At 39.5% G+C, this 144,179-nt stretch overlaps 2 protein-coding genes across 6 annotated transcripts in view; both read left to right on the forward strand.

Moving 5' to 3' along the window:
• tet3 (tet methylcytosine dioxygenase 3) overlaps positions 1-18,273 on the forward strand; it is a 43,232-nt gene extending 24,959 nt beyond the window's left edge. For 4 of the 5 annotated variants that reach the window (XM_083527296.1, XM_083527299.1, XM_083527300.1 and 1 more), the window contains 9 exons: positions 6,619-9,481; positions 10,676-10,766; positions 12,550-12,643; positions 14,228-14,436; positions 15,088-15,238; positions 15,404-15,493; positions 15,750-15,887; positions 16,007-16,331; positions 16,523-18,273. In XM_083527296.1, coding sequence (XP_083383422.1) covers positions 6,619-9,481; positions 10,676-10,766; positions 12,550-12,643; positions 14,228-14,436; positions 15,088-15,238; positions 15,404-15,493; positions 15,750-15,887; positions 16,007-16,331; positions 16,523-18,219 — 5,658 coding nt within the window. In that variant the 3' untranslated portion in view covers positions 18,220-18,273. Of the gene's footprint in view, positions 1-1,837; positions 5,258-6,618; positions 9,482-10,675; positions 10,767-12,549; positions 12,644-14,227; positions 14,437-15,087; positions 15,239-15,403; positions 15,494-15,749; positions 15,888-16,006; positions 16,332-16,522 lie in introns of those variants that run through there. The other variant, XM_083527298.1, reaches the window with a different exon arrangement.
• Positions 18,274-45,275: 27,002 nt separating this feature from the next.
• Positions 45,276-102,975, forward strand: npffr1l2 (neuropeptide FF receptor 1 like 2). The gene is made up of 4 exons (XM_083527408.1): positions 45,276-45,378; positions 85,492-85,885; positions 98,436-98,535; positions 101,673-102,975. Exons 2-4 carry the CDS (start codon positions 85,516-85,518, stop codon positions 102,661-102,663), a joined length of 1,461 nt encoding a protein of 486 aa, XP_083383534.1. The 5' UTR covers positions 45,276-45,378; positions 85,492-85,515; the 3' UTR covers positions 102,664-102,975.
• Positions 102,976-144,179: the final 41,204 nt, after the last annotated feature.

Below are 144,179 nucleotides of genomic sequence, written 5' to 3' on the forward strand. Positions count from 1 at the left end.
CATTCCCATGTATAGTATTTAACACTTGTTAATCAGCACAATCAGGGTCACTGATAAGCCTTAAATGTCCTGACTGCTTCATGTAAGTATTGTTGGCTGATGTTTCCTCTGAACATTTCGCTTGAATTTACAATATGTTTCACTTTTATCAACACTGAACATTCAGTCTATGTCAAAGCCAAACCAGTGAGAGTAGGGAAAGCAACAAAATGTTTTTATTATTTTGTATAATTTAGTAGTTTTACAGCTCTGAACAGTCCAAGTATTTAGTACTGCTTGAGTGTCAAGATTGGGATAAAGATGTTAATTTAGCTTCTTAAACCATGTAACATTGTTATACGCATTCTTACGTCCTTCTTTAGCAGTCATATATTTTTATATAATATTCTTTGTACACCAAAAAGGCTTTTAACAATTGCATTTAAACTTGGATGAACTTAAAGTGTTCGGATACACTGATCGGGTATAACATTCTGAATGGTGAAGTGAAGAACACTGATGATCTCTTCATCATGGCACCTGTTAGTGTGTGGATTTGTTTATTAGGCAGCAGGTGAACATCTTGTCCTCAAAGTTGATGTTAGAAGCAGGAAAAATGGGCGAGCATAAGGATTTGATCGAGTTTGACAAATTGTGACGTCTAGACGATCGGGGTGGGATGTTCCTGGTCTGCAGTGGTCAGAATCTATCAAAAGTGCTCCAAGGAAGGAACGGTGGTGAACCGGCGACAGAGTCGTGGGGGACGAGGCTCACTGATGCCAGTGGAGAGCGAAGGCTGGTCTGTGTGCTCCCGATCCAACAGACGAGCTCCTGTAACTCAAACTGCTGAAGAAGTTCATGCTGTTGATGATCAATGGATCACGAGTGTTTTAGCAGCAAAAGGGGAGCAACACAATATTAGGCAGGTGGTCATAATGTTATACCTGATCAGTGCATACCTGTATATGCACACAATTGTTACACCAGTAATAATAAGTAATGGGTAGTGTGGTTAAATCGGCAAACAAAGCAGACAGATCCTAAGAGGTCTTAATGGAGGATTATGTGGTAGTTGTCATTTAGGAGAGCTGATATAATAATCTAATGTTTGTTTTTGCTTGTCGTATTACTTATAATGAATCGCTTGCTTTACAAAGACCTGGGGGATTCTGTAAAGTTTATAAACATGCAAGAATGATCAGTGTGTGTATACATACAAGTGTAAAGGCTCAGTTTCACATCCTTTATGATGTAACATAGCGGTGGCCTTGTGACTTGGCGGCGAGCTGACTGGTGTCTTAAGATGTTTTTTAGGTTGTTTAGAAATTGAGCTGACATTTCAATTATTCGGGTTTAATTTAAATATTGTATTTTACGTAGGCAAACTACCCATGCATTGTTTAGCAGGGAGTTCTTCTAATCTATCAACTGCTACTGCCGTTTTCTTTTCAGAGAAAATGGAAACATCACGTATAGGGTTAGTTTTCTTTTTTCATTTTTCGAGGAAGTAACAGGATTTTATGTCCTGTTGACACAGAGCACATTTTGTTCCATAGACTCTAGGGCAATGTTTTGTGTTTTATATTGTCTAGCGTTTCCAGTTGTTTCGGTACATTTCGTTGAACTGAACTTCAGTTTAGAAAAATCCAAAACAGCTGCCATACTGCATAACAGGGAAATATAAACTACCTGGCTTCTTTGTAACACTGAATTCACTTTATATATATATATATATATATATATATATATATATATATATATATATATATATATATATATATAAATTGAAACTCATTCGTTATTTCCTTTGATTTTATTAGACTATCACCATTGACATACCTACAGATTTATCGTCTTGTTTAACAGGCTCAGCAAGCCTGATCACTGTGTAGCTGTTGCTAGCATGCTTGATGGAAAATCAACCCAAGCTTTTATTCCGAACCGGATCTAATAAAGCCTGATCTCATAATAAAATGGCTGATTTTGAAATGCAAAATAAATACTATTACAATATAGTTTGTTATTTGGGATCATCAAAAATAAGAGCAAGCATTTTTGTTAGAAGTTGTGTTCAAATCCTGACAGAACTGGGAGAACCTGTTCTTTAAAAAAATAACCTTCTCAAGGTCATTGTATAGAGCCATTAGCATTCAAGGCTGTTTTCCCCTAATGTGCGAATGTAAAGGAAAATTTTTTAAAATGTTTAATAATTGTATTGCCACAGGGCCTGATATCTTGTGCCATTTTCAAAATAACAGGTGTGGCATTATGGCTAGTATGCAAAGCAGATGCCTATTGAGTTGTTTCCTTTTATAGTAGTGTATGCAGGATTACATTTACATTTGGCAGACAACTTTATACAGTGACTTAATTTTCTAATTTATTCAGTTGAGATTTAATGTGCCTGGGATTTAAACTCAACCTTCGGATCCAGAGTCCAGTGCCTTAACCACTAAGCTACCACCTCCCCCAGATTCACATCAGATATTCAGATCAAAGGGTTGGAGTATTGCATTGTATTAGGTATGTATTACATAAGTGAACTTAGTTTTATCCTATTACAGTATAGTTACAGTAGAACTCCAGGGTTGTATCTGTTGGAGTGTGCATTGGTTAGTACATTTGTTTGGAGCATTGTGACTCACAGTATGTGTTGTATTTAACAGGGTGAGAACCTTTCTGAGAAGTGGCAGTGCCTACACACTATACTTTATAGCCACAAGCTTCAAAATGATGAATACTGCAATCTACCCTACTGAACATCCATTAACTTTTTGGCCTTTGTGACAGTAAATATTAAATGTACCTGTTAATAAATGACACCAAAGCTATCTGTAGGTATGCGGTTCCTGGTAGCTGTAGCTATCACATAAAATCTATGATTTGAATGCTATGTGAAAATTCCATCCTTTTGGGTTTTTTTTTTTTTTTTTTTGGGGGGGGGGGGGGGGGGGGGATTCTACAACATTGGCTTAGTTGCAGAACCAATTCAGTACGCAGTGTAAAGAAACTGCTGTGTCACTCAGGGCGAGATTAAAAGGAAAAGGATCAAGTCATCAGTCTGCTAGGCGGAGTGAATAAGTGTTCATGAGGCGGGGTAGAGACCTTCATGTAGTGTGTGGTATGACACATCTGTCTACCCCACTCGTACCCGCTTTAGGGGGAGCAGTGGAGGAATTCTGATGATGCAACAGTGATGTCATGCTTACTCTCTCTCTTTTTTCCTCGTGCTCTCACTCCTCACCCACTTACCCACTGCCAGTGACTGAGCAGTTCTACCTCTGCTCTTTGGCAACCGCCCATGTGCGAGTGTGTGCTTATGTTTTGAGTTGCCTTGGTCTCTGCTGAATGCACGGCAGTGTCGTCCGTGCTGATTGGAGGGACGGGACTGGAGAGTGAGCAGAACGAAGACTCTCCATCCGTCAGGTTCGGAACTGTGGAGAAGCAAAAAAAAAAGAAAAAAAAAAAAAAAAAAAAGACGAGTGCGTCAGGAAAATGAAAATAACGAGAGGTTGTGTTAGGAAAGAAAAGATGGTTGTTTGGGGCTAATCCAGTTCGAGCTATTTACTATCGCCTGTGAATTGCCGTGAGCGCCAACTTCCGAGCGGTTCTTCTCCGGAGCCATCGATTTATAGAGAGACTCAGCTAGCAATGGAGGGATGTGACGAAAAAAAAAAAGAGAGAGATGAAAGAGCCAGTGAAAAAGATGAGCAGCTATGGGCAAGCGGTTAGCGTGGTGGAGAAATTAGAGATTTAATTCTGATGGGGGAATCGGCACTAAGAAGGGAAGATGATTTTGAGGGCAGGATGGGCAGGTCATTGTAATTTGAAGTGACAAGACAAATTTCTCACACTGTTTACTTCTCTTCTCTGGACACCAGCATCCTCGCCATCTTTTGGGTTCTTCTCCCTCTTGGAGGAGACGCAAATCTGCAGCAAATGCATTTTGTGAATGAGTGAGATTGTTGGTCTTTGTTGTTTTGTGTTCTCCGTCTTATTACGTGTAGTTTTTGCTCTTATAGTTCCAGACCTGTCTTGGGTTATTTTGTGACTCTTCCACCTTTTTTTTTGTGACCATTCACTTTCCCAAACTCGATAAGTACCCTGCTGTACGAAAGGTTTGTCATCTCCTCATACTTCGGATGGACTACTTTTAAACGATTTCTCTGCCATGCCCTCACCATTATTAGGCTTATTCTTATAAGACTAGATTGGAGACATGATAAGCAGAGACGAAGAGAATTAAGAAATGAGAGCAAAGCGTATTATTGGAAAGAGCGACCGCTGAAAGCCACTCTATACAAGGCAAGAGGAAATAAACGTATGCATCAAAACGTTCTCTGGAATGAAGGGTACGATTCGAGTGTAAAGAATAATTCTGTATTATTTTTAGCTGAATGCCAGCTGCCTGGGCTTGGAGAAAGCCTGAGTGAAGAATGAACAGCTGTAGCCTCCATGTTGTTAAGCAGTTCGAGATTTTTGTCAAATCACCTGCAAAACCAACTTCGAATATCAAAAGCACGGCTCGTTATTTTGTTTCCCTGTCCTGTTTCGTGGAGAAAGCAAGCCTAAACTGATGTTAAGAAGAAAAAAAAATTGTGCTGTGTTCATCTCTGCATCTCATTCTCTCTCTCTCTTTCTATCCACTGTGGCGGCTGCTAGCGTTCATCCCCCTCGTTCACGACGCTCTCCTCCATTCCATAGTACGTGCCCAGTGTGAGTCAGATAATGGCCTCTCTCGCACTGCGCAAGCTGAAAAGAGGAGGGGGGAGGAGAAACAGGAGGGAGAGAGAGAGAGAGTGAGAGAGAAAGAGAGAGAGAGAGCGCGAGGGAGGGAGAGCAGAGCGATAGAGTAACAACACAGAGAGAGAGAGAGAGCGATAAAGAGAGAGGAGGGGTTTAAGACGAAGCAGACCGTGAACAAGAAAAAGGGAATATAGAGAAAGGGACGAGAGGGACAGAAAGACATAATGTGAGAAGGAAAAGAAAAGAGAGAGAGAGCGATTGCAGCAGTGGTGGTGGCTGGAGGAAGAGAGATTGAGAGAACAAGCACGCGTGTGTATGTGTGTGTGGGGGAGGTGTGTGTACGGGTGTGTGCGTGCGTGTGCGTGTCTGCACTTGCGTGTGCGCGTGTATGCCGCACTGAGACACAGAGGGGAAGCGGGAGAACGAGAAAGGAAGAAAAGATTCACCACCAGCTACGTTCCATGAGCTTTTTTGTCTACTCCAACGTCCATTGTCTTTGCGTCTACTCGATCGGGACACGTACACGCGTGATGTAAGTACACGTCTGCCTTTTTTATATTCTCTGAAACATTGCCCTTATATCGTGGTTATAATAGCCATAGCCTGGGGGTTGTGTGTTCGCCCGTGTGTGTGTGTGCGTGTGTGTGCGTGTGTGTGTTTATCCGTGTGGATATGTGTCCAGCTGTCTGCTCTCAGACGGCTCCCCCTGCACTCCCCTCCCTTCATGCCGGTCTCCTTTCTGCTTTGTGCTGTCATCCTCTCTGGGCATCTAGTGTTGCGTTTGCGCGCACGCGTATAGTTGTGTGTGTGTGTGTGTGTGTGTGTGTGTGTGTGTGTGTGTGACTGTATGCATAGAGTTCAATGATATGGCCCTGTGCCAGAGCTCGTCTTCAGCATGTTGTATTTAAAGGGCTCGATGTTACGCAAACACGTGTGTCAGATCAAACTAGTCGGGCGGCCCGTTCTGGTTGGGTGTGTTAATGTTTTGGCAGCAGACCATCATGAGGGTTTGAGAACAACACCAAAAGCACAATTCATTGCTTTTAAGCAAAGGTTTGTGTGTATGTGTTCACAGGGAACGTTCTTACGGATGTAAATGGGAAGGAAAGAAGTACTACATTTAACGAGAGCTATTTATTATTCCTACTTGCTGGTGGTTTTTCTCTTTTACTGCTTTGCTGAAAAGAGAGAGGGGGGGAAACTCTGTCGTAAGAGAAGTGTGGTTTGGCTGTTTCAAAAGCAACACAGACTCGTGACCGGTGGGGTTTCAGGCCTGTAAACCACGCTTTCTTAAAAGAGAAAGAGAAAAAATAAAAGTAAAAAAAAGTACAAAGCACACACAAACTTGCAAACACATACAGTGGCACCTCAGTGGTCATATACCCCTGTGGGAACCTGTTTAGATACCAGTCATAGAAGCAATAATATAGCAATAATGTGAGTAGAGTCTGCATTCTCATAATCAAATTGCTCACCAAGCTTTCTGAAACTGCTAGAGCATAGCCACAAGATCCTCCTTTCTGGAGCAAAGAAAAAACCCACAACCAAAGTATCGAAAATTTATTTTTTGGACGCACTTGTTTTTAAAGCTTGTTTAAATTTCTACAATGAATGATGCTGATTTAAAGTTAACGTTAATTTTTGGAAATCCTCCTGTCAAAGAGGCATGAAGATCAGCATGTGCTAGAGATCTCTGCTCAAGATTTAGAGCATACTTTTGTTTGGTAAGATCAGAAAAAGGTGTGGATATCATCAATGTGTTAAATTATGGAAAACAAGCCTGGCCATCTAGGACAAGTGCATGTACATAGCATTAGACCGAATCAACACTGCACACACACTAACGAGTGACTTTGAGTTCTCTAACGTTTTGATCTCTTGTATTTCCTGCAGACTGTTTCAGTGGTGGGTTCAGTGGATGGCCCCAGCAGAAGTGGCCAGATGGAAATTGACCATGGATGCCTGGAGAAAGGCGTGTTGAACCATGAGCTGTCCAATGGGCTTAGTCAGCATGGAGAAGAAACGAATGGTTTTGAAGGTGGAGCTTTGGCAAAGCTTAGCCACCCGCACCAAGAGACATTAACATGTCTTCCCCAGACACCGGGATGGGGGCCTGGGAATCCAAAAGGAGCCTCTACCCCCCAGCAGCAGGAGGCAGGCTGGAATGACCAGAGCACAAGTAGCCTGGGGAACAGTGCAGACATGGAGAATGCTAGAACTCTGGTGGCCTTCTCAGCTAGTGCAGGTTCCCTACCACCCTGCAGTGTTCCTCAACCTCCTCCTAACCCTAATTACATACAGCTGTATGAAAAATTCAACCAAGAAATGGGTAATCGAGGTAATGGAAATAAGCAAAAAATATGGAGCGGTGATGATCAGCACTGCACTTCAGAGGATCTTAACACCCTCCAGATGGCTTTAAATCAAGCCCGTCATGGTCACAAGCCACCAAACTGTGACTGTGATGGACCGGACTGTCCTGATTACCTTGAGTGGTTAGAGAAGAAGATTAAAATGGCAGCCAATGTTCAGGAAAAGATTCCCAGATTATCAGGTGCTTCTCAGACAGAGCAACAACACTATCAGTCTCAGCCACAACCTCAACCCAAAAGTACAAACAACGCTTCAGAACCACTGTCACAGAACCCGGTTACCCAGCCCCCAGTCCCAAGACCTTATGGCCCCCTACCACCTATTCAATGTTCTCCCAGTGTGCTATCCATCGCTAAGGAGAGGAATGTCAGTCTACAGACAGCTATTGCCATTGAGGCACTGACCCAATTATCTGGCACTGGTGGGCCTTTGAGTGAATCAACATTTGGAAACTCAAACCACCATGCTTCATCTCAGCCCCCTTCTCAAACCCAAGATGGGATGCGATTGATTGCTTCATCTCCTGGGGCCCTTTCATCATCGTCTGCTTCCTCTATACCCCAATCTTTTTCCTCTGGCAATTTCCCTCAACAGACTTCTGCTTTATGGGAGCAACACAGGCCTGAGTTACAGGGTCCTACTCATCACTCCTCCCAATACGGGTCCTCCAACTCCCCCTTTCAAACCTCACACCCATCCACGCCTAGTCCATCACCCCACCAGTGGCAACAGAGCACTGGAGCAAGCTCAGAGAAAAGCACACCTAGGAATCCATGGATGTTGAATTCTGAAACTCAGGCTTGTTTTCCACATCCATCCCATGGCAGCAGTGACCCAATGTCTGAACTGAAACAGCTTCTGGGAGACAACAGTGGAAAGTACACCAGTACTAACTTTAAGTTTCCTGCCCCACCTCAAAATCTGAAGGACAACCAACAAGTGATGCCTCATGTCAAACAGGAGGTCAACAATGGAGACTACCCAGGTGAAATGAGTGGAGTATTGAGCCAGTATAGAATGTTAAATAGTCAGCAGCAGTTTCCAGGCCAGCAGATTTCTCACCCTATTACATACTCAACTCAGGCAGCACTGCAACAGCACCTTCATCATAAACGTAACCTCTTTTCCGGTCCTCAAAGTTTTGATCTGCGATTACCGATGTCATCCCAGACTCTCCGCAAATGGTGGCCGCAATCTACACCAGAGAGTGTTCTAAGCATTAAACAAGAACCCAAAAAGAAAAAGAACACACAAAGTTCCCCTCTCCTCAAGCAGCCTATGGGTGGACTGCTTGGTCCATTTGGCCTAGCTCTTCCAAAACCTAAACAGATTATCATTAAAAAGACCAAGCAAAAGGCATCCCAACCTCTCTTTCTCCCACAAAGTCAGATCACAGTACAGAAATCAAGCATGTCAGGGAGTTCCCTCTCCCAATTTACACCATCTCTACCTGTTGTGGAGGCTGCACTCCCTCCCTGTGCCCCCCCAAATAACTCCTCTCAGGTGGTAGTGAGCCAAGCAGCTCCAGCCCAATCTCAGGAATCAAGTTTGAACAGCAGTAGTACCCCCATCTCTGGAAACACCTCCCTAGCTTCCACTCCTCTTAATGTCCCTGTTTCCCCTGCCCAGGATGGACTGATTAGCTCAGACCGCAACACAGTGGCTGAGGGTCCCCTTACCACCACTTCCACAAGCCAGACAACCACATTTCAGTCCACTTCACCTCTATGTGGCCTAAATTCCCTGGATCCAAAATTTGAAGATCTGATTCGTCAGTTTGAGGAGGAATTCGGGGACACATCTGCCCCTGCCACAGATGCACCAGATCCTGGCACTGCTCCTCCTGGGGTAACTGATTCACAAACAAATTCTAGCTCAGGTCAAGCTAGACCCCAGTCACCATCCACAGAAAAACTTAACTTTTCTGCCCCAACAAGTGAGCTTGAGCCCAGTCTGAAGCAGGTTGAGAGAGAGAAAAAGGAGACAGCAGTGTCCCCCAATCAGCTTTCTGCCATCAAACAGGAAGTTCAAGAGTGTGAAGATGTTAAGCCCTCAGATCAGCTACTGGCCCAGGCAACAGAGGCTTATTTACAGCAGCTAAATCACAAAATCCTCGTAAACCCATTCACAACGACCTGCTCTCCTCCAACCAAACGAGTAAAGATCGAATCATCTGGTGGGGTGACGGTGCTTTCCACGACTGGCGACTTCTCCACTGCAGGGGAGAATCAAGATACACCTACAAAAGATTGTTTACCGTCATCCCCTTCACTAAAAGGATTTCTGGAATCTCCACTACGCTACCTAGATACCCCAACTAAGAGCCTTCTGGACACACCGGTAAAGGACGCTCAAGCAGAGTTCCCAACCTGCGACTGTGTGGGTGAGTATACTAGATCCCAGGCTTCTAGCTTTACATATCTGTTCCACATTATGGCAATGTACCAATTGCAGTGCAACTGAAACAGGTAATTACAATCCTGTTTATTTGCTTAAGTGTTTTTACTAGAACTAGAATACTAGAAGTCTACCACCTGAGAGGAAAATCCTTGTGTTCTGGATTAAAAACACTTTTATCATAAATACTTTAACATGATTTAAGTCTCTTCTTAAGTCTTCTCTTTGGGGGTAGGCAGCAGGAACAATAGCCCATACAGAAGAGGCCCATTGTGTTGTATTAGACCAGGGGTCGCCAGACAGTCCAGAGCTCTACAAGCAATTCTGTCTCTGGTTCTGTCAAAGCAGCAAACATAGGGCATGAAAGATAATAAAATGGTGCTCCTATGTCATGTGATGCTGTGTGTACAGTGGTTAGACATTAAAACAGAGTGAGACAACAGTGAAAGAAAGAGGACCTACATTTACAGTTTGTTTTCTTTTATGTAGGTTCTAAGAGAGGAATTATGGTATACATGCTTAGTTTAATCATGTGTGTTTTTAAAATGTCACAAAATGTAAATGTGAGACTAGTTGGTGCTGAACACTTGCTGGCTTATCGCTGTCACCAGAAACTAAGGTCACCAGGCAACCAATCTCTCCAATAAAACCAATACACACACAGACACAAGCACACACACATTACTAGCAACAGCAAGGGGGCTGTAGTGCTAATAGGTAGGATGGGTGGATTCTATCTATCTATCTATCCATCCATCCATCCTAAAAGCTTGTCATACCTCACACATGTTTCTATTTTACTTCACGTCACTTCCTCTAACAGGCCCCACCTCTATTACTACTAAACACTCGAAATGGAATGTGACCTTAAATTCCCTCTGCTCCAGACAAGTGTTCACTCTTATATGCACACACACACACACACACACACACACACACACACACACACACACACACGCACGCACGCGCAATGACTCACTCCTCGAGTGCTCCTTGCCAAACACCACTTTAAAGACTTTTAAATACCATCCCAAAGATTCATTGACTGGGTGCCTCTAGTTTGTTCATTGCTCCCACTGTCCTGCTCTCATGCTGTAATACAGTGGCCTGAATTTAAAGTGCGTATATATAAAAAATTTACCGGTCCTTCACACTTACTCTGCTAACTCTATTTTCACAGAGCACAACCAAGAAAAAGATGAAGGCCCATACTACAATCATTTGGGATCAGGGCCAACTGTGGCTTCAATAAGAGAGCTTATGGAAAACAGGTGAGAAACTCTAGTCTACTCCCAGTAACTCGGATATGCCCTTCCAGTGTCCCTTTTGTCTCCATCATGGGGGTAAAAACGATAGCAGGGAATCATAGTTTATGTAATAAGTGTCCTACACATGACATGGATACTGAGCAGCAATATTAAGATCCAGTTTTAAGAGTTGTCTAGATTAACTTTTTGTTTCTTATAACATTTAATAAATATTCAATTTGCCTTAATTTCAATTTCAGAATTGTATTCTATTTCTATCCCTTACACTGACATTTTGTGACAATTTTTAATAATGAAAGCAGTATAGAAGTATAGTATAAAAGTTCAAAGATGAAACAGGAATCAGAAATCAAGCATGTGTGAAGGGCAATAAAAAAGGCTTCCAAGCTCAGATGTTAAATCTATTGGGTACTAAACTTTAAACAAGAGAAAACTGTTCATTGCTGTATATAATTTGCTTTAGTTGTTCATCTTGTTTTTTTTTTTTTTTTTTTCACTGAACATTATATGAACACTGTAGCTAGAAGATCCTGGCACGAGGCTCTTGCACAGCTGTGGATAAAAATCTCTCCCCTCCATTTCTATTTGCTCTGCTTCATTTTTTTTTCCTGACTTACTCCTACCGCTCTCTGTTGCCCTCCCCTCCTCCCTTCTGCAGCTTCACTGTGATCCCATCCCTAGGGAATCCCTGACCCATAATGCAATGGGAGTAAAGGGGAAATAATTACCGTCAGCAGATCCAGACGAGAGTGAAAGAGGGGAAAGAAAGAGGGAGGGGAAAGAAAGAAACAGAGACAGAGAGCAGGAGGAGAAATTATTGTATTTATTCAGTAACGAAAGACAGAAGAATGAAGGAGATGGAGTGTGGGCATACGTTAATAATTTTTATATAAAACTTAGCCACATTACCCCAAAGGGGTATGTGCAAACGTAGTCGAATGCGGGGGTTGCATCCATTCCTGCATCAAGACTCAAAATTTTGGACCCTAAGCTGATCCTGACATGACCCTTGACCCAGGTAGGGCCACCCCATGGAGCCTGATCCTTCTCTGCTGAAGTGTGTGATTGTTGATGAATGCATAGTGGGTGTGTGTGTTAAACCTCATTGATGCTGTCATTATCCTCCAACTTAAAAAAACAAAAAAACAAAAAAAAAAACTGCTGGGGGGAGGGGTGCTCTGCAAGTACTCCACATTGAGTATAATGGTAATATATAATGTATGCGTGGGTGCATAAATGTGTACCTTTTCACAAAATTAGGACCTTGAAAAGTCACATACACACATACAGTACATTTACGGCATTTGGCAGACGCCTTTATCCAGGCCAACTTACATTATCTCATTCCTACAAATGAGCAGCAATGGGGCTAAGGGCCTTGCCCAGAGGTGCCAGCTTGGTGTGGCTGGGATTTTAACTCATCCTTCAGATCCAAAGTCTAATGCCAAAACTAATAAGCTACCACCGCCCACGTATAGCTTTTATCCTGAAGATATTAAGATGGGTAAAGCCTTTGCATTAAAGGCGTGAAAAATCTAAACAATTTAAGAGACCAAGGCATTTTATTCTTTAGTGGTGTATCATTTTCACTATAAAACAAAGCACTGAGGGGGACTATACAAATGCAGAACTATCTATCACCATCAATATGACTTGTTTAATTTTCTAAAGTGATAGCATCATTTATAACAGCTACATCCTTCAGGTCCTGATCAACTTTACAGATTAGAAAGTAGTTATTGGTGCAAATGAAAGTAAGCCTGGTTGTCTGTGTTTACCACTGCAGGTACGGAGAGAAGGGTGAGGCTATCCGTATAGAGAAGGTAGTGTACACAGGAAAAGAAGGCAAGAGCTCCCAGGGATGTCCTATCGCAAAATGGGTGAGTCTGAAATGTTGCACACAAGTTCCAGCACGCCAGGGTCTAACTGAGATAACTGTAAATGGCTTATCCTCAAGGATCCCTACAATCAAACAAGTTAACAATTCATCTGTAAGAAGTAGGAATAGACAATTCACTGCGAGACAACCCATTCTCATTAGCTAAAGGCTATAAAAGCAGCAGGGGACTGCAGTGTCTTAGCAAGCACACATAGGCAGCTCACACTCTCTATGCTAATGGGTTTATGGTTCACTGGTGCAGATGTTAAACATTTCTTATAGTGCCAGAAGCAAATTATATACCCACAGATATGTCTTTTACACCTACAAGTCACATACACTAAAACACTATATAATCAACTATTGTAAAGAATACAATATTGTAGCATGTGTAATGGTTTATAAACAACCAAAAAAGAAAATGCTGGAATAGTAGAAAGCAATTCATATTTCATCCTTCACCTGTGTCTATTTCTATTATAATTTGCATTTAATTGAGTTTGCATAAGTGTGTCACATGCATAAGTGGAGGTCTTTTTTTTATTTGATCTAAAAGCAGGAGAAATAAATCGACAAATGCTTCCAAATTTCCATTCTTTCACACTGTTTATTTCTCAGTGAAGTGTTTGCAATAAAACGTCTCCGGATGGTTTAATGAACATTGCCTGTGTGAACGTTCAGCAGATTTCCATTTTTATTTTTTTTGTCTAACGTGCATTGTATATCATTACAATCAGGCTGCAAGGAAAGAATGTGTTTATGTTTATGTGCTTGTAAAATAATGCATTACAGGTTATACAGTAACGATTTTCACAGGCTTTTATGGATTTAAAATGTGTTAAAGTTTTTTTAATTATAAGATTAATGAGCATTATTGCAAATGGTCTAACGGGATGTTCAGTCGCCCAAATGTCTTTTACTCTTGCAGTCTCATAGTAGCATGATTGCCCAATAGTGTCATTCCGTACTCATATAAATCTGTGGTAATTTATTTAAATAGAAATTCAATGTACAAGGCTTTAAACTGGATTTAGAAGTCATAATGGATGATTTTATTCAGGATGAGAGCTGGTGTGGGTGGTGCATAATGCAAAGTAGTAATTTATGTGGTACATTTACATTTGTAGAAGGTGGTATCTTAGTGGTAAAGGCATTCGACTTCGGCTCCAAAGGTCGTGAATTTAAATCCCAGCCACACCACTTCTGGGCCCCTGAGCAAGGCCCTTAACCCCATATCTGCTCATTTGTACAAATGTAATAATTGTCAGTCGCTCTGGATAAGAGCGCATGCCAAATGCCACAGGTAATTAGTAATTTATGTGGTGCATTTAAAACTGGACATTGTCACACCTTCATAGAAATATTTATATTTAAACTAAAACACTTTAAACTATGAAAAAAGGGCATACATTTCTATCCTCTAAATTTGACCCTGCATGCTTCAGTATGAAAGAACCTTTTATATAATTTATATTAGTGGTGTATGGAACCTGATGTAAACGCTGGAACAATATTCATGTAATGACCAGAGTTATAACTCTCTTTCTTTAAGCCACTTTCTTTATGCCTTGTCTGCCCCCTGCAGGTGATTCGACGTAGTGACGAGAAAGAAAAGCTATTGTGTGTGGTGAAGCAGCGGTCTGGGCACCATTGTGCCAACACTGTCATTATTGTCGTCATCATAGCTTGGGAGGGCATCCCAAGATCTCTTGGTGATAGACTTTATCAAGAGATCACTGAGACGATCACCAAATATGGCAATCCCACCAGTCGCCGTTGTGGCCTCAATGACGAGTGAGTGAGCAAAAATGATGTACCCCTTTCATCTGCATTTTCTTTTTCTATTATCATATATTTTTATCATATAATAGATATCTGCAAGCTCCATAGTTTAATCTAGTTGTACTAGCAAATAGCAACTACTAGCACAGAATTCAACCCAAACAGTAAAGGACACTTTGAAACAAGATTTACAGTATGTTATTCATTAAAAAAAAGTTATGTATGTTTTGGCTTTCATTTGTTTTGTGAGGTCACACATAATGACATAATGAAGAAAATAATAGACAATAATAAATCATTTATAATTATTTGTAATATAAACTGAACACATCAGCCCACATGAAAAGTCCACTGTGGCATAACCATTAAACTATTTTTATACCTACAAAACTGTTTTGTGGCACTCACCACTTATTATTTTACAATACAACTTGCAATAATCTCATTTATACAACAGAGCAGGGTTAAGGGCCCTGCTCAAGGGCCCAGAAGTGGCAGCATACTGGTGATGGGATTGACCTTCTAATCATAAGTCCAACATCTTACCCACTAAGCCGCCCCTTCCCCCTACCCCTTGTATTGTCCAATGTTCGTTTCTTCTGGTTTTTTTTTTTTTTTTTTTTACTAAAATGCACTATTTGTATTATGATTCTATTTTTGCAGCCGTACATGTGCGTGCCAGGGAAAAGACTCCGAAACCTGTGGTGCTTCGTTCTCTTTTGGGTGTTCTTGGAGCATGTATTTTAATGGGTGTAAATACGCCCGCAGCAAGGTCCCCCGCAAATTCAGGCTCCAAGGAGAACACCCCAAAGAGGTTAGTGACTGTATCTGAATTAGAAAGTACTTGTTTACATTGTGTATGGCTATATGAGCCTTTGTATCTTTTATAAATAATAAACAATACTAAAGCATTTGTCATATAATTGATATCTTGCTTACAAATACATTTGGAAGAAATTATGGTCTTCTCACTCCACAGGAGGAACATCTCAGGGATAACTTCCAGGAATTAGCTACAAAAGTGGCACCTGTATACAAGCAGCTAGCCCCTCAGGCATACCAAAACCAGGTAAAACTGCCGCAGGAAACAAGGATAAGGATAAGATCATCTCTTTTTCCCCTTAATTAGTCAAGAAAATTATCTATTGTCCTGAACAAAAGAAGACAATGGAACTGGAACGTTGTGTTGTGCATATGAAGAAAGATCATTGCAAGTGATCGAACATGAAGCTGTTATTTTAAAAGAAAAGTAAAGGTAGAAAAGGCACTCAAGCAAAGAAAGATAAGAAGGAAAAAAACCCTGTATGCTGGTGTGTCTTTTGCAGTGTGTAACAGAGAAAATGGCACCAGACTGTCGGCTGGGGCTCAAAGAAGGACGGCCTTTTTCTGGCATTACTGCATGCATGGACTTCTGTGCTCATGCTCACAAAGACCAACATAACCTCCATAACGGCTGCACTGTGGTACGGAGTGTCAGATCTGAATTATAACAATTAACATGATAACGTGATATGAAACCCCTACTGGATTGTTAACTGCAATATTTGCTGACAAACTAATAATTTTTTTTGTTTGTTTTTAGGTTTGCACTCTCACAAAAGAGGACAATCGGAAAATAGGTGTGATCCCAGAGGATGAACAACTTCATGTGCTTCCGCTTTATAAGATCTCAACCACTGATGAGTTTGGCAGTGAAGAAAACCAGCGTCTGAAGATGCAAACTGGCGCAATCCAGGTGCTTAGTAAGTTTCGCCGGGAAGTCCGGAAGCTTCCAGAGCCCGCCAAGTCTTGCCGCCAACGGAGGCTAGAGGCCAAGAAAGCTGCATCTGAGAAAAAGAACAAGAAACAGCAGCTGTCGGAAACACCAGAAAAGATGATTAAGAAGGTTTCTCTGCAAGGCAATAAAGGTGAAACCTCATCGCATAAGTTTCACATATAATAAGATGCATAATTGACTATTTACTAGAGTAAAACGTTGCTATTGTATGCAAAAGTCTTTGTATGACGTACGTGCCAAAATGTTCCATTTAGATTTCTGTATTCATTTGATAAAAATTTGTATCTAGTATCTCATCATGATGTATTTTTTTTCTTTTAGCGATTCCAAAACAAGAGGTGAAGCCCATCGTCAAAAAAGAATCGTCCGACCACTTTCAGGCTGTCAATGGAGCTTTGGATGGATACCCACCCCTTGGGAATGCCAAAATGTGTCCTGATCCATACAGTATGAATGGTGCCTACTCTTCCTATACTGGTCCCTATGCAAGAGGTAGTATGCCTTCCAACAGCCAGTCGTCTACACACAGCCCCATCAATGGCTTCCATCCAAACCTCCAAGGGATTCCCTACAATTACTACAACCATGCGCCAAAAGGACTTTTCCCCCCTGAAGCTATGGGTTATATGGGTCTTAACGGGGCCTGCCCTAAAGTTGCTGGAGAACAACAGAAACCTAGCATCCAGAGTCTTCAGGCCAGGCTGGTACAAAACCAAGCTGATCACCACCGACAAGGGGTCAACATGGCCAACCACAGATACCTACACCAGTCTGAGCTTTCTGAGTCTCCTGCAACACCTAAACATACTTCATCTGCAACTCCGGATCAGATGCACCGTATCACCCCAATCATCAAGCAGGAGCCCATGGAAGTAGCTCTGTATGACAGCAGAACTGATGTGCAATCCCGAAGTTGCCCCGTTACTCCCAGTGTAACCCCAATACCTGAAACCTGGCTGGGGCACACACCCAATGGCAGCTTAGTGTCCAAGGGCTGGGATGGAAATCTTAGACCAGGTCAAGCTCACTCACCCTTCACTCCAGAAAAACAGCGGCTCCACCAGCAACATAGCCAACTTCAGCATTCAAAATTTGCCCAACAGCAGCAGCAATGGCGCTCCTACCCCGGTACTCCTGTAGCCTCCCCTAGTCCCTCTCCAGCTCTTCAGACATGTCCATCTCCAGCTGCTTCCCCTCACCCTGCTACACCACAACACTGGGGCAGCCCTGCTCCCAGTCCACAGCCCAAGGCTTGGTGTCAACCAGGGTCCTTGGGTTATGGTCATGGGGGACCTAGACAGGGAACACCTGTTGGGGCTTTCCCAGACAAGATGTTGGCTGAGACAGCAGAGATCAGAGGGTCCACTCCCCTGGGTCTCCAGGAAAAGGCATGGAAATCTGGAGGTGCCTCAGCAGCAGGGAGTAATCCATCTCCTGCTCCAGAAGGTCGTCTGTTTCCAGATACACTGCAGAAGGTAAATGGACAGGCATGCTGGGACAGCGAGGTGGAAAGTGAACGAGAGCCTGAAGAAGAGGAAGTGTGGTCAGACAGCGAGCACAACTTCCTGGATCCCAACATTGGAGGAGTAGCAGTGGCTCCTGGACATGGCACCATTCTTATAGAATGTGCCAGACGGGAGCTACATGCCACCACACCCTTAAAAAAGCCAGACCGCAGTCACCCAACCCGCATCTCCCTGGTGTTCTACCAGCATAAAAATTTGAATCAGCCTTGTCATGGGCTGGCGCTCTGGGAAGCCAAAATGAAGCTGCTGGCTGAGAGAGCAAGGCAGAGGCAACAGGAGGCAGCTCTTCTGGGTCTTTCACAAGAAGACATGAAAGCATACGCAAAGAAACGCAAGTGGGCTGATGGATTAGTGAGTTCCAGCTCTGAGCCAACCAAGGACAAGCGGGAAGGAGTGACACGGATGGCCCCCACACAGCACACCACAACCATGGTTACGGTGTCACCCTACGCCTTCACTCGGGTCACAGGGCCCTACAATTGCTTCATGTGACCTCTATAAGACTGGGGGCAGGAAATTAAAGTACAAGAATAAAAATAAAAAAAAGAATCTCTCACTTTTTAAAGCCCTGTACCTCTCCCTCCCACTCTGTATCCCCTCCCAGACCAACCAGAAAGATGGTGGATAAAGAGACACATTTTCTATTATTTTTTTTTTATTTTTTTTTTTACCTCATGTTTTGGTAGCAGTTTGGGAGTCCCCCAAATGAACATGCTGCCTATGGTGCTCTTGTTCTCTTCAAAATGGAAGGGATTTCATAGTTTACCCTCCCTAAGTGAATTTAATGATTCTAATATTATTTCTATTATCAATATTATGATTGCTATTGTTATTGTTGATGTTATTACAGGTATTGTTATTATATTACAAAGATGACTATTTTTTATTTTAATTGTATTTTTTCCTCAGTGTCATTATTATGATTGTTTTAAGACCCCCCTCTTTTGATGAGGAACAACCCTCTCTTCATCACACTTGCTTGTTCGATATGAATGTGTGAACAAGTTGAATGAATTTTGCTTTTTATTTGCCTTTTAACCATCAACCTCTTTTGTAAAAACAGCACCTTTACATCACTGCAAGCCAAGTGTCAATACCTGCAAGACACTCTGGAGAAGGACATGGTTTCTAAAGTGGGCTAGGTCTATTTTGTAGTCAGTCACAGAGTGTGTGACCAAAGCAAGTGACAGAAATTGTGGCACCAGTGCAGACCTTTCTACTCAGTGCCGCTCATAAATACTGAGCCTTTTATTGGTATGATGGTGCTTTTCTTTCTGTCTTTGCTGTCCACTGCCCTCACCATCACGGCTGCTGGCACTGGATCGAGGTGCTCGCTAACAGCAGAAAAGGTCCAGTTAAGCAATCAGCTGACCTGATTAGATGTCATTGCCTGAGGCATCTTCATCAACCACGGTGCTGACTCATTTCTTCATGGTGCAGTATCTATTTCCTATCCATGAGACAGCAGTAGGTCAATGCTCTCTCTGAGGTGCTATTGGAGTTTGGTCCACCCTAACAATGTCCTTAAAATGACCTAGAGTGTGACCTGTGCTCTGCAGCACAAACAAGCTATTTAACCTGTAAACTGCTGGAGTTGTAGAACTCTCCTCCAAATTTGAGGTAGTTAGCTGACAGGCTAAAGCTTCAGTAAAAGAGAAAAAGAGGATTGGTGCTACTCAATAGTCTTTCCATGCCTCTTTGTCTGTTTTTGCCCTAACAGCTGATCTCCCTATAACACCTGGAATGTAGGTGCTTCTGTATAACACTTTTGTTCTGTGTAAATGTGGGGAAAGCTGAAGGGCTGCAGTTGGGTTTACAAAAGGCAGTAGGCTTCTTGGTGCTTACAGATCACAGATAGTCTGGTGCTTTTGAAGCTGTCCTCTAGCTCTTTACCTCATGTTGAGACGTTGTACCCAGTCACAACATGCTACTAATACATGGGCTCTAGAGACCGTAGGTCTTTAGCCTACATCCACATACTTATCTACTTTTTTGTTTTTATTATTATTATTTATTACATTATAATGACTATGATGATTATTGTTATTGTGCTTGCTGTAATTGTTTTGTTTCATTTTAAACAAATTGTAAATAGAAGAAAAGATTTTATAAAAGCACTTTTAATCTTGATTTTAAGGAGGAAAAATGATAATGGAATATTGACAACTTGAATCCTAATTTTTTTTAATGGAATTTTATTGGGAGAGATAGAAATGTACATAATTAAATATTTAGGTAAGATTATTTAACTGGTGAGGAATAAAATCATGAATGATTCCTTTTCATTTTTAGTTGTCAGCATGTTAAGCCCTCAATACTAGAAGAAGAAAGCTGGTCCTGGTCAGTATTCTTTCTCTGACACTTATGGGCCATGCTGTGTATCCTCTTGTACTTAGTATACTGCTGTTCTTTTTAAAAAGTACTGTACTTAGACCGATACCTCTGAACAAGCACCTATAGCAGCTTCCTCTTTTCAACACATGACCCAGACAGACTTAAGAACAAAACCTACAGTAACAGACACAGTTGGAGGTTCTCGCAGGATATCACAATATAATTATAATCCTGTACACCTTTGGTAAAGTGATTTGAGCTTCAAAATATCAAATGAATTTTCTATTTAAATGCCCTTGTTCAAGTGAAAGGCTGTGCATGTGTCTTGCACTGTAACAGATTTTCAGTAGGATGTGTGATTTTTACCCCTTAGCAGGTTTCATACATGTAATTTCTTCTGAAGGTGCAAAATCTTTTTAGATCATTGTGTTTCAGGTTTGTGTTTTCTTGAAGCCACTTGATTTCATATTTGACAGGAGTTCAATTTTTAATCATGGTGCTACCTGTAGAGGTCACTGTAGAAATGCAGAGCATAGCAAAAGCTATGCCATTTTCAAAACCTTTATATGAGCCATTGTCCTGGTTTTAAGTGTATAGGAAATGTCTATGGTGCTGACTGCTTTTCAAATTTTCCTCACTTAATCATGGTAAAAGATACTTATGATGATCATGATTTCAGAAGCACTCAGATGTTTTGGGAGTTCTCTGTCTCCTTCTCTCTTTAACCGTAATCCCAAACAAATAAAAATGGTACTTGAAGCAGATATTTAGAATCAATGATATTATACAGGAAGAAAAATTTAACTTGTATGCTATGGAGATGAAAAAGACTGTTAACCTTTGTTTTCAACTCTCTTGATTTTACCCAGGCATTCCATCCTTACTATCTCACACCAACACTTTCTGTCCCCATCTCTCAGCACTCAGCATCAAAATCATGATCATGCCCAATTTTACTTATTAAATAACAACAAAAACAAAACAAATAATAATAAAAAAAAAACAACAACAACAACTGGCAGCTACATTCCTATTAGTTAAAGATTGTTATTGGTTCTATTGTTTCATGTCAAGTATGCAGTATGTTAAAAAAAAAAAAAAATTCTTTTGTTTGGTCTCTCCTTGTAGCTGTTTGGTGTATTATGTGAATACATAGTGTATGTGGTAAAACCCACAATACTGTTTAATGTTCTTTAAAAGTAAAAAAAAAAAAAAAGAAAAAAAAGAAATAAAGAAATAAAAATACATCGCCTTCTTGTATTGTGTCAATAATAATCTCATCATACCTGCAGATTTGTAACAGACACTAGCTAGGTGTTGATAATAATATCTCACTGGTATTGTGTGCCACCCGGGTTCGATTCCCGGTCAGGGAACTATCCCCAGCCACTCTTAGTGCCGGTCCCAAGCCCGGATAAATTGGGGAGGGTTGCGTTAGGAAGGGCATCCAGCGTAAAACATGTGCCAAATCAAACGTGCGGAGGATCCGCTGTGGCGACCCCTAACGGGAGAAGCCGAAAAGAAAGTTTATTGTGTGCCAGATGCCAAAACATATTGCACCACCAACTGATTTTCACCAACATAAAATCAGTACTCTAATACAACAAACAAAAGAAGCAAGTGCACACTCGATCTGCATTTGGATCAAAATTAAACCAAGCATCACTTTTAAAAAGTCTGTGTTGTACGTTGCCAATGATCTCAGTTTGATCCATTACATTTAATTCAAGTCAAGTTTATTTCTATTGCGCTTTTCACAACAGACATTGTCCCAAAGCAGCTTTACAGAATTAAGAGTTAAGGTGAATGGTGTGTATTGTTTAAAGATTTATTATCACAATTTAATTCGAGCCAAGAAGAAAGTTAATTTAACCAGTATAAAAATATGGTACCTCTTGAATGTCTTTAGAATTGGTAAAAAGATGCCAACAGAAACACAGTAGTTTGTTGTTTAGTGTACAGGTAGAGCTTAGTTAGCTCTGAAAGTACCACACTGATGCACAAGCACATGAAAAGAAAACACACTGGTGTCATGGGTGAAACATCAGCACGGTGAGCAGAAACTTTATAATCCTCATTATATGGAAATGGTGAAGTGTAATGAAGTGTTATTGTGTAAACTGTTTGTTTGTAACTTCAGGACAGTTGCACTGGATCTGTTCTGTCGTGACTCAAATCTCCACAAGCACACACCAAAATCTAGTGGAGAAGTGGAGTTTATTTCAACAGGAAATAGGTGCTTAATATGAATAAGATGTTCAGGTGTACAAAAAAAAAAACATTTGTCCATATATTGTATCTGTATGCTGGAGCTAAACTTCAAATATACAGGAAATATAGAAAAATCAACTAGAGAAATAAAAATTTGGCTTTTAACCCAGGTGTGGCCTCTGTTTTCATATGACCAATTACACCAAAATATAAACAGTTAAATACTTTCTCTCATTCTCATTAGCATGACATCCTAAGAATAAAAGGTTGAATCGTGAAACAGAATGTTTCAACCATTTAGTGGCAGAGGCATAAACCCTGCTTGGACTCACTTTGTGTAACTGAGTATTTGTTCATTGACTTTCACTGAATTTGAAATCCCAGAATTGACATGTTAACAAGGTTGGACAATTGTGCATAACCCTTAACCTTCAACCTGTTCAATGTTCTTAAGTGTAGGTCAATTTGAATACGCAGACAAATCTTTAGACTATTCTATTCTATATGGCAGCTAAATACCTAAAATAGCTGAAATACCATAATGTATTAATTATTGTAATGTGTGGAAAAATGTCCATCTTTGACTTTGATGCAATTTTAAATATGTAAATTTCATACTAGAGCATTTATATATAAAAACCTGGGGTGGACAATACATGAAGAACTGGAAATTGTCATTGTCTCTTATTGTCTTATTGAGCAATAATTTGGAGTATTTGTGCTGTAACTGACAATTTAGTTAAATACTTTTAGTTGAGTAAAATATTTTTTGGTTTATTATCTTTTATAGTTAAAACACGTTATGCATGAATTCACTTCAGTCCCAAAAGCAGGTTTTTTGAGATAAAGAGGTTATAACATAAAAACTACAAGATCAGAGTGCAAAATGCGAAACTATTGCCTATTATTTCTCTTCTTCTGGCCACCCATATCCCTCTCTAGTAAAGAGTTGTGAAATATGGCACGCTGCTTCAGAAAGGTCTAGGAAGCCAATTATGACCAATTTGGACCTATCGCTGCCCAGACTCTAGTGCCACTATTGGCTCAAATTTGGAAGATTTGTGGTCATAATGTTTTTATGGCCTATAACGTTGCATAAAATCTTTTGTGCTGGTGCCACCTACTGGTCTAAAATTGCAATAACATGCATAAAGTGCAAAATCACCAAATTTGGCATCTGGAAACTGTCGAGAACAAAATTAACCAGTCTGAACAAAATTATAAAAAAAATTTTGACATTCAAAATCTTTTCCTGCAACATGCCAAAAATTATAGAAAATATTATTTATAAATTATCTTATATAATAATTCATCCGAAATTATATATATATATATATATATATATATATATATATATATATATATATAAAAAATCAAAAATACAGGTTTTGAGGGTGACGGCTTATAAAAGTATTAACACCACACACTGAATGTATCACAACAAGCTGTATGACCCTGCCATTATGGGAACAACAATTTTTTTTTTCCCCCCTTATGCCATTTGAAGTATTCATCAATCTTTTTTCTTCTAATTCCATAAAGTATGCAAAAGTGAAAACATACCAAAATCACTATTTGCTGTTTGCTGTAATCTTGTCCATCGTCGTCACTTCCAACGAAAACCTTAACATCTTCAGCTCTGCTACCTCCAGCTCCACCTCCTGTCTTTTACTCAAATCCTACTGTCTCTAATCCATACAACATCTCAGGTCTCACCACAGTCCTATAAACTTTTCCTTTCATTCTCACAGATACTCTTCTATCACAAATCACTCCTGTCACTCTTCTCCACCCACTCCACCCTGCCTGCACTCTTTTCTTCACTTCTCTAACACACTCTCCATTACTTTGCACTGTTGACCCCAGGTACCTGAACTCCTCCACCTTCTCCACCTCTTCTCCCTGCAACCGCACCCCTCCACTGCCCTCCCTCTCATTCACACACATGTACTCTGTCTTACTCCTACTGACTTTCATTCCCCTTCTCTCCAGCGTGTACCTCCACCTCTCCAGGCTCTTCTCAACCTGCTCCCTGCTCTCACCACAAATCACATTATCATCCGCAAACATCACAGTCCATGGATAATCCTGTCTGAACTTGTACGTCAACCTGTCCATCATCACTGCAAACAGAAAAGAGCTCAGAGCCGTTCCACAACTCCTCTCTCCACCCTGTCGTATGCTTTCTCTAAATCCACAAACACACAATTCAGCTCCTTCTGTCCTTCTCTATACTTCTCCATCAACATTCTCAAAGCAAATAAGGCATCTGTGGTGCTCTTCCTTGGCATGAAACCATACTGTTGCTCACAGATGGTCACCTCTTCTCTCAGCCTGGCTTCCACTACTCTTTCCCATAACTTCATGGTGTGACTGATCAACTTAATTCCCCTGTAGTTACTGCAAGACTGCACATCTCCTTTATTCTTAAAGATCAGTACCAGCACACTCCTCCTCCATTCCTCAGGCATCCTCTCACCTTTTGAAATCTTGTTAAACAATCTTGTTAAAAACTCCACTGCATCTCTCCTAAACATCTCCATGCTTCTACCGGTATGTCATCTGGTCCAACCGACTTTCCACTCTTCATCCTTTTAATCGCTGCTCTCACTTCCTCCTTACTAATCCTATCTACATCCTGCTTCACCAACTCCACATCCTCCAACCTTCTCTCTCTCTCTCTTTCTCTCTCTCTCTCTCTCTCATTTTCCTCAATCATCAGCTGCTCAAAATACTCCCTCCATCTTCTCAACACACTCTCCTCACTAGTCAACACATTTTCATCTCCATCCTTTATTGCTCTAACTTGCAGCACATCCTTCCCAGCTCAGTCCCTCTGCCTGGCCAATCGGAACAAAAACCTTTCTCCTTCTTTACTGTCCAACTTCTACAGCTCCTCATATGCCTTTTCCTTGGCTTTCGCCACATCCCTCTTTACCTACTGCTGCATCTCCTTGTAGTCCTGCCTACTTTTCTTATCACTCTGTTGATCCCGGTTCTGTTTCTTCAACCTCTTTCTCCTTATGCTTTCCTGCACTTCCTCATTCCACCACCACGTCTCTTTTTCTTCCTTTCTATTTCCAGATGTCACACCAAGTACCTTTCTAGCTGCCTCTCTTATTACTTCTGCAGTTGTTTCCCAATCATCCAGCACCTCTTCACCACCACCGAGCCTCTGTCTGTCCTCTTCCCTGAACCTCACACTACTGTCTTCCTCTTTCAGTTTCCTCCATCTTATTCTTTCAGTCCTCACTCTCCTCCTCTTCTTCTTCATCTCCAAAGTCATCCTACAGACCACCATCCGATGCTGTTTATCTACACTGTCCCCTGCCAACACCTTACAGTCTATAATCTCCTTCAGGTTGCATATTCTACATAGAACATAGTCCACATTTGTGCACCTTTCTCGTTACCCTATGCTCCTTCTTCTTAAAATATTTACCAGTGTAATTTCCATCCTTTTAGCAATATCTACCAACATCTGCCCTTCCACATTCTTCTCCTTGAAGCCATACCTACCCATCACCTCTGTTCCCACCTAGATTCACCTTCTACCCCTTTATCTAACTCACTCAAGATTTTTTCCAGTGATGACATTTATCATCACTCCTTCAACTTCCAGCTTCATGTTCATCACCCTATCAGAAACTCTCTTCACCTCCACTACACTCTTACTGTACTCTGCCTTCAAAATCACCCCTACACCAATTCTCTTTCCATCCACACCATGATAGAACAGTTTAAACACCTTCAATGTTCCTGCTCTTACTCCCTTTCCACTTGTTCTCCTGAACACACAACATATCTACCTTTCTCCTCCCCATCATATCAGCTCCCTCTCTCCCTTTACCAGTCATAGTACCAACATTTAAAGTACAAACCCGAACCTCCACTCTCCTCTACTTCTCCTTTTTCTGCTGTCTCTGTAGTCATCTTCCTCCTCTCCTTTTTCGGCCAACAGTAGCCCAATTTCCACCGGTACCCTGTTGGTTAACGATACCTGTAGTGGTCTTTGGTATACCGGGCCTCGACCGATCCGGTATGAATTTCTGATTCGTGATCCGCATATTTGATTTGGCGCATGTTTCACGGTGGATGTCCTTCATAACACAAACCTCCACATTTATCCAGGCTTGGGACCGACACTAAGAGTGCACAGACTTGTGCAAACCTAATGGCTGGGTTTATAAAATGAAGGATAAACCCCTTTAAAAACAAACAAATATATTAATTAATATTAATAGATCAGTGTGCTGAGACTTACATTAGAGTCTTTTCACATACACTGAGTTGACTAAGCAAAGAATCTTGTGCCAAAACAATAATAATTGGAAATTATACCTGTAATAAATCATAGTACTTGGATAATTAAGTACATTTGAAGGCAAAAATGTACTTTTACTCAAGTAAAATTATTTAATTAAAGAGACACTAAATTTTACCCCGTGTATTTCTACTTTAACTCAACTACATGGTTTGTGTACTTTGTCCACCAATGCTTAGGTAATTTTGTTAGCTCCGAGCTAACATAAAAAAAAAAATTTTTAAACCGCCTAAAAAACAAGTTGTCAAACCTGGCTCAGTGGGTAAAGTGCAGTGTCTTTGAATGTGCTGGTCACTGTTTGAGTTTGTTCCGGTTATTTCATTGGTGTTAAAGTTTTTCCTAGCTGATGCATAACGAAAGAAAGCCTCTAAAGAAAGCCTGGCAGGTATGTCAGCTGTAATGGCTCAGTATGCCATATGTATCTTGCTGATGGTGTTTTGAGTCCTGGTTTTGTTCATTTCTTTCAAAAGAATAAAAAAAATCGCAGCGGGATAACAAAACAAAATATAACCCCACTAAAAAGAAGCCTACCCCTTGTCTACTACAGTGGCTCAGTGGGTTTAAGTCCTGTGCCAAACACAAGGTGTAACAATAAACTTGCTCCTAGCTGACATAAAACAAGAAAAAAAAAAAGTAAAAAACTCACATACGCCATGGTGGCCTAGTGGCTTAAGTGCAATGTTTCTCAGAACATATTGAATGGATCCTAGTGTGTTTCATTTTCAATTGGCATTAATTGCTCTGACAACTGGTATAAAACCAAAGATGAATCCTATTTAAAAAAAAGAGTACACTGTGAGACTTGGTGGCTTTGTAGTAAAAGCCTTGCTACAGCGTTTACAGGTTGCTGTTTTAAATTTGGCTTTTCCTTGTGTATTCGATGGATATGGAAATGGAACCCTAAAGTGAGCAGGGGTGTGATAAAAAGAGGGTGAAGAAAAATGTTGGGTGATATATTTACATAACACTTTCTTTTATATGCCAAACTAAGTGGAATTTTTTCCTGATCCATAACCACTTCTATTCACTTTCTCCTTGTTTCAAACAGGATTGCCTTCTAATTACTGACTGATTTCAGCTGCTGTCTTTCTTTTTTCACCTCCCTTTCTTCATGTGTTCAATACTTTTCCCTGAGTCATTTCACATTATTACACATAAATTCATTTGTGGACATCTATGATTTGATTTCTTGTATGTACAGTGTGGACTGCATGGGCTGTTATTAACATGTGTTCATAATAATATTTCAATAGCACCTTTAGAAACATAACTCAGAAAAATGGTGATGTGTTTAATACTTGTTTTACCTGCTGTATATACATGATGAAACTTTTTTTTCCTTTACTTTAATACATTTGCTAAGATTTCAAACAAACTTTTTACACATTGTCTTTATGTGAGGAAAATGATAAACTTAATCCATTTTGGAATAAAACTAACAATGTGGAAGAAGTGAAGCGCCTTCGTCCGCTATTTATAACTGAGTGCAATTCTAGTTTGAAAGCCAACATTTATTATCAAATAGGGATATGATATGAGTAAAACGTATTTAAAATGAGAGTTTTAAAATATGTCTGTGGATTTGTTTAGAGGGCCGTTCTAAATGTGGGGGTTGTAGTTTGGGACCTCTAGTTTGTAGTTTGGGACCTACATCATTAAGGCACTGATGAATTTTGCAATTGTCAAAGTTCCAGAAACAAAAGAAACCTAAGAACTGTTGACTTGTTTGGTAGAGCTCAGTTCAGATCATATAATTTCTTCCCTAAATCCCAGACTCTTATATTGGCCAATTCACTGTATCAGCCTAACCATAACAAATGAGGTAAATTCTTAGTAGATTTGTTGATAATTTAGTAGATAATTTACATATTAAAACTACTGTTGGAAATGGCAAATGTAAATTATACAAATGAATTAAAAATGTCCTTTGTACCAAACTTTGCACATATGGAAAATGGAAGTTTCAATACAGAAATGCATTTCCATTTTGAATATTGCATTGTCATTTTGCAGACTACATTTTTAATAGAATTTTGCCACCTCTATGCTTCCATACTGAACAGACCCTATTGTTGATTTAGTCTCTTCTTACTATCAGATAATTCAAGCACTGTCTATGGTCAAAATATGCACTTTATTAAAGAAACAAAACACTCCTAAATCACTTTGCCTGAAGTTGTGCCTCTGAGTAACTTTACTGTCTTATACAAGTCAATATTTTGACGTTTTACTGTCCCTAGTATTACTTTGCAAAGTTATATTAGTTAACCAAGTTTGTGTTACAGATTTAGATGTACTTCCCTGGGCACCCATGTGATGGCGACAGAGTCATTACTCTGTGTGTGCAATTGAATGTAGGGATAGTTACAAATTGATTTACACACAAGTAGAAAAACAATCAAATGGTGTTTTAAGGGTCAGTGTGGGCACTGATCACTCTACAGCTACAGAGCTTTATATGCAGATGTCCTTCTTTGGACCACATAAAGATTAATCAGTGCATTACCAGATACACCGCAAAAGACCTGGTGTTTTGGAGATGCTCTGGCACAATGTAGCCCCTGTTAAACACACTCAGACTCACACTCCTTACACTTGCCCATTTTTCCTGCCTAACAGAAACCCCACCCAGCAACAGGTGCCACTGTAATTTTGTTGAATAAGTGGGTCTTTAGTTTAGCTTTAAACGTAGAGAATTCCCTTTCAGAGGTGAGATCAGAAGGGGGAAATTTCAAAGCTTAGGAGATGCCACTGAGAGCACGGTCTCCCCATGATTTATATCTTGTTCTAGGCGCTTCGAGCAGTACATGATTGGAGGACCTGAGAGTTCGGCCATGGGTGTGCAGATTGATAAGTTAATTTAAAATGGGTTGGGCCCGTACCAGACAGAGGTTTTCAAACAAATAATAGGAGTTTATATTGAATCCTGTACTGTACCGGAGGCCAGTGAAGAGAGGAAAGGACCGGGGTGATGTGTGCACGCTTACTGGTACCTGTTAAAAGCCGTGCTGCAGCGTTCTGTACCAGCTGTAGGTGATGAAGAGAGGACTGAGTAATAAATAATTAATTAATAATGTAAGCATGCAACCATCCAACTCACGTCTGGTTTCTCTCAAGGGTTCTTTCTTTTTATATAAGGGAGTTTTACTTTGCATATGGAACCACTTACAAACCATGAAGATGCCTCTGAACTGCAATTCAAAAGATTTTGCTAAAATGTGATTCGCCAAAAATTGCTGACTGCTTTAGGGCTGCCAATTACTCATAACAGTTTTGCACTAAAGTCTCAAATCAGTAAACTTCAACAAAATAGACTTTAATTTAAAAATACAAAAACAGATCATCAAACGTCACTACTTAAAAAAAAACTTTCTTTTGGCTTCTCCCGTTAGGGGCCTCCGCATGTTTGATTTGGCACATGTTTTTACGCTGGATGCCCTTCCTATCGCAACCCTCCCCATTTATCCGGGCTTGGGACCGGCACTAAGAGTGGCTAGGGTTGGTTCCCTGACCGGGGATCGAACCCGGGCCGCAGCGGTGAGAGCGCCGCATCCTAACCACTAGACCACCAGGGACCTATCAAACTTCACTACTATCAATAGATAATTGATCTTTTGATGATTCACCCAGATGTAGACAGGCTCCTGTTTAAATATCTGGCATTCATTTATAAATATATCCATATAAATCATCCTGGATTTATTCTTTCATTTAGTTTTTGACAATGTTTAATGTTTAATGGTAAAATAAATTTACTTTCTGTGCCAAACAGACCTGTTCAAACATTTTTTGAAGCAGAGGAACTGCGAAAAATGACAGCCACGTTTTCACATGGAACATCAGACAAGCGCTGTGTCAAATAATTACATCAAAAGAGTCCAAAGGTTTTTTTAATGTGATTATATTATTGAGCAGGTTTATAATAATCTGACATTAAGCACAGATATTTGAAAAGCATCGCAGCACAATGAGACATACTATGTGCAGCATCACTTAAGCATCTTAATATGTAAAATCTAAAGCTTTGTTTTAAAAAAAAAAAAAACTACTGGAGATGTATATTATTATCTCTATAATTCCAGACTACCTGCTGCTGCATGAATGAGAATAAAAAAATAAAAAAAGATGTGTTTCAGCTCTAACTAACCTGCACATCACATCATTGTTGATCTCAGCATAAAAAAAATAAATAAAATGCCCCACATGGCAATCAACACCATATTTTCCCCTCGCTGATTTCCAGTGCATGTAGGGCTTAACATGTAGCCAATTTTCTGCCTCAAAACTTTTTTTTTTTTTCAATTCCTGCACACATGCCCAATCTGTACTATGCTCCCACTGTGATTTAGGAAGAAAAAAAAAGGACCCTACACTGGGTGTAGATACAAGGAAGTTACGCCTTAAAACGTAAAGACCACATTGCATATATCTTTAAAACATTTCAAACATATTTTCCAATCTCAATAGTGCATTGATCGATACTTTACTCCCAATAGAACACAATTACAGATGGTTACAGATTTTTCACATTATATAACATTACATTTACACTACATTTGCAAGCCAGGAGTCGAGTCTGGGGCATGGAACATTCAGGAAAAAAATTATTTAAAAAAAGAGATGTTCAAGAACAAACTATAAAAGAAAAGGGTATTCAGATACCAGAAATATCCTTACTTAGTACATTAGTACTTCAATGCAAAGCTGCTGTTGGCAATTAACAGTGATGAGATGTTTACAGTAAGAAGTAATGAGTGTTTCACACCATTGTGGGTCGATTTTAGCTCGTTCTACTTAGGTTTCAAAAGGTCCTGCTGATGACAGCAATTTTAAAACCCTCGGAAACTGTTTTGGGTGGTCATGTAAGAGTTATTCTGGCTGAACATTTGGAAGTTCCTGTACAGCTGAAACAACCATCTACTGCCTAGGTTCAGTTTCTTGGTCACAGAGTTGTGAAATGTTTCTCCCAGCACATCTCCTGGCACCATATTTAATTTAAAGAAGTGGAATTAACCAAGTACCAATCGCAGAGTGGCAGTCTGATGTCATATTGCTCTTTACGGTGGATGTTTCTCACAGAATCAAATAAACATGGCTTCTTTTTCCAAACAAAAGTTATATTTTTTTTGTCCAACCAGAATACATGTTCCAAAAGAGATGCGATTTGTCTAAATGCTTTGAAACCGGCATCTCTGTGCTACCTTTCCAGCAGAAGCATTTTGGAGGAGAAGTGGGGATGGTTTTGGTGCAGATCATTTATTGCTGTTCTTTGCTCATTAGATTGTCCTGCAACTATTTTCAAGTCACTGCCAGCTTCTCTTTGTTTCATTAGTCTGAGAGCTCATTGTGAAATTGTGATTGGTGGGCCAATTCCAAATGGATTAGCTGTGGGTTTTTCCATGAAGTCCAGGATATTTATGTGTTTATGGTGGCTCTGTAGCTTGTTTCAGTTAAGTGTTGATTAATAACAGTGTCATAAATCAGTGGTGGACAAAATACACAAACTATGTAGTTGAGTTAATGTAGAGACAGTAAAATGTGACTCTAAAAAGTGTCTATTTATTTTTTAACTCCATTAAAAGTACAAACGTTTTTGCCTTAAGTGTACTTATACAAAGTATTATGATTTATATTATTTTTAACTCAAGACTCTTTACTTAATCAACTCTGTTTATGTGAAAAGACTTGAATGTGACTCTTAGCACACTGATCTATTAATAGAATGATATTAATGACTCAAACACTGATTTCTATTACAATTATCATGAACACAAAATCTTCTTAACTACCTAAAAAATATTAATAATGAGTTTGTTGTGGCGAGTTTGAATCGGGAGATTCTTCCATCATTTATTCCTCTTAAAATGTTCTGCTTGCTGTTAAACTGACGCTGGACTGCATGTTCGTATAAATACACCAAGTGACAATCAAAACAAGTACAAAACAGAGCGTGAATTAACAACCATGGAAAGAAACCCATGAGAAAATGAATAAAATGCTCTGTGAGGCATGACATACAAGGATGCTGTGGCTGATGGGAAAACTTAGACTTCTACCATAATCCTGCCACTGAGACACACAACCCACGGCATGATTTTTGTTATATCAGCAGGTGCTCAGTGTAAACAGCTGCTATAAACTAAACTTTAAAACACAAGACGAATGCTTGCATTATTTAAGTCAGACATCGCAATTCTGCTTACATATAGATTGACTACTGAAACAGGCAAGAATGATGAAATCTACTCACTTATGTTTCATCACACTTTGAGGGCTTTTGCTGAAAGACTGAGCTAACAAGAAATCATATATTAACAGCTTCATAAAAGGAGCATTTCCTTTTAGCAAATAAGGAAAGTGGGTGTATTTTATAGAAGGCCTAGAAGCTAATAAGCAAATGTAAGCCTTTTCCTGAGGGGGGGAAAAACTAGCCATTTTTATTTCTTGACAGAGGGCAGTAGATAGACATGGTGTTTAGAAAAAGGTGTTAATAGGTCTCAGGGTTTTTTTTTAACAACAATTATGCTGACAGCAGTTATAAAAAAGTCTTTCACTATGTTCGTGGCTTACCTTGGTTAGCACATTATTAGGAATCTGGAGTCCTTAAAGGGGAACAGTGGTTGTGGTTCTATTTTCTAAACATTATGAAAAAGGAACAAGATGATCCTTTCATGCTGTATGTATTTTCATTTTAAATTAGAAATGTAAAATCTAAAAATTTTTTTCTTTGTAGCTTTTGGAGTCTTAGATTATGATTACTGGGTACAGCTATAGTCACACATTTGTTAGTTTGACTCATCTTTGTTCACTTTGTTCATCATCAAAGGTGATTTTTGTCTTCAATTTGGATTCATAAATATTTGATTCCTACACTGTGTGATGAGACAAGTAGAACACGTCGACTCAATACAAATACACTGTACAATATATAGAAGAAAGATGTTTGCTTGTTTTCCATACAATTGCAACTTTATTTTATAAACAATACTGCTATTTATAAACTATTACTACTGCTGAGGCAGGCAGAATCAGACCTTAGTTCCTTCCTTACATATTTTAACGTCTCGGGTGAAACCTTTGGGACCTGAAGCCCATTAGGGGACCTTCTCAATTGTTCATGTTGCATCAGATTACATACCACATGTCATGCTGTTCGGTGCTCTTACAACGCAGGTGACCTTTAAAGGTGGCAAGAGCGCAGAAGGCTGTAATAAACTGCTCAAAATCCTGAGCTGAAACGAGAGCGGACAGAAACCTCATTCTGAGCTGTTCTCTTCATGAAGAAAATTATTATTCAGAAAAATATATCTTAAAAAACCTCAGATGACAAAATCATCAGGTGAATCTAGAAAGACGTCCTGAAAGTATTTAAATTGGGGCTGTCAACCCATTAAAAGATTTAATTGCGATTAATCACAACTTAATCACATTTTTTTCTGTTCTTCAATTAAAACTTCAAGTTTTTAATACTAACATGGGCATTGACAAATATGGATGCTTTATGCAAAAACATACTCAACACAGAGATCATAGAAGGTCATAGATGTTTTTCAAAGAACTTGTTAATGTCTATTAACCACATGGAAAAGAAATATCAAATACCAAAGGTTCCTGTTTGCTTCTCTTTATTTACACTGAACCAGTTGCCCAAACACACAAGCCTGTTTACATTTTCATATGACAGGGCAGCTAAAAAAAACCTCATAAATGCTTTAAAGTAATTCTTCTTCTTACTGCTGCTCCCATTAGGGGTCGCTACAGCAGATCATACATCTGCCTCTTTCATACCAACTACCTGCAGGTCGTCCCTCACCACATCCATAAACCAAAATGTTTTTAGGTAATTATGGCGTTTTAAATTACGTAAATCCTCAGGACACCAAACTGAACTTTTGCTATGTTTCCACACGGACGGTTTTAAGTGCCAGATGTGTATCATGATAGATGTTGGTGTGTTTTTTGTCCGAGTGAAGAAAGTATGTGATGAATAAATGGTTTCGAAGGTTTGAAGATTTTCATTTCACCTTCAATAAATCTACAGGTGTATACACTTCCTTTATGTGTGCATTTATACTCTACATATACATTCAGTTTCTGCAGATCTTTGCATTAGTTTTGCTGCTTTATTTTGAGTTTTTATGTTTTACGTTCTATGACTTCCTGGTTTTGATCTTGCTAATGTCTTTTTGCTCATATTCTTGTCTTGCCTTGTTTCGCACTACCTTACCGTTTCCATCAGCTTTGAATATGTAAATTAAATAAACTAATCCCTATTATTTTACTTTTAAACAGACAGTTTATTTATCAAGTAAAAACAAGGAAACTAACTGAAATAAAATATAATACTTAAAATAAAATATTTGAAAATGAAATTTGAAGTTGTGGTTTAATTTTCTGTAGCAGCAGCTCACCAAATGTGATTGAATTTAATTCACTATAATAATCATTTTAGTTCATTATAGTTTTCTTTAGCAATCACTTAATCACTAGGACTTGCATGGAAGACACACCATGTAATCTAAGCCTAATTACATTGAAAGAATTCCCTTTCTTCTTCGTTAAAAGTAAACTAACACTGAAACAATATACATGAAATGTATCATGTACTGAAGCAGAGGCAAATACAAGTGTGGATAAAAACACTAACAAAATACAAAACCAACAAGAACCACAAACAAAACAACTTAACTGGACCATGAGTGAGAGCATAAACATAGGATGGCAAAAAAATGAAAACCAAATAGTGTAAATTTATATGAATTTATAAACAACTGCTTATTAGTTTTCACACAAGTCATGTGTGCAAACAAACACGTGGCACAGTATTTCGGGGTTTAGTGGCTGGGGGAAACCTAGTCCTTGTCGATAAACCATGAAGTTGTCTTTGGACTGCTATTAATACAGTTTTGCCGCACAAAAACATTTGCTAACTGCAAACTATGATTTTTCATAATCGCACTATAACGTGTCGCCCAGATGAGGATAGAGGTTCCCCAGTGTGCCTGGTTCCTCTCAAGGTTTTGTTTTACTAGGAAGGAGTTTTTCTTTAACTATCACCTATGGCTTGCTCATTAAAATACATTTATTTATTTATTTAAAAATTATATTCTCAATCGAGTTATTTATGTAAAGCTGCTTTGTAACATTGTGTGTTGTTTAAAGCAGCATACAAATGAAACTGAACTGAACGATTAGCAGCAACTCGTTTCATACGACTTAAATATCACCAATTAGGACTCTAATATTACATCATGGTGTCGAGTAGGGCTGCAACAAATAATCAATAATAATCAATAATGAAATTCTTTGTCAACGAATGTCGTTATCATTTAGTTGGGCTGCTGAAATTAATGGTAAGATATACAGCCACTTGGAAAAAATGGCGGACAGTACAGGGTCAACCAGCATCAGGAAAAAGTGTCTGTCCCGAGTCATCTAAGGCATGGGAGCATTTTATAATAAATGTAACAGAAACGCAAAGAAAACTGCACCTGGAATTTATGCCATGTGAAAATAGTGAAGTGTAATGAAGTGTTATTCTGTAAACTGTTTGTAACTTCAGGAAAGTCGCACTGGATCTGTTCTGTAGTTGACTCGCGAGCATCACGTCCCAACAATCAGCTCGCTCACGACATCATGATGATTCAATTAAACTGGTGCAAACACACATTAATCTAAAATCAGCAAATAACAGCAGCAGTAACTGAATACATTTTTAGTCACTGTTGTGGTTTTTAGCGAATAATTATGCATTTGTTCACCAATGCATATTTTTTAAAATGTATTTATTAAACCTGTTAGCTTACTGCGTTTCTCTGTTCCATTCTCTTTTTATAGCTTTTGTCTACAACAGCAGAAACTTATCTAATGTGATTTACTGCAGCTTTACTACGTTCAAATGTTTGTTTTCAATGTTTGTATATTGAATTTACACATATATCATTTAATTATTATAACAGATTATATCTTCTAAATGCTTATATCATCTTATATTGTTTTTTTAAACAATGTCGTATTATATTTTATTTTTTAAGCCTGGTCGTCAACTTGCCATCTGCAAAATACAATACAAATGTTGATTTACACAAATTACTTCACCCTGCATACTCGAAAGCTGTTTTTTTTTTTTTTTTTTACAGAAACAACCAGCATGAGTAAATTTGTTTAAAAGGAGAAATCCCTCATGCACTCAACAAACAGCCACTATAAGCTTTAAAATGTCTACAGATAGTTCAACTCTAAATGCTTTACGCATTTAAGTACTTAATTACACATAAATACCATGAACAAGAGTTTTAAATAGTTAAAATAAGCAAAAACGTAAAATAAAAAAACCCATACCGATGAAATAATCGTCTGATTATTCGATTATTAAAATAATCGTTAGTTGCAACCCTAACAACAAAAAACAACAAACAAAAAGCATCACAGTAAGAAGTGTATTTAATTAATTGCAAGTTTGCCTTAATAATTAATTGGGATTTTCTTGGTTTAGTTCAGTAAGACATAAAGATATGTATTATTAATCAAACTGTGCCGCATAACCCTGTGAGGATGCAGACATTTATTGTTGTCATTTGAATGCAAAATGCTCGTAAATTCATTAGAAATATTTCCCGTTATCTTAAATGAATATCAATGAGTGGTTTTTGCCTAAATTATACACAAGACATCATTAATAAGATTTTTACATAAATATATGCACATTGTTTGATGAAATTGCAACATGGCGCATAACCCTACAGTTGCACAATGTTAAATGGATTCATTATCAACACCATGGAAATATTTTACATTTTTCATTAAATATTGGTCAGAATGCCACTTTTGCAGTTTTTTCTACTTAAACCTGAAATGCTTGTTTTCTGCTTTGTAACTTTTATAGGCTTCTGGATAATTACAATCTTTAACTACAATTTTTTTAATGGTAAAATTAATCAATGATTTTTAGAGGTAATATAAGTGACACAATAACATTTCTGGCCACAAGAGGTCTCAAATAGTCTTTAAGCAAATCAGCAGGATGGACGGTTTAATATTCACTGAACAGAACGTTACGAGTGTCTCGCCACGGGTGAAGACATGTAGTTTGTATTCCTGGGTTAACGCATGGGTTTGAAAATATCTTTTAGGTTGCAATTCTCATTGAGAAGATAAAAGGCTATAGAGGACCGGACAAAAATCAATAATAAATTAAATAAATAAATGCCCTAGAAATTTCGAAAGCAATCGATTCATAAACAAACAGAAGTAAAATGCATAATTGCTGTAAACCAGCTGTCTTATCAGCATACCAGATGCAACTATGAGATCCGAGACATGATGAAAATGTCATTCTGGATTATTTCTCTTTTAGGTTTGTTATAAACCTAAATAAGTAAATTTGTATTTTATGTGTTAATCCAAATTTTCACAATGATGTTTTTATTTCAGTATATCTATTATCCAAATTTTCTATTTGAGGCTAAAATAAACAAACTATTTTAATCTTGCTATTTGTTCAAAAGAATAAACAGCATGCTTAATGCAATATGCACATGCAGCATTTGGCAGCTAAAAGCTATTTTTAACATACATTTTTATGCCCATCATCAATTCTTATTAATCGTTTGCTATGTGCTATTCTTGGACATCATCTGAAAACAGTTTCTCCCACTGAAGGCTGGTACTTTAGCTTATAATAAAGGTTCCAAGGACATGCAAGAACAACCCCAAAAATAAAAAAGCTGGGCTGGCAATATTGTTTATACTATTTACTGTCCTACTGTTATCCATTCTTTGTCCGAGTGTGCGGTCTTATAGTATCATTCTATATATTAGAGCTACATCTGGAGCATTGTGTTTCCCCACGGGCCATTATTACTGGCGAACATCCCACTAAACCCTGGACCGCTCTGGGGTCTCATTTATAAACGTGGCATATGCACAAAATGGGGCTGGAAACGTGCGTACGCCACTTTCTACACGAAGGTTGTGCGTGCTTAGTGTTGCCACTTCCCCTTCTGGCCTTCTGCATTTCCACGTTGTTTGTCTGCAGGGTGTTTAGAATTTACTTACAGGTGTGCACTTTTGTTTTTTTATAAATCACAACCTTTGCGTGGAAAGTGGCGTACACACGTTTTCAGCATAGTTTTGTTTATAAACATTTATAAATGACTCCTAGACAGGTAAATAATAAAACACTGAAAATGAAAACTGAAGTAATGAAAGAAAACAGTAAGGAGCGAGAAGATTCAGGCCAAAGAACACAAACAGGCTGTAACTAAAGATTATTTTCATAATCAATTAATCAGACAATTAGTTTTCTTGTTGTTCTTTTTTTTTTTTTTTTTTTATTAATTGGTTTAAAAAGTACATTTTTAAATGAGATGTTTTGCTTATTGTAACTATATTAAACCATAATTCAGGGTGTTTATGTATAAACATTTTCTTAAAAAATGCAAAAGCCACATATTAAGTTTCTTCTTCTTCTTTCGGCTTCTCCTATTAGGGATCAGCACAGCAGATAATCCGTCTCCATACATCCTCTACACTCCTCTACATCTGCCTCTTGTCTTGCCTCACCACATCCATAAACCTCCTCCTTGGTCTTCCTCTTTTCCTCCTTCCTGGTGGCTCCATACTCAGCATTCTCCTACTAATTTACCCCATGTCCCTCCTCTGCACATGTCCAAACCATCTCAATTTCGCCTCCCTCACCCTGTCTCTAAAACGTCCTACGTGCACTGTCCCTCTAATACACTCGTTTCTCATCGTCGTCACTCCGATTGAACATCTAAGCATCTTCAGCTCTGCTACCTCCAGCTTCACCTCCTGTTGTTTACATTGCATATGAATAAAAGTTTTTTCCCCCCTACATCGTTTTTTTTTTTTTTTTTTTTTTTTTAGACAATCATTAGTCTTGCAGTAAACAGATGCTCCAACTCATACAAAGAGGACTACTATATCTAAACAAAACAGTCTGTGCAGGCGCTTCTACTGTCCCTCATGCATTTTAACAAAAATACTAAACAAAAAAAATCTTTACTTTTTATAATAGATTATATTCAAACTCTTAATGCAGACAGGGATTACAATGTGAATTGTATCTTTCAAACCCAATCTCTGGCTTAGGTCCCCCCCCCCCGTCTCTCAAAACAGACTGCAGAGCTCATACCAAAACCAAGAAATGTAAACCAATCCAGGTAATAACTAAATAAATGGCACAGAGACGAAACTAAACGGCAGTGTCCAAACTTCTGACAAAAGTGTACTCAGTCTAAGAGTTCTACTAATTAGATTCTGTCATTACATTAGATACAATAAAATTACTTTTTTAATGCACGTTTACACACTATCACCTTCAAAATAGTCAATATATATAAGTATGTAACTTATAATGGTGATGCAATCAGGTGACCTTGAATGAGCTTGAAAATAAAAAAGTTGAGACATGGCCTAGCCTACCCAGGAGTCTTAAAGAATGGTGAGTACATCATTTTATCCATGCAGCAACCCCAGATCATGGCACTGCCTCCACAGGCTTGTACAGTAGGGACTGGGCATGATTAGTGCATCAGCTCACCCGCCTCTCTTCTTACCGTGATGCGCCCATCACTCTGGAACAGGGTAAATCTGGCCATCTCATCAGACCACATGACCTTCTTTTATTGCTCCTGACTCCAATCTTTATGCTCCCTATTGAAGTCTTTTTCCCAGATTATTCTCACTAAGTGGTTTTTTTAAAGGCTACACAGTTGTTTAGCCCCTTGAGTTCCCTTTGACTGTGTGTGTGGAAATGTTCTTAGTTTCACTATTAAACACAGTCGTGAGTTCTGTTTTTTTTTTTACGATTTGATTTCACCAAACGTTTAAGTGATCGTTGATCACAATCATTTGAGATTTTTTTTCCGACCTAATTTTTTCCTCGAAGATGATGGTTCCCCACAATCCTTCCATTTTTAAATATTGCATTTGGACATTTCTTAACCCAATTTTAGTAGTTTCAGCAAATCTCCTTAGATGTTTTCTTTGCTTGATGCAGGCCAATAATTTGACCCTTTCTGAAACACATTAACATCTTTTCCACAACCACAGGATGCGTCTTCCGACATGGTTGCTTAAGAAATGAGATGCTTCTCACTGCGTCAGTTTGGGTTAAATAACTTGTTGCAAGCTGAAACAGTCATCGATGCAGTAATTATCCAACGGGAGTCTCTTACATATTTGCCTAGTTAAATCTAGGTGGCTAATCAATAACATTGATAACATTGATAATGAAATCCGTGGTCAGCGAATGCCATTATCAATTAGATGGGCTGCAGGAGTTACGGGTTAGCATGACGGCAGGTTAACACAGCCGCTCCCAAAAATGACACAGTACAGGGTCAACCGGCAGTAGGTAAAAGGACAGGGTCAACTGGCAGCAGTGTGCATCCCGTATCATTTTATATTAAACACAACAAAGAAAACTGTACCTGGAATTGATGCAAAGCGGAGTTTGTGTGGGCTAAAAGAACCCCAGTGATGCACGAGCACATAAAAAGAAAACACAATGGTGAAAGAGAAACATCAGCACAGTGAAAAAAAACTAATAATCCTCATCATGTGAAAATGGTGTAGTTTAGTAAAGAGCTATTGTGTAAACTTTTTGTTTGCTAACTACGGGACAGTTGCACTGGATTTGTTCTGGTGTAGAGCAGAAGAGATACAAACAATGCCAATTCTATGTGAGCCAAACAAGAAATGTCAAATTTCTGTCAAGAAAATGTTGCATTTTACAGACTTTTGTCCAAACAACCACATAACCAGACATGTTCATGTGATCAAATAGTCCTCATCAAAATGGCAGTCTTGTGTTAGCAGAGTTGCAAACAAGGTTTTAAAAAAGAGGGCAACACTACCAAGACCTTGCAGTAGCTTTGGAGAATGCTGATAGAAGGAATGAAAGAGCCAAACTGTAAGCCAGCAGCTGATGGCCCACATCTGCTGACCTGTTAACTACAGGGTATTGTGGTTCACGATAAAAAAAATATAATAAAAATCGCGCAACACCTGATGATATCACTTCCTGGTCAAAGCATCAGCCAACAATAACAGAAATGTAAGCAATGCAAAGAAAGCTGTGATTAAAATGGAAGCAATTTCACCAAAAACTGTTCTGAATGCTGAAGGGAGATTTGGCAGAGATGACCGCTTACCTACATCAGAACAACATAATTACATATCAGTTCAGAAAGCTTATAGAACAGATTTTTCTGAATGCTCAGAATGCACAAGAATATACATCTGTTTCTGACGGAAAAAAGAAAGTGAATAGTGAACACAGTTTCAAGAACGATTGGCATAGGCAGGATTCTTCTTTTGGAGTTCAGTGAAGAGCTGCTACCTGCCTGATACGCAAGGAAAAAGTCACTGTTCTAAAGGAATTCAATCGCAATTATTCCTTAAATAAACATGGAGAACAGAAAGTACCAGAAAGTCTAAAGGACAAAACTAACCACACAGCTCCTGAAATGTATTTAATTACATCCGTTCCAGTGGGTTTACAGCACCACCAGTGCTAGACCTCATTAGAAGAGACGGAGTCAACATATGGTAATTAACTTTACTTTGCTAAGGTGTGCTGGCTCACTAGGAGAAATGTTCTGAAGAATGAATGGAAGGAATGGAAGTTCCTAAATTTGATTATTCAAAATTGGTCTGTGGATTCCTAGTGGATATAGCACAGTAGGTGAACATCCTTCACCTGAAGCTCCATGGCTCCGATCAGTAAATCACAGAAGCTTATAAAAGTGTGAAAGTCTGACCCCGCAAAACAAAGAATGTGGAAAACTCAGCTAGGTAGAAAAATAAATAAACAAACCAAGTTTTTATAACATTTAATAGCTTGTGGAGAAGGGCACAGAATTCGGTGCTGGTGCATATGCATCTGCTACTGCAATAATATGATCTGTGAACTGCTGACTTCAAAGTACATGGTGACACATTCCAGCTGTTCACAGACTCTTTCTCAGCTGATTTGAAGAGTGTCCCAAGTGTGCTGCAAATGGAACTTATTGACTTGAGCTAAGAAATGACTGGACATTTTCAGAGTGAATTCCCTCCATCGTTCCCAGAGAAGGGTTCATCAGGTAATGTGCCTTAGAGGCACATATCTACGTGATAACTTCTCTTAACTACAAACTTTAATAGATGCAAGTACAGGTCCAGACTTAGAGATGCCCATCATGAAGCTACACTCAGGATTCAACTATGAGCTCCACTAAGGAAAATGTGGGTTCGCTGTGTGTGCAGAAGTGCTGCTAGGTGTCTGGCAAGAAATAGCATCACTTCTCAAGGTTGAGAAGCTGAAAAGCACCTGTTCATATATTATTAAAAAAATGGCTTAGACCTCTGTGTTGTCCTAACAATAAGGGCATTTAAGAAAGAGCATTTAAGGGCTCTGATTCCATTGACATGAGCCTAAAAGTCTCAAAAACACCATTAGGCACAAGCAGACCTGTTTTACAAAAGGCAACATCCAACCGGAGAACACTTGAAATTGAGCAGGTGAAAATGTATTAGGAGTCAATTTAAGTTAAGGTGTACGATGTGTATTATCCCTGATGAGCAGCCGTGGCGACTGTAACAAGGAAAAACTCCCTTAGATGTTATGAGGAAGAAACCTTGAGAGGAACCAGAATCAAAAGGGAACCCATCCTCATTTGGGTGATATCAAGAGTGTGATTATAGTCTTTAAACACTACAGAACACTGGAGAGTGAGAACTAACATGAGCACTGGAGTGTAAGATTATGAGTAATGTCATTTCTAGTCATGTCCGTCTTTTCCCAGACCAACTTTAAGCCACTTGTGGGTGAAAAAAAGTTGCTCTCTGGTTTACAAGTGCAAATGCGATGCTGTACTTTATTCACATGGAATCAGGAAAAAACAGATCCTATTGAATTAATTTACATTTTTTTGTTCAGCCATGGTTTAATCATAAAGTATGAAACTGAGGTTGTGTGGAAAAGGAAGAAATGAAATGAAAGGCAGAGTCTTTGAAAGCTATGGAGGTGAGAGGGCACTTACTGAAAATATTTTTTTTTTGTGGCTATGCTCTATTGCAATTCAGGTGGATTTTTTTTTTTCTGCTGGATATTGGACTTCCCTTTGCTCAGCTATCAAAACAGATCTGCTGCTCAAATAAGAGAAGAATAGGTTTTCCCTGCAAATGAAGAAGATGAAATAATTCCAGACATGCCAATTTTTGGCGCTGCAGAATGGATTACATGAAAGAGTTATTTTCCAAAGAAAGAAAATCATCCTTTGTTTAAGAATGCTGCTCTTTATTCATGGTTGTGCATGTTAAAGCCCTAACCTTTATTTGTCTCATTTATTATTTAAAGGAATAACGAAATCCAGCATGAAGGTAATGAAGATGCTGATGCAAATAACAAACCAACTCACCATTCAACATAATGCAAAGCAGCTGTGCTGAGGTACAGAGTAAAAACAGCTCGGGAGATCGACATAGTCTGTTAATTACTGGCTGGCGTTGATGCTGATGGCAATATTAGCATGAAAGTTGTACAAGACGAAGAGGTGTTAGAGCTGGACAGACTAAACGGCTAAAGTGCTGCTCATGTAGGAAGAAATGAAGCGAGGAAAAAATGCTACTACACCAGTGACAGCATGTTGAGTGAAAGTCGACATGCTGACGAAATTGCGAGTCTTGGTTTTGCAATAAAAGTTGTTGCCAACATGCCCATAGGTCCAGAGCCCTCTGTCCTGTTTCTGAGCTTGAGATACTGTCTGAGAAAGTGTGGGTTTCCTCTATGTTCACAACCTGCAGGCTTTCCTCCCACATCCAACAACAAGCATCGGACTAAACTGGCTATTTTAAATAAGCACCGGACTAAACTGGCTATTTTAAATAAGCACCGGACTAAACTGGCTATTTTAAATGACCCTCATGTGTGAAAAATGTAGGACAAAGTAAAAGAATAGGAAATATTCCCACCTTTAGCCAAGTTCTCCAGGCCTGGGACAAAGCTCTTACTGAAGATGAATGAATGCTGATGAGCAATTATAAAGAAATCTTGAGTACCTTATTTTAAATATAAAATAATTATGTCATTCAAGGTTTAATTTTTTACAATTTTGGCCCAGGAATATCGGTAGAGTTTGGCTTATGATTATATTTGTATGATATAGAAATTGTGTTAGTAATTATAATAGTACGAGGGTGTGCATGTGTTTGCATCGGTGCATTCAGTCTGCGCTGTGTGTGTAGGGTGTTAAAGGGAGGGAGAGAGGGAGAGAGAGAGAGAGGGGGGGAGGGGAAAGCGAGAGGGAGAGAGATAAAGGAGTAAGTGAGAGAACCAGAGACAACATTTGAACAGGAGGAAAAGAGACAGGGAGAGAGAGTGAAGGCAGTGAGAGGAGCAGATAAAGAAAGATAACGTCTGAAAAGGAGGGAGAGAGAGAGAGAGAGAGAGAGAGAGAGAGAGAGAGAGAGAGAGAGAGAGAGAGAGAGAGAGAGAGAGAGAGAGAGAAAGAGGAAAGACTGACCTGATGGATTGTGCGAAGTCACAGTCATTTAGACGCATGGAGGAAGATGGAAATACAACAAGCAGGCAGTGACGGAGATCCATTGAACTAAAAGGACAGAAAATATATATTTTTAAAAGTAAATATATATATATATATATATATATATATATATATATATATATATATATATATAAATCAGCTTAGCAGCTAGATTCAACTAAAGGCATTGCAACTCTTGAAAGTTCTGTATTTCTGCTCTAACTAAAGGTAAGAAGCAAAATTATATATATATATATATGTGTGTGTGTGTGTGTGTGTCTGTGTGTGTGTGTGTGTGTGCAAGTGCATAATATATATATATATATATATATATATATATATATATATATATATATATATATGAGAGAGAGAGAGAGAGAGAGAGAGAGAGAGAGAGAGAGAGAGAGTATAGACAAAATTAATTGAATTTAGTGAATATGTGTGAAAGTGGCACATTCCAGGTGGAACTTATATCACAATGTAAGTTTATTTGTATTAAAATACTTTTTAAGGAATAAAAGAAAAATACCTGACAAAAGAATAAAAAAAAATTATGTGTGTGTGTAAATATATATATATATATAAACTTTATATATTCAATATATTGTATTTGGGGGCAGGGCATCATTTCTGTTCCTGAGGTAAATTTTCACTAATTCACACATTTTTTTTAGATATTTGATGAAAAATGCAAATTTTTAAAGCAAACATGACCAACGTATAAGAAAATTTACATTTAATACAGTTTTGTAAGTTTTCTTATTTTAATTAATAATCAAAAAACCGTTAGCATTATGCTAATTTCCATTTCCCCATACCAACAAACTTTTATTATTTACTTCAAATTTAAGAATGATCTGTGTGATGGTTTACTGATAAATATATAAAACATTTTCTTACATATAGACAAGTATATTCGGACAAAAATACCTCAAGTTTTATGCTGAAGACGGAAAAGTAGCGAGCGCTGCTACCATCCTCACAGCAGACTCGATAAAGCGACTTCGAGAATGTTGCACGCGCTCTGTTTCGCGCTTAAAAAATGCGTTTCACAAGACGGACCGTTCCATTTCAGGGTGGAAATGGGGGTTAAGAGCGGAAAGAATTTTGCGATAACGGTAACGAAATATCTACGAAGTGGTTTTTACTGGTGTATAAGAAAGTGCAAAAAAAGGAAAAAAAATCACATTAGTGTATCTCGTTACATAATATGCAACAATAAAATATATGGAGCTGAATAAAATTTTTGGCGGCCGTTGGAGACAATGGTTCAGCCCAGATGAATTTTGAAATCAAAATGGAGCTCAGTTGAATAGAGTTGAGTTTCAAGGTTTGTGAGAAGTATTCATGGGAAGATCAGATAAGTTTAGTGACTTGGTTCTTTGAATTTTCTTCATCAACAAAAAACATTTTTTTTGTCATTTTGTTTCTTTGATCAGAAATAAAACAAAATGTTACATTTCCAATAAGCAAATCCCAAAAATGAGCACAATACAATCACACTATAATCACACTATAATCACAAATCACACTACATCGCACTACAAACACAATACAATCACACTACATTCACAATTCAATCACACTACATCACACTATAATCACACTACATCACACTATAATCACACTACATCACACTATAATCACACTACATCACACAATAATCATACTACATTACACTGTAATAACACTACATCACACTATAATCACACATCACACTATAATCACACTACATCACACATCACACTATAATTACACTACATCACACATCACACTATAATCACACATCACACTATAATCACACTACATCACACATCACACTATAATCACACATCACACTATAATCACACTACATCACACAATAATCACACTACATTACACTGTAATCACACTACATCACACTATAATCACACTACATCACACTATACTCACAGTACATCACACATCACACTATAATCACACTACATCACACATCACACTATAATCACACATCACACTATAATCACACTACATCACACATCACACTATAATCACACATCACACTATAATCACACTACATCACACATCACACTATAATCACACATCACACTATAATCACACTACATCATACATCACACTATAATCACACATCACACTATAATCACACTACATCACACATTACACTATGATCACACATCACACTATAATCACACTATAATCACACTACATCACACTATAATCACACTACATCACACTATAGTCACACTACATCACACAACACAATATAATCACAATACATCACATTACAATCACACTTCTTTACAATATAAGTCCAATACATTACTATTAACTAATAACCCAGCCATTAGGGAGGCACAAGCCAGTGCACTCTTAGTGCCGGTCCCAAGCCTGGATAAATGGGGAGGGTTGCGTTAGGAAGGGCATCCAGCGTAAAACATGTGCCAAATCAAATATGCGGGTCACGAATAAGAATTTCATACCGGATACACTAAGGAAGGAGAAAAGGATTTATACCGATTGGCCAAGCAGAGGGACCGAGCTGGGAAGGATGTACTGCAAGTTAGAGCAATAAAGGATGGAGAAGGAAATGTGTTGACTAGTGAGGAGAGTGTGTTGAGAAGATGGAGGGAGTATTTTGAGCAGCTGATGAATGAGGAAAATCAGAGAGAGAGAAGGTTGGAGGATGTGGAGTTAGTAAAGCAGGAAGTGGATAGGATTAGTAAGGAGGAAGTGAGAGCAGCGATTAAGAGGATGAAGAGTGGAAAGTCGGTTGGACCAGATGACATACCGGTAGAAGCGTGGAGATGTTTAGGAGAGATGGCAGTAGAGTTTTTAACCAGATTGTTTAACAAGATTTTGGAAGGTGAGAGGATGCCTGAGGAATGGAGAAGGAGTGTGCTGGTACCGATCTTTAAGCATAAGGGAGATGTGCAGACCTGCAGTAACTACAGGGGAATAAAGTTGATCAGCCACACCATGAAGTTATGGGAAAGAGTAGTGGAAGCCAGGCTGAGAGAAGAGGTGACCATCTGTGAGCAACAGTATGGTTTCATGCCGAGGAAGAGCACCACAGATGCCTTATTTGCTTTGAGAACATTGATGGAGAAGTATAGAGAAGGACAGAAGGAGCTGCATTGTGTATTTGTGGATTTAGAGAAAGCGTACGACAGGGTGCCGAGAGAGGAGTTGTGGTATTGTATGAGGAAGTCAGGTGTGTCAGAGAAGTATGTGAGGGTGGTGCAGGACATGTATGAGGACAGTGTGACAGCAGTGAAGTGTGCAGTAGGAACGACAGACTGGTTCAAGGTGAAGGTTGGACTGCATCAAGGATCGGCCCTGAGCCCTTTCTTGTTTGCAGTGGTGATGGACAGGTTGACGGACGAGGTCAGACAGGAGTCTCCCTGGACTATGATGTTTGCGGATGATATTGTGATTTGTGGTGAGAGTAGTGAGCAGGTTGAGAAGAGCCTGGAGAGGCGGAGGTACGCGCTGGAGAGGAGGGGAATGAAAGTCAGTAGGAGTAAGACAGAGTATATGTGCGTAAATGAGAGGGAGGGCAGTGGAGTGGTGCGGTTACAGGGAGAAGAGGTGAAGAAGGTGGAGGAGTTCAGGTACCTGGGGTCAACAGTGCAAAGTAATGGAGAGTGTGTTAGGGAAGTGAAGAAAAGAGTGCAGGCAGGGTGGAGTGGGTGGAGAAGAGTGACAGGAGTGATTTGTGATAGAAGAGTATCTGCAAGAATGAAAGGAAAAGTTTATAGGACTGTGGTGAGACCTGCGATGTTGTATGGATTAGAGACAGTGGCATTGAGTAAAAGGCAGGAGGTGGAGCTGGAGGTAGCAGAGCTGAAGATGTTAAGGTTTTCGTTGGGAGTGACGAGGATGGACAAGATTAGAAATGAGTTTATTAGAGGGACAGCGCATGTTGGACGTTTTGGTGACAAGGTGAGGGAGGCGAGATTGAGATGGTTTGGACAGAGGAGGGACATGAATTATATCGGTAGGAGAATGCTGAGGATGGAGCCACCAGGAAGGAGGAAAAGAGGAAGACCAAGGAGGAGGTTCATGGATGTGGTGAGGGAAGACATGCAGGTAGTTGGTGTAAAAGAGGCAGATGTAGAGGACAGGGTGGTATGGAGACGGATGATCCGCTGTGGCAACCCCTAATGGGAGCAGCTGAAAGAAAAAGAAGAAGAACATTACTATTAACTAATCCAAGTGAAAAATATTAAAGCCCAGCAGAAAAATTCCAAAGCTCTACAAAAAAATTTTTTTTTCAGTCTATGTTTTACATAAATAATGTTTTCACACTCACCAATGAGAGAGAAAACATACGACTCATCACAGAGCACTCATGATGGTCAGCCTTTTGCACTTTTACCACTGATGGCAAAGAGTGCACACTGCTTCTCTCTTTCATTTTAAAGATAATCATGCATATACACACTGGTGAATTTAATATACAAAGCTCTTTGCTATTGTAGTTCAACTCTATTGTTTAATTTTAGCAACAAGAAAGCTGATTTGCTGTTAAAAGTGGAATGCTACATCAGCCACCCCCTGATAGAAGTACCTATGGCAACCATTAAAAGTAACGCTTACTGGGAAAATAATAGTATGGCAACCAGCGAATTTCACAGTAATTAAAACTGATACACAAAATGTTAAATTGTAAAATTAATACATTCAGCAGCTGGTGTAATCACCCTTACCCACAAAATAGTGTTGCCACTTCAGTCTTTAGTCCTTCTTTCATTCCTGACCTTGGTCTCCTTTGGGATCTTGGACTTACTTCCACTGAATAAATCATGCTGGGAAGTAAATTTTCTATGCAAATTAGCAAATATAAAAAATAAGTAAGAGTGTAAACAGATAAGTAAGATTTGCTGCCTTAAACCAGCTTTATACTTTTACATTTTTGGCCTGATTTTGCTGTTGCAGGCAAAAATCGCACAACGGTAAAGACTTCTTTGTTTATAGGATCCAGGTGACATTGTGACAACCAAAATGTTGTGTTAGAAAGTTTTGAATAAAATCTCAACACTGCCACAGTGCTCATCTAAAATCACATCAATAGGATGTCTGCACAACATAGTGTCAATCTGCAAAATACGACAGCGATGAGGGTGAAATGTAAATTAAATAAATGAAAAAAAAATAAGCTAGTTCTGCTTTTACTATATGACATTGTGTGGTGGGGTGAAGTTCACAAACCATGTAGTTAAGTTAAAGTAGAGATGCACTCAATAAAATATCACTCCAGTAAAAGTAAAAGTGCTCCATTTAAATTGAGTAAAAGTACAAAAAGTATTCGCCTTCAAACATACTTAAGACTGATTTCACAAAATATAGCTGAGTAAAAAATATTATATGTGACTTTAAAATATAGTCAAGTTACAGTAAAAGTCTCACTAAATGATAAAACTACTTAAGTACAGTAATGAATTCAATTTACTTCATTACTGTCCATCACTATATCATTTAATTTTCTTTCTCAAGCAAATCCTGCTCCAGCATGGCAGGGCCCCGTGCACCATATACGTAGATATGGTTTTCATGGGTTGGAGTGGAGGATGTTGAGCTTTGACCAGAACCCTACTTAACACCTTTGGGGTCAATGTAAATGCTCATCAGTACCTGACTTTAATAATGCTCTTGTGTTTGAATAAGCACAAATCTTTATAAGCACACTCCATAAGAGTGTAAGTTGTTTTAATAGCAAATGGGGACTAACTGGAATGTTCAGAAAGCATGTTCAAAGTAATCTTTTGCTCAAGTGTCTATATAATATGTACAGTATATGTCTATCTTAATGGAGGAATTGGTAGAATGAAGACTAAGGGCTGTCTGTGTGTGTGTGTGTGTGTGTGTGTGTGTGTGTGTGTGTGTGTGTGTGTGTGTGTGTGTGTGTGTCTTTAAATCAAATCCTGCTAACTTCATCTAATTCAGACTATGTGTTTTTTTACTTGAAGACATGTTTAAATTCAGTATCTACACTTTAAAACTTGCTTGGTTCAAAATAATACAATTGGGGTAAATTTGGAAATCAAGCACAGGGATCTCTAAGGACTGCACCAGCATGGGTTGTTTTAACCCCTGTAGTTAGAGTAGAATATTGACTCTGCATGTTTTATTTTGTTTTTTTTCAAACCTAACAAGTTCATAAAAAAAAAAAAAAAAAAAAAAAAAAAAAAAAAAAAAAAAAGAAATTGTATTCTGGGCTGTAGATGCACACGTTGCTATAGTTGCTGTTTGCTTGTCAATTATTGTTGTTCATAACAACACATTTTCTTCTACAAACCCACCTAGTGTGGAAGCAGCCTACAGGTCTAACTATAACAATCCTATAACCAGAGAAAATATGGCAGAGAAAACATAATGATTATCTACCTGGAAATAACAGTTAGGTATTTATGTAGCAGCCCATAATGCTACTATAAACCCAGCATGCTGAATTACGCACAATAGCCCCCGAGCCGAGTAAAAGAAATAACCATGCAACCATGTTTAAGAAGGTCTGTAAATGATACCAAACAATGTATAGTTTCTAGTTTTTGAACAACTTTTAGTGTTTAAACTAAGTCCAATTTCAAATAGTACATATTTGGTTTACAGTCTGTTTGGTATTCCTAAGCCTTGGTTTGTTTGCTCTCTCCTTCTGTGGGTTTTGTGCATTGAACTGGTTCTTAGTCACCATCCCCAGGGATTCCTGCTATGTAAAGTCTACTGTTTCTCCTGCCAGACCATTACTTTATCTTTATCTACTGAAGACCTTATGTAGTTCCTATATGGCTATTGGGGTGCATTTATCAAGTGGATTTATTTGCAAATTGTTTTTAGGGGCATTTACATGAGAAATGCAGTGTTTGCTTTTATAAATCAATATACAAGAACACTTACTAGTGTAAACCTCAATTAATCGGTTTCATAATGCATTAATGGTTAAAAAAAAATTGATATATGGATTTTGCTGTCAAGATAGATAGATAGATAGATAGATAGATAGATAGATAGATAGATAGATAGATAGATAGATAGATAGATAGATAGATAGATAGATAGATAGATAGATAGATAGATAGATCTTTCATTGTCATAATTCAGTTGCTCAGCCCCAAAATGCAATTAAGAATCGTCCAGAAGAGCAAATATATAGTAAAGCCACAGCACTGTGCAAATAAAACACAAGGCTACAGACAATAAATATGTTTTTGAACCATTGTACTTTGGAGGAATTGAGTATGAGTAGTAAATTACACTATGTTGTGATAAGAAAAAAAAAAACCTCTCTTTATATATACTCTATAGGACCAAAAGTAATCAGACACTTTCCAGCCATGTGAGGTTCTTGTTCAAAATTTACCACAAAGTTTGAGGCACACAGTTGTATTGATTGTAAATTCTCCCTTCCCTTCAACTATGACACTTAAACCAGTTTTAACATAACACTGCTCCTGCTGATGTGCATAAATACAGTATGGGAAGGTGATAGCTTAGTGGTTAAGGCATTGAACTTTGGATTAAAAGGTTGTGAGTTCAAATCCTTGCACCAAGCTGCTATTCCTGGGCCACTGAGAAAAGCCCTTAACTCCCATAGCTGCTCAGTTGGATGAATGAGATACTTGTAAGTCGCTCTACATAAGGATGTCGGTCAAATACTGTAAATATTCTTTATTTTCTAGAGTGGCCTACTCCAGATCTTTAACCTCAATGTTATTGAACAACGTCGAAATGAATGTAAACATTGACTGCACCTCAGGCCTCCTTATCTTCTCACCTACATCAGTACTTGGCGTTACTAACTGTCGGAATGAATCTCACACAAATCTAAACAAGCACACTCCAAAATCTAGTGGAACATCTTTCAAGATTTGAACAGAAAATAGGGACTAAATATGGAATAGGATGTCCAAAAAGCACATACCACATCTTGTGGTCAGATAAACATATATATATTTTATATTATCAATTATTTGATTGTATTGTGCAGACTAAATGCAATAATTTAATAGCTGGCGATAGACATAATATAATAAAAGCTGCTAATAAAAATAATATTTTCTTTCCTGTGTTTATTACATGGATTAATTCACATGTGTGTGAGATGTTACTTCTGGTTAATAATATTAATTTAACCAGATAATTAAAAATAATTGCAAGATTATATACATTTCCCATGCAGGCACTATTTACATTTACAGTGTTAAGGCTCTAGATTCATATCATCAATCTCATTATGGTTTATATCGTCCTTAATATGTCTTGAAAAGTATGAAATGTTGTGATGATGTAAGCAAGGACTAAAAGAGAAGTAAAAAACACTCAAATCTACCATTATAAGCACCGAAAAAAGAATCCTAATTGAAATCCCAGTTCCCGGAATGCAACATATGTTTTTTTTTTCTACCGTTTCAGCATATGAAGGAGATTTATATGAAAAGAACACTTGCAACTCCAGAACTCGAAAAAACATGGTCATTGTTTACCCTTCATACTTTGTCTCACTTCACTGTAGCTGTAGCTGTAGCTGTAGTTTTTCTTGCTTATTGGAGTACTTGCAATGCTTGAGTCTTGACAATGAATCTTGGAGCCACCTGGAAACAAAGACAACCTTTTATATCATTAAATTCCTCTGCCTCAGGAAAGCAAGAGATATTTTTATTCGGGGGGAAAAAAAAAAACCCAAAACAAATGAAACACATAGCAAATCAAGTTCAGGAACCAACACAAAAGGTGCAGAGAAGTTAATTGCCCAAACGTTTGCAGTGGCATTTCTTCCATCCCAGACAAGACATTTTCTCCCTGGGCTGACTCACTATTATTATTGATTAAGTGGCGTGTGCTGTGCACTGAATAAACTGTTTGCTGTTACTGGACCATAGTGGCACCAGTTTGTAAGTTGATTGATGGTTTCATCCGTGATAATATCTACATGAGTGTGTCCACCTAATGCTTTACATAACAATTAAGCCAGAGCTGTAAACATGATTAAAGTGTTAGTGAAGTACATGTTGAAAAAAATCTGTCTGAGTTAATATAAAGGAATATGAATCATATGAATTGCTCATTTCCATTCATTCATTAACTGCCCAGTTTAGAACATTAAATGTCTTTTCAGATCAACATTTTTTGTTGTTGCTAACTTATGAATCACTTTTAAATGATACTATGCCATCAACAAACTGATGATGATGTATTTCATTAAGGTCTGCAGTGTGGTATTAATGAGAAAGATTGTTTAAATCTGAACCAACAATTATATATTTATACATAGTATAATTGGAGTAGCATGTGCTTTTTTGAACATTCTATTCCACATTTAGTCTCTATTTGCTGTTATAAAAGCCTGAAAATATGTTCCACTGGATTTTGGAGTGTACTTGAGAAGATTTGTGTTCATTCAGCCACAAGGATGTTCGTAACGTCAGGCATTTGTGTAGGTGAGGTGAGGACGCCTGGAGAGTAGTCAGCGTTCACTTTCTTCTCAGTAGGTTGGAGGTCAGAAGTTTATAGCAGGCCAGTTAAGATCTTTAACTCCAGCCCAAGTAAATCGTATTTTTGTACACAAGGGCTTGGTCATGCTGGAACAGGCTTAGGCCTACTAGTTTAAGTGAAGGAAAGATGTGATGCGACCGCAACGAAAGACATCCTACACAACCGTGAGCCACCACCTTTGTGGTAATAATAGCAGGTAGTTTGGGGAAGAGCCACATGCGGCTGGAAAAGTCAGGTATTTATATGTTATTACAGCTGAAAAACTGATTGAGCTACTAGCATGTCCCCTGGCATGACGCTATAGTGACAGCCAGATAACACTGTCTTTTTAAAGTAATCTCCTCCTTGTATCCTTGGATACTCCCATTCCAGCATCTAGGTTATTTTTTTACACAGGGATAACGAGCATGCATAATTACATATACATTCTGCTAATCAGCTGTAAAACATGTTCAGATTGTTCCATTTAGTCAGACAGATTGTTGATACGTTGATACCAGGTTGAACCGTAAGCTCATACCATAGTAATTAGCCTTTCAGATTCCAGATTCTTTTTAAGATGTTAAAGACCTTTCAAAACTTGATTAGCAACGCTAAACAATACAATCAGAGATAATCTCATTTGTGGAATTGATCAAAAGGATCTATTTCTTTTATCCTTCCTGGCATCATGCTGTAGCTTTTTCTAAGAAAAAATGACCAATAATAGGTAATTATGGCTAAACAGCTACAGCTAGTTTTAGCCTTATCTCTGGTAGCCTTGTATTGATTTTTGTGTAAGAGTTTAACAGAACATAAAAGCTCTGTCTTCGTGTAGAACCTGTTTTTATTTATGAACTAAAAAGTTTAGTGTATTTTCCTGTAATTTTTTAAAAGGTTTAGTTAATAAAAACATTATCTACAAAGATATAGTTGTGCATTGGTAAATACATTGGACTTCTGATCAGTAGGTGTTGAATCCAAACCTATCACCACCAAACTGTCACTTCTGGGCCCTTAAACAAGCCTCTCAACCCTCACCTGCTCAGGTGTATAAATGGTATAATTGTAAGTTGCTCTGCATAACGGTGTGTAAGGTGTGGGGTGACCGAAGTCCAGGTGTTCACTTATAATTCTACACTTTAAAAATTGACAACAGACTTTTATTGGGAACAAAGTAAAAAACTAGGGAGGAAAAATCCCTACTCTCTTCTAGTACAAACCCACACTCTTCTTTCTCACCCATTTTCTTATTTTTAAGGCTGTAGCAAATTTACTGGTTCCGTGCTGGAAGAAAGAGAGACAGAAAAAGTTCACCAAGCAAAGTTTTCTTTATTTACTTTCATTATCACCCCAACACTTTGCTCTGCAGTTCTCACACCGAGGCTCACCCACTGTCTCCCAGTTTGGCAAATCTTTTTTTTCATTGCCATCCGCCCGTCTCACTCATGGCACAATTTCTCTCTTTAGCTCCCGCCACTCTTCTTTCTTATTGTCTGCCTGAGTGCACTCGCCGACCGGCACGTCTTTCACCCACCCGCACTCAATCACCTTTTGCCGACCCTTCCACTCTTCTCTGATTGGTGGTTCTCTCCCTGAGAGCTGGTGTCTCTCTACTCTTTATTGGCATCGCCGGAACTAAAACAGAGCGAACCTGAAGACATTTGCTCATCTTCTGTTGTAGCTCATCCACCAAAAGATTTGATGTTTTGCAGATTTTAGCAGTGATCAGTTCTTCTCTGAAAACTCTTATGCATAATGTTTTTTGTTTTCTCGCCATTCCATGGAAACTCTAGAGCCCGTTTTGTGCGAGAATCCCAGAAGATCATCAGTTTCTGGAATCCTCACATCAGTCTATCTGGCACAAAACACCATGCCTCAGTCAGAGTCAAGAGAACACACTGTTTTCCTTATGCTGGTGTTTGATGTAAACTAAATTAAATAAAGCGCTTAGCCTGTAAAGTATCTGCATGATTAGATGAACTGCAGGAATGTGCAGGTGTTTCAAATAAAGTAGATGGATAAAGTATATTCCCTCTCGCTAATAAAGCTTCATGTAGCACAGCATTAATGTGTCCAGCATTCTTCTTCTTCTTCTTTCGGCTGCTCCCATTAGGGGTCGCCACAGCGGATCATCCGTCTCCATACCACCCTGTCCTCTATATCTGCCTCTTTTACACCAACTACCTGCATGTCTTCCCTCACCACATCCATGAACCTCCTCCTTGGCCTTCCTCTTTTCCTCCTACCTGGTGGCTCCATCTTCAGCATTTTTCTACCAATATAATTCATGTCCCTTCTCTGCACATGTCCAAACCATCTCAATCTCGCCTCCCTCACCTTGTCACCAAAACATCCTACATGTGCTGTCCCTCTAATAAACTCATTTCTAATCTTGTCCATCCTCGTCACTCCCAACGAAAACCTCAACATCTTCAGCTCTGCTACCTCCAGCTCCACCTCCTGTTTTTTACTCAATGCCACTGTCTCTAATCCATACAACATCGCAGGTCTCACCACAGTCCTATAAACTTTCCCTTTCATTCTTGCAGATACTCTTCTATCACAAATCACTCCTGTCACTCTTCTCCACCCACTCCACCCTGTCTGCACTCTTTTCTTTACTTCCCTAACACACTCTCCATTACTTTGCACTGTTGACCTCAGGTACCTGAACTCCTCCACCTTCTCCACCTCTTCTCCCTGCAACCGCATCACTCCACTGCCCTCCCTCTCATTCACACACATGTACTCTGTCTTACTCCTACTGACTTTCATTCCCCTTCTCTCCAGCGCATATCTCCACCTCTCCAGGCTCTTCTCAACCTGCTCTCTACTCTCACCACAAATCACAATATCATCTGCAAACATCATAGTCCAGGGAGACTCCTGTCTGACCTCGTCCGTCAACCTCTCCATCACCACTGCAAACAGGAAAGGGCTCAGGGCCGATCCTTGATGCAGTCCAACCTTCACCCTGAACCAGTCTGTCGTACCTACTGCACACTTTACTGCCGTCACACTGTCCTCATACATGTCCTGCACACTTCTCTGACACACCTGACTTCCTCATACAATACCACAACTCCTCTCTCGGCACCCTGTCGTACGCTTTCTCTAAATCCACAAATACACAATGCAGCTCCTTCTGTCCTTCTCTATACTTCTCCATCAACATCCTCAAAGCAAATAAGGCATCTGTGGTGCTCTTCCTCGGCATGAAACCATACTGTTGCTCACAGATGGTCACCTCTTCTCTCAGCCTGGCTTCCACTACTCTTTCCCATAACTTCATGGTGTGACTGATCAACTTAATTCCCCTGTAGTTACTGCAGGTCTGCACATCTCCCTTATGCTCCCTTAAGATCGGTACCAGCACACTCCTTCTCCATTCCTCAGGCATCCTCTCCCCTTCCAGAATCCTGTTAAACAATCTGGTTAAAAACTCCACTGCCATCTCTCCTAAACATCTCCACGCTTCTACCGGTATGTCATCTGGTCCAACCGACTTTCCATTCTTCATCCTCTTAATCGCTGCTCTCACTTCCTCCTTACTAATCCTATCTACATCCTGCTTCACCAACTCCACATCCTCCAACCTTCTCTCTCTCTGATTTTCCTCATTCATCAGCTGCTCAAAATACTCCCTCCATCTTCTCAACACACTCTCCTCACTAGTCAACACATTTCCTTCTCCATCCTTTATTGCTCTAACTTGCAGTACATCCTTCCCAGCTCGGTCCCTCTGCTTGGCCAATCGGTATAAATCCTTTTCTCCTTCCTTAGTGTCCAACCTCTTATACAGTTCCTCATATGCCTTTTCCTTGGCTTTCGCCACATCCCTTTTAACCTGCTGCCGCATCTCCTTGTACTCCTGCCTACTCTTCTCATCACTCTGTTGATCCCACTTCTGTTTTGCCAATCTCTTTCCCCTAATGCTCTCCTGCACTTCCTCATTCCACCACCACGTCTCCTTGTCTTGCTTTCTATTTCCAGATGTCACACCAAGTACTTTTCTAGCTGCCTCCCTCATCACTCCTGCAGTAGTTGCCCAATCATCCGGCACCTCTTCACCACCACCAAGCCCCTGTCTGACCTCTTCCCTGAACCTCACACTACACTCTTCCTCCTTCAGTTTCCACCATCTTATTCTTCTTTCAAACCTTACTTTCCTCCTCTTCTTCTTCGCCTCCAAAACCATCCTACAGACCACCATCCGATGCTGTCTAGCTACACTGTCCCCCGCCAACACCTTACAGTCTCCAATCTCCTTCAGGTTGCATCTCCTACACAGAAGATAATCCACCTGTGTGCACCTTCCTCCACTCTTATACGTCACCCTATGATCCTCCTTCTTCTTAAAATACGTGTTCACCACTGCCATTTCCATTCTTTTAGCAAAATCTACCACCATCTGCCCTTCCACATTCCTCTCCTTAAAACCATACCTACCCATCACCTCCTCATCACCTCTGTTCCCTTCACCTACATGCCCATTAAAGTCTGCCCCAATCACCAATCATTCTTTCCTAGGTACTACCGCTTCATCTAATTCACTCCAGAATCTTTCTTTCTCCTCCATCTCACAGCCAACTTGTGGAGCATAGGCACTGATGACATTTATCATCATCCCTTCAACTTCCACCTTCACGATCATCACCCTATCAGAAACTCTCTTCACCTCCACTACACTCTTACTGTACGCTTCCTTCAGAATCACCCCTACACCATTTCTCTTCCCATCCACACCATGATAAAACAGTTTAAACCCACCTCCAATGTTCCTGGCCTTACTCCCTTTCCACTTGGTCTCCTCAACACACAACACATCTACCTTTCTCCTCTCCATCATATCAGCTACCTCTCTCCCTTTACCCGTCATAGTACCAACATTTAAAGTACCAACCCGAACCTCTACTCTCCTACACTGCTCCTTTTCCTGCCGTCTCTGTAGACGCCTTCCTCCTCTCCTTCTCCTCCTTCGGCCAACAGTAGCCCAATTTCCACCGGTACCCTGTCGGCTAACGATACCTGTGGCGGTCGTTGTTAACCCGGGCCTCGACCGATCCGGTATGAAATTCTCATTTGTGATCCGCATATTTGATTTGGCACATGTTTTACACTGGATGCCCTTCCTAACGCAACCCTCCCCATTTACCCGGGCTTGGGACCGGCACTAAGAGTACACTGGCTTGTGCCCCCCTAATGGCTGGGTTTAATGTGTCCAGCATTAATGGGTTAAATAAACAAATGCTAATTCGGAGTGATAAATCAAATAAATTGTAATCCAAGCAATAAATGTGTGGAAGTTTTTCTGTCAAATGCAGGGCACAGGAACTCAGACTGTGAAACTCAGAACAAAAAACATTTCAAGGTTGACAGGTAAAAAGAAATGTTCAATGTAGGTCAATGTTACGTGAAAATTCAATGCAATTTAATGCAAGTCAGAAATGTCACCTTAAAAGCAAGGCAGCGTCTAAAATGCAGTAACTCGAAATAAAAATCTATTACAACTCAAATGTACTTTAGCGTAGACCGCGTGTTTAAATAACTCATCTAATTGTAAACAAATGGCTGAGATACATTTAGTCTACACATAACACCTATGTCTCTTCAAACCACATTCAACCTTAAAAAAAGTGATGCTTCAACATCCATCTCATTCAGCCACCATTCACAAATAGGATCAACACTGAAAAAGGATGTTTTTAAATGTTAGATAGAATATATTTTACACTGCGTTTATGTTTATATAGAGCTTACTCCATTTAAAACCACTGCCATCCAGACGGGAAATCATCTCATCTGTCTGGAGATTGGACCGAAAAAACCCAAAAACAAAACAAAATGAAAAACACTGAAAATTGAGTGTGATATCTATTGCAAATGTTAACGCAACCATGGAAGTTAATCAGAGTTAATCTGCATACTAAGATTGAAAAAAGATCCTTGTGTTTTTTATTGTTCACTAGACATTTTTCTCTTGCAGTACCATGTGTTTAACACCCTGTATTTCATGTTATGTTTGATTCTAAACAATCTAGTTTATTATAACTTGGTCATACCGGATTCTGATTGGCTGGAAGGCGAGTTAAATCAGCGTTTTAAATGAATGTGCTGCTTATAAACACCTGTAACATCTATATTAACATCCAGTTCCATCCAGAGTGAAACAGCTTTTGTACACATTTCCTAATAACCTAACTGAGCTCTATGGTGGAGTTTTGCATGTGGTGGAATTTATATGGTGAATATGGTGATTTTGATGAATTACTCGAAGCACAAGATGAATTTGACAAACTAGAAAAGAAACATTTAAACGAGTAAACAGATGAAAAATAGCACTAGAAATCAACTATAATAATCTTTTATTATAAATAATTCTGCTCTAATGACTAAGTATTAAAACTCATGCATATAAATGCAATCTTATGGCACTACTTACTAAGCAGCAGAATTGTAGCTAAAAGGAGCCGTGTATCAAATAAATAAGGAAAATAAGCATTATTTTGATCCATTCAGGCAGTTTTGCTCTGCAAACATCAATGACAACTTTGACACCATTTTCATGCTCTCAGCTACATCTTGGGCCGTTCTTTACCTCAACATGGTTCACTAACATCCTATAACCGTAAAATCTGTAATGGAAATTTGCCCAAAATCAAGCTTGTTCGGCTTTACATTAATGAATCATACTTATTTAAAGAGCCTCAGTCACAGGATAAAGACAATTTATTTAATAGGAAAATCTTTCCATCTAAAATTTCAAAGATAGAGGGAAAAAAAAACACTAAAATCACACTGCAGGGTAAAATTTAGCTTTTTAAAAAAAGTCTTTCATTCTGTAATAGTTTTTTGTATTAACAGATTAACATTTTTCTTGTGCACTAACACATAATAGCAGGGTAACAGTAAAGCCGATTGATCAAAAGGTTCTTATGTGGTGTAAACAGTAATTAAAAAAAAATTCATAGTTCTTCTTGTTTATATGCAAAACTTCATTAATAGTTAAGGTCAGTGCAAAGAGCATAATTAGCTGCTCTAACTCTACCGCAGAAAATAAATGACCTTGCTTTTGCAAAATATTTTCATACCAAGTTATTCACAAGTGATGATGCCTTGAACTAGCCAGTCAGGACACCCATGTGCAGAAATGTGGTAAATAAATGAAAATGGCTTTCTGCTGAGGAACCATGAGAAGTTCTGCTCATGTTTTTCAAACAAATTGTGTTCACATTAGCAAGTGAAAGAAATTCTTCTCAACTTGATGCAAACTAGGTATGAGGAAAATCCAACGAATCAGCCCCAACCTCCTCAGTGCGGTAGAACATTTTCCATCTCCTACATTTTACAAGTTTAGCTCAAATGTGTAGTGGAATAAATCTCATCCCATAGTCTTGGACAAGGATGTTGCTAAAGTATTTAGGACTTTTAGGTATTTATACTTTTACTTGAGTATGATTTTTCAGTGCTCTTTCCACCACTGCAAGCAAAACAAAGCTTGGCATTTAAAGTACAGACAACAAATTTTTTTTTTTACCAATTTCTTAAATATTAGGATTTATTTTAAATGCAATTTAAAGACAAATAAACTGCATGTTGTAGTAAATCATGTGCTACATTTTTACGTTATTGCTACACAGTAACAAATTTACTTTGTAACTGTCCATTGCACCTTTATATTGCCTGAGATGTAAAATATTCAGCAACACTGATAAAGGACCCCTGAGCATATCAATAAAAAAGTGCTTCTCTATTAGGAGACTGCGAGTTGTGACCATGCTCCACTTATTCATGGGCAACAGTCAAGAGAGCAAAATTTGGCTGTGTTCTCTGGGATAAGTGGGTATACCCTCGCTTTCTCTCTTCCCTGCCCATCACAGTGACACTCGCCAATTGTATTTTGCTCTGTGATTGAACAGCAGGTCAAAATGTTGTGGTGGTCTGGCTTTATTTCTCTCAATAACCTAATTGTCTATAATAGCTACAGCCTGTTCACATATCTCTATTTTACTGACGTATTTCCATTTGGGGGAAACGTTAACTTCACTAAATTTAAAAGTCAAATATCATACATTTAGTGAAATCAGTCGTTCCTTTTTATTAACGAGGATAAAAACGTAACTGGTGAAACACGCAGCAAGTCACCAATCAGGGTTTTAAACTCGTTCTGATTGACGCTTGGTCCATTTACTGATCACCAACATACAGTTCAGCATCAGTTCAACATCAAGCAGAACATTTAGAGAGGAATAAATGATGAAGAAGCTCCAGACTCGAACTCACCACAACACACGTGACCTCATTTCCGTGATTTCTAGTAGTTTTGGGCTCATGATCATTGTAGATTAGAAATATAGAATAGAAATCAATCAGTGTTTGAGTCATTAATATCATTCTATTAATAGATCAGTGTGCTGAGAGTCACATTCGAGTCTTTACACATAAACTGAGTTGATTAAGTAAAGAATCTTGTGATAAAAATGATAATAGGAACATTATAGTTATAATAAATCATAGTACTTTGTATACTTAAATACTTTTAAAGGCAAAAACTTTTGTAATTTTACTCAAGTTTAAAGTGAGCACTTTTACTTTTACTGGAGTCACATATTTATGACATCTTAAAGAATTTACAATTATTTTTATTGAAACTCTGGATTCTAAAACCCACCATAGAGCAACTGCAGCATGAACCTGTCCAAATGGAGAATAAATTAGATGAAACATACTATAAATCCCAACTTCTTTTTCTGTTCCAGGCCGAAGTCATTTGTGCCAGGATGAATCATCATGAACACCCCAATCTTTGCCCAGAATATGCAAAATTCACTAGCTGACATTTTGGAACATTTACAAGAATTGAACGAATACACTGTAAAAGGTGCGAAATTCAGCATTCCTGCTGAATACAAATATTGTCAGAGTTGTTTACACTTTTGTAGACTTTCTTTAGTTCATTTTGTCACTGTGTTGCCTCACAGCTGTCTGTAGGTAGACATAAGCTGATTATGAGACCTGTCTATCTTTGAAATAATTTCTCATTAACAGCAGGAGGAAGAGATTCTATCTGGAGTGAGATTTAGAAGAATTTGATAAACCTGATAAACCAGAAGGGAAAAATCTTTAAAACCATTAATAAAGAATGAAATAAAAAATGAATCACAAAGGTGGCCGTATGCATCCTCATCGATCGAGATTTCCCAATTTGAGCCTGAGCTGTGGACTTTCTCACATTCTCCCAGAATATGTGTGGATTTCCTGTTGGCTTTCTGGGTTCCTCATAGCTCCCAAAAACATAAATTGTGTGTGTGTGTGTGTGTGTGTGTGTGTGTGTGTGTGTGTGTGTGTGTGTGATTGAAAAAATATGGATGACTTATGGGACCTTTAATGAAAGTTCTCCGTTCAATTTTTCTTTCGTTCACCCACTGTTACACTGTTCTGTTATACGTTACACCAATAAAAAACCAAATTAAAAATTCTATGCCACTCATGACTATGCACAAGTTCAAGTTCACACTCATGCTCAATGTGAGAATGCTGTGCTAATGTTTGTTCCAGTTCCATCAGCTTCGACTTCGACTTCGCTCTCTCTCTCTCTCTCTCTCTCTCTCTCTCTCTCTCTCTCTCTCTCTCTCTCTCTCTCTCTTTCTCTCTTTTATTTGATTCACTTCGTTCATCATGAAAGCACAAACAAGCCACATAAGTAACCTGTCAGTTCGACCCTCCTTCTCTCCGTCTGCAGATGATCCTAGACCGTGACTTGATTGCCACAACTCGCTACATGAATTCTAAATGAAGCTGTTAATTTTTTCCTACTGACTCATCCAAAATGTATTCCTACCTCAAAACAAGAATTCCCAGGGAAGAATCTGGTTCCACCAGGGCCCTGAGCAGAATAACAAGCTTACTGAAGACAAGCAAATAAATAAATATACAACCCTGTGCCTAAAAATAATGAGCTAAGCACAGCTTGGTAAATATTACACTTGTAACGGTCTTAACACCAAATCCTTGGTCGGAAAATGAGCAAGAATGGAACATATTACCTCCTGAGACTTTGTTTGCTCATTTACTTTTGCTACAGTGAACTCTGGGTTTGGGGGGAATCTATAAACAGGGAAATTCATGTATATAGTCTTCTTTTACACAAAGGTAAAATAATTATAATGATTAAATTGTTTAATGTGAAATGTGATTTTTTTAAAAAGAAAAACCTTTTTTGTCTTTATTTGTCTGTCACACATGATGCATCTCATCAAAAGCCTGATAACAAGTGGACAGGATTAATAAGCCAGAGAGAGATCTACAGTTTTTTTTTCCTTTTTGCTCATTTCCTGAACAAATATTTGTTCTTAAGACTATTAAAACGTCATATTATCGCTATTTTGGGTTTGGCCCATTTTGTTTGACTAGGAGTGTATATAATCTGAAAAACTGGTGAAGACCAAGCAAGATAATTCTCCATCTGAAATGACAAATTATTGACAACAAATGGTGCTGGAGCGTCTCTAGATGGTTCGGAATGTTTGCAGCATCTACTTCTTTAAAGGTCCACAATCTTCATGAGGTAAGACCTAACCGGAGCTGGTGCAACCTCAGGATGGGTAGAGAAAGAGAAGCAGTGGAGAGGAATTAGCGTAGCTGCTGTTTATAATATTAACAGCACAAGTTGATAATGTGATGTGATCAGATGTTCTGGAGCACAAGGTTATGATGTGATGTGTGTTATTTGTAGAACTCGCTAAAAAGATACGTCTTTAATCTGCACTTAAACTGGGAGAGTGTGTCTGAGCCCCGAACACTGTCAGGAAGACAATTCCAAAGATTAGGAGCTAAATGTGAAAATGATCTACCGCCTTAAGACTTTGCTATTCTATAAACTACCAGAAGTCCAGAGTTTTGAGATCTGAAGGAGCGTGACGGATTGTAGCGTGTTAGAAGACTGGATAGATACATGGGATATAAACCATTTAGTGTTTTGTAGGTAAGTAGCAGTAGTTACAGAACATACTTCTAAATGCAGGTTGAAATGCTGGAGCTTCTGTGTACTGGTTTTTGGGCCGATGAGCAACATTTCTGTCTTATCAGAATTTAATAATAGAAAGTTATGGGTCATCCAATCTTTTAATTCTTTAACACACTCAGTTATCCGAGTTAATTAAATGTATTGCCTGGTTTTGATGAGATATATAGCTGGGTATCATTAGCATACCAGTGGAAGCTAATCCCATGCCTTCTAATAATATTTCCCAAGGGAAGCATGTATATTGTGAAAAGCATGGGTCCTAGAACTAAACCTTGTGGCACCACATAATTTACTTGCATTAACCTGGATAGCTCTCCATTTAAGTCTACAAAATGGTAACGATCGGACAGGTAGGATTTAAACCAGCTTAATGCCTGTCCCAGAATGCCGATGTAATTTTGTAAGCGATCTAGGAGAAGATCATGATCTATAGTGTTAATGCAGCACTAAGCATTTAGCAAAACTAACAGCGAGATGAAGCCTTGGTCTGAAGCTAAAAACAGGTCATTAGTGATTTTAACTAGGGCAGTTTCTGTGCTATGATGAGGCCTAAAACCTGACTGAAACTCCTCAAAGATATTGTTCTTTTGTAAGCAGGAACAGAACTGGGCAGAGACAATCTTTTCTAAAACCTTAGACATAAATTGGAGATTTAAAATGGGTCTGTAAATCGATAGCGTGTTTGGATGCAAATGAGGTTTCTTAATGAGGGGCTTAATAACTGCTAAATTGAGGGATTTAGGGATGTGACCTACAGATAGTGAGGAGCTAATAATATTGAGAAGAGGCTCACCAGCTGTATGTAACACTTCTTTTAGTAGTTTAGTTGGAATGGGATCTAACTGACATGTTGATTTGGCTTTGGAAATAACATCATACAGCTCTTCCTGTCCTATACTTGTAAAGCAGTGCAGTTGTGCATCCTAGGGCATCATTTGTATCAGCTACATGAATATTAAAAACTCCTACAAGCAGCACTTTATCAAAATTGATCAAGGGGTCTGAGAGGAAACGAGCAAACTCTTGAAGAAAATCAGCGTAGGGCCCTGGGGGTCTGTACATGGTGGCCAGAGCGAGAGATTGTGGGGGTTTTCTGTATGTCTGAAAGTAGAGTAAAAACGAGCACTTTAAATGATTTAAACCTGAATCCAAATCTCTGACTAACATTAAGAAGAGCACTATAAACGTGTGTACCTTACCTTTGGCTCCAGTAGCGCGGACATGCCGGAAGATGGAATCTCCAAGAATTGCTTTATCACGTTCCGTTTTGCGGAGAGGGGCGAAGCGATTTCTCGTTCGAGACCTCAAAGGCCGGTTGTGGTGGAGACTTCCTCAACCGGGGCTTGGCTTGCGTCTTCCGTTGCTGCAGCATCCAGGGTTCATGGTGCCCCGGTGCCGGAGTGGACGATACCTGGTCGGGCTGCGTTCTTGGTGCGCTAGGCCTGGGCAGAGTTGAGGTGCTGGGTGCATTAGGTTCAACCCTAGAATTAACCTCTCGCAGCTGGGAATACTTTGCATGTAGGTCGCGGATTAGTTTCCCCACACACTCCAGCTCCAACTCCACCATGTGCAACTCAAACGAGTCCTCACCTGTGCTCAAAGGCAGACACACAACCGACATAGTGCTTATAATAATAAATCGAGATAAGATAAAGTGTGAGGCAATAAATGTAATCAACACTGGTGATATTCGGTTAACGAGCTACAGGCACAAGTCAGGAAGACAAAAAGAACAATTGTTCAGGATTATTAAAGGAGGAAAAAAGATCAACTGTAAAGTTAAAGTTAAAAAATGCCAACAGAAATACAAACACAGACCTCGCAGCAAACAAGTCAAACACAGGAAGCTACCAACATTTAAACATTGTTATTTTGAATTATTATGAATAGAATGTGGATGGATGAAATTTGCAAATCGTTGTATTCTGTATTTATTTACATTTTACAAAGTGTCCCAACATTTATTAAATATGGTTTGTACTATTCTTAGTAGACATGTACTAAAGCAGTATAATTACCAAACCCTCAGGAATGCCTTTACTCGACACAGTTCCAGGTTCTGATGATTTACAAGGACCTCATGATTGCCAATTTATTTCTGTAGTGATGACCAGCTGTTTCAGCCAACTTAACAGCTCCTCCACAGCAGCTTCTATATTCTTGAGGCGAAAAGGGTCCTTCAAAGATTTGTTGAAAGGGTTCTTTTCTGCCTGAAGAAGGTCCACTTGGTACCCACTTTGGTGTAGGTTTTTACTTCTATCTATAATAGAAGATATTTTATATAGGACATTTATAAATCTATAACATTGAAAGAATGCTTTAGGTCTCTGTATCACCAATGTATGTACTAAAAAAATAAATATAGTATATTTGATCATTTTAAGTACCTAAGAGGAGATTAAGGTTCTTGAGTGTTTTTCCAGGTTCTCTGGTTTCCTTCTACCTCCCAAAAACATGTCCGCAGTGTAACCATGTTGTCTAAATTGCCCCTTGCCTGGTGTTGCAATTGTTGCATTGTTCTAGAGATATTCCCACTATATGTTTGGTGCTACTAAAACGGCCTTTTTCTTAACCACTGTACTCCAACAAAGAAGGTAGTTCCTACCTTAAGACCAGTGCTCTTATTTCACGCCTTAGATCCACCACTGAGAATCCAGTAAATGGGATAACAATAGGCTCTGGTTTCACAATTGGAATTCAGTTTCATGAGGTAATTCCTATCTTGCACTAAATCATCCAACAATAGGTGCTGGATCCACCACTAGGGTTCCATTGTGAGGGTATGTCCACCTTCCCAAGTTATAGATTCCTCTACCATGACCAGATTTGAGCTGTGACTCAAGATGCTATAAAGATACTCTTATTTGTAAAAGATACAGACAAGATGTACCACATTTCGGCAAGAAAAGTAACATATGCCATGGTGCGGAAATAGTTAGTTGATGCCCCTTGCCTATTTTGCATCAATGGGAGGGGAAGACTTCAATCACCTAAAAGTTATAAAGACGAAGAGATGGGCAACTAATAAAGCACAGCAGGCAGAGAAACAATTGGCACAGAGGAAAGCAAAATTCTATGAATAATAAGAAATTTGAACTTGTGACAAGGTGGGCTGATTATGATCTGATGTAAGGGAAATGATGAACAGGTGCTTGTGATAAGTCAGCTGGTGACACTGACACCTGATAGGCCGCCCCTGAGAAAGCGACAGGTGGAGGCATGAGACTTCGTGATCATGTCACTCAGTTTGAAATTAACCATGCATCCTTGTACATTTGTTCTCCGTAATTAAACGGCAACTGGAGAAAGTGTGAAGACCTTCCACTGAATCAGGGTGTGTATGGTTCAGTGAACATGATCTAGATCAGTGAGATGTATAATTAGGTTTTCGGTGCAGCATAATTAGGATATTATAAGTTCTCAAGTAACGCTGTGCCAGATGAAAATCATAGAGTCAACCCCGCCCCCCCAACCCCCACCCCCTCCATCTCCGGTGCACAAGTCCATATTATTTGCCTTACACTGAATGAGAGAAACGAGATTGGAGGTTTATCGGTTTCTTTTTTGTATGAAGTGTTTTCCTTTTGACTTTCATTGTAGTCATTAGAAACATAAATATGGACTGGGGGCTTTTTTTTTCCCCAATACAGTAATTGTAGTGTTTTGTGTTTGTGTGTCAGGTGAAAATAAGAAAAAAGAAAAAGAAAAATCATGTGTATGAGAGAGAGACTCCATGAGACTCCATCTCACTGTGCAGGAATAATAGATATGGGGGATGATGTCCGGGGAAATTATTTCTGATGTACAGAAAGCCGTGAAAACACAATGTAGTGAGCTCCCATAAGGATGATGCAGTGCTATAGGTTATTGGTGCATCTTTTTTTCCTCAGAAACTGAGTCATATCAGACTGTACATTTCGACCAAAAAAAAACACATGCACACATTATTATTATTATTATTATTATTATTATTATTATTATTATTATTATTACTTTATATATAAAAGCTCATTTTAACCAAGATCTCCAAACTTTTGTATACCAATGACCAGCTCTGAAAATGTTCTCAGATGTGGTGATGTGTGTGTGTGTGTGTGTGTGTGTGTGTGTGTGTGTGTGTGTGTGTGTGTGTATATGTAGGTGGACGGTTGGGGGTTGAGGTGGTCAGATAATAGTTAATAGTCATATTTTCAGTAAAAGCCTGCTTTCTTTTTTTCCCTTTTTAGTCAGTAGCTGTCTTTTCATTATCACTATTGCTTGGTCTTTTCTTACTTTTTCTACTAAAAAACCTTTGAGGGATGTTTGTGTAAGACCTGAAACTGTTGCAGGTGTGGAAATGATGTTTCTTCTGAATTCATGTCATATGTAAATTTTTAAATAGTGGCTTTTAAAGGGCAAAACACACAATAAATAGTACAGTAATCCAATAGCAACTCCTCCATGCACTGTGATCTGTGGTTGGGGACCTCTGATTCAAACTCTTGCCATTAGTGCATGCTATGTTTTGCCCTGTTTTCTGATTTCAGTAAATTTATTCTGAACCAAGAAACTGAAAAGTATGAACTCTATCCCCTAAGATGTTGGAGAACTTTACAGATTTACCTCTGGCTGCTACAAAATTCTGACACTAGAGATTCCTTGTACATACAAAAATCTGTTTCTTATCAGCTTTAGATTATGTGAAGGGTCCACCATACAAGTCCACTGTAAGGGAGCTGTTACTATAGGAACAAGGAATATTATAACGAGTGTAGTAATACAGACCTGAATGACCTTGGGGATGTGGTAGAACCATGTGGAGTACACATCATGAAGATATTTACACAGTTCTGTGAGCAAAGTGTGAAGATGTGTCCAGGAAATGTATTCATAGCTGTATGAAACTACAGCGAGTGCACTTAATCCCAGGTCTCATTGGCAGTAAAATGCATATGGAGGACAATAGGATCCGCTAATGTATGGCTTTGGAAGTATTATTATTGATATTTTTGTAAATGTTTAGCATCATGATGTTTTTGTCAATTATGTTTAACCTGTTATGCAGTTGTGTTTTGTATGCTTAGTCTATGATAAGTGGAAATAAGGCTTTTAGAGAACAAAGCATGCACCCGTCACCATCCTGGCCAATCAGACATGCATTATCATATGAAAAGGTACTCACATTACAAGAGCAGTCGACAAAATACATATTGAATTCCAAAACAGGAATTCCCATAAAATATCACCTGTGGCTGTAATTGTTCTCAGTGTCCTTAGAGGTGAGGTGTGAAAGAAAGTTTATGCTTCCTTCTAACCAGAATGTGCTGTTTTCTTTGTTTTAAATAAGGAAAAAATACACTGATTAGTCATAATATTAGGAGATTATAACATTATAACTTGTGAGTGAATAACACTGATGATCTCTTCATCATAGCACCTCTTAGCGGGTGGGTTACCAGAGTAAACATTGTGTCCTCCAAGTTAAGGACTGAAAAGCAGGAAAAATGGGTAAGGATTTGAGCAAATTTGACAAATTGTGACGTCTAGACGTCTGGGTCAGAGCGTCTCCAAAACTGCAGCTCTTGTAGGAGGTTTCTGGTCTGCAGTGTTCAGTATCTATCAAAAGTGCTCCAAGAAAGGAACAGTGGTGAACCGGCGACAGGGTCGTGGGGGACGAGGCCCATTGATGCACGTGAGGAGCGAAGGCTGGTCCGTGTGGTCCGATCCAACAGACGAGCTCCTGTAGCTCAAACTGCTGAAGTTGTTCATGCTGTTGATGATCGACAGGACTTGACTGTTTTTAGCAGCAAAAGGGGAGCGACACAATATTAGGCAGGTGGTCATAATGTTATACCTGATTAGTGTATTTTAGTATAATAAAAGTTTTTATACGAGTTCTTAACTTGTAAAAGTAATAAGCATGCAGTGGAGATATCTGACCTTTTTAGAAGCAGAAACACTCTATATGGGTGAACACTGAAGAAACAGATCCATCATATAACTTCCAGTAATCAGTCATGTACGAGATGTCTGCTAGACGATTTTAATGAACAATGCAGAGGTGAAGAGGAGAGCATCAAAATGTAACACCTCACACCTACCCATGGATTATCACCTGGCTATGTACAAAAATGGAATACTGACCTAATATGGGACAAAGACAATCCAGCACTGAGGAGTTATGGAATATATTCCATTATGTAAATAGCAGTAACAAAGAAAAATGTAATTTGTTACTGTACTAAGTAGCTTTTTCGCATATCTGTACTTTACTGTACTTTAAGTATTTCCATTTGAAAAGACTTTTACTTCACTACATTTCAAAGTCGAATATTTTACTTTTTACTCTACAAAAACTCCTTTTTATTTATTAGCGGATAAAAACTTAACTGGTCAAACACGTAGCAAGTCACCAATCAGGGTTGAGCGCACGCTCTGTTTTAAACGTGTTTTGTTTTGCGCTTGGTGTATCTACTGATCCCCAACATACAGTCCACCACTTTAATACTGTCTGAGCTATGTGGCAGTATATAATGCAAATCTTCTGAGGAAAAAAACTGAATTCATCCACACTTTGGTATATGTTTCTGCATGTGGAGTGAACATGATGTGCTTCCTACTGTGCTACTAAGTATGTTATCAGTTATGCTACATGTTGGGCTTCATGAAAGGCTACGTAATGTGGATGTGCTACCTGTTGTGCTACATGGTCTGCCAAATAATGTGCTACCTGCCTCTATGAATAGTAAAAAGCCCACAACAGCGGTGTGTAGACATTTTAGTTCACTATTATAGTGTCCTGGTTGAGAAGCAGGTTTTAGCTCCTGTACAACCTCCATTAATATTTTCTGTGCTGTAACACACACAACCTTCTTGTGATGAAAGCTTGTGAGCTCAGAGCAAGAGAAACACTACAATGTACAGCACAGGGGTTTCTTCAAGTTCAGCTGTTGTAAGAAATGAGTATCCAGTGTAATTAACAGAGAGTGGATGAGATGTGCGCTAAATGACTGGTGTATTTGCAGCTGCATTTTGGAGAGTTGGAAACTTGCAGGGAGAGCAGTAAAAAGACTCGTTAATCAAATAACGTATTGTTAATCACAGCCCACGTTCCCTCGCTCGCCCACCTATTAAATTATTTGGCTAATCCATGAATTATCTAAGGTTGTCTGTTTACTTCATAATACAGAATTCTATCACCCCCTGGTAAAACCCTCCTGAAATAGCTCAAGCACTGTTCACCATGAACCAAGATCAAAGGATCATTTTTAAATAATGACTGTCTGTCAAAAACACTGCAGCAGTCCTGCTATATTAGTGGACAGATTAATGTCTTGAATTAATTCTAGTTTCTCTGTGCATTAATGAACCAAAAAAAGGGGTAGCTCAGTGATTAAACTGCTCTAATGACCAGCAGGTTGAGTGCTCAAATCCCAGGCCCAGCAGGAAATCAATACAGCCTTGAGCAATGTACAAACCATTAACTTATCTTAATTTTTTTTTTACCATTTCTTCCCCTCGTAGGTCAGAATGATGATCCTTAATCAGTCTTTGTGCTTCATCTGACATGGCAGTACTGCTGGATTCTGGATTGGTCAGAAGATACTGATTAATCTTCTATAAAACCAGCAGCATTTCATATTCCTTTATAGCTTTTGGCAGATGCCCTTTTCCAAAGCAATCAAGCAGTTGCAGGGTCTTGCTTTAAGGGCTCAGGAAGTCCAACATCTTCACCACTGAACCACCACTCATTGTCACGAAAATGGATCGTCTGCGTTGTTTTTAAATGAAAAATACACAGTTTGGTTAAGAGTACTGGGTCCTTGAGGTTGTCCCTTTACCTCATTTTCTAATGACCTACATGGAGGAGTTTTGCGATTGCGGTGATTGGGGTGATTGGGGTGATTTTGATGAAAGGTCACGGCAAAAAATTAATTAGACGAAGTGGAGAAGAAAACATTATTAATCTAATGGGATGGAATCTTCTGGCACTACTTTATCTGTTTGTGTGATTCGGAGCAGAATTGTGGATGTATCGAGTCGTATATAAACTAAAGAAAAAATGAAGTGTTAATAATATCCATTCAGTCGGGTTTCGCTATGCAAACATCAATGACAGTTTTAACTCCTCAATGCTGGAAGTGACCATGGTATAAGGTGATAATTCACGGCTGGGTGTGAGACCTTGCACCATTATCATGCTCTCTGATTCATCTCATGTCCACATCATGCATTGTAACACCTCACACCTACACCCAGGCCTATTATATTATATATAAAGAGTTATTTTTGTTATTTGATTTATAATTTTTTTTAAATCGTTTTTCTCTTCTTTAGTTTTGGCCGGAAAAATGTATTTGGGCTGCCAAGTAGCACAGCAAAAAAAACTCTTCACACCATCTAACTGATCTTGAGGTCAAATCATGGTAATACCACTGCTGTCCATGGCAGGGAGCCAAGTAAATTAATTCGGCTTTACTCTATGAGTGGGAGGAGCATAATTTCTCTCCCCTGTCAATCAGATTGGTACTAGCCAATCATTGGCATCTGTAAGCTCAGGTATGTGGAAGAGGGTGGATAGCACTTAGTTTAATGCATGTGAGGAAAGATGCTGTTTCATTGGGTTTCTGTGTATCAGAAGATTCTGGAATTATACCATACCATACATACATATATATATATATATATATATATACTGTATATACACACTGAACAGGCATAACATTAAGATAATATTGTGTTGGTTCCCTTTTACTGCTAAAAACAGTCGTGACCCGTCGATCATTAACAGCATGAACTTCTTTAGCAGTTTGAGGTACAGGAGCTCGTCTATTGGATCAGACCACAAGGACCAGCCTACTTTCCTCACGTGCATCAATGAGCCTCAGCCGAACACGACTCTGTCGCTTGTTCACCACTCTTTTGATAGATTCAGACCACTGAAGACCAGGAACATCCAACAAGAGCTGCAGTTTTGAAGACGCTCTGACCCAGACGTCCAGACGTCACAATTTGTCAAACTCGCTCAAATCCTTACGCTCACCCATTTTCCTGTTTCTGACATTAACTTGGAGGACAAAATGTTCACTTGCTGTGTTATTCACTTCACCACTCATTATGTTATAATATTATAATTTTATACCTGATTGGTGTATGTAAATATACCACTATAAATTACATTGCTCTAATCATGAATATTGCTCAACTGTGATTTGTTGTGATATATAACACTGGAATGGTTCACCATGTGCTTTGGTTTGGATTCTGGCTCACATTTGATGCACGCTGAATAAGACCATCTGCCATATAAATAATTTTATTCTGATATAATTTTATGGAGAGGAACACGCACTAGGTGTGTGTGTGTTGTGTGTGTGTGTGTGTGTGTGTGTGTGTGTGTGTATACATATGCACAAGATGCTCATACACTGTCAGACATTCCAGGATGGTAAAAGGTAAACTCTGAAAGTTCACCTTCTGCCTTACAAAAAAAAATACTCTATTCAAGTCCAAAAGCTGTACACGTGTAGCCACGACTATCAGTTATGTCTTATTTAAAAGACTCCTTAAAAACCTCTGATGGAGACAGTAGATTTAAGCCCACATAATCATGTTTTACTTACAGTTTACAAATGAAAATGTTTTACTTAAACTAGGAGACCAAACCTGTTCTAGCGTGACAATGTCCCTGTGCACTAATCCAGCTGCATGCAGATCTGCTTTACATGGCATGGAGTGAAATCTTAACTTTAGTAATTCTCTTGGACAAATGGGGACTAAATGTGGAATGGGATGTTAAAAAGGACATATAAATCTTATAGTCAGTTGTCTACAAACCTTTGTCCTTATAGTGTATATAAACAAAAAAGCAAATTGATATATTTTCTCTTAGCAACGGAAGTAAGATTACAACAAAACTACAATTGATTACTTTAGGTGTGATCAGAGTTCACACAACGGATGGTTTGTTGTTAACATGCAGTGCGTTGATGCAGGACTGAAATATGAGTTCAGCGGGGGGTATTTATAAACTGCAATAATTATAATTCAAATCCATAGCAGGGGTCAAAATAGCAGTAATCAGAGTTAAAGCATGTGATAAAAAACTGAATAAAATTTTTACATAGAAAATGGCACATTACCAGGTATTAAAAAAACATTAATAGTAATTTAACATTGACCAGTTTGTGAAAAAAAGGATTGATGTTTATGGAAGACTGAAATAACAGAGTAATGCACTTTTATTATTTTAATAGCCTATTTGGCAAAAGTTTGTGCACCCCTAAAAATTACACGTGATAAGTGAATATTCTTTTATTGGAAGCACCAAATCATTTTTTAATCCTTCAGAGTTACTGGGAACTGAGAAGTCCAACCCTGTTCCAGCATAACAGTGGACAAAACAACCTGCATGTCCTCCCTCACCACATCCATAAACCTAGTCCTTGGTCTTCCTCTTTTCCTCCTTCCTGGTGGCTCCATCCTCAGCATTCTCCTACTGATATACCCCATGTCCCTCCTCTGCACATGTCTAAACCATCTCAATCTCACCTCCCTCACCTTGTCTCCAAAACGTCCTACATGCGCTGTCCCTCTAATAAACTCATTTCTAATCCTGTCCATCGTCGTCACTCCCAATGAACATCTCAACACCTTCAGCTCTGCTACCTGCTATCAATGGCACTGTCTCTAAACCATACAACATCTCAGGTCTCACCACAGTCTTATAAACTTTCCCTTTCACTCTCACAGATACTCTTTTATAACAACAAGCTAAAAAAAATATGGTTTAGATTTTCTCGAAATAAATCAATATGGTGGTTTAAACTCTGATGATGCCACAGGGAAGTGTGTGAGTCTAAAGTGACACTAGCCAGTTGTGGACATCTGTGTGCTTATGTATGCAGAAAAGGGTAGATAGCACATTCCTCAGAAGGTGTTGTATGAGTGCTGAGGAAGGTTTCAGGAGACCAACCTGAGCAAATTAGGGCTGAAATACATACTGTGATCAGAATTAGAATACTTTATTGATCCCAGAGGGAAATAAAAAAAAAATGATTTGATTAAATTAATGAATATGAACTCATCCTGCATTTGAACACACATACATCACATCTTGCACACTTTATTATTAAGTCTACTCAAATGAATCACACTGTTTAACTTTTCCAGAATGCAAATACAGATACCTACAAGATAATGTTCCACAAGATGTTGGAGTATTTTTTTGTGGGGAATTTGTGCTCCTTTAGCTACAAGGGTGTTGATGTAGGTGATGTGAAGATGCCTGTGGTGCAGTCACATTTGTTCACATTCATCCCAAAGGGTTGAGGTTAGAGCTCTATAGAAGAAGATCTTCCACTCCAGACCATGTAAAGCAGATCTTCATGGAGCTGGCTTTGTGCACAGGGGCTTTGTCATGCTGGAACAGAGTTTGTGTCTCTTAGTTCAAATGAAGGGAAATATTTTTATGAAATTTTTATGCCATGAACTAGTTGTTAAAAAGCATTTCAGTATATGGCAAATGGTTTACGAATGTTAATTAGAATTAAAGATTGATCATTAGCCCTATGGATAAGTATCTCTAATTAGCTCTAATGAAATGTTCTAAATTTGATGATTAACCTGCAAACACACACACAAACACACACACACACACACCCACACACACAAACTCCCACACTGGTGTATCGTCTCAGCATTATAGCATACAGATATCGCCATAAGGTTCAGTTGTTTCTAAAAATCTTGATGAGATCCAAACTCGATGTATTTATAGAGTATAAATAGCACAAGGGGAAAAAAAACCCTTCACTCGCATATTGTTCCCTTATCGCACTTTGCCTGTGACATCAGTTAAGTAATTACTGCAAAGCAAAAACAACACGCTGCCTCATTTGCACTCAGGGTTTGCACTCAGTGGCGAGAAAACAAACAAAGAATATCCGCTCGAGACGAGTAATCCAAAACGAAACTTAGAGTCCGAAAACTAAAGTAAACTGCAACGGCAAAGAGTAATCCCCACATGGACACAGAGTCTGGAAACAGAACCAGCGGGCAGGCCGGCGGTCGCGGGAACAGGAGATGACCAGCATGACAATTCAAGAACCGACAGCCTGTGACTCGAGAACGTGAGTTTATATAGTCTAATCCTTAACGAGCCACAGCTGTCGGTGATCCTGGCAGGCAAAGTATAACGAGGAACCATGACAGCTACTGAGGGGGGCGTGGCAGGGTGAATCTCTGACAGCAACCGAGGGAGGCGTGGCAGGGGAATCCCTGACAGTACCCCCCCCCCCTCCAGGGGCGGCACCTGACGCCCCAAAACCCACAAACGCCAGGCGGCCTGGGGCACTCTGAGGAAGGCCTCTCCAACCGACCCGGGACAAAGGAGGCCCCGTGAGCATCGCAGCAGAACAGGGGAAGATCGGAAGGGGCCCAAGGCAAAGCGCCGTCCTCGGTCGGGATCAGGAGTGGGTCAGCGGCCCTCGAAAAGACCGGAGGCAGAGCATGATCCCTGGCGGAGACCAGAGGTCGTGCGACCTCTGGTCTCCGCCAGGGATCAGAGGTCGTGCGACGTCCACGGCGGAGACCAGAGGCCGAGCGACGTCCACGGCGGAGACCAGAAGCCGAGTGACGTCCACGGCAGAGACCAGGAACACAGGGGCACCTTCAGCAGGACGTTGGACCATAACGACTCCCTCGGAGGGCCTCTGGAGAGCTTTGCCGTCGTCAGAGGGACCTGGAGGACCGACTCCGCTCTGCAGGGGACCTGGGGGCGAGCCGTCGACCTGAGGAGGACCTGGGGCGAGCCTTTACCCTGAGGAGGACCTGGGGGCGAGCCTTCGCCCTGAGGAGGACCAGGGGGGGAGCCTTCGCCCTGAGGAGGACCTGGGGGCGAGCCTTCGCCCTGAGGAGGACTTGGGGGCGAGCCGTTGCCTTCTGTGGAGCCCGGGGGCGAGCCGTCACCCTGAGGAGGACTTGGGGGCGAGCCATCACCCTGAGGAGGACTTGGGGGCGAGCCTTCGCCCTGAGGAGGACTTGGGGGTGAGCCTTAGCCTTGAGAAGGACTTGGGGGCGAGCCTTCGCCTTGAGGAGGACTTGGGGGCGAGCCTTCGCCCTGAGGAGGACTTGGGGGCGAGCCGTCGCCTTCTGTGCCCCCTTTGGCGCTCCATAATTTGCTGGTTTCAGAGAGAGCGTCACCAGACAGGAGGGAAACGCAGAAGGCGATCTTGGCACGCTCGGAGGGAAACTGGGACGAATTTGTCTCCACATACTCGCCAAACTTCCTCAGGAACCTGCCCAATTCGCTGCTCTCTCCGGAAAAACGAGCCGGGAAATCCTTTGCGCTCGCTGAGGGGCGTGGCGCAGCGGCACTTGCATGAGTCGGCGTCAGTGGCTGTAAACCGCGAGGAGCGGCATCGTTGGTGTGGCCCTCTGACACAATTCAGGTTTCTCATGTGGCCCTTGTAAAAATTTATTGCCCACCCCTGCGGTATATTCATCTCACGCGCATGCGCATTTGATGAAAATACCGTATTGAACTCAAGCGAAGTGAAAACGCACATAAAAAAACACAAACAAAGTCTGTGTTTTCTATCCTGAAACACGTGAAATCAAAGCATCGATCTGTTCTGACTGACACACGTGTGAAAGAATTGCTTCGAGTAGCAACAACGGAATACAAGGCAGATTTGAAGGGGATTGTTCAAGGCACTGATGCCAAAAGTCCCACTTAGTAACATGCATAGTAAAAGAAAAACGCTATTGTAAATTATTATATTTTTGTTTGTGTACTTGGTTAAACAGAGTTTGTGTGTGTGTGAGACAGTGCACACAATGTTCATTGTTGAAAATGACTGCCCTGTGGTCTTAGAACTGTAGGAGTCCATTTCTGTCATTATGTTGGTGTGTGACATTTACAATAAATCTGGCTGAGCAGAGGTGTGTGTGTGTGTGTGTGTGTGTGTGTGTGTGTGTGTGTGTGTGTGTGTGTGTAAGAGGAAAAAAAATGTGGCTCTCGGTCTCTGACTGGTTGGCCACCCCTGCTCTTTAGCCTGTGAGGAAAAACAAAATCTATGAATAAATAAATCTCATGAATCTGTATAAAAATGTATTATAAAAACCTTTCAGGATCCGATAAAAGAAAAACATCATGAAAGGGACCAGAACAAGGAAGGACGACCCGATTTCGAAATCACCACTGAACCGCCAAAAAAATCTTAATGATCATCTGTCTTTGTGGTCTATACAGACTTGTGTGAAATGTCAGTGATGTGATTAGACACGCTGTAAGAAAACCATAATGTGCCAATTATCATTCCTGGAAGAAGATTGTACATTTCGATTGCTTCATGTTCTCAGACTGGTGTGCTCAATAATCTTCAGCCCTTAAGCACTTTTGACTATTTATAGGATTCCGACTACGACGCTAGAATCGACACAAATGAGCCCTCGGAGGACTTTCGCAATCCTTTCTTTTTATTTGTACTCTCCTGCGGGTTGTATGTTTCCTTCACATCCTTCAGTCGAGAGTGCTGTCAGTCAAGTGCAATGTGCTCCGTTTTATTTATCACGGCTTATTTAACGTTAAATCGGAGCATGAGGTCGGCTTGCGTCCATGTTCCCCGTCTTATAGAGAGTATTCCTAGTGTGCTGGGGTCCGAATATTAAAGTACGCCTGTATTTAATGGTTTTAAGTCATTGGTCGGAACATTGTTTGCTTGTTTACTTTATCTGCAGGGAAGTTCACATACACTTTATAGACCAGAGTTTGTGGACACCTGACCATTAGCTTTTTTGAACATCCCATTCCACATTTAGTCCTCATCTGCTGTTATAATAACCTTCACTCTTCTGGGAAGATGTTCCACCAGATTTTGGAGTGGGTTTGTGGAGATTTGTGCCATTGAGGCCTGGGGTGCAGTTAGTGTTCACAATTATCCCAAAGGTGTTCAGTAGGGTTGGAGCTCTACAGCAGGGGCATCTTCCACTCCAACACATGTAAAGTAAATCTTAATGCTGGCTTTGTACACAGGGGTTTGCGCATCCAAACATTTTCTGCCATTCAGCAATAACTTAAAGCAGGGGTAGATTTTCAAGCCCCACCTGTCCTCCATCACCTCAAATGTCTAATTTATTGAAATATAAAGTTCAATAACATTAAATAGCCTCAAGTTCAAAAACAGAAAAGTGTAGTTGTGTTAGCCTAACTGATTTAATTAGTTTTAATTTGCTTGTATTGATGACCTAATTGTTTGTTTGTAGTTGCTTTGGGTAAATGACATTTATTTTTGATAGAAAAAAGACAAATGAAAATGAATGAAAAACAAAAAAAAAGTATTAAAATTCTGCCATTCATATCACCCCACGTGTCATGTCTTTATTCGCCACTAGAGTGGCACGCCCCACACTTTGACCTATTAAATTGTGTGCCTCCAACAATTTGGCAAAAAAACCCATATTGCTGGAAACGCCAGGTGTCCCAATACTTTAATCCATATACCATTAGTAGTTTTCTTTTATGCAAATGTAAAAACATAATAATGATTCAATGGTTACAAAATATTCCAAAAATATCCTTGGGCTTTTTATCCGTAAAAGATTAGTCATTATTTGTTGATCTGAACACCTGATGCAGCTCATCAAGAGCCCGATAACAAGCTCATAAGTAGAACCAGGATTGATTGATAGAGCAGTTAAAGATCTACAGTGTTTGTTTTGTTCTTGCTCATTTCCTGAACAATGATTTGTTAATAAAATCATTAAAAACTTAATATGTTGCACTTTTGGGCTTGATCCATTTTGTTGTGCCTCTATAATACTTCTTGGAACAGTAAATAGTAACACTGACTATTTAGACTTAATGCTTTAAGTGGCTGTGTATATTTTTTTAGAAATTTTCACACAAATTACTACCAGTTTGCTTTATGTCAGTCTTCACTTTTACATCATCTCATGCTTTTGACGAGCTATATTCCATTTCTATTTATTGTCACATGTACATTACAGTACAAGGGCACAAGAGTGTCAGCTTAGAGATAAACACCAATCACACCAATCAAAAAGAATAGACTTTGTGTAGAAATCAGGATTGTGTTATGTAATTAGGCAGAAACAAAATCAGACAGGTACGTGGAAGTGCCCCGAACGATCGCCAATGTATAGTGTTTTAATACTCTTTCTTACAGGCTGGGTGTTACATCATTTTTCATTTGTCAACTTTCACCTCATCCGCCACCGTTATCTTCAAACTTCTTCGTACTTTTCATTTTAATTATATAATGGTGCGAGTTCCTATTTATCTTTATTTAAATAACGTAGCATGTGACCAAACATGAAGTCATTACACCTGACTAAAGATTTCACACATTTTCACACATGAATCACGTGGATATACTGACAGGTTCATCTCAGAGCTGCTCCCAGTGAACCAGTCACCATAATGCACACTGTTAAAACTGTTTTATAAACTGTGCAATATCATGATTACAATTTTAGTGTCATAACATTTTAAACTGTGCAATATTACCTAGTTTAGGTGAATAATTAGATAGTGTAACTCATATATATATATATATATATATATACAGTGAGGAAAATAAGTACCTCAGACAGGTGCATCTAATTTAGGATAATAAATGTAGTGGAGGTGGACATTTTAAAGGCAGAATAACAGGTCTTTGAGGGTCAGAATTCTAGCTGATAGACAGGTGTTCAAATACTTATTTGCAGCTGTATCATACAAATAAATAGTTTAAAAATCATATATTGTGATTTCTGGATTTTTTTTTTTAGATTATGTCTCTCACAGTGGACATGCACCTACGATGACAATTTCAGACCCCTCCATGATTTCTAAGTGGGAGAACTTGCAAAATAGCAGGGTGTTCAAATACTTATTTTCCCCACTGTGTATATATATATATATATATATATATATATATATATATATATATATATATATATATATATATATATATATATATATATATATATATATATATATACAGTGGGTACGGAAAGTATTCAGACCCCCTTAAATTTTTCACTCTTTTTTATTTTGCAGCCATTTGCTAAAATCATTTAAGTTCATTTCTTTTCCTCGTTAATGTACACATAGCACCCTATATTGACAGAAAAACACAGAATTGTTGACACTGTTGCAGATTTATTAAAAAAGAAAAACTAAAATATCACATGGTCCTAAGTATTCAGACCCTTTGCTCAGTATTTAGTAGAAGCCCGCTTTTGATCTAATACAGCCATGAGTCTTTTTGGGAAGGCTGCAACAAGTTTTTCACACCTGGATTCAGGGATCCTCTGCCATTCCTCCTTGCAGATCCTCTCCAGTTCTGTCAAGTTGGACGGTAAACGTTGGTGGACAGCTATTTTTAGGTCTCTCCAGAGATGCTCAATTGGGTTTAAGTCATTGCTCTGGCTGGGCCATTCAAGAACAGTCACGGAGTTGTTGTGAAGCCACTCCTTCGTTATTTTAGCTGTGTGCTTAGGGTCATTGTCTTGTTGGAAGGTAAACCTTCAGCCCAGTCTGAGGTCCAAAGCACTCTGGAGAAGGTTTTCGTCCAGGATATCCCTGTGCTTGGCCGCATTCATCTTTCCCTTGATTGCAACCAGTCGTCCTGTCCCTGCAGCTGAAAAACACCCCCACAGCATGATGCTGCCACCACCATGCTTCATTGTTGAGACTGTACTGGACAGGTGATGAGCAGTGCCTGGTTTTCTCCACACATACCGCTTAGAATTAAGGCCAAAAAGTTCTATCTTGGTCTCATCAGACCAGAGAATCTTATTTCTCACCATCTTGGAGAACTCTATGCGGGTTTTTCATGTGTCCTGCACTGAGGAGAGGCTTCCGTCGGGCCACTCTGCCATAAAGCCCCGACTTGTGGAGGGCTGCAGTGATGGTTGACTTTCTACAACTTTCTCCCATCTCCCGACTGCATCTCTGGAGCTCAGCCATAGTGATCTTTGGGTTCTTCTTTACCTCTCTCACCAAGGCTCTTCTCCCCCGATAGCTCAGTTTGGCCGGTCGGCCAGCTCTAGGAAGGGTTCTGGTCGTCCCAAACGTCTTCCATTTGAGGATTATGGAGGCCACTGTGCTCTTAGGAACCTTAAGTGCAGCAAAAAAAAATTTGGAACCTTGGCCAGATCTGTGCCTTGCCACAATTCTGTCTCTGAGCTCTTCAGGCAGTTCCTTTGACCTTAATGATTCTCATTTGCTCTGACATGCATTGTGATCTGTAAGGTCTTATATAAACAGGTGTGTGGCTTTCCTAATCAAGTCCAATCAGTATAATCAAAAATTTCTGGACTCAAATGAAGGTGTAGAACCATCTCAAGGATGATCAGAAGAAATGGAGAGCACCTGAGTTAAATATTTGAGTGTCACAGCAAAGGGTCTGAATACTTAGGACCATGTGATATTTCAGTTTTTCTTTTTTAATAAATCTGCAAAAAGGTCAACAATTCTGTGTTTTTCTGTCAGTATGGGGTGCTATGTGTACATTCATGAGGAAAAAAAATGAACTTAAATGATTTTAGCAAATGGCTGCAATATAACAAAAAGTGAAAAATTTAAGGGGGTCTGAAAACTTTCCGTACCCACTGTATATATATATATATATATATATATATATATATATATATATATATATATATATATATATATATATATATATATTGTATTTATATACTGTACTGTATATATTTGTACTGTTTCTCTGCTTTATATTTGCACATTTCTCTTTGCTGCTGTAATGTGGAAATATCTGCACTGTGGGACGAATAAGGTATAAGATCTTATCTTATCTAAACTTTCTTTCGGCTTTTCCCATTAGGGGTCGCCGCAGCAGGTCATCCGTATTCATGATCCGCATGTTCGATTTGGCACATGTTTTACGCTGGATGCCCTTCCTAACACAACACTCCCCATTTATCCGGGCTTGGGACCGGCACTAAGAGTGCACTGGCTTGTGCAACCGAATGCACCGAATCCTAACCACTCGACCACCAAGTGTTTCATGTATTGCAAAACACTTCATGCCACTGATGTGTGATGTGGGTAAAACTGGCACAGGTTTCATGGTATGGTTACGTTTAAGCGGTTCGCGTTAGCATTACATTTTAGATGTAATTATTGCAAATGCAGATCCCACTGTGTTCTGGTTAGATCACAACCCTTGTATCTATATATGTATCAATATGTACTTGCAATTAGTCCAGCGTGTTTACCTTACTTACTACCTAACTTACTACCTCCAAACACGTCACACTACAACACAGGTTTTGAACAATAATGGGAGTAAAAGGCATTTTCTTTTCCTCCAAACTCAATTTGGAAGCCGTTTCCCCAAAGAAACACCAAGAGAAATAGAAGAAAACTCTAAAATACAACGTTTCCTGTAAGTTTAAAGATTTAGTGAATGACTCGCTGTATTAATCAAGCCTGGAGAAAGTGAGGTATCCAAAAAGAGGATGTAGCCTAGTGTCTGTCAAAACAGCTCGAAAAACAGGCAGCTCTGCTTTTTAGGTTTGAGTCAATAGCCTTCAAAGGAGCATAGAATTTGCCAAAATCAATCAAATGTCTCTTAAAATCATGAACATACTGGTTCATTTTTGTTTGGGGGCTATGAAGTTGCTGTGTGACAACCACAAAGTGAGTTCACCAGGGCAGGAGTTCTTAAGAAAACAGTGTCTGTTTCTAGAAATTTGCACACCAAAGCAAGCGTGAGATGCACTTCGTAACAGCACTGCTAGAGTTATATATTTATTTTTATTGAATGATCTGTGTGTGTGTGTGTGTGTGTGTGTGTGTGTGTGTGTGTGTGTGTGTGTGTTGTCAGGTCTCATCTGGTACAAACCCAGTGATGAATTCTCTGGATATCTGGGACAGCATGCCTTTGGCCCTGACAGATACTGAGGCATCATCTGACCTATCAGAGCTCAATATGAATTTCAGCCACCTGAACGTCTCCATCAGCAACACCACAAACATGACCGGGAACACCTACTACCCATACTACCAGCACTCTCTGCCTGTGGCAACCAGCCTGACCTTGGCTTACCTCTTCATCTTTCTGCTGTGCATGGTGGGGAACGGCCTGGTGTGTCTCATCGTGCTGGAGAACCGGCGCATGAGAACAGTTACCAACCTGTTTATCTTTAACCTGGCCGTGAGCGACTTGCTGGTGGGGGTTTTCTGCATACCGACTACACTGGTGGATAATCTGATCACAGGTAACATTTTAGCTAATAATCCTAAACATTTCACAAACATCATTAGGTTTTTTATTCCTCTCACAACACTGCAACCTGCCGTCGATTCATCATCCCGTGTGTCCGTCTGCATTTACACTTAATGGAACCGTGAGACCCTTAGCAGTTACTCATCACTTACACACACTACAGCCGTAGATATTGGGGCACCCGACATTTTCAATCGTACAAGGTGGTATAAAAACATTTCTAAAACACAAGGCTGCACGCGCAGTCACAGGGAGCACCAGCTAAAGCTCATCTGACCACGCGAGCACCCCGTCACCGAGCTCCTCCTCACACGATCACATGATCTCACTTCCACACACACCCTACTCACCAGATTTGGCTCCTGTGGACTTCACCCTTTTCCCAAAGATGAAGATCCAGCTCAAAGCTTGCCGATTTGACCCGTTACACAGATCTATGCGCTGTTTTGCTTTGCAAGACGATAACGTAGATAAATAAAGTACTTTCCTGCAAACAGCGCTAGTCTTAAAAACTTTTGATCCCACCTCATATGTGCTTCCCCAAACCGTGAAAGCATATGATTGTCATAAAATATTTCCTACACTTGATCTAGAAGATCCAAACCTGTTCCAGCTAGCTCCATGAAGATCTGCTTTACATGGGTTGGAACTGTGTGGAAGATCTCCTGCTGTAGAGTCAAGTCAAGTCAAGTCAAGTTTATTTGTATAGCGCTTTTCACAACAGACATTGTCTCAAAGCAGCTTTACAGAAAACAACAGTGAAGGTGAATGGTGTGCGTTTGTCCCTGATGAGCAAGCCGTGGCGACAGTGGCAAGGAAAAACTCCCTTAGATGATATGAGGAAGAAACCTTGAGAGGAACCAGACTCAAAGGGGAACCCATCCTCATATGGGTGACATCAAGAGTTTGGTCATAAATCTTTCAACAATACAGAACAATTTGTGATCATCATAGATCCAGCATCAGCTTCTCCATGACAGGGCCTTTAAACACTCGGCATCTACTTCTCCATGATCATCCATAGGTCCATAATCTTCACGAGGTGGGACGTGACTGGAGCTGGCCAAACCTCAGGATGCCTCGGGATGGGGAGAGAAAGAGAAGCAGTGGAGAGGAATTAGCGTAGCTGCTGTTCATGATATTAACAGCACAAGTTGATAATGTGCATGTGATCAGATGTTCTGGAGCACAAGGTTGTGATGTGATGTGTGTGATGTGTGTTATGTGTAGGCTTTGCTAAAAAGATATGTTTTTAATCTACACTTAAACTGGGAGAGTGTATCTGAACCCCGAACACTGTCAGGAAGACTATTCCAGAGTTTAGGAGCTAAATGTGAAAATGCTCTACCGCCTTTAGTGGACTTTGCTATTCTAGGAACTACTAGAAGCCCAGAGTTTTGAGATCTCAGGGAGCGTGACGGATTGTAGCGTGTTAAAAGACTGGATAGATACATGGGAGCCAAACCATTTAGTGCTTTATAAGTGAGTAGCAGTAGTTTGTAGTCTATTCGAAACTTAATAGGAAGCCAATGTAGGGACGATAAGATTGGGGTTATATGATCGTATTTTCTTGACCTAGTAAGAACTCTTGCTGCGGCATTCTGAACTAACTGAAGCTTGTTTATTAATGATGCAGGACATCCACCTAGTAATGCATTACAGTAGTCTATTCTAGAGGTCATAAACGCATGGACGAGCTTCTCTGCATCAGATATAGATAACATATTTCTTAGCTTAGAAATATTTCTAAGGTGAAAGAAGGCTGTTTTTGTAACTTGATTGATGTGATTTTTAAAAGATAAGTTGCTCTAAAATAACTCCCAGGTCTTTTACCGTTGAACTAGTAGTTACAGAACAACCGTCTAAATGCAGGCTGAGATGCTGGAGCTTCTGTGTACTATTTTTTGGGCCGATGAGCAAAATCTCCGTTTTATCAGAATTTAATAGCAGAAAGTTATGGGTCATCCAATCTCTTATTTCTTCAACACACTCAGTTATGCGAGCTAATTGAGCTGTATCGCCTGGTTTGGATGAAATATATAGCTGGGTATCATCAGCATAACAATGGAAGCTAATTCCATGCCTTCTAATAATATTTCCTAATGGAAGCATGTATATTGTAAAAAGCAGGGGTCCTAGAACTGACCCTTGTGGCACGCCATAATTTACTAGCATTATCCTGGATAGCTCTCCATTTAAATCTACGAAATGGTAACGATTGGACAGGTAGGATTTAAACCAGCTTAATGCCTGTCCCTGAATACCGATGTAATTCTGTAAGCGATCGAGGAGAAGATCATGATCTATAGTGTCGAACGCAGCACTAAGATCTAGTAAAACTAATAGGGAGATGTAGCCTTGGTCTGAAGCTACAAACAGGTCGTTAGTGATTTTAACTAGAGCAGTTTCTGTGCTATGATGGGGCCTAAAACCTGACTGGAACTCTTCAAAGATATTGTTCTCCTGCAAGTGGTTACATAGCTGGGCAGCGACAATCTTTTCTAAAATCTTAGACATAAATGGGAGATTTGAAATTGGTCTGTAATTCGATAGCGTGCTTGGATCCAGATTAGGTTTTTTAATGAGGGGCTTAATAACTGCTAACTTGAGGGATTTAGGGACATGACCTAACGATAGTGAGGAGTTAATAATATTAAGAAGAGGCTCACCAGCTGTATATAACACTTCCTTCAGTAGTTTAGTGGGAATTGGATCTAACTGACATGTTGTTGATTTAGCTTTCATAATAGCATCATACAGCTCTTCCTGTCCTATACATGTAAAACAGTGTAGTTGTGGGGTTGTAAGTACGATTGTGTCGGGAGATGCTGTCAGAGGTTGAACTGCCACAATTGTTTTTCTAATGTTATCTATTTTTTCAGTGAAGAAATTCATAAAGTCTTCACTACTAAACTGTGATGGAACACATTTTTCAGATCCCTGATTTGTTGTTAATTTAGCGACTGTACTGAAAAGGAACCTGGGATTGTTTTTGTTATTTTCTATGAGTTTGCTCAGGTGTTTAGCTCTAGCAGCTTTTAGCACCTGTCTGTAGCTGAGCATACTGTCTTTATACGCAATTCTAAATACCTCCAATTTAGTTTTCCTCCATTTTCTCTCCAGATTACGTGTTGTTCTCTTTAGGGCATGCGTATGACTATTATACCAAGGTGCAGGTGCTTGTTCTCGAACCTTTTTTAACCGGATGGGGGCAACAGTGTCTAAAGTGCTAGTGAGGATAAGGTCTATGTTGTTCGCCATCTCATCAAGATGATCAGCAGTTATGGGTTTAATGTGAAACTGAGATAAATCAGGCAGGTTATTTATGAATCTGTCCTTAGTGGTTGGAATTATAGTCCTACCAAGTCGATACCGTGGTGAAACACGGTTAATCTGCTCTACCGGTAGTGTGTACAGTAGGAGATAATGGTCTGTGATGTCATCACTCTGAGGTAAAATATTTATATCAGTGACGTCTGCTCCGTGGGATATTATTAAGTCTAGTGTGTGGTTAAAACGGTGGGTTGGTCTGGTGACGTTTTGTTTAACTCCAAAAGAGTTTAGTAAATCGACAAATGATAATCCTAGGGCATCGTTTTCATCATCTACATGAATATTAAAATCTCCTACAAGCAGCACTTTATCAAAACTGATCAAGAGGTCTGAGAGAAAACAAGCAAACTCATGAAGAAAATCAGCGTAGGGCCCTGGGGGTCTGTACACGGTGACCAGAGCGAGTTTTCTATGCATGTCTGAAAGTACAATTTTAAGAACGAGCACTTCAAATGATTTAAAGCTGAATCCTAATCTCTGACTAACATAAATAAAAGCGCATATGGTCTGGTGTCCACAAACAGTTGACCATTTTATTATAAAGTTTCTAAAGTTTACAAGAAAATAAACCCCCTGAATCGTCTGTCTGTAACAAAGTGCTGCCGCTGGAAACACCTTCCATAAATATCTCTTTCCTGTTTTATGAGCAGACTGTTTTTTTTAATAATTATATATTAAAACAAATGCGTTAAGCTACATCTTTCGGTCGAATCGATTTCAACAGCACAGTGATAACACGCACAGTTCCAAGCTAAAAAATTAAACCCAGTTCGATTTATGGATTTACACAAAAGCTGGCTAGTTTTTGTTGAAAATGAATAGAGGCTTTTCCCTGAGTGTGGGCTGAGTTCTTTCGTAATAGAAAGAGGGAATGAAAAAAGAATGATTACACAGACACCTTTAAAATCATCCCTGTTGGCAAGGCAAAGAAAATTATATATAGGATAATTTTTTTCCATGCTTCCTTGAGCAAATGTGTTGATTCTTGAGGAACTTACAGTATAATAGGGGAAATATAATGTGAGGGAATGTGTGACCGAGGAAAAAAACCTGCAGGTGTCACTTCCTGCTTTGTGTCAATAATTTCAGCATCATTTACCGACAAATTGCCACTCAGAAAACCAATTCAGGGGCGAAGCACGTCAGAGACTGCACAAAGTGAATAGATGAAAAGCCGAAAGATTACCATACGTTTTATCTCTAAAGCACAGACACTCCACTTATTAAAAAAAAAAAAAACACCGGGCATGTCCAGAGTAAACAACTTGACACCGTTATTGCTCGGTTGAGAGAAGTCGAAATTCTTTGCCGTTGTAATTGTTGATGCTTAAATATAATGTAAATTGTGGCTTTTCAATACTGCAGGTGAAAAAAAGTCTGCTTTGTTCTTCTCAGTCTCTCCAATTTATCCATTTGTTCTTCGAATAACCCGCACCCACAATCTCCAAAACACATTTTCTGTCCATTTCTGTCTAATTACATCGTCTGAAACGTAGCTATTTCGAAGCTTTTTGGTCTTCACTCGCCATTTTACTGTGTGGACAACACGCTTCTTTTCTTTTGTTTTGGTCATTTTATCTGCTTGTATCACCAAAATGGATTGTCATGAAATAATGAGGAAACCAAAGCACAAAGGCTATTAAGCTTCTTGTCAATCAAGTGTCTGATAACTTTTGAGCCTGTAAAAAAGCATAGCTGTAATTCCTAAAATAGTTAATGTGGTAAATTTCTGTTAAACACCCAGAATTCAAGCTGATCAATCATTTTTGATCGCTTTGTTGCATACAATCACTTTAAATAAATAAATAAATAAATTAGTAAATCACATTTATGACATTGTGTTGCTAAAAGTTTGTAGACACCTGAGCATAAGTGCTTTTTGAACATCCCATTCCACATTTAGTCTCCATTTGCTGTTATAATAACCTCCACTCTTCTGGGAAGATGTTCCACTAGATTTTGGAGTGTGTTTGTGGAGATAAATTCATCCACAAAGGTCTCAATAGGGTTAGAGCTCAATAGTAGGAGATGTTCCACACAGTTCCAACCCATGTAAAGCAGATCTTCATAGAGCTGGCTTTGTGCATAGGGGCATCGTCATGCTGGAACAGGTTTGAGTCTGCTAGTTCAAGTGAATGCAAAATTGTGGTAAAAGTTTGGGGAAGAACCACAAGCCTGGAAAAGTTGGAGGTCAAAGCCATTGTACATTTGCATCCAAATTATTATTATTATCGCAAAGTTACATTATAAAATAAAAAATCATCTGTTTTTCAGATCGTCTATTCACCCTGTAGTGAAGATTAAATCTGTTTACATCACAGAAAATTCTTTCAGTACAAAAACCTTTCTGATAAAAAATACAGGAGTTCGGAGGTAACCAGCTGATTGGCGGTGACACGTCGCTAATAACAGTCATGACAGTAATTAGCACAGTTTCCGTCTTCATTTCGTCTGTTTGTTTGTCTTGTATCCCATGTAAAAGAGCTGTTATTTGTCATACCTGGAATTATCAGACACTTGACCTGTATTGTGTGATAATGAAGAGGATCCTTCGTTATTCAAACTTTTCGAAGCAATTAAAAGAACATGCCGGTTTGAGTTAATGACTTTAATGAGCACGTTGTATCACGTTACAGTGACGTGTCGTGAGTAATTATCGCTCTGAGGCCTAATCAATAAGCAGACTTCTGTTATAAAACGTGTTCCAGGATATTAAAATCTTCTGAGATAATACTGAAAGACTGATTGATTGATTGATTTGTTTTCAAGGTCTTAGATTTCTGAGTAAAAACTTTCCACACAAATCAGCAAATTATTAGAAAATGATGTACTGTAAAAAAAATTAAAAAGCTGTGTGTGTGTGTGTGTGCGTGTGTGTGTGTTTGTGTGTGTGTGTGTGTGTGTGTGTGAGGAAGTGAACTGTCTAGAATTTCTCTTTTAAATGTTTTAAACAGTGAAATCATTATTCGATCTCTGTATCTGTACACATTGACATGTACACAGCACATATCAAACCCCTCCACCCATTCTCCAGGCTACAGTCACTCCATCTCTCAGAACACGATAAAGGACCTGCTAAAGGACCAGTGTTGGACAGTAATGAAGTAAATGTAATTCGTTCCTGTGCTTAAGTTGCGTTTTCACGTATCTGTATTTTACTGAAGTGTTTCCATTAGTGGAGATTTTTACTGTAACTTCACTACATTTTAAACTCAAATTTCTTATTTTTTTTTCAAGTACATGTAGTGAAATCAGTCGTTCCTTTTTATTTACGAGGATAAAAACGTAACTGGTGAAACACGCAGCGACACCAATCAGGATCGAGCGCACGCTCTGTTTTACACGTGTTCTGATCGGCGCTCGGTGCATCTACTGATCACCAACATACAGTTCAGCATCAGTTCAACATCAAGCAGAACATTTAGAGAGGAACAAATGATGAAGAAACTCCAGACTGGAACTCACCACCACACACGTGACCTCATTTACATAATTTTTTGGAGGTAGTTGGAGGCGGACGCCACCCGCAACAAATAGTTTGTGTATTTAAAAACTTGAAAAGAGATAAAACTGTGCGATTGAGTTACGATTAATCACGAGTTAACTCATGACAATCATGCGATTAAATATATTATTCAATTGCCAGCCCTAATATATATATATATATATTTATATTTGTATATGCTCTTCACACTACTCTGTCCTCTACATCTACCTCTTTCGAACCAACTAATGAAAACCTCAACATCTTCAGCTCTGCTACCTCCAGCTTCACCTCCTGTCTTTTACTCAATGCCACTGTCTCTAATCCATAAAACATCTCAGGTCTCACCACAGTCCTATAAACTTTCCCTTTCACTCTCACAGATACTCTTCTATCACAAATCACTCCTGCTATTACTCTTCTCCACCCACTCCACCCTGCCTGCACTCTTTTCTTCACTTCTTTAACACACTCTCCATTACTTTACACTGTTGACCCTCGGTCTGCAAATCCCCCTTATTCTTAAAGATCGGTACCAGCACACTCCTTCTTTATTCCTCAGGCATCTTCTCACCATCCAAAATCTGTACAACAATCGTGTTATACTATCTATCTATCTATCTATCTATCTATCTATCTATCTATCTATCTATCTATCTATCTATCTCTCTCTCTCTCTCTCTCTCTCTCTCTCTCTCTCTCTCTCTCTCTCTATATATATATATATATATATATATATATATATATATATATATATATATATATATATATATATATATATATATTTGTTTTGTTTTTTCCTTGTGTGTGAGCACACTTAGCAATAAACCCCATTCTCTTTTCTGCTCTTCTATTGAAAGTGATGCTAGCATAACCAGGGATTAGTCAAGGTTAGGTCTAGCTTGGTGAAATCTCTAATGTCAGCAAAATAAGTGACCCCTACAGTACATCATCAGGCATAATATGTTTGTTCACATCTTCATGTTTGTTCATAATGTTTGTTCACATCTTCATGTTTGTTCATAATGTTTGTTCACACTACAGCTAATTGGATTATCAGCATTTAAACACACAGGGCAACCTACAGTGCTAACAGGAAAGCAGGGAAGTAGCAGGAAAAGGTCATTGCAGGTGATGAACTGATTTATGTATTTAAGGACAAATATGATAATATTGATGATATTAGAACAGCTAATGTGAATATGAATATTCTAGCAGACAATAAGCTTCTTCATGTGAAATTACATTAAGAATGAGGTTCTGTATTAATGTGAGGCGGCATTAGGGCTAGGCTATGGCTAAACCTGCATCAACCATCACTTCCAAACATCTTCCTTGCGAATGTACGGTTTCTTGTAAATGAAATGGATGCACTGCTGCTCTGGATAACATCACACATGCGGATTAAGGAATGTAATAGGGTTTTTACGTAAACATGGCTCAACGACAACATTCCCAGCAGCGCCATTGAGCTCGGGGGTCGGAGTGTTTTCCGGGCGGACAGGACGACAGTGGACTCTGGTAAGCGCAGAGGTGGAGGTCTGTGCATTTATGGTAACTCTGCTACTTTTTTGCATTTACAGACTCTGCTGTTACTGAAAGTCATTGCTCTGTTCATTTAGAGTATTTGATGATTAAGTGCAGGCCTTTTTATTTACAAAGAGTATTGTCAGCCATTGTTGTGACTTTGAGCCATTGTTGAGCTATTGTTGTGACTAGCTATGGAGGAACTGCACGCAGCTATCAGCAAACAGCAGTCTGCACATCCTGAAGGAGCTTTTATCATTGCTGGAGATTTCAACCACTCCACCCTGAGATCTGTACTACCAAAATGTCATCACAATATCTTCCGCTCTACCAGAGGAGACACACACTAGATCAGGTATACACAAACATACCTGGGGCATACACAGCCATTCCCCTCCCCCATCTGGGTCAAGTCTGATCACCTCTCTTTGTTCATGCTACCCAAATACACACCACTGATCAAACGGGTGAAACCTGCTGTGAGGACAGTAAAGGTATGGCCAGAGGGGGCCATTTCTTCTCTACAGCAGCAGTTTCAGGATACTGACTGGAACATGTTCGCCTCACAGGCCACACTGGACTCTCACACAGACATGAACATTTTCACATCATCTGTTTTGGACCATATCTACATGTACGTTGACGATGTCCCTACCGTCAAGCACGTGAAATGCTTTCCTATTTAGAAGCCATGGATGAACTCTGAGGTCCGTCCCCTGTTGAAAGCAAGATATGCTGCTTTTAATCTGACAATGCAGAGAACTACAACAGAGCCAGAGCCAACCTGAATAGAGGTATGTGAGAGTCCAAGACACATACAAACTCCACATAGAAGAGAACTTTCACAACTCTGACCCCAGACGCATGTGGAAAGGCATCCAGACCATCAAAGACTACAAACCGACACCACAGTCTGGACCACTGGACAAACTAAATAATTTTTTTGCTTGTTTCTATCAAAGCATAGGACATTCCACCTCAACCGCTTACTCTTCTACTGCTCGCAGTTCACTTTCACTCTCAACAACAGACGTCTATTCAGCGTTAAGCCGCAAGGCGGCTGGTCCAGATGGCATACCGTGACTTGGTTTTTAGAGCATGCGCCCGACAACTGGCAAGTCGAGTCAAGTTTATTTCTATAGCGCTTTTCACAACAGACATTGTCTCAAAGCAGCTTTACAAAATTTTAAGAGTGAAGGTGAATGATGTGTATTATCCCTGATGAGCAGCCATGGCGACTGTAACAAGGAAAAACTCCCATAGATGTTATGCGAAAGAAACCTTGAGAGGAACCAGATTCAAAAGGGGAACCCATCCTCATTTGGGTGACATCAAGAGTGTGATTATAGACTTTAAACACTACAGAACACTGGAGAGTGAGAACTAACATGAGCACTGGAGTGTGTGATTATGAGTAATGTTCTTTCTACAGTCTTTTACAGTCATTATGGTTATAAAACCAGGAGCTACTGAGCAACTTATAAAATAGCTCAACATTTGCGATCATCACTGATCCAACACCAGATGAAGTGGGATACAACTGGCACTGGTACGTCTCTAGATGGTTCAGGATGTTTGTGGGACAAGCACAGGTCTTCACTGACATTTTCAATCTATCACTGGCCCAAGCCACAGTTCCTACATGCCTGAAGACTACAACTATCATATCAGTGCCTAAGCATTTAGCTGCTGAATGCCTGAATGACTTTCGCCCAGTTTCACTCACCCCTATTGCTATGAAGTGCTTTGAGAAACTGGTTCTACCAGTGTAGGTGGATATGTTTGCATATGTTTACATCTATATATATATATATATATATATTACATGCTGTACAAATACTTACATATTTATCTGCACTTGTCAATTTGCACAGTTGCTACTGTTTGCACTAAACATGACATTGATTATCTTCTAGCCCACACCATAGATTTATGCAGCCTGCTGGTGAAATTCATATCAGATTACCCAATATTTATTTCTACACATAATCCATTACACTCTATATGAGCAAAAATATTGGGAAACCCAACATTTTCCTACAAAATTGTGTAGAACGTCTTTGGATGCTGTAGAATTAAACTTTCTCTTCAGTTAAACTAGGAGACCCAAACCTGCTCCAGCATGACAATGCCCCTGTGCACAAAGCCAGCTTCATGAAGATCTGCAGTACATGGGTTAGAGTGGAAGATCTCCTGCTGTAGAGCATAAACCAAATTGTACAATTAACCATGTCCTCACCATCTCACCTACATCAGAAATCATACTGTTACACATTTCCACCAAAAATACATTTAGCTTCATTAAACCATTTATTTTCTATATTTGCTCATGGACAGCTTTTTTTTCACTTTCAATAGCAAGTCTGGGAAAAGAAAAAAAAAAAGAGCCCCATAGATCAAAGTATTCCAAGGTATTTTGTATTGAGTTTTTTTTGTGTGAGTTTTCTGCTTTTATAAAGCTGTGAAATAACATCTACAGAAGAAAACCAGTTAACCTGAAACAACCTGAACATTTAGTGTCAGAAAGAAACTAAATGGTATTTTATACTGTATCTCTACAACTTATACTGCTACATTAAATTTTAATTTAAAAAGGACGAGTGTGACCACTGAGAAACACTTAGGACCATATGAAATATATTTAGTGTGGAGCACTTAGGGGGGATGTGGGGACGGGAGGAAAGCAGATAGTTTAAAGTGTCTGCTTGCAAATTTTTTGCGTTCATTTGCAAGTGTGCGTTCACGTTTTAGGTTCTAATTATAAATGTATTCTTTGGATTCATTTTTGCACTTTCATTTATATTTATGTTTCAAAATCTTTTGCCTTTTAATGCCGAAAAATGTACATTTTTCTCCAAAGCTTATTTCCACCTCGCAAGATGACGTTGTTTAACTGAGAAAGGTCGTCCATCTTTCACTGTGAGGTATCACATACTGAGCTTCAATTACAAGGTTACACACCTTCAATTATTAAATGTATATGTAAGGACAGAAAAGTACTTTATACTTGTCACATGTACTTTACTGAACAGTGAAATTCTTTCTTATCGCATATCCCAGCAATAGGAAGTTAGGAAGCTGGGGATGGAGTGCGGGGTCAGCCATGATACAGCGCCCCTGGTTAAGGGCCTTGTTCAGGGGCCCAAGAGTGGTGATCACTGGGCTTCAACCCCGACGTTCAAATCATTACCCCAGAGCCTCAACCACTGAGCTGCCACTTCCCTGTAATGCTGTAGCAGTATATTCTTATTTAGTAATAGAGGAGGCGCTTTAAGCTTCTCTACATGGAAATTTGGACAAATACACAAAACACAAAATAGCGCCCCCAGTAAACCTGTTGTATATTACACAGTGCGGTGTGTAGAAGAGAACTGAGCCGGATGAAATAAAAAGACAGACAGACAATACAAATCTGGTTGGACACATACATATATATATATATATATATATAATGTATATGGGCAGATCCTTCAGCTCTGTTATAAATAAAAAAAAATAAAAAAAAAAAAGGAGAGAGACAAGAGCTGAAACTGGGCTTTAAAACACCAAAAACAGAAAAACCACACGGGATTGAGGAACGTGGTAGCTCAGCGATTAGGCTGATGGGCCTCTAATGGAAAGGACATGATTTCAACTCCCAGCACCAAAAAGCTGCTGGGGCCCGTAACCCTCAGGTGCTCAGTTGTATAAATGTGATTATTACTATACGCTGCTTTGGATAAGGGTGTTATCCTTCATCAGTAAAGAGGTTTAATGCGAAGACTCGTGTGAGAAAGCATAAAAGCATTGACATATACATTATTCTCCTTCTCAAATCTTCTGGTCACTAGTGCAGAACTTCATCTTCTGTCCAATCACTAACTATCAGCTTCAATGCTGTAACATAGAGGATGAATGATCCAATACGAGTTGGTGTAGCTCTCAAAGGGAGCAGACATCGTTCCAGAAAATTGCGGACAGTATAAGTACAGCGTGAACCACAGCTGCTGAATCATCGCAGATTGTCTGAGTGTTTTGTCTCGCTCGCTTGTGTGTCTTTATTAAGAGTGATAAGACGACAAATACCAGAACATCTGAATGCAATCTTCATTGTTTGCCTGGTGCATGTGCAGGAACACGTGCCTCTGTCTTCTGTCTTTTCCCAAAAGCCTTGCTGTATGTTCATGCTCTTTCAAATCTCTGTTTTTGTTCCTCTCAGGTTGGCCTTTCTCCAACATGGTGTGTAAGATGAGTGGCTTGGTGCAGGGAATGTCCGTCGCCGCCTCCGTCTTCACTCTAGTGGCCATCGCCGTAGACAGGTTTGTTAACGACAAGATCGTCTCAGACATGTTTAGCTTCTTGATAATATTGTATTAAGATAACAAGCCAAGAACGAACGAGGAGCCATAGTCATAATAATCACATCTTAATTACATCTTAATGAATAAAACACATTCCTTTCTTACCGCTGAAATATAATTGGCTTAAGTGCACATAAAAGAGACATTTACAAGAACAGGAAAAATGTAATAATGAATGTGAGAGAGAATATCTGTGAAATGATTCAGTCTATAATGAGGCATCGAGTTCCTGCTTGTACATCATTTGTTTAATTGTTACTTTCTATTCACTTTTTTTTTTAATCATTTATATAGAGCGTGTGAAAGTGATGAGTGGATGAGAGGTCAGTAGGAAGCAGGGATTGGTTTGGTGTGAAAGCAGAAAAAGTATTGACTTATTGGATATCAGAATTACATAAACTCCTATGTAAAGTTTGTTCGTTCGAAAATTAAGTTGAAAAACAAAACTTTAGGGGAGAAAAAGAAAGAGAGAGAAAAATATATATTAGGGCTGTCAATCGATCAAAATAATGAATAATAAATCGCAACTTTTTAGCTGTTTTAAATGTCCCTTAAATTAATACTTTTTATGTTTTTAATACACAAACTGTAACAGAGATGTGTTCATTTCACTCAAAATCTAAATAATGAATTAATTTTTTGTATTTTATTTAATACATTGTTGAATTTGTCTGTGAAGGCAATACTTAGTGATAAAAAAAATGGAGATTTTTTACATTTCAATGGAATTTATATATTTTTTTATATCTCAGTAAAGAAAGGACGTTGTGGATAAAAAAATAAAATTACGCTCAAGGTTTCAATTTCGCCTCTTTAATTATTATTTAATTATTTAGTTCCGTTAAAATTCACGTTAATGCGTTAATAACGTCTTAATCTTTACAGCCTTAATATCTATCTATCTATCTATCTATCTATCTATCTATCTATCTATCTATCTATCTATCTATCTATCTATATGCATACATACATACATAAACACACATACTCACTGTACGGACAAAAGTATTGGGACACCTGACCACCATATGTGGTTCTTTTCCAAATTGTTAACACAATGCAAGCACACACTTGTACAGGACGTCTTTGGATGCAGTAGAATACAATTTTCCCTTCACTTGAACTACAAGACTCAAACCTGTTCCAGCATGACAAAGCCAACTCTGTGAAGATCTGCTTTACATGCATTGAAGTAGAAGATCTTCTGCTATAGAGCACTGACCTCAACCCTACTGAACACCATTGGGGTGAATGTGAACCCCAGGCCTCCTCACCTTCTTACATTTATCAGTACCTGACTTTATTAACACTCTTGTAACACTCACTGATAGATAGATAGATAGATAGATAGATAGATAGATAGATAGATAGATAGATAGATAGATAGATAGATAGATAGATAGATAGATAGATAGATAGATAGATAGATAGATTACTATTGCTTGCATGTTCTTCTTCATACAATATATTGAGGGCAGAGTCTCTCAAATGATGGCACTTAGATTTGTCAATGTTTTTTTCCAGCCTCACTCATAAAGATGCTCCAAATCTATCAATTTGTGACAGAATCTCTGGCTCACAGCCCTCTTCGAGTCATTCCATGTGACTGAGCAATTCCAACACATTGATTTCCTTTTGACTTCATCGCTTTTGGACTTTGTCGGATTTGTGCTTTTTGGAATCATTATTGTGCTGCTTGATAAAAAGAATTTTCTTCGTCAAAAAAATCTGCAGCTGAGGTTTGTGTCTGTGAGTCCAAAAAAATAGTTTACGTAAAATTCCCATCTTCCCAAGAGTTCAAATTCCAGTCACACCAAGCTGCCTGTCCTGGGCCCTTAAACAAGGCCCCCTCCACTGCTGCTCAGTTGTATAGATGAGATTAATGTAAGTGGCTCTGAATAAGGGCGTCTGCTAAATGCTGTAAATGAGCTGTCTTCTTTAATGTCATAATCAACAAGTTCTATCTTGGTTACATCAAATCATAACACATATCAGCACATGGTTCTGGGTTTGAAAGGAGTTCCTTCTAGCCACCCTTCTCCATAACCTAAAAATGTGAAAAATACAAGATGTTGTCATTTTTTCCAATTGAACAGTACTTTTTGAATGTTTCTGTAGTTCTTGACCACTTCCCCAAACAACAGCTTGCTAATACAATCATCAGTCCCAGAGGCCAATGTGGAGTTCCACAGCTTCTACATCTCCATAACCAAACAAGTAGCCACTGGCCTCATGAACAAACCTTCAGAAGTCCTATGGTCTCATAAAAATCTGTTTGCTTCAGTGTTGGACAGTAATGAAGTAAATATAATTAGTTCCTGCACTTAAGTCGCTTTTTCACATATTTGTACTTTACAGAAGTGTTTCCATTCGTGGGAATTTTACTGAAACTTCACAAAATTTTAAACTCTTTTTTTTTTACTTTTTCTCAACTACATGTAGTGAAATCAGTCGTTTTTTTTATTTGTGGATAAAAACGTAACTGTTGAAACACGCAGCGAGTCACCAATCAGGATCGAGCACACGCTCTCTTTTACACGTGTTCTGATTGGCGCTCGGTGCATCTACTGATCACCAACATACAGTTCAGCATCAGTTCAACAGCAAGCAGAACATTTAGAGAGGAATAAATGATGAAGAAACTCCAGACTCGAACTCGCCTTATTTACTTGATATTTTCTCAAATAGTTGAAAAGAAGGTTTTGGGATTATGATCATTTGAATAGAAATTAATTAGTGTTTGACTTATTAATCTCTTCTACTATTTGGGCTACTGGTACCTACTTTCACTTCCTATTCATATTTCACTTCTACAGTAGAGGTTAATAGGAAATAAAGTAGCCGGAACTGCAGACTATTTTGTTAAAAAAAAGAAAAAATGCAAGTATTCAAACTATTGAGCCACAGTGAAAATTTGCCATGCTGTTTTTTTTTTTATTATTAATGGGTTTATTAATTAAAACTACCTACCAGCTTTTGCAAGGGTTTAAGAGGTACAATTCTCTGTATTTATTTTAATGCTAAAGAAGAATGTTATAATTAAAAGTGGAATGTTTGGCTTCCTAATCCTGAGTGTGCGTTATAATTCTCTTCAGGTTTCGCTGCATCGTCTACCCCTTTCAGCCCAAATTGACTTTGCTGGTTGCCAAGGTGACCATAGCGATGATTTGGGTGCTGGCATTGGTGATTATGTGCCCTTCAGCAGCAACCCTGACTGTGGAACATGTCAAGCATCACTTCATGGTGCACAACCTGGACTACAACCATACATACCCACTCTTGTCCTGTTTTGAGAACTGGGCCGACCCTCACATGAGGAAAGTCTACACCACGGTACTGTTCGCTCACATCTACCTGATCCCACTGATGATCATCACGCTCATGTACGGCCGCATCGGCATCAAGCTGTACACTACATCTGTCATCTCCGTGAACGAGCAGCAGGAAAGTAGTGGTGGTCAGACAACTGCTAGGCCTCTTATCTCACACAAAAAGATTAAGGTGATCAAAATGTTGATTATGGTGGCCCTTCTTTTTACGCTCTCCTGGCTCCCCTTATGGATCCTAATGCTCCTGACGGACTATGGAGGTCTGGAACAGGAGGAACTTGAGCTTCTTTCTGGATACGTGTTCCCGTTCGCACACTGGCTGGCGTTCTCAAACTCCAGCGTCAACCCGATCATCTACGGCTACTACAACGAAAACTTCAAGCGAGGGTTCCAGGCCGTGTGCAGGACCCATTCATGGTGCTGCTGCTGTTTTATCATGCCCACAGGGAGCAGAAGGGTTCACAGACCAGGCAGGGAAAATAGGAGAGGGTCGGTGGCAAACTCGAACACTCCTACCCCTTTTGGAGCCAGAAACAGGGTGTACACTGATGGTAACTTAAAGAACTGCAGTGCCAGCATGGATGAAGGGCAGAAGAGGGGCGGTTGTAGGCTCAGCAGCTCTGCCAGCATGGACGATCCCAGATCTGATATGGTTATTCATACAAAAGGGGTTGCCAGCCAAAAAGGCCTGCAAATGCTGGACCTGGAGAAGATTAGTCCCATTGGCATGACTGTGAGTCAGGCCTGGGACCAGTAGAGACCAACAGTAATTTAAAATGTATTATATTATTTCCGTGAGCCTAAAACTACACAACTATTTCCAGGATTAATACAGGGATGCAGATCATGAGGGCCTAAGTGAGGACTAATGAGATCCATCTCATGGGCATAAAAGAATCCGTTATGGGGTGTGTATTTGGATACATTTTCATTATTTAGCCACTGTAATTATTTGTATCTTTTTTAAGAAATGTCTACTGAACCAAAAACCAAAAAGGCTTGTAACTGACCAGATTGCAGTTGATAATACACTGGATTTAATAGCTCTTTTTCACAGGAGGACGTGACCCCCAGTGCCTCCTATTTTCACATTTGAAAATTTGCCACCATGTGTAAAGAAGCAAGTTGGATTTTTAAAGACAGTTTTATTTTTATTGCTAAAGGAAACACCATTACAACAAATTCAGCACCAATGAATTGGTTTTTAAACAAGACTCTCAGATAAAGAAACTTCACTTGGTATCGTGCTTGCCTACAGACTTACGATCAAAGAAAGAGGACAATCATTTCGAATCAATACAGAAACACTGCTCTGAATCTGCAAGTTTTTATTTATATAAAGTCGAAAGGCTAGACTGGTGACATTTCTATTGGCGGAAAATAAAAGAACACGATGTTTCATGTGATCCTGGAGAAGAGAGGAAAAAAGAGGACTGGAGATAGGTCTGGAGAGAGAGAGAGAGTTATTTTTTACATAACAGTGAGTGGTAGCAACTGATGCATCACAATGCTGACATTTAATTGTATGAAGATTATAGAGCGCTTGTCCCTGTCGTGTGAAAAAAAACAAGCCTTAAATGCAAATAGCAGCCCAAACTCTCATCATTAACATCAACAAACATTATTTGGTGTATGCCTTTGCATCTGGTTTATTTAGAAAACCAGGTTTAAATCATACTCAGGAAAAAAAAAAGGAATGAAATTGATCTAGAACGTGAAGAACACACATAAATACACATATAAACACATATCAACAGTCTCGTCTGGGTGTTGCTACAGCAAGGCTTATTCTTTTACTCTTACTATATATTTGGGTTTAAAATTAAAATGATGTTTAATCTTTAGAAGAGCAAAAGGACCAGAATCGATTAAATAAAGTTTAATATTTAGTTGTGAATCTCTCATTCGCATTAATGGTATCGAATCTGCGACTCAGTGACCTCATGAAACTGCTTCATTCTTCTTTGTGTGATGCTCTTCTAGGTTTGCAGTGTAGCTTCTCTCAGTTTCTCATTTAAGTCTCTTCTTCGAGAGGTGAAATGCTGTTCGGTTCGGTTGAGAACAGCTGATTGACTTTGTCCAATCTAAAACCTTTGACTTTGTTGTGTTGGCAGTGTGTTTCGGGTCGTTGTGCTCTTGCTGCATGATGAAGTTCTAATGAAACTGAGTGTATTTTGTGTAAATTGAATTCATTCTCTTGAGTGACACTACCTCCACCGTGTTTCACTGATGAACTTGTATGCTTCGGTTCATAAGCAGATCCTTTCCTTCTCCATATTCTAACCTTTCCATTCATTTGGTAGAGTTTCGTCTTGGTTCCAGAACATTTACTGGCTATGTTTGTACTTCATCACATTCTAAATTGGCCTTTTGATTCTTACTTGTTATTTCCCCAGTGGTTGGTGGTACCCCAGTGGTTTCTTTCCTTTCACACATTTTAAATTGATGTATTGGCTTTGCTTTTGTAATGCCTCTGATTGATTTCTCCTCTTTTCTCAGCTCCAAAATAGCATTTTTTTTTTTTTTACTTTGCCATTCCAATACTTTCGGGGGCTTTTTTTTAACATTTATATATAATAATAAAAAACACACATCTATGTGCCTTTTGTGGGTATTGTAATGTACCAGTTTCATTCACACACCTATAAGGCAGGAAAAACCATTGCCTTGGCATTGCTAAAATCTATTGTGAAATAAGTGCCGTGAGTAATTTGTGAATGTTTCTAGTGGCAGATAAGAGTTTTAGCTTAATTGCCAAGGGGCAGTAATGGTTTAACTGTAAAGCCCTGACACACTAAGACTTAAATATCCAAACAATACAGTATCTTGTTAATGTGCTTGTTTTTCTATTTCGTGGTTATTAGTCATACTGGTATTTCTGTTTCTATTTTTTATTTAGAAAAAAAATCTGACAGGTTTTGTACTTTCAGAACCCACATTTAAATATGTAGAATTTCCTTGTAGAGCTCAGAGCTTAGTAGCTTTTCAACTCGAGCCTGAATACACACAATATTCCCATTAACATTAGTTATAGTCTGGAATATCTGGAATATAATGCTGGAATATATTACCAAATAATTCTGTAAATTCTGATGATTTTAATATAAATGAAAAGTTAAAGTGTATAAACTTATCCTGAATACACAAAACCTTCTTATTCGCACTGGCCTACTCGTGTCCACTCTGAAAGGCGTCCGTTTCTAAAAGACAAGTAATCGTGTTAACCCTGTAAAAATAGTAGCTTAGCGGTGTCGCAAACCGCATGTTACATTTCCAAACAAGAAAAAAAAAATGACGACGCCACTTTGTGGTTAAGGACATTCTCTTTTTTCTGTGAAAATCTCTCCTTTTTCAGCAATCATGAATCATGCTGGTATGCACTGTTATTTAAAGTTATGTAGACACATGTGTGCATGTCAGCCATCATCTGTGACCTTTAGCTACTATTTCTGATAGTGACTTTCTACAGAAATCTCTTCTGCTTGGTGTGTCATGACTTTCAAGGGCCATTCCTGTGCCCTTGAGCAAGGCTTTCATAACTTCTGCTGCTCAGCTTTAATGCTTGGAGTGCTTTCTTCTCATGTTGCTACGGATAAATGCATCTGCCAAGTGAATGCATAGAAATTACCTGAGTTTTTGATAAAAAAAAAAAAAAAACGAAATTAAAGAGGGGTTTTGCTTCGTGGTTTTTTTGGTATGCACCTGTTTAAGAGATTATGTGTAGATATGTGTTGGATAATAACAGTAATGTGCATGAGATCAGATCAATAACTAGCATGCACCTGTGAGAATATACACTATATTGCCAAAAGTATTGGGTCACCTGATCTTTCCTGCTATATGTGTTTTTTTTCAAAACTGTTACCACAAATCTGGAGGCACTCAATTGTACAGGACGTCTTAAGATGCGTTAAAACTTGGAAACCCAAAACTGTTCCAGCATGGCAATGCCCCTGTGCACAAAGTGAGCTACTTGAAGATCTGGTTTGCATGCTTTGGAGAGGAAGATCTTGAGTGGCCTGCTATAGAGCTCTGATCTCATACCTACTGAACACCTTTGGGATGAATTGGAACGCTGACTGCACCCCAGGTCTCCTCACCTACATCAGTCCCTTCACCTTCACCATCACCTAAATAATACCCTTGTGGCTAATGAACACAAATATCCATCACCAAAATCTAGTGGAGGGAATCATAAGAATAAATTAGGACTAAATGCAAAGCTCAAAAATCACATACCATATTTATGACCAGGTGACCCAATACTTTTAGCAATATAGTGTCTGGCTGGCTGGCAATTTAGCATCTATATGTTTTGAATTTGACAAACACTTACAAATGAGTTGCTTTTATTGATCGATTTTTGTTAGTAGCCCTGATTAAAGGACGAGGCAGTGACATGACCTGAGCTGTCTCGAGTTTCTGTGTGTGCTCTCAGTGTCTGTTTCACCTGGAGATGGACCAGTTGTCCATTTTGTGTATTTGAATTTCCTCATTTTGTCCCCCTCACTGGAATACTTGTTTTCTGGTATGCAGATGTGGACAAATTTGTTGGCAATTGTCAAAAACCACCGCCAATTTTCTTTTACATAACGTTGGATAAAAGTTTAGCATCCATCATAATGTGTCTATATACGTTTTATTATTTTTTTTCAAAAATCAGACTTGCTTTGGATATTTAAATCAACAAAATATCAAAAAATGCTATATTACCTATACATATAACCTTTATAAACCTGCATAGCAATACTGTATAGACCTATATTTCACTAACCTGTTAAAGAAATGATCAGACTATACATCTACCTTACATACTTTATAAATCAGAAACGTTCGAGGCAAAAAAAACAAACCAGACAAACAGGCAAAAAAATTGGTGCACATCCATTAGACGCAATTACGGCAAACGATTCTGCCGTCTACAGGTAATCTAGGCAACTCTTCATTAATAAACTGCTCCAGCTCTCTTAGGGTTGAAGTGTACCTTCTACTGAATGCACGTTTCAACTCTTTCCATGTATATTTAATAGAATTGGGTTCATAGATGACAGACTTCAATCAGATTTTTTTATTCAATATGGAAAAACAATAAACTTAGACAATAGACTTCAATCACTTTTGGTCAATTTAAAATATTTCAAAGAAAATCAGTCAGTTCTTCATTTTAATGGAGGTGTACCATTCAATTTCCACCACGAAGATCTACCATAACTACTGATTAAGATGGCTTTGTCATTATTTGCAATATTGAGCCGGATATAAACAATGTTATTATATTTTATAGTGCGCATGCATGTTCCTTTTGTTTCTATGCAACGATGCTATGCTAACGGCTAAAAATTTATTAAACAAATGTATAATTGTCCAGATGTTCCACTTTATTTTCAGTGAAAAATTCTCCCTTAGCATGAAGAAGAGCTTTAAAAAACTCAGTTTGAAGTATGGGATGGTTGCCATGTTGGTTCAGGATTTCTTTTACTTTCTGGAATAAGTCTCCAGTTTCCTTCACTTCAGTGTGTAATATGTTACTGTTGACTCTTTGATGAGAAGCTGTGGCGAGAGCACAAGCGAAACCCCACGGTTCTGTGTGTGGAGTAAAGCTTCTCACATGGTGTGTGCGAATGAGTTCCATTCTCCTGCACATTAGTCCTTTATAAGGAGAGTTTTCTATGGTTACACACAGAGTTCTCATACATCATTACTTTCACTTTTCATTTAAAAAGAGCAGAAATGTGAAAGGAGGAATTTTTCTGTGATTGGAGCCCTTTTTCATAACCTCAATCTCTGTAGAGCTGCTTTGGTACAAAGTCTATTGTTAAAAGCTCTATACAAATAAAGCTCAATTGAACCAAATTGAATATTTAAGCGGGGGTTTGCTGCTTTTACTCCACTATAGGAATACTCACTCAATACTTCATTTCATTCAATTCATCTACAGCCACAGGATTTCCATATCGCATATTTAAAAAGTTCTATGAGAGGGTTTACTTTAAATATGTGATTTTTAAGTGTAATAGAAAGCAGATTGTGTGAATGTAAATAATCAACAATAGGTTTTATAAATAGAGAATTATACCAGGATCATTAAAGGTCCTTACACAAAATCCCAACATCAGTGCGGACTTTTCCATACATTCCTCAGATTTTCTTTTGTATGATTTGGGGATTCAGGAAAGATTGGGAGAGTTAATTTCAATGTTTACATGATGTATACTTGTGTGTTTATTATTTTAGGAGTGGATATGAAATTAGTCCAGGAAGAACTAGGAATGAGGTGGGAATGTGTTCCAGGAAAATATATTTCAAAGCAGAAAAACTAACACAGGGGTATTTGCCAATCTGGCTACCTGCTTGTTTGTTTGGAAGGTGGGAGAAAACCAGAGAAACCCAGAGGAAAACCTAAACAGCACAGAGAGAAAACACAAAACTCAGACACCCAGACATTGACCTGAGCTCAGGATCGAGCCCTGAAGTTGTGAAACAGTAATGTTATACTACAGTCTCTACTGTACACAAATTATCTTGCTCTTGTAGTCATATATTTATATATGGTCTGTAAATTATATGAATGACATGCATGAGGGTGTTTTCTTCTAATTTTTAGGGGAAGGTGTTTTTAATGAATTAATTTTCCCTCTAAATTAAGATGCTTCTTTCTTTTTCCTCTTTTTTTTAAGGTCCAGGTTGTTTTTAATTAAACGATTCCCTTAATTTCTCTGCAAGTACTAAAGATGTCAAGCTGTGCTTTTTTTTTGTGTGGCACAAAGCTGTCAAAAACTCAGGACAAAAAGCAGGACAGACTTTAATTACTTGTTAATTGAAGCAGCAAGCAGTGAATAATGAGTACAAGCTTACACTGCTGTGCTTACACAATGCAGCATTAGGTTTTATTGTGAAATGAAGGGTTTAAAGAGGAAGAAAAAAAAAAAAAGGAATAAAGCTCAGTGTTATTGTGCTCGGTGTGATTTAATACTGTAATATTACAGCGTCTCGTTCCTGTACCATTTATCGTTTTTAAAAAACGGATAGAAAAACGTTCTTTTAAATGTTTTTTTTATTGTTGACGTGATGTCGTGAAGTAAAGGAGATGTTTAATGTTTGTGGAAGGAGTCTCCAGTGTCAGTGCTGTGTCACACTCAGAAGTAAAGCTGTTTTCCGACATCTTTAACGCATTCAATCGTTTATTCGTTTATTTTTTAAGACGAAATGAGGACACACAATTGTTTCTCTGGTGTTCCTTTAAATTAAATGTAACTATAAATGGCTAAAAAAGAAAGTAGAACACAATGGTTCTTTTATAAAGAAGATATTGTAAAGGCAAATTGCTGTGGTTGAAGAGAAATCAAACATTTCAGGAAGCTGCGTTAAAGGACAATAAAATTCAGAGTAGTACCTTTTTTTCACTCCTATACAAAATCGCATACATTTTATGATCAAATGTTTGTGGACACCTGACCATCTCTTCTGGGAAGATGTTCCACTAGATTCAATGAAGATTTTTGTGAGATTCAACCACTAGAATGTTAGTCATGGTAGTCAGGTACTGATCTCGGTGAGAAGGTGAGGAAACCTGGGGTGCAGTCAGTGTTCATCCCAAAATATGTTCAATAGGGTTCACAGCTCTATAGCAGGGGATCTTACACTTCAACTCATGTAGAGCAGATCTTCCTGGAGCTGGCTTTGTGCACAGGGGCATTGTTATGCAGGAACAGGTTTGGGTCTCCTAGTTCAAGTATTGTTAACAGTTTGACAATGAACCACATAAGGCAGGAAAAATCAGGTGTCCCAATACTTTAGGGAATGCAATGTCTGTAGAACACTTTCATTCCAGTGATGTTCCTGAATTAATTAAATTAAAATAAATAATTGGGAAAATCATTGGCCTTTCGCAGATTTCAATAGTGTGACTCTATCTATCTATCTATCTATCTATCTATCTATCTATCTATCTATCTATCTATCTATCTATCTATCTATCTATCTATCTATCTATCTATCTATCTATCTATCTATCTGGAGATTTTACACATGTATGAAGCAGTGTTAAATTCTCGACGGCTCGGACATGCAGTAATTAACACATTCGCTCTATTACGTTCGGTTTCCATAGTAACCACTCATTTACAGGATCTTTGACATTGTTATAGGACATATAGACGTGTGTAAATGTGGATTTGGTGAAGTTTACTGAGTCTTCAGTGTCAGGGCTTCGTAACTGTCGGAGAAAAAGCTTGAGTTTTTCACAGTCTTCAGGACAGAGGAGTTGATGCTTCTTTGGGGTTTCATGAGAATATACAACAACATTGAATGTAATTGTAAATGGATAAAGAGAAAAAAAGTGTTGGTTATTACTAATGTTTCGAAACGGATTTTTTACATCACTCTATCGATGATTATTTTTCTGTAACAGCAAGTGAGGTTTTTTTCCACAGTGGCATTTCTTTCATGTTTAAAAAAACTTAACAAAAAAAACACCAGCCAAAAACTCGATTTAGAGCAAATGACTAGAGCATCAGTTCTTGTTGCCATGGCAGCAGCATGAAAATATTTGTTCTCTTCAACGTTTTTTTTGTTGTTGTTTATGTGAGGTAGGAAATGCAATTTGGCTGTTCGTGTCCTATCTGGAGTATTGTGGTGTTATATTGTGTAAATGTTGGTACTTGTACAAAAACAATAAATGAGTTTGCAATCCAAGCGTCCGTGTTGTAACTGGTCTCTACACTTCAGCGGGTTATTCATTTTATTCATTTTTTTAATATATGGTGTGAAATTGTCATACATATTTCTTTTGTTTTGATGCAACAACTAGTTGATATACAGTATCAATGTGAAGACTGACATATAAAACTAATCTAGAAATCTCCAGATGCTCCAATTTCCATTGAAAAATCCTTCAGCATGAAGAACAGCTTTACACACACTCAGCATCCGGACACTTTGTTTTTCCAAAAGTTCAGCTGAAATACTTTGGAGTGTCTCTTATCAGTTCAGTAGGATTGAGGTGCAGTGACTGGGCTGGTCGTTTCATGATAAATATCACTCCAGGCGTCTGTCTGCTCTTTTACGCTTACAGAACTCGGACGGACGCTTCGGCTCGTCGTTTTGTTGTACAATGAAGTCGTTTCCAATGAGAAGCAAAACTACGTGGTTTTAAAATATGGAATAGGAGACGTGTTGGTTCACTTTCCGGAACCTTCTCTTCTCCAAAACAACCCCAAACCATCAATCTTCCACCTCCATGTGTGAGTGTGGGGGTGAGGGAGTCTGATCACATCTTCTCTCCTGTTCTCCATCTTACACAAGTTCTTCTGTTAGAGACATAAATTTCACATTTGGACTCCAGAGAACTTTCTTCCACTCGTACACTGTCCAACTGTTGTGTGTTTCATAGAAACAAATAAAAAAATGATGTTACTTAAAAACCATAAAAGACTCCTCATACACTACATTCGACTTGAAAAATCCTTTCGACCCAGAAGCCTCATAGACCCCCATAAAACAACTCCATAAAACCTGTAATGAATTGATCAATAGTTCATATTTTACAATATAAGTAATGCTTAGATAAATAAAAGTATTAAATAATTTGATGTACCTGGTGGGTGACACTGATGTTGATTTCATCATCTGACTCGAGCCCAAAGCTCTGTTTTGAAGAAAGTACTTTGTTTATCTACGTTTCCACACTATCACCTTCAAACTAGTTCCCTTGCACAGGATGTGTCTGGAATGTGCCCTGGATTTGTGCTGGATCTTCATCTTTAGGAAGAGGGCGAAGTCCGCAGGACCCAAATCTGGCGGGTAGCCTGGGTGTGGAAGTGCGATCATGTAATTTGCAGTAAAAACCTCACGTGTAATGAGAGCTCGGTGACGGGGGGCGCACGTGGTCAGAAGAGCACCAGTCGCACAGCTCCTGATGTACACAGGATGGTGTCTTTTGGCTCACTGACTTATGAAGGTCGATGCTCCCTGCGACTGTGCGTGCAGCCTCGTGCTGCCATCTGTTGGTGTGTGACAAAACTCTCAAAACACCACCTCGTATCAGAAGGAACTTTCTTTGTAGCCACAAGGACACATTAAAGGCACAAATTCACCACGAAACAAGACACTGGAAATATTAAATACACCCAAAAAACCTACCCACACACTCACACACACTCACACAAACTCACACACACTCACACACACTCACACAAACTCACACACACTCACACAAACTCACACTCACTCACACAAACTCACACTCACTCACACACACTCACACTCACTCACACTCACTCACACACACTCACACAAACTCACACACACTCACACAAACTCACACTCACTCACACACACTAACACAAACTCACACTCACTCACACACACTCACACAAACTTACACACACTCACACAAACTCACACACACACACAAACTCACACTCACTTACACACACTCACACAAACTCACACTCACTCACACACACACTCACACTCACACTCACTCACACACACTCAAACACACTTACACACACTCACATAAACTCACACAAACTCACACACACTCACACAAACCCACACTCACTCACACACACTCAAACAAACTCACACTCACACACACTTAAACAAACTCACACACACTTACACAAACTCACACTCACTCACACACACTCACACAAACTCACACACACTCACACAAACTCACACTCACTCACACACACTCACACAAACTCACACACACTCACACAAACTCACACTCACTCACACACACACAAACAAACTCACACACACTCACACACACTCACAGACACTCACACACACACTCACAAAAACTCACACACACTCACACACACTCACACACACTCACACAAACTCACACACACTCACAAAAACTCACACAAACTCACACACACTCACACACACTCACACACACTCACACACACTCACACAAACTCACACTCACACACACTCACACAAACTCACACACACTCACACACACTCACAAACACTCACACAAACTCACACACTCACACACACTCACACAAACTCACACAAACTCACACTCACTCACTCACTCACACACACTCAAACAAACTCACACAAACTCACACACACTCACACCCAAAAAACCTACCCACACACTCACACACACTCACACAAACTCACACACACTCACACAAACTCACACTCACTCACACACACAAACTCACACACACTCAAACAAACTCACACAAACTCACACACACTCACACCCAAAAAACCTACCCACACACTCACACACACTCACACAAACTCACACACACTCACACAAACTCACACTCACTCACACACACTCACACAAACTCACACACACTCACACAAACTTACACACACTCACACAAACTCACACAAACTCATACACAATCACACAATTTCACACACACTCACACAAACTCACACACACTCACACAAACTCACACTCACTCACACACACTCATACACACTCACACACACTCACACACACTCACACAAACTCACACACACACACACACACACTCACACAAACTCACACTCACTCACACACACTAACACAAACTCACACTCACTCACACACACTCACACAAACTTACACACACTCACACAAACTCACACACACACACACACACTCACACACTTACACACACTCACACAAACTCACACTCACTCACACACACACTCACACTCACTCACACACACTCAAACACACTTACACACACTCACATAAACTCACACAAACTCACACACACTCACACAAACCCACACTCACTCACACACACTCAAACAAACTCACACTCACACACACTTAAACAAACTCACACACACTTACACAAACTCACACTCACTCACACACACTCACACAAACTCACACACACTCACACAAACTCACACTCACTCACACACACTCACACAAACTCACACACACTCACACAAACTCACACTCACTCACACACACACAAACAAACTCACACACACTCACACACACTCACAGACACTCACACACACACTCACAAAAACTCACACACACTCACACACACTCACACACACTCACACAAACTCACACAAACTCACACACACTCACAAAAACTCACACACACTCACACAAACTCACACACACTCACACACACTCACACAAACTCACACAAACTCACACACACTCACACAAACTCACACTCACACACACTCACACAAACTCACACACACTCACACACACTCACACACACTCACAAACACTCACACAAACTCACACACTCACACACACTCACACAAACTCACACAAACTCACACTCACTCACTCACACTCACACCCAAAAAACCTACCCACACACTCACACACACTCACACAAACTCACACACACTCACACAAACTCACACTCACTCACACACACTCACACAAACTCACACACACTCACACAAAAACACACACCCAAAAAACCTACCCACACACTCACACACACTCACACAAACTCACACACACTCACACAAACTCACACTCACTCACAGACACTCACACAAACTCACACACACTCACACAAACTTACACACACTCACACAAACTCACACAAACTCATACACAATCACACAATTTCACACACACTCACACAAACTCACACACACTCACACAAACTCACACTCACTCACACACACTCACACACACTCACACAAACTCACACACACTCACACAAACTCATACACAATCACACAACTTCGCACACACTCACACACACTCACACAAACTCACACACACTCACACACACACTCATACACACTCACACACACTCACACACACTCACACAAACTCACACACACACACACACACACACACACACACACACACACACACACTCACACACACTCACACAAACTCACACACACTCACACACACTCACACAAACTTACACACACTTACACAAACTCACACACACTCACACACACTCACACAAACTCACACTCACTCACACACACTCACACAAACTCACACACACTCACACAAACTCACACACACTCACACAAACTCACACACACTCACACAAACTCACACAAACTCACACACACTCACACAAACTCACACACACTCACACAAACTCACACACAATCACACACACTCACACACACTCACACACCCTTATATGAACCAACAATCTGGACTTTACATTTATAAGAGTTTCAATAATTTCATTAATTGCATTGCTTTATATATTATACAAATTTTTTAGATTATTTTTGAGTGTTTTTTTGAGTAATTTTTTCACATTTCTTGCTGTGGAGGTACTGTATATCTGTAGACTGATGTGTGTAGACTGATCTTTGCATCCCCTGTGGGCAAACACCTGCGGACTGATTTTTGTGCATTATTTATGCACACACAAGTCGAATAACAGGACGTCACACTCCTGCAGCACTGCAGCACATAAACCGCCGCCATCACTCGCCGCAGCAGCTTCAGAACGAGCATGAAATATTTACTGATGATCGATTTCCATGCTTTTTCATTATGTATTACATTCACCGATATCATTTTTTTTCGGACTCTGCAAGTTTTTCTCCCGAGTGAATTTTGATTTGCACGGCGGGTTTTCGTTCCTCCGATGAAGTTCTACTGTACTGCTCGAACTACATTTATATTTAAAGGACATTTATTGGCTCAAAGCCGTCTGCTCTCGATGCGTAAATCCTATTAGATACACATATTAGCGTCTAAAAATGCACGTAAGAATCAGAGTTAAAGGAGTACTGGGGATGTTTTGAATAAAAAAAACGTTTACACATCGATAAACGGCAGACAAACTAAACTTCCACAGGAATGACTTGCTGTACTAAAAAAAATAAAAAGAATTGTGTGTTATTTATTAAACTGGATGCAAAATGCATTGCTTTGCACTATAATTTTATTCACTCGAGGAAATTGACAAATTGTAGGACTTTACACCTGGAAAAACTGGACGGAGAACAATATGGTGATCGGTAGAGCTGGAGAACTTTTCCAGTCATACGTGGTTCTTCCTCACACTGTAAGAGGAACCCTATTTTATGGGACGTCTTCTGAACGTCAAATTTCCCCTTCGCTTAAACAAGGAGACCCATGAAGATACTCTTGTGGCTGAATCTCCACAAAATCTGGTGGAACATCTCACCAGAAGAGTGGAGCTTATTATAACAGCAACTAGGGACTAAATGTGGAATGAGATGTTTAGAATTAAGTAATCTTACGGCCATTATGACCCCGTGCCTAATATTGTGTTGGTCCCACTTTTACTGCCAAAACAGTCCTGATACTTTGAGCATCAACAGCATGAACCTTCGTTGGAGCACTTTTGATAGATTCTGACCACTGCAGGAACCAGGAACATCCCAAACGAGCTGCAGTTTTGGAGACGCTCTGACCCAGACGTCTAGACGTTTTTGTTAAACTCGCTTAAATCCTTTCGCTCGCCCATTTTCCTGCTTCTAACATCAACTTTGCGGACAAAATGTTTACTCTGGTAATCCACCCACTAAGAGGAGCCATGATGAAGAGATAATCGGTGTGATTCACTTCACCGCTCATCATGTCCTAATGTCAATGTTATTGTCATTATGTTGCTGCAACTAATAATTTTTGCACAGTGATTAAAATTCACTTTAAACACAAATCAAAACTCAGTCAAATTACAGACTGTAATGAGATTTACATTAGCGCAAAAGTAAAGCTGGGTCAAGTTGAACTCAAACAAAAGTAAAATTACAGTGTGTGACAGCCTGTAAGGTTTAATTAATCAATTTTTACATTTTAATGCTGCTTTAAGTCTGCTTTAGAAAAATATATAACCAAAAAATTAATGGAAATTTATGGAAAGTTTTTGTTTCAGCAAAAGTCAAAGTAAATGAAAATGACTCAGATTAGTGGAAATAAAATCATCTGGTACTCAAGTAATTACTTACTGAGGTCAAGTGTTCACATTCATCCCAAAGGTGTTCATTAGTGTTGGAGCTCTACAGCAGGAGATCTTCCACTCTATCCCATGGAAAGCAGATCTTCATGGAGCTGGCATTGTGCACAGGGATACTCTCATGCTGGAACAGGTTTTGGGGTTAAAAGACGTCCAGCACAATCTTATGCCTCCACAGTTGTGCAGTCGAGGTCTTCTGCCTAAACATAATCACAGATTTAGATTTAGAATATATATTTTTTAATTATTATTACATTATTTTTTATATCGTGGAGTTTCTATCCAATCAGAATTTCGCCGTCACATCACATGTTGCCGCGGTCAAAGGTATCTATCTGCTTTAAGACCTTCAGGAATCAGCACCGTAGGAACCCGGTAGCGTACATGAGAATGTATAAAATTGCTACTTTAACCAATCAGATTTGAGGTGAGTGCTCTGGGGCCTTCTAGCAGACGTCTAATAGTGTCATCATTTTCATACCCTTTGATTTGATGAGCAGAGAGAGATCAGAGAGCGATCAGAGAGCGATCAGAGAGCGATCAGAGAGAGATCAGAGAGCGATCAGAGAGCGATCAGAGAGAGATCAGAGAGCGATCAGAGAGCGATCAGAGAGAGATCAGAGAGCGATCAGAGAGCGATCATAGAGCGATCAGAGAGCGATATCAGAGAGAGATCAGAGAGAGATCAGAGAGCGATCAGAGAGAGAGATCAGAGAGAGAGATCAGAGAGAGAGATCAGAGAGAGAGAGATCAGAGAGCGATCAGAGAGCGATCAGAGAGCGATCAGAGAGAGATCAGAGAGCGATCAGAGAGCGATCAGAGAGAGATCAGAGAGCGATCAGAGAGAGAAATCAGAGAGAGAAATCAGAGAGAGATCAGAGAGCGATCATAGAGCGATCAGAGAGCGATATCAGAGAGAGATCAGAGAGAGATCAGAGAGCGATCAGAGAGAGAGATCAGAGAGAGAGATCAGAGAGAGAGATCAGAGAGAGAGATCAGAGAGCGATCAGAGAGCGATCAGAGAGCGATTAGAGAGAGAGATCAGAGAGCGATCAGAGAGCGATCAGAGAGAGATCAGAGAGCGATCAGAGAGCGATCAGAGAGCGATCAGAGAGCGATCTGCGAGAGATCAGAGAGCGATCAGAGAGAGATCTGAGAGAGATCAGAGAGCTCACAACCAGCAGTGGACAGTCACGAAATAAATGTAATTTGTTACTATATTTCAATAGTTTTTTCACAAAGTATGAAGTATCTCTGTTAAGGGAGACTTTTACTTCAACTTTATCTACATTTCAAAGTCAAATATATTTTTTTGTACTCAACTACAGTTTGCAAAAGTCGTCCTTTTTAATTTTTGAGAATAAAAACTTGACTGGTCAAAAACGCAGCAATCTAACCAATCAGGGTCGAGCACACGCTCCGTTTTTAAACTTGTTTTGATTGGCGCTTGTGGTGGATTTGGGCGACATGAGTGCCAATCTTTCCAGCTGGTGGTATGTGGCGTACACACAAAAACCCAACAAAAAAACAAACAGCAAACAAAAACACAAAAAACAACGAGTACAAATAATTAGAGTTTGGGATGATTGGTTTCCTATAACTGAGGTAATAAATGTTTTCTGTGACTGAACTGAAAAGGTCCTGAACTGAGGTCAGTGAGGAGAATCTCCAGTGCTGCATAAAAAGCTCATTTAAAGACATGTATTGTAAGGATGTAGATGTTGTTTGTATCTTATGGCTACAATTAGCCAAGGAGTTGATGGTTTTTGGTTTAATAAATTGTGCACAATTACATGTGTATTTAATTGTGCAATAAATGCATTTATACATGAAAGTGAGCTCAGAAATGTCTCCAGATTTAAATGATGTAGAAACTCCAGACTCGAACTCACCACAACACACGTGGGATTATTGGCGTGATATTTCTTAAGTAGTTGAAAAGAAGGTTTTGGGTTCATGATCATTGTAACAGAAATCAATCAGTGTTTGACTCATTATTATCATTCTATTAATAGATCAGTGTGCTGAGAGTCACATTCGAGTCTTTACACATAAACTGAGGTGAATAAGTAAAGAGTCTTGTGATAAAAATTATAATATGAACATTATAGTTCTAATAAATCATAGTATTTTGGATACTTAAGTACATTTGGAGGCAAAAACTTTTTTTTTTTACTCAAGTGAAAGTTTAGAGACACTTTTACTTTTACTGGAGTCACATTTTACTTTTACTACAAGGTTTGTGGACCCGCATCTGTAGCAAACTGCACACACAGTTTTTTTTTATTCCACAGTTTCTGCCAGGCTCGCACTTAGAACATTTACAAGCTGGACATCATGAGGAAAGATAGACCAAAACAGTTCAAACCTTTTGTGTTTTCTTTCCTGTAGAATGTGCACACAAACAATCAATTTGTCTTCATTTTAAATCCCCAGGAAATCCATAATGCACATGTGGCACCAGGAGGTCAAACTTATTCACAAGGATTTGCAAGATAAAAAAAAAAAGGGGTTACTAGTGAGATTATCCACAACTCAATAGTCCATCCCCAAGAATAGATTTGAGAAGCTACCTCGCTAACAAAAACTACTACGCCACCCCGGGGGCTAATCTACCGGGGGCTAATCTACCGGGGAATCGCCCATTACAGAGAAATACTATTCGAGGCACCAGGTTAAACTACAGCTGAGGCAGGACATGAGACAGAGTTTAATCAAAAGCACTTCATTAATAATTTAAATTACATAAAAGCAAATCGATTCAATATACCAGTACTCAAGCCTGCTTTAACTCCAGGGCTGGGGACCTCACTCTATTGGTCTCTGAATCCACAGCAAGCACACGTGCATTCACGTGCAACTGCCCCAAACCCCAACCCCCTTTGAACACGGCACACCGAAGGAAACCACCACCAAGCAGAGAAGAACTTGTCCCTCACACTATGACTGTTCACCCAAAAACCAATTTATCCACTCACACACACACACACACACACACACACACACACACACACACACACACACACACACACAGATACATTTTTTTTATAAATAACCACAGAAAAGAAAAGAATTCACAGAAGAAAAAACAATCAATTCTATTCAGTACTCCTTAAAAGAAACAATTGACCTCTAAACACTATGGTGACTGTTAAGTGGCCTTCCGGTTCTTCCAACCCCTCAAAAGTGAAGAAATGTACATCAGCGGTTGGTCAGGCCACTTCGCTGATTCTCCGAGTGCTGAACACTGAAACAAACACATTAAAAACAGTGTGAAACACGGGTAGTCTGTTAGCACACTAGCAATCGGCTCCTCGGGTTTGTTCACCTTTTATAATGGAAATGAATGCATTTGGGTTAAATGTCACGGCAATCTGAAATCCATCTTCCTTCACCTGCTGCTGCAAAAAAACAGCCCCAAGACATCAACAATCAACCTCCTTATCGCACAGCGTGTTTGTTTACCATGCGTTTCTTCATGATCAAAAAGTTACGCTCTCATTTTTCTTTCTTAAAGTGCGTTTCTTATCATCTGTGTAAGTGTAAAACCACAGAGACCTGTAAGGAACCCGTCATGCAGCAAAACCACAAAGAGTGGAAAAGTTTGTTTACCGCAAATGTTTTCCCGAGTTGGTTGCGAGAGATTAAAACACGTAGTGCAACAGAATTCGTTTGAAGGAGATACAGCAAATGACTGAAACTAAAAAAGGGAAAAGGGGAAAGAAAAGGCCCAGATAAGTTGGACAGACTGATGCTTTGACAGTATGGAAGTCTGGGTGACGTATGTGGAGAGAGTTTATTGGTGTTGTTTAGACGGTGACATCGGGAACAAGGGGAAAAGGGGCTTTTCAGTTGAGTGTAATGTGATGAAAACTGCACAAATAAAGAGAACGAATAAAACATTTAAAGAACTTGTGAAAGTGCTGGAAATGCATTTGAATCTAAAGCATCAGCAAAAAGGAGAAGGTTTAGGAGAACAGGGACAATCTCCAAAGTCTCTCAGTGACGATCTGTTTGATGGGCTCAGAAATAATGGAACTATCTGCAGTCTGCACAGCCAGAGAGAGAGAGAGAGAGGGAGAAAGAGAGAGAGAGAGAGAGATCAGGAGAGAGAGAGAGAGAGATAGAGAGAGATCAGAAGAGAGATAGAGAGATAGAGAAAGAGGTAGAGAGAGTAAGAGAGAGCGCAAGCACAAGAGAGAGAGAAATAGAAAGAGAGAGAGAGAGAGAGAGAGAGAGCAAAAGAGATAGAGAGCACGAGCACGAGAAAGCAGGAGAGAGAGAGCGAGAGGTATATATATATATAGAGAGAGAGAGCGAGGGAGAAAAAGAGAGAGAGAGAGTGAAAGAGAGAGAGAAAGAGACTGAGCGAGCGAGCGAGAGAGCGCTTCAGCATGAGAACTAGAAACTGCCATACTGACAGAAACATCAGGAAAAGATGCGCTGGAAATCAAAGAAAGGCGACAGATGACTATCCATTAGATTTGCAAGAAAAAGAAAAAGAATAAAAAACTACGTGAAAAACATCACCCGGTTCTGCTAAATGCTGATTTGAAGGAAAAGAATGCAAGCAACGATGTAGAACATCTGCAGAAAGAAATATAGAGATAAATTAACTGTGATACACAGAACAGCTTTCTCTTACACACACACACACACACACACACACACACACACACACACACACACACACACACTCACACACACACACACACTCACACACACACACACACACACACACACACACACACACACACACTCACACACACACACACTCACACACACACACACACACACACACACACACACACTCACACACACACACACTCACACACTCACACACACACACACTCACACACACACACACACTCACACACACACACACACACACACACACACACACACACACACACACACACACACACACACACACTCACACACACACACACACACACTCACACACACACACTCACACACACTCACACACACACACACACACACACACACACACACACACACACACACACACACACTCACACACACACACACACTCACACACTCACACACACACTCACACACACACACACACTCACACACACACACACACACACACACACACACACACACACACACACTCACACACTCACACACACACACACACACACACACACACACACTGAACTACATTTTAAACACAACACGTTTGTATGCTTTTATCATCTTTGTGTCGGTAAAAACCAATTTATTTATACATAATTGTTATTGTTTGTTCTTTATTTTTATTATTTAGTAAGTGACTATTCATTTCTGATCAATATTTGATATGTAGATCGATTTCTTCTCAGCACCGCTGCTGCCACATGAACATGGCGTATCATGACGCTACGGGGACGGAGACGTGTCCTGAGAGTCACATAGAATACAGATCAACATGGCAGAGGTAGAGCTGTAACTTCCTGGAAAAGAACATCTGGTTTTATTTAAGCTTTTTTTGTTTTTTTGCACTACAAAGGTGTGTGTATGAAAGGGCCATGTGTTAGAAATCAGAAGGCGCTTACGTAAATTGATGCTCTACTGTCTGAACCAAAGAACTAAAAGTGACTCATCAGCACCATATTGAAATGCATAGTATCATATTTTTTTTTTCATTGCATTGAATCACTGTGTTGAATCGAATCAGATCGTATCGCACTGCATGCTAATTTAGGGTATCGTATTGCACTGCATGATAAGGGGGGAATCGTATCGCACTGCATGCTAATTTAGGGAATCGTATCGCACTGCATGCTAATGGGGGGAATCGTATCGCACTGCATGCTAATGGGGGGAATCGTATCGCACTGCATGCTAATTTAGGGAATCGTATCGCACTGCATGCTAATGGGGGGAATCGTATCGCACTGCATGCTAATGGGGGAATCGTATCGCACTGCATGCTAATGGGGGGAATCGTATCGCACTGCATGCTAATTTAGGGAATCGTATCGCACTGCATGCTAATGGGGGGAATCGTATCGCACTGCATGCTAATTTAGGGAATCGTATCGCACTGCATGCTAATGGGGGGAATCGTATCGCACTGCATGCTAATGGGGGGAATCGTATCGCACTGCATGCTAATTTAGGGAATCGTATCGCACTGCATGCTAATTTGGGGAATCGTATCGCACTGCATGCTAATTTAGGGAATCGTATCGCACTGCATGCTAATTTAGGGAATCGTATCGCACTGCATGCTAATTAAGGGAATCGTATCGCACTGCATGCTAATTAAGGGAATCGTATCGCACTGCATCGGTAGCTGCTTCATATGCATCTTTAACATATCGTATCATTGGCTGTGCATTGAGATGCAAATCACTTGAGTATCACAAACATCACTTTGACTCAACTCAAACTGAAACATCCAAACTGAAATCTCAAGGCAGGGTACAATGTGAAAATAAAAGCCACATAGTGGACCTTTATCTGCTGAATAAAAAAGCACAGTATGCCATTATGGACGCGAACTGCTTGAGGGCATTTGGCTTAACTGTCAGTCCATCATCAGTATGAGAGTCGCCCTCAAGGTAACCTCAAGCTCTGTGCAGGAAAATCTAGAGAATGTGTTAAAATTCACACAGAATTCTCCAGAATCACATTGGAACACAAACACAATAAAGTAAAGCTTTATATTTAAAGTGATAGGAAGTGTAAATTTCACAAGGCATGACCTGTGCTATATTTATTATACCCAAAAGGAGGTCGAGTGTGGGCATGTAAAATGTGGGCGTGTCCAGAACCTACTTAAAAAGTGGTAATGTTTAAATCTGGAGACTTTAAAGTCACAAGTCCCCCAGGCAGACCAGTATCCATTATGCAGAGGACATTTATAGAGAGTATACAGTGTATAGTCTTTTAATAATCTCACTCAGGCAAATGAGAATGCAAGAATCATTAAACAGGTACCCGACTATAAACATGCACAAGGGTCTCTACTGCAAAACCACACTTGTCTTTGAGGTTTCATCATCTCCAACTGTGTGCAAGGAAATCCAGGCACACGGTGCTTTTTAGAAGATAAAGTCTCTGGCCATAATAACTTCACTCACCTGGTAAACTTCAGTGCTGTTCTGTCAGGTCTTGAATTCAGACTGAGAGCAAACAAAAAAAGGAAAGTGTCAATTTATAAAGGCTGTGGACACCAAATTAATAAGAATGAAATCAAAGCAGTTTTGAAGGCACTATGGTCAGAAAATGTGAAGCAGGTTCATTTTTTTTAATTCTTGCCAAACCTTTCCACACAGATACGCTCACTGAATGCAATGCTGCAACTGAAAAGCAAAAAGATCTGATCTGAATCTCATTTCATATTATTCATTTATCTGTCATTATTTATTTATATCTATCATACATCATGTTCTTCCCGTCCTGCACATATATACATTTTTTACACTGTGACCAAATGCACTTCTGCTTAGATGCAAAAGATTTTGTTTCCTTGTACTGTAACTTGTGCAATGACAAAGTTCAATCTAATCGAATCTTAAAAGGTGGAACATAATGATTTATATTTCCTCGTGTTTCTTTTATGTGCTTCTACTTTTTAAAGTAGTTTTTAAAATCTGTGATTTTATCGCACAAGCATGTTGAGGTCAGGTGATACTACTAATATCTTTAGATGACATAATTGTTGTACCGTTGTGTTGCATCACTGTGGGACATTGCTAAAGTTTGATAGCACCAGTGATGGAAATTAAAAGGGACTGAGGGCAAAATTGTCAATGCACAATTAAGCTAGCTCTATTACCAGTGTCACGATTTTATCTCATGAAATGAATGGAAAGTGTTCTATTTAGAGTAGATCCGCTGATGTTGCATTGGAGCATTACTGTATAACCAATCACACACTTTTGTTGAGAATGTAGTGTCCAATCAAAGCGCTTTGATTTGAAAACGCCGGAGTTGCTCAGTGCGTGCGCTCGCCGTCTGAATTCTCAATCTGCAATTACGATTTCTTTTATTATCATAAATGACTCACTTTAAATCTGTCACATCCAAACCATATATATATATATATATATATATATATATATATATATATATATATATATATATATATATATATATATATATATATATATATATGAGTATATTTTTTATATTCTTATAATACATACTTATATACTTCTTTCATTAAGACAAAAATCATATTTGCATTTAATCTGTATGAATGTGTGTGACTAAAGTTTTGATTTAATCAATGACATTAGAACAGGGGTCTTGTTTTCCTGTGAAAGTGGACTATAGTTTTTTTTTTTATATTTTTTAAGTAAAAAAGTACATTTTAACTGAACTACTTACTTTTACTTCAGTAGATTTTTAGACTGGTAACTTTAAATGTATTCGAAGAAACAGAAACTTTTACTTGGGTTAAATATTTTACTTGTGACAAGACTTTCAGAGCAGCTAAACTATAGATCACTTCTGACACCGTGTTAATGCACTATAACCTCAGTCTTTCTTAATGTCTAGCTTGTGGTTCTTCACCATATAAACTGGTGCTGTATTGTCAACAAAATGGCTGATGGATCTTTGAGGTCAGTCACATTTGGATCTTGGTTTTTGACTGCTGTGCTTAGATTGATCAGGAAGCCTTAAGCTTGGTGTGGGGAGTGAAGACGTTTAATTAGTATTTGTATTGGAAACACTTTAATCACCATTCGTTAGTTTTCTCATGGCTATTTTTAACCCATGTCAGTGATGGAGGACAGATGACCACAGTGTTGGGCATTATTACTAACCCTAACCCTAACCCTAACCCATTATTCCTTGGTGCTCCTGACTATGCCACTGAGTTCAACAGTACAAATCACCACGGCAATGCAGGCGTTTTTTAATGTTTCCTCATGAGAGTGAGAAATATATCATCAGCACTGGAGTGTGTGATGAGTAGCATCTTCTCCACAGTCCCATACAATGAAGCTGTTGAGCCAGGAGCTCCTGAGCATTGTGGCCAAAATCCAGAAGAGTCAGTACTCAGAACCATGCAATGTAATCAGAATTTGCTTGTTAGGGACTATAGACAAATTGCACAAAAAAGTGGAAGTCTGTTAAAATATCGTACTGTGACAAAAACAAACATTGCACAAAGCTTGGAAGCTCAGGGTGTTTAGACGCTCAGAGGTTCCACCAAATGCCACTGATATAAGTGGACCAGAAATAGATTGCTATCAGGGCATGCATGTGAACCGCGCCACAGCCTGGACTTGTACATAAGTATAAGTTATACATGCACAATGGACAACGGCAGATCACTAAAACACACTGTATTGTTACATTTATGGTGTTTGGCAGACACCCTTCTCCAGCAGGACTCACATTTATCACATTCATACAACTAAGCAGCTGTGGGGTTAAGGGCCTTTGCTCAGGGGCCCAGGACTGGTAGCTTGGAGTGGCTGGAATTTCAATTCTCAAACTTTGGATCCAAAAAGTCCAATCCCTTAACCACTGAGCTGCCACTCCCAATGTAAACATACTGCAGTAGTCATAATTGTTAACATAGTTAACAATATTAAAACGACGCACGCAACTTTAGCACCGATGTGAATTGGGCAGCAAATAAATAGATTTATCACTAAGAAACATTCCTTATTCTTGCCTGAAAATGACCGAAAATGCAAATGCTTTGGCCAAATAGGATGGAGGCCGGGCTTCAGGCCGGGCTTCAGCGCATGATGAAGTATCTTCACAGCCCATCATGGATGCCATATCAGGGCTGCTTTGTTCATTGTTTCTGAATTACTTTTAAGCTGTTTCTCCAGTTAAAGCAGCCTGAACATAATCACGAACCTTCCCGAAGAGATGGCATTAAAAGCCAAATGGATATTTCTGGATAATCTGTGTGTTCAAACCATTGAAATGCATTCAGCCAGTTGTGATAGAAAGCTTTTTGCTGTCATCCAAAAAGTATAAAAGATAAAGGGATAGTGGATAGTAGGATAGTGCTGGAGCTTCACCGGCTCTGGGTCCGTCTGCAAAATAGACATTTCCTGAATAACAAGATTTATGATTACTTTTATGGCATTTGGCAGAACACCTTTATCCAGAGCGACTCATTCATGCCTCGCTCAGGGGCCCAGGAGTAGCAGCTTGGTGTGGCTGGGATTTGTACACCACCTATTAGTAATAGCACACACTAGCCACTTATTACTGCATGTAGAACCGCCACACTAGCATCCATTCCATATATATATATACAGTGGAACCCCGTTGTACGAGCAAAATTGCTCGTAGGTCCATTTGCTCGTACGTTCGAACTGATTTTCCCCATAAGAATGGATGTAAAAGTGATTTAATCCGTTCCAAGATCTCATTCGATCGTTATTTCTGCTTCTTAAAAAATAATTGTAGCCTATTTTAACAAACAAATACACCACAAATTACCGTAATGTAAACATAATTTAACACTTACTGTCAGGGAGCTCCCTGATTCTTCTCCCGTGTGTGCCCCGCCTGCATGGAGCTGCTCGCCGGCTTACTAATCACACACCTGACTCTCGTTTAGCACTCATCACCCAACCATATATATATATATATATATATATATATATATATATATATATATATATATATATATATAAACCCCTCATTCACCCTCACTCGATTCTCCCGTGCTTGTGTTCAGCGGCGTTTGGATATTACACAGACTACTTCTCATCCAGTTCTGGACTAGTGGACCGCGCTCCCACCGCGCACCACCGGATTACTTCCTTTGCTTTGACTTCGGCTTCCGCCTCTGTTTCTCGCATAACACTTACCCATGTGGTAGTGGTTGATTGCGAGTGTGAGACGCACATCATGCTCGTAACCTCCTCTGTTTCCATGGTCAATCTATTTACTTTTGTTTTCACAGCACAATCACTGATTTACTTGGGAGACATTTTTCAAGATTTTTAGTGAAATAAAAAATAAAACTAAAAAAAGAACTGCACTGAACAACGAAAGCGACCGAGTGATACGTCATCAACTAAGCGACTGATGCGACCCTCCACGGAAAACGGGGAACCGGCAGCGTGGGTTTGCTCGTGCCTTCGAAATTTGCTCATGAAACCGGGTAAAATTTTGCGAGCAAGTTTGCTCGTATCTCCGTTTGCTCGTACAATAGGTTGCTCATACAACGGGGTTTTACTGTGTATATATATATATATCCGGCTAAAACCAAATTCCTTGTGCGTGTCAACACACCTGGCCAATAAACCTGATTCTGATGTAGATGATTCTGAGATATATACAGTATATATTTCAGTGTTGATAAACTTCATCCAGTTAATGTGGAGTTGTGAATGTTTCCTGAACAAATTATGTTAAATGTGAAGCCAAATCTTCTCTCTAGGTGTCAAGTCTGGACTCAGCAGGCCAAAAGATGATCCTGATGGATAAGTTCTTTTGAGAGCATCATCTTTTTTAAAAAGAACCTGATCATATATTTATTTATATTTTCGAAAAACAACTCAGATGTGAGAATTGTTTCAGCAATATTCTCCTGTATTATTCCGGAGCATCTGTTGACTCTTCACAGTGAAGTAGCTCACCGGCACCAAGCAGCTGAAAAGGCTCCAGCACTCAGAACCCTCCCCCACCCCCCACCACCACGCTTCACCATGCTGCAGATGAATTCTCTATTCTACTGTATATTTTTCAGCAGATTTACAAAGACATCTTTCCGGGGCATCATGATGTTTAAACACAACTCTGCTGATTCACTCCGAACCTAAATTTCTACACTCTGACAAAGATCTCAGGAGTGCATTTGTTAGATTCTTGGATTTTCTGGCCAGTGAATTGTCATTAACATTATTAAAAGGTTTCTTTTTTACCATTTGGGCCCCATTTCTTTCAAATGTGTGATGATTTACCATGCAAATTTTTCTGCACAAAAAGTTGTGTTCTTTTGTTCAGAACACTTGACATCTTGTGCAGAAGAGTAAGCATGGTTGGATGTCAAGTTTTATTTATTTTATTTTGGTCATGGTGCAGATGCTGGTAACAGGTAGGAATGTGTGAGTACTGAAGAAACTGTTGAACTCCTGCTGGGATTTTCACACACAAGATGCATCTCCAGGGTTTAACAAGATGGTGTTAAAAACCAAACACTGCGAGTGAAAGTTTTGTGTCTGTTGAGTTTTTGCATTTACACAGACAGGAACCGAGACACAGCCTTTAATCGCGTTCTTTCCTTTACACGTCTAGATGTGCTTTACTTTTATTATTTACAAAGTGACAATTTGTGAGCAATATTTGGTTTTTGAAGGCGTTCTCTCAGCCCCACTGCGAGGCGTGGCCTGAGGGTCGTGTAGAATAGAGATTACCATGGCAGAGCTGCATCTTCCTGAAGGCAGAACAGGAAAACAATGTCTGGTTTTGTTTTATCTGTTTCCTGCACTACAAAAGGCCTGTTTGTGAAAGAGACATGCGTTAGAAGTCAGAAGGCGTTTGTGATACCTGGCCAGAAGATCCCCATAAGATTCCTTGTGAACATCCTAGTCCACATTTAGTCTCCATTTGCTGTTATAATAACCTCCACTCTTCTGGGAAGATCTTCCCCTAGTTTCTTGCCCCAGGCTTGTTCATCAGGGATAAATACATAATTCTCTTTAGTTCTTAAGTTCTGTAAAGCTGCTTTGAGACAATGTCCACCGTGAAAAAACGCTTTAGAAATAAACTTGATTTTGGTACTAATGAGTCAGGTACTAATGTAGGTGAGGTGAGGAGCCCTGGGGTGCAGTCAGCATGATATTTTTGTTCAGTAGGGTTGAGATCAGAGCTCTGTAGGAGGCCAGTTAAGATCTTTCACTCCAGCCTTTGTAATATAAATAATAAAGCATATAATTAAGCCGTTAGATTAGCAAGTAGATGACAGGTGAAGATAGAATAGGAAAAAAAGGGCTGACAACACAAATGGGAAGGAAGAAGAAGAGGAGATAGTATGGTGAGAGGAAAAAGCAGGGGAGAAAAGAAGAAAGCAGATGACAGCAGAGCCAGGAGAAAATAGCAATTGTGCAGAGGATTCGGAGGAGAGCCGAGATGCATTTACACTGCTAGACTCAATAACCCGAGGCAGAGTTTAATGTAATGCGTTTAGAATAGTGAAATAAGAGCCTCAGACTGGTGGACCACAGGAATGAGAGCATTCCAGAGCAATACGTATAAATATCCCTGTTCTTACAGCAGCAGTGTGTATCTAGTCAAGCGTGAAATAGCAGCAATATCTGCACAATAGAATATAAAAGAGAAATCAATTCATTTTAGTGACATCAGTGACAGTAATGTTCTACATTACCTGAGATTTACATTAGCTCAGAATCCAGTATCTAGTAATGTTTCTTCTTCTTCTTCTTCTTTCGGCTGCTCCCATTAGGGGTCGCCACAGCGGATCATCCGTCTCCATACCACCCTGTCCTCTATATCTGCCTCTTTTACACCAACTACCTGCATGTCTTCCCTCACCACATCCATGAACCTCCTCCTTGGCCTTCCTCTTTTCCTCCTTACTGGTGGCTCCATCTTCAGCATTTTTCGACCAATATAATTCATGTCCCTTCTCTGCACATGTCCAAACCATCTCAATCTCGCCTCCCTCACCTTGTCACCACAACATCCTACATGTGCTGTCCCTCTAATAAACTCATTTCTAATCTTGTCCATCCTCGTCACTCCCAACGAAAACCTCAACATCTTCAGCTCTGCTACCTCCAGCTCCACCTCCTGTCTTTTACTCAATGCCACTGTCTCTAATCCATACAACATCGCAGGTCTCACCACAGTCCTATAAACTTTCCCTTTCATTCTTGCAGATACTCTTCTATCACAAATCACTCCTGCTATCACTCTTCTCCACCCACTCCACCCTGCCTGCACTCTTTTCTTTACTTCCCTAACACACTCTCCATTACTTTGCACTGTTGACCCCAGGTACCTGAACTCCTCCACCTTCTTCACCTCTTCTCCCTGCAACCGCATCACTCCACTGCCCTCCCTCTCATTCACACACATGTACTCTGTCTTACTCCTACTGACTTTCATTCCCCTTCTCTCCAGCGCATATCTCCACCTCTCCAGGCTCTTCTCAACCTGCTCTCTACTCTCACCACAAATCACAATATCATCTGCAAACATCATAGTCCAGGGAGACTCCTGTCTGACCTCGTCCGTCAACCTGTCCATCACCACTGCAAACAGGAAAGGGCTCAGGGCCGATCCTTGATGTAGTCCAACCTTCACCCTGAACCAGTCTGTCGTACCTACTGCACACTTTACTGCCGTCACACTGTCCTCATACATGTCCTGCACCACCCTCAAATACTTCTCTGACACACCTGACTTCCTCATACAATACCACAACTCCTCTCTCGGCACCCTGTCGTACGCTTTCTCTAAATCCACAAATACACAATGCAGCTCCTTCTGTCCTTCTCTATACTTCTCCATCAACATCCTCAAAGCAAATAAGGCATCTGTGGTGCTCTTCCTCGGCATGAAACCATACTGTTGCTCACAGATGGTCACCTCTTCTCTCAGCCTGGCTTTCACTACTCTTTCCCTTCATGGTGTGACTGATCAACTTAATTCCCCTGTAGTTACTGCAGGTTTGCACATCTCCCTTATGCTTAAAGATCGGTACCAGCACACTCCTTCTCCATTCCTCAGGCATCCTCTCCCCTTCCAGAATCCTGTTAAACAATCTTGTTAAAAACTCCACTGCCATCTCTCCTAAACATCTCCACGCTTCTACCGGTATGTCATCTGGTCCAACCGACTTTCCATTCTTCATCCTCTTAATCGCTGCTCTCACTTCCTCCTTACTAATCCTATCTACATCCTGCTTCACCAACTCCACATCCTCCAACCTTCTCTCTCTCTGATTTTCCTCGTTCATCAGCTGCTCAAAATACTCCCTCCATCTTCTCAACACACTCTCCTCACTAGTCAACACATTTCCCTCTCCATCCTTTATTGCTCTAAAGGTATATAGTATCTAGTATATAGTAATATAGTAATATAGTGTCTATAGTATCTAGTAATGTTTGATGTCCTCAATTTGGATACATCAACATTAATATGCTTTAGTCCAGCAAAAAGTCAGAATCCACCTTTACCAGGAGAATTAATTCAAGATAAAGAGCTAAAGCACACTGAAGACTGAGCTACAGTAGATACACCTCCAATTTACTATGACTATTATGTCAGGCATAACATTATGACCACCTGCCTAATATTAGGTTGGTCCCCTTTTGCTGCTAAAACACTCGTGACCCCTCGATTATCAACAGCATGAACTTCTTCAGCAGTTTGAGCTACAGGAGCTCGTCTGTTGGATCGGACCACAGCCTTCGCTCCACACATGCATCAATGATCCTCATCCCCCCACGACCTTGTCACCGGTTCACCACTGTTCCTTTCTTGGAGAACTTTTGATAGATTCTGACCACTACAGACCAGGAACACACACAAGAGCTGCAGTTTTTGAGATGCTCTGACCCAGACGTCTAGACGTCACAATTTGTCAAACTCGCTTAAATCTTTTCACGCGCCCATTTTTCCTGCTTCTAACATCAACTTTGAGGACAAAATGTTTACCTGCTGCCTAATAAATAAATCCACCCACTAACAGGTGCCATGATAAAGAGATCATCAGTGTTCTTTACTTCACCTGTTAGTGGTCATAATGTTATAATGTCAATGTTATGCCTGCTCAGTGTGAAGTAATAAACCCTGCCCAGGGAAACTGAAACTGCTCTTAAATCACCTGAGAGAACTAATAAGTATAGACCAACACTATTGAATCCACACAGCTATACGCGGTGGCATCAAAAGATTTTAAGTCTAGGTTTGTACCACGCCATTAGATGGCAGCACGAGGCTGCATGCGGAGTCACAGGGAGCACCAAACTTTATAAGTCAGTGTGCCAAAAGACAACGTCCTGTTTACACCAGGAGCTGGTGTTATTCTGACCACGTGCATTACCATGTCCGTTATTCTGACCACGTGCATTACCATGTCCGTTATTCTGACCACGTGCATTACCATGTCCGTTATTCTGACCACGTGCGTTACCATTTCAGCTATTTAATAATAACAGAAAGTCAGGACAAAGTGCACTAGAAAAAACTCGATGCTCCACAAAGACAATGCACCCAGTTTAAGCGCAGATTAAAGACGTATCTCTTTAGCGTGTCCTACACATACCACACATCACATCATAACCTTGTGCTCCAGAACATCTGAACTACGCTAATTCCTCTCCACTGCTTCTCTCTCTCTACCCATCCTGAGGCATTCCGAGGTTGCGCCAGTTGTCCGCCTTATGAAGATTATGGACCTTTAAAGAAGCAGATGCCGACCCCGCAAACATCCCGGAACCATCTAGAGACGTACCAGCGCCATTTGGATCCCACTACATGTAGAGTTTGCCATTGGACCTTCTAGAATGTTTAAATGCCTCTGGCATCAACAGCAGATTCATAATAAATAAAAAAGAGCAGCATCTCTACTTCCTGGGAAAAGCTCAGCTCTCTCTGTAGAATGAAGTGAGGATGTGGTGAGAGTAGCAGGAGCATTCTGAGCAGCTGCATGGTTTGGGAATTGCACCATCTCAAGATTAAAGATTCGAGACTTTATTCTCTGGAACCAGTCTGTTGCACCATACAAAGAAATTCCTTTTGTGTTTATCCTCTGAGCAGCCGGTGACATCAATTAATGACAAAGAAAACAGACAAAGACACAAGAGATTAATTACAGCTTTAAAAACAGAAGTGTGTGCATGAATAAAAAGCGCAGTGTGCAATGTAATCTCATGGAAAGGCATGTGCAAGTCCTTGGGTCCATACTGCTGTTTCCAGTTTTAAAGAGTCACTGAAATGGTGAACCAAATCAAAAGTGTCGAACCGCTGAATAAATCAAAACTGACACTAGACTCTGAATACTGACTCTCAGGCTGGCTCTAATGACTGATTGGCAAAACAACTGAGCAAACTTTCAGTCCAGATTTGTTGTTATAATAGGCTTCACTCTTCTGGAAAGATGTTTCACTACATTTTTGTGGAGATTTGTAGAGATTCAGGTTGGCGGCTTCACTGATCCCGCTACGGTAAATTAGAAAAGAAAAAAAAAGCTCTGCATCCACAGTTTAGTTTTCAATCACTTCCTGAAAGTTGCTCATCCACACTGAAACGTCTGAAAACGCTCACATCCCCGTACTGCATGTAAGCAAACCCGCATCATTGCCACCGCAACGACTAAAATGCTTCATCGTTTTGGAAAGCCTCCGTTTTCACAGTTCACACTGCAACGTGAAAACTGCGTTTTTTTATTTATCCACTTTGGAGAGCGTTTTTAAAAAGCTACGTTTTGGTTGGTTGACAATACCGCGTGTGGACGGAGAGAGAAAAATGTGTTTTCAAACAAAAACTTATGTTCATGGCGAAAGTTTGGTTTTGTTATAAAATGAAATAGAAGATTTTAAATATGTTTACTTTTTTTTTTTTCTAAAAACTTGAATACTACGTTTGGGGTTACTTGCTTAAAAACCTTCTCGTGAGTGTACACGGTTGCCAGTAAAGTCAGGTACTGAGGGAGGTAAAGTGACACCAACACTGGACTGGCACAACTCAGAGACACTTAAATACAGCACATGAAAACTTTAGTCACAATGACACTGTGAGACTTAACATCTGGACTCCTGTCAATATCCATAACCATCTTTCCTGTGTTATTTCTGTATATATAGTAGATGGGGATTAATATGGTGAGGAGCTTCCTGGTGTGCAGTCAGCGTTCACATTCATCCCAGAGGTGTTCAATAGTTTCGGAGCTCTATAGCAGGAGATCTTCCACTCTAACCCATTTAAAGCAGATCTTTATGAAGCTGGCTTTGTGCGCAGGGGTAATGTCATGCTGGAACAGGGTTTAAGTCTCCTAGTTCAAGTGAAGTAAATATTTCATGATACTGACTCCAAGCACCGTGGCTGGAAAAGGCAGGTTTCCTCAGTACTTTTTGCCTAATAGTTTATACAACATTATGGTTTACATTTAAATACAATTGTGGTGGAAACAGTTTGGTAAGTGACCACATATGGCTGGAAAATTGGCGTTCTAATACTTTTAGCCATACAGCATACATTGCAGAAATGTTATTTTAGGAACGTTCTCATTTAAACCTGACAGAACCTGAACATAGTTTATTATTATGTTCATCTTTTACAGTATATAAATAAAGCACATAAAAACACTAAATCAGCTCAGAAAAGCCTCCTCTGACCCCCTCTGAAGTAGATTTACGGCTCATCATTTCGACTAGCAAAGCGTATCTTCTCACCAGACGTATCTTATACACGCTCTCTGACTCATAATTGAATGCCCTCGTGTTCGGAGCTCAGGGGACGCTATCGCTCAGTGACACCCTTCATGGAAACCTAGAGGCTGAAATCTCCAGAAAGGATTAGCAGGAGTTAATAGTTCACTGCCACCATGGTTTCTGAAAACTTAAACAACCTGCAATTTAATGAAGGAAAAAAAAAAACAGGCGAGAGATGGAAATTTTCCCCTGGGTTTCTATTGTGCAGAATGTTTTTACACTTTCATCTAAAAAATGTCATCCATCAGTGGGGGGGAGATAGAGGGAAGCAATCAGCCTTGGGGACGTCGTGAGATTGAGGTAATGGACAATTAAAATTCAGGTTTGAACCACTGAAGCAATTACACACAAACATGATGTGTGGAATTACACACGAGCAGCATTTCTGGAATGGAGTCGTGCTGTTACGGTAAAATAATCAGCGATGTGGTGGTGTGATGATGATGATAGTGATGTTGTATGTACAGGGCGTGTCAGGAGTTTGGAAACACCTTTATGGTGTTTGAGACACACACATTCTCCTTTTGTTTCTCTGCAACAAACTCAATATACTGTGGAAAGATGAGTCCAAATGGGACCAACATTCCATTGAAACTCTGCTGAGATGATCACATCACTTATTTCTCAGCTGAGCTTTCATACTGGGGAATCTCACGTTCTACAACATCCATCCCAGAGGTCATCTACTAGATTTAGATCAGGGAAGAGCCCTGAAATTATTCTCATGGTCATGAAACCTGTTTGAGACCATGCATTATCAGGCCACAAAGGGATGCACATGGTCTCTGCTCTTCCATACCAACCTCATGCTGGAAAATATTTCTCATGCTGTAAGCAATGGCAAAGCTCTACTAAAAGAACCAAAAACTAACTTTCTTAAAATAAACAATGATACAGGAAATTGCACTTACTCTCTTCACTAGTGGCGAGAAGTAAATAATTACATAAGAAAACCCACATTCAAACAAAGGTATTTGTGTAGGAGTCCATTGTCGTCTTCTTCTATACAATCCTTCTTCTTTCTAGGCCAGAATGGTTGCAGCTCCCCATTGTGAGAGGGAGGACACCAGTACACAACGCATTCAATACAAGCACACAATATAAACAATATGTAATCTCACTCTATAAGAAAATGCAACCATCCACAAGATTGTGCGAACATAGATTTGGAGAGGTCATGATCAGGAAATGTGTGTCGCTTTTCCATTTTATTATCCTAAAAAGTAATCAGAGTAATTAAGCACCTAGTAGGGAAATGGTAGCTCAGTGGTTCTGGGATCTTGGAAGGTCAGGGGTTCAACCCCCAGTATCACCAAGATGCTACTGTTGGGCCTATACACCCTCTGTACTCTAGGGGGTGCTGTATCATGGCTGACCCTGTCCTCTGACCCCAGCTTTCTAATGTCACTGGTATATGTGAAGAAAGAATTTCACTTTGCTGTAATGTACATGAGAAAGCTTCTTCTTTGGTTCCTGTTTTGCTGCTAAAACAGTCATGACCCTGTCGCCGGTTCACCTATTGAGTCCTATTGAGCACCTTTGGGATGAATGTGAACGCTGACTGAACCCCAGACCTTCTCACCTCACCTACATCAGTACCTGACTTTACTAACACCCTTGTGGATAAATGAGCAGAAATCTCCATAACATCTAGTGGAACATCTTCCCAAAAAAGTGAAGTATATTATAACAGCAAATGGGGACTGGAATGTTCATAAAGAGGCACATATCAAACTTATGGTAACACTGTGTAAAATATATATGTATTAGTAGGCATTTGTTGTGTGTCCAAGTTTCAGATGTTGCTAAAAGAGAAAGAGAAGGAGAGAGAGAGGCATGTGAATGATGTCGACAGAGGCTGAAATCCACTGGAAGGTTAACGAAACAGAATGGAGGTGAGTCAGTCTGTGCTGAGGTCAGGACAATTGCTTTGGCCTCTTCCCTCCGTCCAAATGAGCATGATCTGTGTGTCCTCGCATCATCACCCCTGCCAGTCCCACGTCACATATCAATCCCTGCAGATTATAGAGCGCTCCGTGAGTAATCACAAAAGCCTTGATGGTGTAAGGGTTCTCTCAGCTGCAGCTGCACAAGTCTTCCTGTTATGATGATTGCTCAAATCAGAGCCCGGCTGATTGGTTAATGACGCTTAGACGCCTTCTGCCATTCAGACCTTCATCTTAAAACCCTCTTGTATTAGCTGTCATTTGTCATTCGAGATTGTTTGTCTCTTTCTATCTCTCGATCTCTAATTTCTCTCTGTCACCTGATTGTCTTGGTTGACACAAATGTCTGAAAAGTTTCCAGCTTCCCATTGAATTCTGTGATTACACTGTGCGGTGACATCGTTCATTGAATCGTTCTGATTCTGAAATTGTCAATTTATTGACTGGACTACAATCTACAGTAAACACTCTAATGCACACAGTTAGTATTCCATTTAACTTCTGAGAATCACCACAAAGCAGCTTTATGTAATCTGGATGTAGATGTGAGATGCAAACAGGAGCCTTTTCTGGGTTTGTTCTGTATAGCAGGATTATAAATCACTCGTCTATACAGGTACAGAAGAGTAAATACTGAAAGAAGCCATAAAGTTTGAAGGTATCTTCTCATTAAGCTGATGGCTGCACCATTTAGTAAGCACTTTGTGGACAAGTGCATTTATCCCGTTCCACATGTCCACCCCATTTACTCATATGCTAACCTCCACTCTTCTGGGGAGATATTCCACTAGATTTTGGAGTGTGCTTGTGGAGATTTGTGACTTTCTTTTACACAGGAACATTGTGATGCTGGAACGGGTTTGGGTGCACTAAGAAGAAAAGGTAATGTTACTGTTTGTAGAAGCACCACATATTGCTGGAGAAGTTAGCTTTTCCTAAACCTTTAGGCATATAGAGTAAATAACCTCATAGTTTACATCACACATGACATCACCAAATGTATAAATTCATCCCTAAGTAGGTGAGAGTGCTGAGGGGAAAAAACTCTCCGGGACTTCTCAAGGAAAAACCTTCAGAGGAACCGAACCCTAAAAGGAACTCATCCTCATCCTAACACCAGATTGTGTCATTATAAATTTCCAGTAATGTGCTGGAGAATTGGACTTCTGATCAGCAGGTCATGAGTTCCAATCTCAGAACCACCAATTTGCCACCGCTTGAGCAAAGCTCTTAACTTCTCAGTTGAATAAATGAATGAGATAAACGTAAGTCAGTCTGGATAAGAGGAGTATCAGAGCAGACAGTATATAAAAGTCCTGGCAGAAACACAAAAAAAGTGTTCAATTTCCTCAGCCTGCTGGATTAAATACACTCTCAAATTGAGCTAAAAGGTGTTCACAATTGCGTTTCTGCTCTCCACACCTGAAGTGTATTCTAAGAGATACATGACTATCCTTTGGATGTACTGGAAATATTTTGTCACTCTGACTCAAACTGTGGGGTTAATTTTTGTTGTCTATTCACAAATTCCACCAGCAGGTAAATACACCCTGCCTTCATTTCACCGCCATGGAGAACTTCAGTTTCAATTTATATCAATCCATCTGTCAGGTTCAAATCTCACTAAAGTAGTCATCTCCTGAACCTGGCTTTTCTGAGACTGCTGGATTTTAGAATAATCTCTCCAAGATTGATTTGTTTGTTGTTTTTATAGATTCAATCAGTACAAGCTTTTGTGTTTATCCCACCAAACTGATGATCTCTTATGCCTCTTGCATTATTGTCTTGTATGGGAGTTTCTCGACTGCACCCTGGAGAACTGATGGAATTAGGAAGCTTTTTACCTTTCTTTCCTTGGTACCAGTTGATACAGGGAAAGTAAGCACTGTGTAGCTAAAAGGCATGAGAGAACACGGTGCCTCAGACAGATGGGAACAGTCTGTGGAAAAAACATTCTCGTGGTGGGCAGAACCACACCGCATCAAGTTTCTGATAAATGCAGTTTGATGTCCTTCCCCAGCCAATTCAGCCTGTGGCTTAGTGAAGACACCAGATTGTCTTCTTTGCCATTGATATCTATTAAAATTATCATGAGCCCAAAACCTTCTTTTTAAATACTTCAAAAAAAGGTGTTGTGGCGAGTTTGAGTCTGGAGTTTCTTCATCTTTTATTCCTCTGTAAATGTTCTGCTTGATGTTGAACTGATGCTGAACTGAATGTTGGTGATCAGTGGATACACCAAGCGCCAATCAGATCAAGTTTAAAACAGAGTGTGCGCTCAATCCTGATTGGTGACTCGCTGCGTGTGTGAAGAGTTTTAAAAAAATGTAGGTGAGTAAAAAGTAAAATATTTGATTTTGAAATGTAGTGAAGTGAAAGTAAAAGTCTCCCCAATTACAAATACTTAAAGTACATAAATGTAAAAAATGTTTAAAAAAGTACAGTAAAGCATAACATTTACTTCATTACTCTCCAACACTACGCATGCAACCCACTGAACCCATCCTTAGGCCACACATTTCACCCCTAGACCTTCAGTGGTGTCCTACCTGAATAAATCCACGTCTTAAAACTCGACCCCAGCAAAACAGAACTGCTGGTCATCCCAGGTGATTCATCTCCAGATCAAGATCTTAGATTAACTCTTCATAATTCTCTGCTCTTCCCTTCAGCCACAGCTCGCAACCTTGGGGTGACCATGGACAATCAATTGTCCTTCTCCTTACATGCTGCTAATGTGGCTCGTTCTTTTCGGTTCCTTCTCTACAACATCAGAAGGATTAGATCATTTTTATCCACACAGGCTGCTCAGGTGCTTGTTCAGTCTCTTTTTATTTTTAAACTGGATTACTGCAGCTCTCTGCTGGCAGGTCTTCCTCTGAACGCTATTCATCTAATGTAAATGATCCAAAACGAAGCTGCACGACTTGTGTTCAATTTGCCCAAGTTCTCCCACACCAGCCCACTGCTGCTCCTCCACTGGCTTCCAGTAGCTGCACGTATCAGATTCAAAACACTGATGCCTCATCACTCCTCGCACTGCACCACGCTGTCTGAGAACCTTCAGCACTGCTTGACTGGTACCACCTTCTCTCAGGATGAAAGGTCAAGATACTTCAAGGCACACTACATGTATACTATATACTACATGTAAATGTAATACCATCCATACCATACCATCATCATGACGTCAGGTCTACAGAAAGCATCAGTATTCCAGAGAAGTGCAGTAGAACAGAGCGCTGCATCTCACACAGGATCTCATACAGTGAGAATGAATATAAACACTAAAGCAAGAAACACAATGCACACAATTTAACACGTCTTCTTTCACTGGAGCCACAACTGACACAGGAATAAAGAGCATAGAATAGAATGGGAATAATTTAATACATAAAAATATCTTTCAGCTTCTCCCATTAGGGGGCGCCACAGCAGACCATCCGCATGTTTGATTTGGCACATGTTTTTATGCTGGATGCCCTTCCTAATGCAACCCTCCCCATTTATCTGGGCTTGGGACCGGCACTAAGGCTTGTGCAACCCTAATGGCTTGGGTGGTTCAGTGGTTCTGATTGTGTTAAGGCCAGCAGACAAGATCTTGCTGGTCCTTATGTTCCACCACCCCCTGGACCTAGAAGTGAAAAAAAACACCATGTCTTGACAACACATTGGGCATTGAACATCCTCCAAAAAAGACTTCCCCAAACAACTGGAATACGTGTAAAAACACCATTCATTGGTAGATTGGATCAGATGACAGTTTTTTTTTCTCTTTGCTCATTCGTGTCTATAAGATGATTCCTGGATCAGTATCTTTGTAAACTTTTTGTTTCATATCAAAGTAAATTATAGATCATTTTAAAGAAGCCTGTATGACATATAATACAGTTTCTTTCATGACAAAACAGTTGTTTCCATCATACATCATTTTCACTTCACTTCTTTTTTTTTTTTTCACAGTCTCAAGACTGCAAAATATGGCAACAAATTTTCCCATCATCACATCAACACTGAGCTCCGTGACTTGTCGAGCTCCTCACACTGTACTTGGTTAATTAAAGCCAATTAGCCACACAGTTTGAGTCTCTAACAGCGGAAGTTAAAGAGCAAGACCGACGTTTTTTTTTTTCTTTCTGCTCAGTTCAGTTTGTCTCCACAGTAAATGGACCACTGCATGTTTATTATAAAGTGTGTAGGTGGGGAATAAAGGTCAAGCTCAAGTATGTACCTTTCATACCTTTTGTACCTAACACCTTTTTTACACAAGCTTTCTTTTGATTGAACTGCGAATTTTACAATCCATTGAACAAGATAAGAAGAAGGTAAAAAAAATAAATAAAAATGGTGAGAAAAAACAAAATGCGTTTGCTCATATAACACACATATAAAAGCTCGTTTTCTGTTTCACGTCTCGCTCTGTTATTTGGCGTTTAGTTTGGTTCCTCCAAAGGTTTCTTCCCCATTAAATTAGGGACTTTCACCATGTTAGAGATAAACTCATACATTGTAAATTACGTTATATACCGATAAACTTTCATTTTTCCAACCAGACATTTTATGGAATGTCTGTGGATGCAGCAGCATTACAGTACATTTTTCCAGCATGACAATATCCTTGTGCACAAAGCCAGCTTCATGAAGATCTGCTTTACATGGGTTGGAGCGGAAGATCTTCAGCTAACACCTGACTGCACCCCAGGCCTCCTCACCTCACCTACATCACCTGACTTTACTTGTGGCTCCACAAAATTCTAGTGGAATATCTTCCCAGAAGAGTGGAGGTTATTATAACAGGAATCTTTTGTCCAGATAATGTATTTTTGGTCCTCTTTTGTTTTCTATCCGATTAATACTAGGCGTAATTTGTTTTCTACACCTTCATTACTTTAACTTTTTTGTTCAAAAGGAATGAATTATTTATCAAAATTCTACACACAATCAATGTAGCCAGTGCAGTGGAAGCCCAACTCCTCAGGTCATGAAGAAAAAATCATTAAATCGAATTCTTGGTGGGCTTCAAAAAAAATCATTATCTGATACGAACGAAAGTGAAAAATTGACATTTCACCTTCTGCCCTGAAGTATCGCATGCTATAACTTTAGCTAATTGACTTTATGATAAAGACAAATTGTAAATTAAAAATCCAGCATTGCCAAACATGTTGGTCTTTAATTTAAAAAAAAATAATGCAGCCAAGTCCACATCATCCAAATCAGCAGGCTTCATTCTGATTCAATTAGTCATGGTGTTATATCTGTATAAACAGTTTCAGCACATTGCATTCACTCAGAGCTCCAGTAGCTCGTCTCATCTCGGAGACAAATCAGTGACAGGTTCAGTGCTAATGATCACGCTAGTGACAATGGTGACCTCATCATCAACCCACAGCTCCATTGTGGCCACAAAACTGACAACCCAACTCCTGCGTGTCTTCACATACGGGACTATTAGCTGAAAGTCAATGTTAATTTATCAGTCAGGAATTATTTAGCCATTTTTACTGTTAAGAAAAAATCTTTACTTCACCAGAGTTTTTTTCAGTACATGAAACTTTGACGTCAAGTGAATATGCAACACACAGTATATCCAAAAATATTCACATCTGACTTTTCCAGCCATTGGTGGTTCTTCCACCAAACTTATACCACAAAGTATGTTTTTGGATGATCTCATCACTTGATCTACCTGTTCCACAAATTGCACAAAACCAACTCTGTGAAGATCTGCTTTTACATGGGTGGGAGTGAAAGATCTCCTGCTATAGACCTCCAACCCTATTAAACGATGAATGTAAATGCTGCCTGGTTTCCTCACCTCAAAAAGATGTGTGAGATTAAAGTGGATAGTTCTTCTTGGATGGGTTGTATTAGAATTATTTACAATGCGCTATCTGGCTTTAGTATAAGGATAGGTTTAGTCCCGTTCCTCTGAAGGTTCCTCGAGAAGTCTTGGAGAGTTTTCATCACCACTATTACCACGTTAGGCATAAATTCATGAAGTTATATACACTATAAAGCAAAATGAATTGGGAAACCTGAATTCTCCTGCCAGATGTGGTAATTCCGTAAACAACCCCAATTATATGGAACGTCTCTGGATGCAGGAGCATATTTTCTTTTTCCCTCCACTTCAACTAGGAGACCCAAACCTGTTCCAGCATGACAATATTCCTGTGCACAACGCCTGCTCCATGAAGATCTGCTTTAAATGGTTAGGAGTGGAAGAGCTACTGTTATAGAACTCCAACCCTTTTGAAAAACGATTGTGAACACTGACTGAACCCCAGTTCTCCTAATCTCACCTACATCACTACCTGACTGTACTAACACCCTTGGAGCTGAATGAGCACAATTCTCCACAAAGATCAAGTGGAACATATTCCCAGAAGAATGGAGCTTAGTATAAGAACTAATGGGGGCTACATGTGAAATGGAATGTTCAAGAAGGTATCTACAAACTTTCAGCCATATATTTTGTTGGATTTTACTCCACTACATTTCATAAAAACAAGCTGCTGTTCTCTACCATAAAGTGAAATCAGATTGTGGGTGGAGAAAATATAGAGATCTTTTTCCTTATAAAGGTCTGATGTGCAGGGGAATGAAACACTGAATTGCATCCATTATTCATAGAGTTCTCATAAATCATTACTTTTACTTTTGACACGTAAGTCTATTTTAAAGAGAGAAAAACATGTACTTTAACTTAAGTATAAATGTAATAGGAGGATTTTTCACTGAGGGGTTTGTGCTTCTTTATCCACTTCTGCCCAAAAATTGCAAAGAAATGTGATGAGATCATCCCTAGGCGATTTATCCTTGAGCTGTCATTGAGAAGAGCAGTGTGTTGGAGAGTAAAAGAGAGTGGAAGAAGAAGTAATGGCTGATTACATTTTATTTAGGATCCTGATAGGTTCAAAACCTGCAGGTAGAAACTGTTCTTCAGCCTGCTGGCTCGGGACTGAATGGTGTCTGTCTGATGGCAAACAGTGTGTGTGTGTG

Source organism: Silurus aristotelis (assembly GCF_946808225.1).
Source record: "Silurus aristotelis genome assembly, chromosome: 23".
NCBI lineage: Eukaryota > Metazoa > Chordata > Actinopteri > Siluriformes > Siluridae > Silurus > Silurus aristotelis.

What these genes read in the sequence shown, in the direction of transcription:
- npffr1l2 (XM_083527408.1), top strand. Translation starts at nt 85,516, where the DNA reads ATGAATTCTCTGGATATCTGGGACAGCATGCCTTTGGCCCTGACAGAT. An exon ending in GGTGGATAATCTGATCACAG is followed by an intron (nt 85,886 to 98,435) that starts GTAACATTTTAG and finishes TGTTCCTCTCAG; the next exon opens with GTTGGCCTTTCTCCAACATG. An exon ending in GTGGCCATCGCCGTAGACAG is followed by an intron (nt 98,536 to 101,672) that starts GTTTGTTAACGA and finishes AATTCTCTTCAG; the next exon opens with GTTTCGCTGCATCGTCTACC.